This window comes from Muscardinus avellanarius (assembly GCF_963383645.1).
Source record: "Muscardinus avellanarius genome assembly, chromosome: 14".
Classification (NCBI taxonomy): domain Eukaryota; kingdom Metazoa; phylum Chordata; class Mammalia; order Rodentia; family Gliridae; genus Muscardinus; species Muscardinus avellanarius.
In genome coordinates this window covers 9,140,781-9,283,571 of record NC_137800.1, presented here as the reverse complement: position 1 = coordinate 9,283,571, position 142,791 = coordinate 9,140,781, and the positions used below count along the sequence as shown (strand labels likewise).

At 49.9% G+C, this 142,791-nt stretch overlaps 2 protein-coding genes across 3 annotated transcripts; one reads left to right on the top strand and one right to left on the bottom strand.

Annotated features, from left to right (window-relative positions):
- Positions 1-65,038: 65,038 nt before the first annotated feature.
- PTK2B (protein tyrosine kinase 2 beta) lies at positions 65,039-118,566 on the top strand (the record flags this gene model as incomplete). 2 transcript variants are annotated; one of them, XM_080710477.1, is made up of 30 exons in its annotated part: positions 65,039-65,242; positions 87,458-87,636; positions 88,094-88,181; positions 89,266-89,345; positions 93,295-93,357; positions 93,544-93,598; positions 94,023-94,163; positions 94,505-94,579; positions 95,098-95,199; positions 95,822-95,939; positions 96,489-96,528; positions 96,867-96,913; positions 97,676-97,726; positions 98,038-98,135; positions 99,162-99,246; positions 99,399-99,499; positions 99,749-99,864; positions 101,016-101,116; positions 101,290-101,379; positions 101,874-102,078; positions 104,446-104,554; positions 105,689-105,754; positions 107,366-107,491; positions 112,739-112,885; positions 113,012-113,047; positions 113,397-113,421; positions 115,523-115,569; positions 116,208-116,345; positions 116,716-116,796; positions 118,351-118,566. In XM_080710477.1, the coding sequence occupies 30 exons, from the start codon at positions 65,039-65,041 to the stop codon at positions 118,564-118,566; spliced, it is 3,030 nt and encodes a 1,009-aa protein (XP_080566603.1). The 2 variants fall into 2 exon arrangements, with proteins under 2 accessions (XP_080566603.1, XP_080566604.1); XM_080710478.1 differs by lacking the exon at positions 107,366-107,491.
- A 2,819-nt stretch (positions 118,567-121,385) lies between these two features.
- Positions 121,386-129,322, bottom strand: CHRNA2 (cholinergic receptor nicotinic alpha 2 subunit; the record flags this gene model as incomplete). Its single annotated transcript, XM_080710479.1, has 6 exons — positions 121,386-121,511; positions 122,589-123,639; positions 125,394-125,503; positions 127,430-127,474; positions 127,697-127,848; positions 129,250-129,322. The coding sequence occupies 6 exons, from the start codon at positions 129,320-129,322 to the stop codon at positions 121,386-121,388; spliced, it is 1,557 nt and encodes a 518-aa protein (XP_080566605.1).
- Between the last annotated feature and the right edge of the window lie 13,469 nt (positions 129,323-142,791).

The following is a 142,791-nucleotide window of genomic DNA, read 5'->3' as shown; positions in this document are numbered from 1 at the left end:
ACAGGGGAGGCTGGGGCCACGGGAGAAGGCACAGCCAGCCTAGCGGTCAGACTAGAGGGCCAGGACCCAACTTCAGCTCTGGCCTTAGACCTCTGCCCTGCGAGCAGTCCAGGGCTCCCTTCTCTGGCCCTTGGCAGCCCCTGGGGTCACTTGCACCCCACTTCACCTACCCCACTCTACCAGCACATTTCTGAGCTCCGCCCCCCATTTTCTGGACCCAGAGCCCAGACTGGAGGCAAGCTAGGCACTGAAAGGGGACAGAGCCCAACTCGTGTGTGTGTGTGTGTGTGTGTGTGTGTGTGTGTGTGTGTGTGTGTGTTGGGGCTCAGTCACTGCTGGCCACCCTGGAGCTGAGCTGCCTTCCAAGTGCCCCTCAAGGGTTAAGTTCCAGGCTGCCTGTTCCCGCTGTCAGGCTGTGCGTGGGCAAAGCTTTGGGTGGGTGAGCTCAGAGCAGCATATGGGTGCTGTTCAGAGGCCCCCCCAAACCCCGCCACCTGCCCTCGCCCTAATCTCCCCGCAGCCCTGGACTGGGAACAAGATCCAGCTGGGCCCATTTAAGGAGTTTGGCCCTTGGGGTGAGTTGGGAAGAGCCTTAAGCAGACCTGCAGCTAGAGCAGAGCCCAGGGACCCAGGGCGCGCAGCCTGAGGAGGGTGCCGGGCCCTCAGGGCCCACACTGCGTGGGCTCACCTGGAGGCCGCTGTGACCTCAGCCCCTGCCTTTCACAACTGCTGTGGGGGGAGGAGGGAGGCAGCAATGAAATAGTGACTCATAAAAGAAAGGAGGAAGGAAGTTGGTACATTGCGAAGACCCAACTGTGGCCGGACAGTCTGTCCTGGGTCATTCACTCAGCGGCTGCCCACCTGCAGCCAGGTACTGGTGCTAGGTGCAAGGAGATTGAGTCTGCCGTGGTCCCTGCTTTGCCGGGGCAGAGCGGGGAGAAGCCCAGCTGCCAGGGGAACAGACAGGGTGCAAGCTGCCTGGTGTTCTGGGGGAGGCCCAGGAGGGCTTCCTGGCAGAAGTGGCTCTGTGTCAGGACTGAAGGTTCTCTAGGAATTAGCCAGGCAACAAGAGGGAAGCGAAGGTGGCACAGAGCCAGGAGAGTGCAAACACCGGAGGCTGGAGCAGCCAGAGGCTGGAAGCAGCTTGGGGAATCCAGGAAACTGAAAGTAGCTGTCCAGTTAGGGGCCTGCAGAGTGAAGGGCCGGCGGCGCAGTGGCCACTCCCGGGGCCAGGGAGGCTGCTCGTGCTGCCATGGTAACTCTGGTTGGAGTGAGCTTGGGACCTGGAGCTGGGCTGGGACTTCCCAGCATGTCTTCAACTCCAAGCCAGAGGTGCCCCATATAGCAAATAAAAGCACAACACGGGACCTGCTCATGGTGGAATTTCAAATAAGCATATCTGGATATTCGTTTGCAGTATGAGTATGGCCCATGCAAAATTTGGGACATACTCATAGTCAGACACGATTCACTGTTTATCTGACATTCAAACTGAACTAGGTGTTCTGTATCTATCTGGAAGCCCCATTCTAGGAGAAAGTAGAAGATGGGGTTTTGCTGGGAGTCATGGCTGAGAACTGCCTGGTGCCCCGAGGATAGTCCCAGGGCATTATTTATCTTGTAACTGATCTTGCTGGATCCCATCTAGGGGCTTCTTGACTGATTGACTCAGTTATTATTATTATTGTTGTTGTTGTTCTTAACCGATTGACTCAGTTATTATTGTTGTTGTTGTTGTTGTTGATGTTATTGAGAAAAAAATCAGAGCCGGCATGGTGACACACGCTTTTATTTATTTTATTTTATTTTTTGCGGCACACTTTTAATCCCAGTACTTGGGGAGCTGAGATAGGAGGATCACAGGTCAGAGGACAGCCTCAGCAACAAAGTGAGACTCAGCAACCTAGCAAGACTTTGTTTCAAAAACTAAACTAAATAAAATTAAAAGGGCTGGAGGTGTAGCTTGAAAGTAGAATGCCCCAGGTTCAATCAATCCCCAATTTACCCCCCCCAAAAAAAAGGGAAATAAATCAATTCCCGGATCGGCTTATTTATCTACACAGCTGGAGGAAAGCGGAGATGGAACAAATTGGGCTCCAGAGCCCATCAGACTTGGGATTCAAACCCACATAACCGGGTTTGTTTCTTGGAACCCCAGATCCTGTTGGTCCAGGCTATGAGGAGGATCTGTGGTCGCCCATGAGTGCTAGGGAAAGTGTGGTACATATTCATTTTTATAACACCTTTACGGGGGGGGGGTGACCCAAACACCCACAAAGTGCTGGGGGCTCATTTATTTCCATTTGCATTTATGGGGCGCTGTGCTCAGAGGTCTCTGGGGAAATTGTGGTGGGCTTGGTTTCTTCTTCTGTGAGAGAGCAGGAAGCTTTACGTTGTCAAAGCTGTCTTCCCCTTCTGCAGGGCTGGTCTCCAGGGGAGGAGCGATCCAGCTCTCCCTGCCGAGGGGCTCAAAGTCCAATTAACTGAAGGGAAAGGTGAATGGATTAAAGAAGCCACATCAAACACTAGCCTGTTGCCTGATGCTGACAAATATGCCATAAAATTAGGCTTCCTTTTGTGATTTTTGTGATTCGTAGTCTTAATGATGAATTGCCTATTAGGTGGAGCTACAAGAGATGCAGGGGAGGTGCCTTGTGAACCCTGTTTTGACTTTAATAAGAACACATTAGGGGCCTCTGGAAAGGGGGAACTTGGAGGGAGTTAAGAATTTGGTAAGGGCCAGGTGTGGTGGCGTACCCTTGTAATCCCAGCATTCGGGAGGCTGAGACAGGAGGATCGGGGTTCGCGGACAGCCTCAGCTACTTAGTGAGGCCTTTGCAACTCAGTGAGACCCTGTTTCAAAATGAAGAATAAAGCCGGGCGTGGTGGCGCACGCTTGTAATCCCCGCGCTTGGGAGGCTGAGACAGGAGGATCACATGGGTTCGAAGCCAGCCTCAGCTACTTAGTGAGGCTTTCAGCAACTTAGTGATTCCCTGTTTCCAAATAAAATATAAAAAAGGTCTGGGAGTATAGCCCGGAGGTAGAAAGCCTCTGGGTTCCACCCCCAGTACCACAAAAAAAAAAAAAAAAAAAAAAAAGAAGAAGAAGAAGAAGAAGAAGAAGAAGAAAAAATAGGGCAGGGGGTGTAGCTCAGAGGAAGAAGGCCCCTGTGTTCCACCCCCAGTACCACAAAAAAAGAAAAAAGAAAAAGAAAAAAAGAATTTGTTAAGAGAAAGAGGAAGTGGAAAGTGTGTTTCTTTTGTGGGAACGGCTGAGTTATAACGGGCCCCTCTTCCTAGTGGTGAATCTTCCTGTCCTCCTGCCCAGTGACAAGCCTTTTGTCTCTCGTCCTAGTCCAACAATTTCCAGGGCGTGTTCAGAGAGATTCTTTGCCATGACACAGAGGCAGCAGGTGCATGGTCCAGGTTATGATAAGTCCTGCAGGGAAAGAAACCTTGCATCACAGGCTTACCTTAGCATTCACTACCTGTGGCCTTAGAAGCCATCACAGACATAGACTCCCGCCTGTGTCCACTTATCCTGCCCCCTGCCTCAGAGACCTGGGGAAAACCTTTGCATTAGCTCTGCCTGGCAGTGACAAATGTGCCTTAAAACTCCTGGTGCAGGCAGAGCCACTGAGGTAGACCAGGAAGGGATGGAACCTCCCCAGGGCGCGCCTGCGTGGCAGGGCTCTCAGATCCTCGTTTCCCCATGTGGTCCTAAGTCCCCAGGTAAAATCGTCCAGGGGCGAAGGTGGCTGAGCTGCACTGCTGCAAGGGGTGTCTGTGAGCCTGGTATTGAGAGTTCTGGGAAGTTCCAGGCAAAGAAGGAAGAGCAGAGGCCCTGTTCACAGTCTTCCAGGATTCACACGTTTTCATCCCAAGCATTGGTCAGGAGGCCGGGCTGGGGATCAGTGTACCTGGACTCCAGCTGACCCCCAAGGGGCTGTCTGTGTGAGCTGGGCAGGTCTTTAGCCCTGTTTCCTCCTCTGTAAGATGATACCCGATCTTTGCTGAGAACAGGGAGCAGGAACACACACAGAAATACTGTTTCCATTAACAGCCGCCAAAGCTTGGGTAGGGATCAGACAGGAAGGGCACTAGCCTTGGCCCTACGAGGCTGGGACAGGCCGCCAGCTCCACGGGGTCACCCTGTAGTTCAGGGCCATGAGGAGTCTGGGGATGGAAGAAGCAGGCCTTTGGGGGAATATCATGGTGTACCAGCGAGTATAGGCTATTATTTCAGTATAGTAATACCCCAGGATTCATTCACTAACCTCCATGGCACATGAAACATTCAGTCCGAAGCCAAGCACACTGTGAGCGCCCAGTGAGTGTTACTGCTCCTATATTTGACTCATAGCTTTATCTGGGCTTGTAGGAAGTGATTTATTATTATTAATTGTTATTATTATTAAGGCTATAGGCCACCTTCTCAAAGTTTCTCAGCTTTCCCGGAAGCTGTCTCATAGGCATCAGGCATATACCAGTACTTACTTCTTCCTGCCCACCCCACTCCCAATCCTCTGTGGTTTGGGAATGGCCAGACCCAGTGAACTCTTTAGCCATCACAGACTCTATCTACAGATGCCCACCAGGCACTGGGGCCGAATCACCCCTTAAAGTGCTCAGAGAGCTGAGACGCAGGAGATGGTGACTGTGCTTCCTGGGCCTCCGCGTGCTCTGTGCAGGAGCTGTGCGAGGGAGTGCGGTGGGGGAGGGGACAGCTTTTTGAGTCACTCTCCTGTTTCCCAAGGTGTAATTATTACTCACGATGACAGTTTGATTAGGTGAGCAGACTCCAGGCTAGAGATTCTGATGCACGCTTTACGTACATGCAATGGGCCGATTGAGACAGCTACAGAGTTGGTTTTTTAGGAGACCCTCCAAGTAGGCTCCGGGAGGGGTGCTGCTCCAGGGTGCGGGGTCTTCCCTTTCCCAGGGCTAAGGGCACGGGGGCTTTTATAAGACAGCTAGTCAGTGTGATTAGAAATACCCGGAGAAGAAGGGGCCTTCCTTCTGAACATCTTGGTTATGGTTCACTAATATCCCCCCGCTCCTGTTCTCTCTTCTCTGCTAAACTACTCCTTTCCCCTGAATCTGGCAGGAACACTCCTAAAAGACAGGGAAGGGAGCTCAAAGGAACCCACCTGGTCCTGTGGATTAGACCTTGAAGAAGGGTTGATTGCATTTCACAGACTAGTCTTCCCTAGTGCTGAGTGCAGGCCCCTGCTCAGCCCTTTCTCTTGCTGAGGGCTCCCGTCCCTCTCTGAGATGTCTCCAAGTCGTGGCAGTCCCTCTGGTGCCCACAGGGCTCAGAAGGCTCCTTCTGATCCTGCTGGGAATTCTGCCCTGAGTTCAGAGCTTGCTTTGCCTGGGGTTTCTTTCCCAACTGGGAGAGGAAGGTCCCAGCTGTGGTCCTGGCCACTCGTAACAGCACAGCTTGTCCTGGTTTCTAAGCGAGTGTGCCCCACTTCCCACTTCCTCTACACCCCAAAGCTTCTCTTTGTTTCCCAGGAGCAGGTGGCACTAGAACCACGCTACCCCCCTCCGGCCTTCCTTCTCAGCTCAAGTTCACCGCCTCCACTCGCACCTCAAAGGCTACAAGGCTGCCACCTCTCCTGTCCCTGAGCAGGCGCTCTGGGGTGCATCCGCTGTGGCACGGATGCCTGGCACTGACATACAGAGCTCTCCACTGAGGCAGCATCGGGGGCTCACTGCAGGCCCCAGAGTCCTGGCTCCATACAGGGCAGCCCAGCAGTGCTTCGGCTGGGTTAGAGGAAAGAGGGTCCTGCTGGGGCCCTGGGCCCTGGATTCCCCCATCTGCCCACTGTGCAACCTTGCTTAAGTGTATTGCCTCTTCCAGGCCTCCCCTTTTGCATTTGGAAATAAAGAAGATGTCCAACCTGTCTGAGAAAGTCCATGAGAAAAATAGCTTGTGAGAGAATGCCTCATAAAACATTACAGGCGTTTTCCCAGAAAAGATGAAGTTTGGGGCCAGAGAGATGCAGGTCTGAGCCGTGTGGCATTGCCAGGGGACGGAACACCTCTGAGCCCTCGGCCATTTTCTCGTTCCAGACTCGTTCTAGGTATTTGTAGAACGTCTTCCCCCTTCTCCATCACTGATCTCAAGGGTGGAGAAACCAGATTTGAGGGACTGTCTATCTTCAGCAAGTTTACATTCTGGCCGGGGAGTTAATTCATAAAGACGAATAACTCAAGTCCCGTGGGGGTGGCGCACACCTATAATCTCAGTACTGGGTCAGCTGAGACAGGAGGATCACAGGCTCAAGGCCAGCCTCAGTAACTTAGCAGGACTCTCTGTGAGACTCTGTTTCAAAACAGAAAATAAAAAAGGGCTGGGGGTGTAGCTCAGAGGTAGAATTCCCCCAGGGTTCAATTCCAGTTACCCCCACCCCTTCCAAGAAAAGATGAGTAACTCTAAGACAAGGTGGGGCTTTGGGACACCAGGGGAGAGGCCCAGAGAGCCAAGGGCAGAGGCTGCAGAGGTCCCTGGGGCTATGCAGGCTGGGAGGCGGGACAGAGCTCTTTGGAGGAGGTGGCATTTGGGACAGCTCTGGAAGGGCAGGTGGTATTCAGCTGGGGGAGCTTGGCAGGTGACTGTATCAAGCAGAGAGGTGGAAAGGCAGGGTCTGCCTGACCCATCCTGGGCAGGGCCAGGAGTGGCGATCAGCCGTGGACATCAGCAAGACGAGGCCTGGACATGGAGCCCAAGAGTGTGGACATTGTTTGGAAAACCATGGGACTTTATGGGGAAAGCAGAAGGGAGTGCTGGGGGCATGGATGCGGGCGCAGGGGCCACGGTCAGACCTGGAGAATAGGCCGTAGCATGGCTTGGAGAGAGGCAAGTTGGAATTTGCACAGGTAAGAGGCTTGGAAATAGCTCAGACCTTAAGAGTTGGAATAAACTGTGACTGAGGAGGACCTTGGGGTCTGGGCAGTATCTGCACCACAACCGGAGGCTCCTACTTTTCAGAGCTGACATTGGCTCTGTGGCAGATTTGGAAGCTGTAGGGTTTCTGGAAACATCAAATAGTTTGGGTCTTGAAGGTAATTCACTCTTTTCCTCCATCCTTTCTTCCTTCCATGTTTTAGTCTTGTTTTGGTGCTGGGGATCAAGCCCAGCAGCATTCTACCTCTGAGTGACTCCCCGAGCTCTTTTTTTAAAATTTCTTATTTCATTTTTTAAAAATATGTTTATGGGCCAGGTGTGGTGGCGCACGCTTGTGATCCCTGCGCTTGGGAGGCGGAAACAGGAGGATTGCACAGGTTCGAAGCCAGTCTTGCTGGCTTAGGAGACGCTGTTTCCAAAAATACATACATACATATATGTATCTATACATATATGTATGTATGTATGAATGTATGTATGTCTGGGAGTGTAGCCCGCCTGGAGGTAGAAGGGTTTCTAGGAACCCCAGTACCACCAAAAAAAATATATGTTTATGTGTGCATGATAGTCTCACATAATAGTATAGTTCACAATGACCTACATGCACACTTATTTTCTATTTTGAAGAAGGGCCTTGAACCTGAGATCCTCCTATCCCAGCCTCCCAAGTACTGGGGTTACAGGTGTGTGCTACCACACCGGGGTCCTCCATATTTTTTTTTTTTTTTTGCAGTACGGTGGATGAAACCCAGGGGCATTGTACCTCCAAGCTACACCCAAGCCCTATTTTTTAGTCTTTATTTTTTGAAACAGGGGCTCACTGAGTGGCAAAGGGCCTCACTAAGTAGCTGAGGCTGGCCTTGAACCATGATCCTCCGGTCTCAGCCTCCCGGATGCTGGGATTACAAGCGTGCGTCATCACACCTGGCTCCACACTCTTGATTCACATCCAGGAGCCTTCCTCTGGGCCTCCCTTCTGCTCTGTATGTGTTAAATGCCAGCCTACCTAGAGCGTCCTGGGGAGGGCTCTGCCGGGCAGCTGGAGTCAGCAGTATGCCGCTAGGTGTGCAGGGACGCCCTGGACACTGATGACGCCTGTGTCTCCGCCTCCCTCAGCCCTACCTCTCGCTTTAGCCTTCTACTTCCACCAGCCTATAGGACTCTCACTCAACAGGTTTACCTCCGCCAGGTGAGGCAGAGCAGCCAGGTGTCATCCCAGTACTTGGGAAGCTGAGGCAGGAGGATCACAGGTTCAAAACCAACCTCAGCAACTTGGTGAGACTCAGCAACTTAATAAGAGTTTAAATATACACAAATAAAAAGGTCTGGGAGTGTTTCTCAGAGGTAGCATGCCCCTGGATTCAATCCCCAATACAGAGAGAGAGAGAGAGAAAGGGAGAGAGAGAGAGAGAGAGAGAGAGAGAGAGAGACTGACTGACTGACTTTTATCTTCTTAGATGCTGAAGCTTGAAAATTACGCTCCTCTTTCTCTCTCAGACCATCTCCTCCCCCTGGCACTCCCACACCGGCCGCCATGCCTGTGTTTTTCCTCCACGGGGGCTGGACTGGAGACCGTGATCTTCCCTCCCTCCCTCCCTCCACATCTTGGCTCTCCTCTGCCCGTATCTTGCCCATCACTAAATCACAGATTCTTTCTTCGTGTTTCTCATTCCATCTTCCTTTTCATGGCCCCCATTCTAGCCCAGGTCTTATTACCTAAAATTACTAAATAATCTTGAAGGGTCCATTTTCTTTCCATCTCTTGGAAACTCCCTCAGTGCCTCTGCAAAACTAGATTCTTTAAGTTTACAATTCAGCACCTTCCTTAAACTGATGTCCCCATAGTTTCCAAATAAGCCCTTCACCCCGGCCAGCCTACTCCACTCATGGGTACCAGGCAAATCTCTGCCATGTCCTGCAGGGACCGCCAGCCCTGCACTTGTCCAGTCCCCAGTCCTGCACATGTCTCCTTCCAAGACTCAGCTCCCAGCCCACCCCTTGGAAGCCTGAGCCCCCACTGCAGCTTCCAGGCCTCTCCACATCCCTGACCACCCGGAATTTACCACCTCAACCTGCTGCTAAATTTCCCTGGGACAAAAAGATACTTTTCATTTTCTTTTCCCTCCTAACACCCTTAAATTCCAAGGCTAGGAGATTCCATTTCCCTGGGCCAGAGAAATACAATCCCCCCTCCCTCCCTCCAGCACACTCATGCCTGGCTCACCTGAGCCAGACACCAGGCACCGCCACAGCAGGCTCTTCCTCATTCCAGGCCTCACAACAGCCAGTTGCAACACACTGCAGGGACCTCAGCCTCTCCAGCTCTGGCCCCAGGGCCAGAATCCAGGCCCTTTGAAGGCAGAGTCCCTGCAGCCCAGAGCAGAGGCTGGATCCTGACGCCCACCCAGTTCAGGGATCTCTTTCTTAAACCACCCAGTCTCTTCTTTCCAGCACATCCTACTTTTTTTTCTCCTTCTCCCTCCTGTGTTGAGCCCTTCCAGGCCCTGCTGAGTGACAGAGAAAGGCAGAGGTGAAGGGCGACAGGAGAGGGGATTGTAGAGGGCGCGACTCTGCTAGAAAAGGAGAGAGAGATTCACAGGGCCAGATCTGGGGGTTTTAGTAACCTGGACTTTGCCCAAGCGGTATGCGCAGGCAGATCACTTGCTGGGATCACTGGACTCTGAGCTCTGGGCTCCTGCAGTCCCAAGTGTGAGCACTAGCTGCTCTGTCTGCAGAGAGGGGCTCTACATTCTCCCAGCGTGGTCTCTGGCTCCTCCTCTGATTCCACCTGACTATTCCTGCACCTGTGTGTTGAACACCCAGTTCTCAGCCTGTGTCTACACCTGGGGACAACTGAGGAACAGGGTCCTGCCCTGGGGACAGGGAGCACTGGGTCAGTGGTCATGTCTTGACATCCCACCACAGGCCACCTAAGGAAACCTGCCCACCCCTCGGGCTTCTCGTTTGTATGGGTGACAAGGAGGTTGGAACTTTTTAACAGGAGGAAAGCTTTCCTCAAAGTGGATCTTAGGTGAAAGTCCAGTATATAAACTAGGTTGGAGTAGACCCATCTAGGGTTGAAGTGGGGAGTCAAGGTGCCTCCCAGGCCCCCAGCTGCCCTCCGCTCTGCCCCTGGGAGCCTCTCTGGATGCCCTGGGGGCCAGGTCATCTGGAATCCCTTCCAGTCTCTGGCTCAGGAGTTTATAAGTTTACATGCATTGTTCATGCCTCCTAAGAGCTGAAAAATAGACAGGAATGGGAATGGAGACTTCAGGGAAGCAGTCTCTCAAAGTTTCCAGCCCAGCCCAGAGCATGGCAGACCTAGATTTTGGGGTTGTATACATTTTTGGGGTGTATGTATTGTTGGGGTGGGATTATATACATCTTTGAAGGTCTATATGTTGTTGGATGGGGTTGTATACATCACTGGGGGTTGTATACATCATTGGGGGTCTATACATTGTTGGGAGTAGGGTTATCTACATTGCTGGGGGTTGTATACATTGTTGGGGTGGGGTTATCTACATTTCTGGGGATTGCATATGTTGCTGGAGGTATATACCTTGTTAGGGTGGAGTTATATACATCATTGTTGGGTGGGATTGAATACCTCATTGGAGGTCTATACATTGTTGGCATAGAGTTGTATTCATTGTTGAGTGGGGTTGTAGACATTAATGTGGGTTTTATACATGACTGAAGGTCTATACCTTGTTGGGGTAGGGTTGTCTACATGGCTAGAGGTTGTACACATTGTTGGAGTGAGGTTATATACATTGCTGGGAAGTAGTATGATGTATTGTTGAGGGTGTTTGTATTTTTTTTGGGGGGGCTGTGTTCAAAACTGGGGGCATACACATATTGGGAGCTTGTATACACTATCTGGGTAGTGTCAATTGTTGTGGATATACATATGATTGAGGGCTCATATGGCTTATTGAGAAGTTATATACAGGAACTTTCAGAAAAAGATGTAGAATTTTCCCTTCTGAACAAATGCCTGTCTTATAGGAAGGGAGTCGTTAGCTTTCATCAGACTCTCTAAGGAACCTGTGACCCCAGAAGATTAAGAAGGGGTCTTAGGAGGTGTTATCATCAGCCTCACAGCCCTTGTATACTCATGGCCTCGGACCTGAGCTCCCCTTTAACTCAGATGAGGAAGGGGGAAGCCCCATGGGGACAGCACGAATTGTTCTGAGTGTCGCTGTTACAGCCGGAAGCTGAGCCTGCTGCCCAGCGCACCGTTGGCATTGGATATGCACACTGTGTGCCTGGGCATACGGCATCCGGTCCTCCCCACAAGGAGAGTTTTGTTTTTTCAAATGTCTTAGAATAATATTTAGTGTATTATTTTAGTGACACTCTTTAAATCACACACTATATAAAATAATACACTATCTTAAAATTCCCACTCTTCGCCAACTCTCCCTGTTATGAAGGATTTTAGCAGCTCACCCCTCTGAGGCTGACACCTGTCTCATTGCCAGGACTCTTCCTGCACCAGATCGCTGTGTTCCAACGTCAGCCCCATAGTTTAGGGACAGTTGGCTCCTTCTTACTGATCCAGAAACATTTTTTTTAAATTCAGTGAATTGTAATTTTACATCAAATTAGGGTATAGAGTGTCAGACAGATGCATGTGCGTGGTTCTTGGTCCCTCCCCGCTGGTTCCCTGCCCCTCCTACCCCCGCCCCAGGCATATCCATGATATCAGAACTGGTCATTTTGTATACGCTCATTTCTTCTATCACTCTTTTTTTTTTTTTTTTTTTGGTGGTACTGGGGTTCCTGGAAGCCCTTCTACCTCCGGGCTACACTCCCAGACCTCTTTTTACATTTTATATTTGGAAACAGGGTCTCCTAAGCCAGCGCAGGCGGCTGGCTTCGAACCTGCGTGATCCTCCTGTCTCTGCCTCCCAAGCGCGGGGATTACAAGCATGCGCCACCACGCCCGGCTCTTCTATTACTCTTGATGGCTTCATCTCCCATCCCCGATCCCCTCAGTCATTCCTCTGGAGTCTCTGCTCATCTATCTGATGTGGTCCTTGTTTGAGATCTGAATATCTCTCTACCTTCCACATATAAGAGAAACACATCTACTTGGTTTTTGAGACTGGTTGTACTCGCTTCATATGATATTTTCAAATTCTATCCGTTTTCCCGCAAAGGGTGCTGTGGAAATCAGTGTGGAGGTTTCTCAGGGCGCTGGGAGTGGAACAACCATATGACCCAGAGATAGCGCTCCAGGACATCTTCCCAAAGGAAATGAACTCAGAATATTACAATACTTGCATATCCATATTTATAGCAGCGTAATTTACAATAGCCAAATTATGGAACCAGCCCAGGTACCCATCAACATACAAATCACAAAACTTTGGCACATACATAAAATGAAATTTTACTCTCGGCCATATAGAACTTTTTATTTTTAATAACAGCCATTCAAAGGTATAATTTTAATACCATAAATTTCATAGTGTTGTGCAACCATCATCACCACTACTAATCAGAGAACATTTTCATCGCTCCAGAAAGAAACCACACAGTGTTATCAGTGAGCCCCTATTGTCTACTCTTTTTAGCCCCTGGTAGTACTAATCTATTTTTATTTTCATGGATACCTTTTCTGGACATTCTATAGAAATGAAATCATACAATGTTATGGCATTTTGTGAATGGCATAATAGCATAATGATTTGAAGGTCCATGCATATTGTAGTATCTATCCGAATTTAATCCCTTTTTATTGATGAATAATATTCCATTGCATGGGTATGCCACCTTTTATTTATCTGTTCATTGGTTGTTTCTTCCTTTTAACCTTTTTACATAATGCTCCTATGAACATTCATGTACAGATTTGAGTATGGACATATGTTTTCCTTTTTTTTTTTTTTTTTTGCGGTACTGGGGATTAAGCCCAGGGACATTCTATCTCTGAGCTACACCCCAGCCCTATTTTTTATTCTTTATTTGGAAACAGGTTCTCACTAAGCTGCAGAGGGCCTCACTAAGTAGCACAGACTGGCCACGAACCTGTGATCCTCCCCTCTCAGCCTCCCAAATACTGGGATTATAAGCACGTGCCATCATGCCTGGCTATAGGTTTTCATTTCTCTTAGTTATATACGTAAGAGTAGAATCGCTGGATCATGTAACTCTGCTTAACACTTTGAATAATTTCCAACCTGTTTCCCAGTTTTTGCGTTGTCTCACATTCCCCTTAGCAGTGCCCACTGGCTCCAATTTCTCCACGTTCTTGCCAATACTTGCTGTTGTCAGTCATTTTGATTCTGGCCATCTTAGCAGGGAGGAAGTAGCATCTTATTGTGGTTTTCACTTGCATTTCCCTGGTCACTAATGGCATCGAGCATCTTTTCATGGATGTTGCTTGTATGTCTTTTTTTTTTTTTGTGGTGGTGGTACTGGGGTTCCTGGAAGCCCTTCTACCTCCGGGCTACACTCCCAGACCTATTTTATATTTTTGAAACAGGGTCTCTTACGCCAGTGGGTCTGGCTTCGAACCTGCGCGATCCTCCTGTCTCCGCCTCCCAAGTGCGGGGATTACAAGCGTGCGCCACCACGCCGGCTGCTTGTATATCTTTTTTTGGAGAAATGTCTACTCTAATTATTCGGAAGGTATTTTTTAGTGTTCATAAGTAACCACTTAGTCTATTTCCTTAAAAATGGCCTTCTAAAGGTTTATTTACAACATCCAACACTTGATTTTGTGAGACTATACCTTTAATAAAAGTTACTGGATACCGCCTCTGATTAAAAAAAAAAAGTTCTATCAGGTAACATTTGTAAGCATCCCAAACTAGCAAAACCACAAAGTGGTTTCAAAGTAATATTTTTCCCAGTCAAGTTTTGTTTAAAATAAGGTAGTTGAGGAAGCAATCTGTATCATGAAAGATCTATAAGAGATTGACTATAAAATTCCTCTGTTTTTATAGATAATTAGAGAAGGAAAGACTATCATTTTATATTTAAGCATATGTGATATTTTAAATAAATGGATGGATGGATGGATGGATTGATGGATGGGGGATGGTTGGATGGATGGATGAATGGTTGGATGGATGAATGGATGGATGGTTGGATGTAGTAATGGACTAATGAATGAATGAACAAGAGAAGGAATACAAGCCAGTAAACTAATCAACCACGCAGCCACACCAGTCTTTCCTTCTTTAGACTTGATTTTTCTAATTCCCATTCTGACAACTAATGTTTAATATTTCACAGAACTATATATGAAATGGTTTAAAAAAGCAGGTTTGTGGTTACAGGTTAGAAACAAGAAACTATTGTCTTGTATATCTTTACCATATTCCTCTAAACTGGGAGATGCTGAAGCTGCCGACTTTCTAGATGATGTTGTAGATCAAGTGCTATGACTCCAGGTTCCATGTTGCTGGCACTGGACAACCCCGGGGTCTCTTGGGTTCTGCCCTGCTCCAGAACAATCCACAGCCACCCTTCCCATCCACATGGGGATTTCTTGGTCACTGCTGCTCCTCAGCTTCTTTTCCTTCTCCTGTTGCTGGGTGGGACAATCTGGTCATCTGGTCATCTCAGTGACCATACCCACCATGATTCACCACCAGCGTCCACAGAGAGAGACTCTCCCCGCTGTGCTTCCCCTTTGGCTCTCCCCCAAGAAAACCTGCGTGAGCCAGCAAGTGGGACTGGAGTTTGGGGTGAGAGTGGGCAAAGGAAAGAGGAAGACCGTCAGCCCAGAAGAAAGGAAGCTGTGGCTAGACACATGAAGAAGTGGCAGACGAGGCCAAGGCTCGAGAGATGACTTTAAAGGCTCAGACCCTAGAGAAGGAGGAAGTGATGGGCAGTATTGCTCTTTGGAAAATCCTTCATGGCAGTGACTTGAAGGGTGGGTTTTCATGAAATCCACTCTGGAGGGTGTGTAGTAGGGTTGGGAGTTGGAGGCAACTGGAAGAGGCAATGTGGGGGGTGTGGGATGCCTTCCTTTTCTGAGAGTGGCCAGGGGGTGTTGAGTTAGGGGTTCAGGTCTGCATGTATCAGAGAGACATCGTCTTTTCCAGAGAATTTGGTCCACTTCTAGACAGGATCCTAGTGTGCTCCAGTAACAGTCAGGACTGGGTCTCAGCCTGTCCCCCCACTCCCCAGCTGTGTTTACCTTGGTTTTTGATGTCTGCAAGGAAAATGCAGCGATTCTTCCTGAAGTCATGCTTCCTTTTCTGAAAGCGTGGAGTTGGTGGCTTGGACACAGTGAACCAGAAGCCAGCTCTGCATTTTTGCCAGCCTGTTTCTGCAATTCTGCCTCCACCTGTCCAACCAACAGTAGATGTACCTGGCCTCTGAGGGCTGCATCTATACTGCCATGTTCAGGCTTTGTTTATTCCTTAAACAACACTACCTACGGGATGCTTACATTGTATTAGGTATTATAACAGAGGGTTGGAAGGATGCAGAATAATGTGTATACATGCACAAATAGGGAAAAACTGTGCCGTCTCATACAAGGGACTTGCCTATCTGTAGATTTGTTATCCATGTGCATAGGGGTCTTAGAGCCAGTGCCTTGTGAGTACCAAGCAACAACTGTATTCACTCTGGCCAGGAGCTGTGCTAAGCACCGGGGATTCAGAGGTGAACAGGAAACTACTCTCAAGATGAAAAAGCCGTGCATGTGGTACGTGGGAACCGGATATACCAAGTGGTGCAAACGCCACGGAGGCAATAGCATCCCCAAGGGGAGGCTAAAAGGCTTCTCAGATGATGGGTAGAAGTGAACCAGGCGGAAACAGGGCGGTGAGGTGCTTTCTACCACCCAAAAGCGCTGGAGACAGTGGCCCATTGAGGAGGCTGTGAACAGCTTGAGGAGGCTGGATCTAGCCCTGGGGATAATACAGGCAGGATGCAGAGAGGCTTTCTATCCTCCGGCAGCATGGGATGGAGAGGACCAGGTTATATAGCTGTAGGAGTTTTTAAGCGGGGGAGAGAGTCAGATTTTTGTTTTGGAGAGGAGGACTCTGGCCCCAAGCCAAAGAAGCTCTTGTGCCAAGCACAGAGAAGCTGGGGTTGGGGGCGGGGTTTGCAGCCAGGCAAAGGGTGGCGTGCAGGGCTGTGCCAGTGTGTAGCGGGGAGAGGTGCAAGTCCTCCAAGGACACAGTCCCCGGTGGCACAGAGGCCCAGGCTGCCAGCTACCTGAGAGGCAGTGGTGATGGCAGGCCTGAGAGCCTGCTTCTTGCTTTCTTACCCTGGTTTGTGTGCAGCAGGGAGTGGGGAAAGAGCAGAGGCTTGGCCAGGTGAGCAAGAACCAACGTGCCCCCAGCAGGAGGGGCAGAGGGCGGGAAGGTGCTCACTCTACAGGAACAGGAGGCCACGAAGCGGACACTACCTGGGAAGCCAGGGCTGGCCAGGCGTGGGCTTTTGCCCAGTGGCCTGAGTGGGCTGTTGTACAGGAATGCTGGGCATATGCGATGTCCAGAAAACTGGGGAAGGCAGCGGGCCGGGCCAGGACAGGCTCCCCATCCCCCAGGCCCCGCCTCCCGGAGCGCTTGGCTCTTCCGCCCAGTGATGCCTGGCACATGTTTTCTTGAGATAAAATTATTTTTCACAAGTACACGCCTTGCTAAATGGAGCAGTGGGAGGCAGGGGCCTCGTTCCGTGCCCTCTGTCTTCCAATCCTGATCTGGCAAATGTCAGGATGCGCGGCTCGTACCCAGGAGACATTTCATCCAGATCTGGGGAGGTTTGAGGGAGAATGTCTGAGGGAAGCGTAGATTTCGAGAAGATCTCCAGTACCCACAGGAACAAGGAGCGCCAGAGCCACTCAGAGGAAAGCCAGATGCCCCAAACCTCACTGCTGCTGAAGGAGCTGGGTGCAGGGAGGACTCCCTGGCCTGGGATGTGACCACTCAGGAGGACATCCCCAGGGGAAGCATTGTGAAAACCCAGGGAAGCAGGCAGCCCCGACGGCCACTGGCTGAGCATAAGTGCCCAAGCCCCTCCAGTGGACCAAGGGTGGGGCTGTTCAGTGCTTCCGAATGGCCTGCCTTCAGAGTTCCTATCACAGGCCATCTCGGGAGGGGACCACACCACCAACACATTTGCAAATGGCCCAAGGACCACACTTGAGAACCACCCGAGTAGAGGGCCCCCGCAGGTCGGCCTCTCAAGCACCCTTCCAAATCTGTCCCTCAGGGGTGTGCATTTGTGCCCCCTGGCCCCAAGGAGCTTTTTAAATGTTCTGGTGCCTACCTGCAGTAGGACCCAAAAAGCCTTCTTTCCCTCTCAGTGGGTTTTCTCAGCTTTGTTCTTAGTTCTTCAAAAATGGTCCCGATGCTCACCCTGGTTGAAAGAACCACGGTGTCTCTGTGGGCTCTGCCACCAAGCCTCGCCTTCTGTTGACCCACAGTGCCCTTTCTTCTTGGACCACGTCTCCTGGGCCTGCTGAATCCCCCTTGATCCCAAGTGGGCTCATCTCCCGACTCTTTGGGGACCTTCCTTCAGCCTTGCTAATTCTTGATTATAGGCACAACTTTCCCAAGTAACAAGGAATCCTGGGGATGGAGTCTGGGGGCCCTGTACCCCCACTGTGCATCACAGGGACACCATGTTCTGCCAGCATCTCCCAGACCACGCTAAAAGCAAATCCAAACAGAACACCACCTGCTTGTGTCGGGCCTCGCTCCTGCTGGCCCCGGTTCCAGAGCTGTATCTACAGAGGCCAAGGAGATGGGGATGAGGGGCCGCTGCAGAGCCCCACAAGCTGATGTGGCTCAGAGCCAGAGTCAGTGGGCTCCTCGGCCTTGAAAATAATGTGATTACTAATCTCTTCACTCAGGGAACTACCGCCCCCAGAGCTGTGTTAGGAATGTTTCCTCAGGCCAAAAAATAAAAAATAAATACTGCCTTTGGTTGGCCAAATCTAAGTCAGCCTCAGCAATTTCATTATTTTTCATTTTTAATCATTGAGCTTTCTTTATAACTTTTGATTTTTCTCATTCCTGTTCTTCTTCCAGATCTTTCCCTTCTTTGTCTCTCCATCAACACACAGCCACGCCTTCCCTTGACTCACAGAACTTCCTCCCCCACCCCTCCTAGTCTTCAGGTCCAGCCTCTTCCTCATTCCTCTCTGAGAAGCCACTGGCGCCCCCTCCCCACCTCAGGTTCCATCCTGGATCTGAGTTTGGTTTCCTTGCTAAGGCTTATGTGTCCATAGCAAGGTCCAGGTGCAGCAAGGTTCAGAGGGGGGGCTTTTAGGAAGAGACTGGATTCTTAGCACTCTGGCCTCATGGTGGGTGGATTAACCCATGCAACCCTCCCTCCTTCCTGGATGCCAAGATCTAGGCAGCCTCCCCCGCCTTGCCCTTCTGGTGAGCTAGCCCACCATGGACTGAGACCTCTGACACCCAAACAAATCTTTCCTCCTCTTAGTTGTTCTTGACAGGTATTTTGGTCGTGGCAATGAAAAGCTAACTGGCACATTCACTTTTATGGTGTTACCTGGTGTGCAGACCCCACGTGAACCCCAGGAGCCCTAGAGGGTTCCAGAAGCTCTAGAAGGTTCCAGATACATCTCTGGGAACTGGATGTGCCTTGGAGGCACATCCACATAGACACTTTGGGTTCATACCTTCAACTTTTACTTAATTCATTAACCATTACCATTGTCCTCTGAATTCTGACCATTCTCCTTGAAAAAAAAAAAAACCCTCTGAGCATCATGACAAAAGGAAAATGCTCTTGGGTTGAGCAAAGGATCCTAGCCTCAGTTCCCAATTCGTTTCCTCTTTCAGAAAAGTGCCGAGCATGTCCCACCCCCTCATTTGTGTGCCTTTCCCAGCACAAAGCTGGAGCTGATATTTTTGCTCTTTTAAATATGGAGTGATGCCAGGCATGGTGGTACACTCCCTTAATCCCAGTACTTTGGGTGCTGAGACAGGGGGATCATAGGCTTGGGGTCAGCCTTAGCAACTTATTAAGGTCCTAGCAACTTAGTGAGACCCTATTCCAAACTAAAAAATAAAGCAAGGCTAGGGGTGTGGCTCAGAAGTAGAATGCCCCTGGGTTCAATCCCCAGTGACACAAAAATTAAAAGTAAATAAATTTGGAGCAATGTCTCACAGGGGAAGGAATATTGGTTTGCACAGAAGCAGTCCATCACGGCCCATCAGAGAGGTAGGTCATAAGGGTTAGGACCAACTTGGGCTCAAGGTATGGCCTCTCTCCCTTCCGAACCCTGAGATCCTAATCATCTCAACCCCCTTCTGCTGAGCCTTCCTACTTGCCAAATGCTGATAGTAATAGTGTTTTCACTACTGGGAAGTTATATGAAGATTACAAGGAGATAGGATGTCTATGTATAGGCGGCAGTCTGCAGGGGTGCGGTGCACTTAAGCATTGAATCCATTATCTGTTCTGTGTATCCGTGAGAACATTACTAGAAGATGCAAGTGTGGGTCAGTGCCAGGCCAGCGGGGCCGCACGCCTTGTCTATCTGATGCCGCTTGGTGCAAACCGCAGTTGCACAGCCCCAGGGCCTCACCGCCATCGCTGCCCGCTCTGGACTCACTTCCTGTGCGTCTGGTCCCCCGTCCCTTGCGTCCCCCGACACTTGCAGCACAGCACTCAGTCCTTCCACCAAGGACCTCAGGAAGTTGCAGACCGGACAGCGCTGATGACGCTCTGGGCTGCACTGGAGGAAAGGAGAGGTGGGAGAGGGTCAGGTTCGAGGATGGAGCATTTTCCACTTCTCTGGTTCCTTCTTTTTCTCTTCCTGCCTTTGCCCTCCTTTTACAGAGCAATGCACAAATTATACCCTGCCCAGGCGCCTTGAGCCTCATCTTCAAACCACAATGAATTCAAGGGGAAATTGCTATATGATTGAGTCTCTTTCTAGGACTCCTCTTTCCATCTCCTCTTTACTTTTTACATGTGTTTCAACAAAGATGCCACACCCCGAGGCAGAGACGCCCACGTTGACACCTGGGGAACTCGAAAGGTGAAGGTGGGGAGCTACTGTCCTCAGGATGGAGGGTTCAGTGGCCTGGGAACCCGTTCTGTTGGAACTGACACCCTGTTCCCCCGCAAAGGCAAAGTGAGCCAGGGGCGGGGTGCCGATGGCTTTTGCTGTTGGTGAGGGGAAGCGGTTGCTGTCCCCAGACATGCCCGTGGGACTGTCATAGGAGAAGGCTTGATGTCTCAACTCGGGACTGTATAGAGAAGTAGGCAGGGTGTTCGGCTTTCATGGTGGAAAAGAATTTCATCACAAGTCAGTCAGAGACAAAGACAGAGGCTCGTTAGGAATGGAAGAAATGCATGTCCAAGAGAGAATGAGGGTCACATCCAGAGCGAGAGAGGCCCCTTTGGGAGTGCAGGGCTCTTCCTTTATAGGGGACTTTCAGGAGGGGTGAGCAGATGAAGAGCAGGTGAGGGGTGAGCTCGAGTCCTCTGTTTATGGAGCGCAGGGCAGGGATGATGGTCCTGGTCTTAGAATCTGCAGGCTGACTTTATCCAGTTGACAGATGGCATTTGGATATATTAAGTGCCGTTGACCTTTTAGCTATCTCTTTTTTACTTTCTTAGTACTTGGGATTAAACCCAGGGGCATTCTATCTCCAAGTGATACCCCCAGACCTTTTTATTTTATATTTTGAAACAGGGTCTTGCTAAGTTGCTGAGGGCCTAAGTAGCTGAGGCTTGTGTCAAACCTGCAATCCTCCTGTCTCAGCTTCCCAAGTATTGGGATTGTAGGTGTATACCACCGCACCCAGCTAACAACATCTTTTTCTGGACATCTCTTATTATTCTTAAATACATTCTATAGGTTAACAAAATATATGCACCAATTAATTTGATTACAGTGCTCTATAATTTGCTGGACCTTTTAGGAATTTAGGGCCTAGAAGAAAACAGACATTCAGGGTGAACGCGGAAGCCATCTCTGCCTTTCTTCCCTGTTCGTCTCCCTTCTACTTATTTCTTTTATTTCTCTGAAACCTACATCAGGACTGGGCCACTAACTTGGGTAGAATCACTACATTGACCTTCTGGTCAAATGAGGGTCTGGCTGAGAAGTAGACAGATTCTATTGCATACAGGTGGTTCCAGGCCCGGTGGTTTCATTCGTTCAAGGCGAGCCAAGGAAAACCTTACATATTTGTTTCAGATACAACAGCTGCTGTGGTGGAGCCAGGAGTCCGTGTGAGGGCCAAAGGTCAGGGCCAGGGACCAGGGAAGCTCACACAGCCAAGTGTAAACTGGGCCTTCGGGGACACTTTGGTCCTTCATTTCTTTCCTTTGCCAGAAAACCTGTTTCTTCCATCCAAACGCTGCTCATTCTTTCTTTCCTCCTTTGCCATTTTCACCCCTTGAAATCCTTTTCAGATTCCCATTACATCACCTCATGTCCTTTCTAGCCCTCCTCTTGCCAGCATCAGTATGAGTGGCCCATTCTGACTCGAATCAGCCACGCTGCCCTGACCAACGGTGAGCACCCTCCTTCCTATCTGAGAATGAGCCCAGACAGCCTTGCCTGGTCCTAAGTCCATTCTCAGCCCATCTAATGACTGAGGTAGTATCTGGAATGCAGTAAATTCTCCACATATCTTTTGAAACCCCATTCAGCACGTAAATAAGGGCAGTTTCCTGCAATTGCAATGTCAAGGAGAACCTGAATCAGCTACGAATCTGGGCCCCGAAGCCCATGGTGTCTGTTGGAGAAAGTGTGTCCCTTGCAGCTCCAGTTTTCCATTGGCAGATGGGAAGAGCTCAAGCAACAGGCCACGTGGGTCCTCGTCTTTAGTCTATTCCCATAGAATTCTTTGCTTTCTTCTCCCTGCTGCCGTGGGAGGAAGTAACACAGGTTCTCATACATCACAGAGAAATGGAGCATCCCAAAGGAGCAGAGATGTCGCCATTGAACAGTTTGAGGAAAGTGGACGGAACTGTTCAAGGTCATCGAGTGCTAACTCCTTCCCATGGGTGTTTGTTTTTCCCTGAACACCACCTGTTAGAAATGCCCTACCCCAACAATACATTCCATTGTAGGATAATTCTTACTTCTAGAAGCTTCTTTGTCTCACTTAGCTGAAGCCTCACATGCCCTGGTGCTGGATCTTCCCTCTCCAACAGCCCAAGACAACGACTGCTTCTCTATACAGTCCTCAAAGGGTGGAGGCCTTCCTACACTCTCTGCTTAGCTGAAGAGCGGCTTCTCTTCTTCCTTGCACGCGGTGGTTTCCAGACGCCCTTCCTCGCTGGCTCTCCAATTCTGGATAAATGGTCTTGTCACTATCTAGAGAAGTCATGAGCGGCAGTTGACTTGCAGCATTCCAGAAGACGAGGGACCTCTCAGCTGAGGGGTCACAGCCTCCTTGTCACTGTCTTTCTCTTCTCCAAATGAGCTTTATGATTGGCTCTGCTTTCTATGTTTTTCTTCTACTTAAGTTTAATAGGTCACATGTGTCTATAAATCCCTTCATGTTTGAATTCCTCTGCCTGACTTTGGACCCCATGTTCCCTTCTGCAGCTTGCCCATGGCCAGGTCTCCTGGCCTTGATCCTTATCAACCCTTAGCTAGTCAGCTGCATCACCAAATCCCTCAGCCTGGGTGCCTTTAGCAGCAGACCTCTATTGTCTTTTAGTTTGGGAGGCTGACAGTTCAAGATCAAGGTGTGGACAGGGCTGGTTGCTTGTAAGGTCTTTCTCCTTGGCTTGGAGATGCTGGTTTCTCCCCAAGTCTTCACATGGTCTCCCTCCGGGTGTGTCTGTATCTTCATCTCCTCTTCCTATAAAGACACAACTCATACTGGACCTCGTGTTATCCTCTGTAAAGGCTCCATCTCCAATGCAGTCGTGTGCTGAAGTCCTGGGAGTTGAAAGTGTGAATTTTGCGGGACACAATTTGACCCATAGTCTCCTACTGTACTTTCATCTCATGATGCTGACTTTACCCCGTCTTCTCAGAGCACACCTTCATTTCCATCTCCTGCGCTTTGGTCCCTGTTCCCCCTGAACTGCCTCCCCTACCTCTTTGAAGGATGCTCTTCCAAGAAGCTCCAGTGCGAAGTGGGTGTCCGGTCTGTTTTCATACCCACAGAGATGGAGAACCCCCTTTTTCCTGACACATCCCACTCTGCTTGCCTTGAGAGCATCCCAGCTTAGCAAAAGTATTTAGTTTCACTAACTGAAGGCACTTTTCCTTCCAATTCTGATAAAAGATCTGTAGATAAAATGAGAACTGAGCAGCATATGGAAAAAAGTGGAAATATGCCAGAAGTTGAAAACCAGTAAAACTAGATGCCTGACACCTGTCTTTGGGAAGATACTGCTCTTGGGGACGGTTTTCTGCAGAGCCTGGCCCTTCACCTGTCATGAATACTCAAATGCTTCTCCATTTGACCCTGATCTTCCAGAAGTACCGTGATCTCTACCGCGTTCCCTCTGCAAGACAGAACCCTTCTAAACACTTGCTGAGGCCTCTCTGTCAAAGCAAAATCAAGCGTACTTTTCTTACCACTGCACTTTCCAACTCTTCCTCGGCTTGCACACATTCCAGTATGTACACCTCCTAGAACCTCAGGCTTGCACATCATCTCCAGGCCGTCGCCTAGTAACCATACGCTTAGCAACCAGGAAGGGAAGTGCGATCGCACCTCCCAGCATTGTACACGGAGCCCTGCAGACAATACAAACAGTTCCCTGGTTTCTCTCTGCAGCTACAGGAAGGTAACTGTCAGAGGTGGCCAGCATTATGCTCCAGAGATAGTGCTCATCATCCGGGGGCCCAAATTGCTTGCTGTTTGGCTTTTATTTGGCATTGGGTAACGTCTCTGTGGGGGCGGCCGGGTAGGTGGTTCTTGAAGGGCCGGATCTCTCTGCTCGCACTTGTTCCCAGGATGCCTGTGATGCAGGCAGGGCAGCTTGCAGAATCCTATCTGCTCCCACGCACCCCGGCCCTGCACCGAGCCTTCAGCCCCCAGCACCCGCCAGCCTCCTTGTTCCCCACTCTCTCTCCCATTTGGAGGGGTCCTGCTGTGCCCTGCTTCTGCCTGGCAGCTCTTGTTTACCCTGTGTCCAGGGTTCCTGCCTTTTGAATGCTTCTCTGTGCTACTCGACAATCCCAACTCCCAGCTCAGGCTTGTCCTTCCCTTGACCTTGTCCCTCCATTTATGTGCATCCTAGCTTCACCCTGTGGGCCGGACACCATACCACACGGGCTGAGGCCCATCTCCTGCTTACTCTTGGTATCCTGAACAGAAACTGGAACATTGTGACTTCACTGGGGATTCCTGGGTATCTTATGGTGTGCAATAGTAATAATGATAATGATAATGATAATAATAATAATAATAATAATAATGAGGAGGAGGAGGAGGAGGAGGAGGAGGTGGAGGAGAAGAAGACTACGATGACGACGACGACGACGACAGAGAGCTGGCAGTGGTGGCACATGCCTGTAATCTCAGTACTTGGGAGGTGGAGACAGGAGGATTGGTTCAAGACCAGCTTCAGCAACTTAGAGTGACTTTCAGCAACTTAGCAAGACCCTGGGCTCAATCTCCAGTAACACACACACACACACACACACACACACACACACACACACACCCAAAGTCTGAGGATGTATGTTCCAATCCTACATCTTTTTTTTTACAAAAAAAATTTCGTGTTTCCTATGTGATTTAGGTAAAGTTTATTTAACCTGAGTCTTGGTCTAAGGGTATTGGAATATTTGCCTCACAGGGTTCCTATGACAATTATATGAATTAACAAATAGAGAGAGCTCAGCAAAACGCATGGCATACAGTTGGTGGACTTCTAAAATATTCCCTTCCCCTCCTTCCATCTCGCTCAGGCTGAAGCCATTTTCCCAGTTGGGTCCTCAGAAGACCATGAGGAGCAGCGGTCACAGGCTGAGCTCGTGTCCCACCCTGTAGCGACTCAGATCTTGGACCCTGCACCCAACAGCCCTGAGGTGCTTCTCGTTTGCCTGTGAATTGGAGCTATGGGCAGCCAGTGTGTTGAATGCACAGAAGGGCTTGCAAGGCTCAGAGGAGGCAGTATGCACCATACCCTTTACAAACTTCAGGAGAACGTTTTTGGATAAACCTGAGTTTTTTTGCACCTGTAAAATGGGGGAAAGATTCCAAAGTGTTTGTGTCTTCAAGTTGTCATGAATTGCAAGATGACAGTCACTGGCCCTCCAAAGGTCTCCATGGGTGAACCAGAGCCTTCTTCATCAACAGCACTTGTCTGGTTGCTACCAGACTAGATTGTAGCAATGCTCCTACTTTCTGTCCTCGGGGTACCATGACCAAGGTGGCCCCAGTCAAAACCTCAGCCCAGGAACATTCTAGAGGCTTTTCTCATTCTGGCTTGGGAATGTGTATTGTTCTTTTCTTTCAGTAAGGAAAACAAATGAGTCAGAACATGCCCAAGGCGTGATAAGCAGTACCAGGGATGTAATTGCTGGGGTGGGTGTTTGGAGTTCATGGCATAGATTCCTCCGTGGTGGGTAAGCATTCCATAAGTGTCTTGCTTAAAAGTCGAATCTGCAAGTGGAGGGTCCCCCAAGCAAGGGGTATTAAAGTGGGTAGCGTTAATTGTAAGTCAAATGAAAGTGTGAGAAACAAAGAGAATTTGGATATTCTCGAATCCTGAATGTTAGGAGTCTTTCCAAAGATGAACAAACAATCCATAGATGTTTGCATTTTCTTCTGGGAGACTTCCAGGCAACTGGGAGGGTCTTCTTCCAGCAGAAGATCCCAGTAGGTAAGATGAGAGAGGCAAGATGCCCTCAAAGTTCTGGATATGCCTGAGAGTCCCATTTTGAAGCCCTTGGAGAGAGGGGTGTAGCTTTACCCAGGGACTTTACCATCCGTCAGCCCCATGACTTGGGGAAGGGTGATCGGCAGAGCATCCTGCATCCCGTTGGACATCCAGGGTCCCTGCTTCACAGTGAAGCCACAAAAGGATGGATATAATGTGACAGTCAATTGTTAACCGCCTTATAACTTTCAGAAGACAAAGATATTTGGTGAGGAGCAGTGGAGAGACAGATTTGATCTATATTCTGCCTGGGCAGAGAGAAGAGTAAATCATAAAATCAAAGAATGTCAAGCTGTGAAGAGACCCAGGAAATCACCCAATCCATCCCTTTATTAAGTGTGGGTGAGAAAATATTCCCCAAGATGTCAGCCGTGGGTGATCTGAGATTGAAGAAGTGTTTCTTTTACTTTGCAAATAAAAGTACCTACACGAGACAACAGCAAAGAGACTGGCCTGGGGTTCTGCTATAGCATGGAAGCAGCACCTGTCTAGAGCCCAAATCACCCCCTTACCTGCCCCAGCAGGGATCCATCCCGAGGATGGACCCGGGTTTGTGAAAAGATCATTCACAATAACAACGTAATTGTGCTGCCAACTAGTCTTTGCCATGTAAAACCTTGAATTATCAACACTTGGTAATTTTCACCATAATTTCAGGACCATTATCTCTCAAATAGAACATAAACCTATTCTCTGGGGGAAATGTTAAACATAAGGATGATGAGAGTAGTTAGCCAATCTCTCCAAACACGCCTGGTTCCACAGGGTTAAAACCACCTGCTGGAGGGTAACGTGAAAGCGGAACGTGTGTTTGATTTTCATAAGCCAACTCCACGTAGCCCAGCCACTGGAGGCAGAGAACCCGCGCTAATGGGGTGGTGAGAGCAGTGTGAATGCCGTCCCCCGCACAGGCTCCTGTCTAGGGCTTTTGTTCCCAGGGTCTCTTCAATAAACATGACTCATTCTGCTGTGCGGGCTGCACTTCCTCTGGGCAACGAGCTGACAGCCTGGCCCTGCAGTGCCCATCCTGGGTGACTCAGGAGGCAGAGAAGCCTCCCGGCCCCAGCTGACGGAGCTTCCTTCTGCCCCTGGAGCATGGCCGTCCTCGGCTCTTCCAGCGCTCATGATGCTCCCTGATAGTAAGAGTGGTGCCTCCCACCTCCCCGGTCTCATTTTGTGAGGATCTTGGTAAGCTGCCAAATATGTTTTTCACCCACCCCATCAGCTATAGGATTTGCAGTCTCTGGCATATTCATGATGCGTGGAAGGCCAAGTACAGGTCAAGACGTATTCCTAGGGAAAGCAAAAACAAATGCAGGAAAAGCCTCCCAGCCTTCTCTCCTCTCCTAAGTGCCTGTTGGAGCAAGAGTGCGATGTGCTTCAAGTTTCGGGGGTGGGGGACAGAGGTCATGGGGGCCGGTCCACACTTGTGAACCTGCTTTTGCCATAAGAATCAGGTAGAATGGGTGCTTTAATATGTTTGAGGCACCTTATTCTAAATGCAAGGGAGTGGTCTCTTTAACAATACCAATAACATTTTTGTACAACAAGGATGATAAAAAGCTATGAATAATAAAAATATGGGCTCTCTTTCCCCTAAGCCCACTGATGCTGTAGTCACCTCAAGGACTTAGGAAATGGGAGAGCTTCATGTTCACAAGCCTGCCTGCTGGTCTAGACCCAGGATTAAAGAGGATTCAATTCAAAAAATATTTATTTAGCAAAATCAACACTTCTGCTAAGTAAATGCAAAAATATTTACGTAGCAACCGCTCTGAAGGAGACCCAGAGAGTCCGTAGTACAGATTTCTTTTAGGAGCTGTGCATTGGTAGGGCTGTTAGTGTTGGGGGCTATGCTTTTCTGTTGTTTGTGGTATTGGGGACTGATCCCAGGGGTCGTCTTCCTCTGAGTTACACCCCTAACCCAATTTTATATTTTGAAACAGGGTCTTATTAGGTTGCTGGGGGCCTAAGTTGCTGAGGCTGGTCTTGAACCTGCAACCCTCCTGTCTCAGCCTCCCAAGCACTGGGATTGCAGGTGTGAGTCACCACATCAGGCTGGCGGCTGTGTTTTATTACATACAACAAAGTTGGCAGGACAGCTGTGGGGCCACCATTTTAATCCCTGAGTCACCCATTGAGAGCTGTATGCCCTGTCCAAGAAAACACTGCTATTGCTCGGCAGTCTGCCATACACTCTTTTCCCTCCCCTTTCTTCTCAGGAGATAGAAAGGGCCCAGCTCGGCCTAACTGTACCCTCACATGTTGACCTGTGTGTGTGAGTACACAGAGCCCTTGATTCATGGGTTCATGTGTGTTCTCTTTCACACACACGCACACACACACGCACACCCCTATACTTTGGTCACCAGGACATGTCCCTCTATCCACAGAGTAATGGCAGACCCAGACCAAAGGATGCAACTTGGTATTGTTGTTCTAAGGAGATTCTGCTTAAGATTCTAGAAAAGAAGTAAAAAGCCTGAGAGTGCCAACTCACTAAATCTTGTCAGTCCCTTTGACCTAGCTATGGGTGGCTTTGGAAGAGCAAGGGAACTTTGGCCCAAAACAGAAAAGGGCCTGCTGTGGAAGACGCGAGGAAAGGAAGTCACCCCACGTTTGTTACCACAGCACTCCTTCAGATACAGATGACAGAGACCCAACAGAGGGGATGTGCTGGCTCACGTATGCAAATAAGGGGAGCCAGGAAGCAAGCAGCTGATCTCAGAACTGTAACCAGGGACTCAAACATGGCCGAGCCCTGGAATCTGCCCCTCTGCCTGTCTCTGTCTTGGTTTCTGTGGCTTTATTCTGTCAGAACGGTGTCCCCCACATAGAAGGAACTTGACTTCTGTGTTCGAGCTCTCGGACAACAGCGCCTGTCATTCACATAGAGAAAGCTTCTTTCTTGAAGCTAATGTCTAATAAATGTCGGAGGAGAACTCTGGTGGATTTGGCAATCATGTGTCCATTTTTAGACCAATCCCCACAGTCCGGAGAAAGAAGTACAGGGCCAGAAGGGAGAAGTACTGTATTGCTTCAGCTTGACGAATGTGTCCCTTCCCACGTCCAGGCCAGGAGAAGGAGGTAGAAGAGACGCCATGATGGGCAGCCTCCATTCGAAGTAGCAGCTGGACACAAGAGGAGGAATAGTTCCCACCAAGAAAGCGAGTGAAGTACTTTGGGAAGGAGACATTGTGGGCAAGTGAAACAGTTGAGGTCCTCTGAGATAAATCTGTGAGTATCCAGGGGTTGTGTAGCAGTGTATGATTTAGTGCCATTGGGAGGACTGTTAAACTTGGAACATGGAGAAAAATGATATTGTAAGTGCTTGGAAGTTGACCGAGGGATGCTATTGCTGAGAACTGAATACAACTTTGTAGAAAGGTCAGGTGGCAAGGTCATGAGGTGTACATTGATACCTCTGCCATACGCTGCCATCTTGCCAATGGTTGGACATCACCTCTTGGAAGGAGATGACTGAGCTGGCCTTCCGGGTCACGTTGACCTGCTTGTAGGATGTCACAGACTAATTCACGTTTACGTTGAGCCTGGTGTCAGTATTAGTGAGGATCTTCTCCCAGAATCATCCTGATTTTCAGGATGGCATTTTTATAATATGGCTTGTGTCTGACTCTGAAAAGCCACCTTGCCCTTCCTTATGTGACATTCTTAGACTCTGTGGCTATTTTCGACTCTTTCTCTTGACTTTCCAGACTATACTTGCCTTTTGTTCAAAAGGAGTCTTCTTGTTTTGATATGCTGGCAGGTGTTTAATAAAGGCCTCTGAAGATGTCCAGGTCCTATCCCAGATTTTCTGAATATGTTATCTTATGTGGCAAAGGAGACTTTGCAGATGAGATGGAGGATCTGGAGGCAGGGAGATCACCCTCAGTTGTTTTTCAGTTGGGCCTAATGTTGTCATAAGATTCCTTATAATAGGGTCAGAGTAGGAGAAGGCACAGCGGTGGCCAGAGCAGGGGGAAGGGGAGAGCCTCCCCCCCCCCCCCCCCCGCCTGTGAAGAGGGGAGGGGTGACCACAGGCAAAGGCCTGCAGGCAGTCTCTAGAAGTTGGAGAAAGAGGAAGAGCGCCCTCCCTTAAAGCCACCAGGGAGAATTCCACCCTGCCTGTACCTTACTTTTAGAACTTCTGGCCTCAAAAACCGTAAGGAAATTTGCATTGTTTTAAGCCACCAAATCCATAGCAATCAGTTACAGCGAGAGTAGAAAACGAATTCATCTGCCTTCCCAGAAAGCAACCTGGCAATCTGTGTTGAGAAATATGAAGTTTATGCCTTCTGACAGTCATTGTACTTGTACATTATGGGGTCTATTACCTTATTATCTATAATAGCAGAACCTTGGAGACTCCTGGGAGCCCCGCGGACCTTCTGTGACTATTGCAGACTCGACGGGGTTCAAGGGAGAGGACGCGGCTCACTGCCGAGGGCTGCAGTTGGCTGTGACCTGGGTGGGGAGGGGCAGCCTGGGTAGAAATTGACTGTGATGACAGCTCAGTCGTCCACCTGCCACTCCAACAAATGTTCACTGACCATGCTGAGAAGTGGGCCGGAACTGGGGTGCAGAGCAAAGGACACGATGGGGTTATGGGGAGCTACCTGAGTCTGGTCTGGCCACAGAGGTGGTTATCAACATAGACTTCTCAGAGCAGGTGATGTTCTGGTTCAGACTTGAAGGACCAGTAGGAATGAACCCCAGCCAAGAAATCAGCTCTGAGTACAGCTCTATCAATGTTCTGCACACAGGTATTAGCAATCTAGAGAGCTAGATCTAGATGCTCCCCAGGACTGTGAAAGGCTCTGCACCCTGAAGCAAGATTAGCTTTTAATAAAGAGCCACAGTCAATAGTATTGTTTTTTAAATGGAAACAACCCAAATGTTCTTCAGTGGAGGATGGTACATCCACACAGTGAAATACTACTTAGCAATAAACAGGATTGAACCATCAATACGGTCAGCAACCTAAATGGATCTCAGGGGTATAATGTGGAGGGAAAGTCAACCTCAAAATACAGCTTGCGATAGGATTTCACTTATTAGTCCATTCTTAAAAGAAAGCCGATAGCCACGTGTGATAGTGCCTGCCTGTCATCCTAGTACTTGGAAGCTGAGACAGTAGGGTCGTAGGTTCAAGGCCAGCTTCAGCAACTTAGTGAGACCCTGTTTCAAAATAAAAAATAAAAAAGGCTGGGTGTATAGCCTGGAAATAGAATGCCCCTGGGTTCAATCCCAAGTAACAGCAACAACAAAACAAAACAAAACAAACAACAAAAAAGATACCGCAGAGATGATGAACAGATGAATAGTTGCAGAGACGAGGGTCTGAGTGTGACTATCAAGGGTCACCATTCAAGGGAGCCATTTTACGGGGATGAGGAAGCTTCGTATCCTGATTGTAGTGTTACATGAGGATCTGCGTGAGGCAGAACTGCACAGGACTGCAGGCGCACTCACCCACACACGCATGCACACAAATGCCTCTGTATAAAACATGGTGACGGAGTAAGGTGTGTAGCCTGGTCATCGTAGTGGACCAATGGTAGTTTCCTGGTTCTGATGTCATATTACCAGATGTCACCATGAGGGAAGATGGATCACAAGGGCCTAAGGCCCTCTGGGCTACTTGTGCAACTTCCTGCATGTCTATAATTATTTCAAAAGAAGAAGAAAAAAAATAGCTACAGGCAAAAATTTCTGACACTTCTGTCCCCAGTAATTTTCTCACCACCTGAATAGTTCCAAGGCTGTCTGAGTTGGCGCTTTAGTTCTGCATGGTCCTCCCATCCCCTCCAGACATCTCTCACGCCGCTGGGATATGGAGGTGATACTAGCAACAAGCCTTAGAGGGGAGCAGACGGCTCATCTCCTCCCGGATCCTCAGTGCACTGGGCCACCTCCTGCCACCTTCTCCCGCGCCAACATCCACCAGCACTTCCCAGGCACAGCCTGAGCGGCTGGCCGTGTTTGAGGGATGCTGTTGGTGCTCTCCCAAGTGTTGCGAGCCTGGCTCTCTTTGTCCTTTGCCAACTCTGGTTGAGGGAAGAGACAAGGCCAGTAAGCAGGCTGGAGAGAGGAGAAGCTTCCTTTTGGAGGCAAGATTTGGGTAAAGGGATAGATGGCTATGATTAAGCAGGAGAACAGAGTGGGAGCTCTGACGTGAAGAAAACGCATAGGCTTAGAGATTGATTTAAATTAATCCATCCGTTAGGTATTTACCCACTGCCTCATCTGCACCAGGCATAGGTGTAGATATTGGCACTCTGCACAAACAAGCCACCCGAGCTGCTGCACAGAGCTCTTTGAGAAGGGCCTTTGGCCCATGAGTGAGGGAGCAGCTCTCAACCTAATGCTCTGAACAGTCTCGACTCTTCATCATAGGTTGAGAGCTGCTCCCTCACTCATGGGCCAAAGGCCCTTCTCAAAGAGCTCTGTGCAGCAGCTCGGGTGGCTTGTTTGCATAGAGTGCCAGCTTACCCTTCTGCCACATGAGCTCAAGTAAGAGACCCACATTGACTTGCAGGCCCTTGCCTTTGACCTTCCGAGTCTCCAGAATGGTGAAAGAATAAACCTCTGTTCTTTATAAACTATCCAGTCTCAGAGTATTCTGTGATAGCAGCCCAAAATAGGCTGGGCTAGCTTCTCGTATATTAAACATATGTCTACTATATTGTTTTACATTTTGTCCTTGCCGTGTTCTGCATTTGCCTTTCTTGCCTTTCTTTTCTCCTCTTGTACCCTGTTGGTTTCAAAACTGTGTAGCATTTCTATTATCTTAATGGTTTTTAAAATCGTTAACAGGTACTTGAACTGAGAGTCCAGTAATCATTAGTGTCGTTTTCCTCCTCAGAATGGAAGGACTTCGTGATACTTTTGTTCAGATCTTCTAAGCTATCGTCAACTAGTATTGTGGTGTGATCCTTTTCTCGACATTCTCCTTCCTCAATTCAGCCATTACATTATTAGGATTACTTTCTTGGACTCTGTGTGTGTGTGTGTGTGTGTGTGTGTGTGTGTGTGTGTGTGTGTGTGTGTTGCTAAAGGTGAAATCCAGGGCTTCACACATGCAGGGCAAGTATTCTCTCTCTGGGCTGCTTCTCCAGGCTTATACTTCTTAGAGTCCTGAATCACTCTGCTCAGTCCAGTTCTGGATTTCCTAGTCTATAATCTGGATGAGCTGCCCCTTCCTCGAGACCGCCACAGGCGCCTATGGATGGTGACAGGGAGCAGGGGAACTCTGCATGCGATTCTGATCCTGGAAATGCCCGACAGGGGTTTGCTTCTTCCTCTGCCTGAATCATTTGTCACCATTTCTGGATTTGCTATTTTAATTACTTGGATTAGAATTCCCGCTGCACATAAGTAGAATGACACAGGCTTTGGCTTTTGATTTTTGTCTTTCTTTCTTTTTTTAACTGGACCCTGGCCAGAGGTTAAGCCTCCTACCGTTCGAGGAGCTGGTTTGATCGGTGTTTCTAGCGCCCGGCTCTGAGTTAGGACAGCTATTTATTCTCTGCGTCCTGTCCCTGCCTCCCAAGGATCTGAAGTCTGACGACAGGGCTCTGCATGTACACGAGGCTGATTCTCTGATGGCCTCTCACCTCCTCAGCTTTAGCACCCTCTGCTCCTGTGGATGTTGAGTCCCTTCTATTTCCGGTACCTGGGAATTTCCTCTGCCCTGCTTGGGTGTGGTTAAGACACCTGGGGCTGCAGTTTACCCAGCACTTTATGCACTTGGAGGGGAGGGGCCTAGTCTGCATTAGGTCTATGTATCAGAGCCCGGCCTGCGCCGGTGGAATCTCACTTTTATTTATGTAGCAGATGTCACCGAGTCAACTACCTCCTGGGGCAACAGTGATGTGGAAAGAACTAGTCCTCCCCTCCCAGAACCTCGTATCCAGAGGGCACAGACTTGAATCAAACAGACTGAGAAATAAATAGGAATGGGCGGCTCTGCCCATGCATCCACTACAGTGGCTGCTCTCAGAAAGGCAGGGAGAGGTCAGAGGGGCCTCAGGACAGCCTGCGGAGGGTGCAGGTATCTGGAGGGCTTGCCCCGGGCTCTCCCTCCTCCCATTCCCTCCTCCTCAGGTGACCCGTGAACTAACTTACTCCCTGACCAGGAAGCAGCAATCCAGGGTAATCAGACCCTAAAGGAGTTAGTAAAGAACAGGATTTTTCTGACATGATTCCCCAAATTCTATGTACAACCTATGACGTGTTTACACTGTGATGAAGAAGAGGGAGGGGGAGGGGAATGAGAGGGGAGGAGAGGGGAGGGAGAGGGGAAGAATACAAAGACTTCTGCAGGGAACCTGGCACTCGGTATATTTAGACAAGTTGGATGGGGTGCAGAGAAGTGTATTTCTCTTGCCCCTCTGGGTCTATGTTTGGGGATTTCATTCCCCAGATGACAGCCAGGAAGAAGGACCGTCAGTTACTCTCTAAATAAAACTTGGTCTTTCAAATTGTCAGGGGGGTGCCTGAAGGAAGGGTGGTAGGATTTGGCTTTTGAGAGGCAAGAGAGCCCTGGACTGGGAGAGGCGGACCGGCTGTCCCAGTGACCTGGGGAGCACCACTGGTGGGGGCTCAGGGTCACCAGGCACCTCCTCTGTAAAATCGGGAAGTTGTGTCACGGAGCTGGAAGGACCCTTCTGATTCTTGTATCAAGACATCTCCCTAGGAGTGCTGGGAGCCGCTGAGCCCAGCTGCCCTGCGTCTCCAGTGCAGGTCACTCCTGGGCCTCTGCACCTGGATGGATGGGGCTGGAGCCCGAAGGGCCCTGCCCGCTCCCCCTGCCCTTGTAACCATGAGGTAACCATGAGGACCCAGCCAGCCCTGCCCGCTGTGTAGAGAAAATGCAGCCTGCACCTTAGGAAGGGACGCTCGGGACACATTGACCGTGCGCTAACCTGGCTGGGTCTGCGTGTGGGAAGGGCAGCCGGGGTCTCATTTGGAACTTTGCTGGATACAAATGGCTGACCGATCCCTGGCAGGCCTGTCCTGACCCGGGCCTGGTCCTGAGCCCATTTTGCTGACCCAGTTTGTCACCTGGAGTGAAGCCAGAAGCCAGGAGCCTACTCCTCTCCCCTCCTCTCGGAATCTCTCCCCTCCCACTTCCGGGAGGTGACTCATAGGTGAGTCCCTATCAGCCTGGCAGGTGTGCGTCATTTCCTGAGCAGGGAGCCCCAGACAGCAGTGTCTTCCCCCTGCTGACTCCCTTACCCTGCCTGAAAAGGGTTGGAGGGTTACGTTCCCTGGGACCTGTGTCAAGCTGGCCCCTATACTCAGGATCTGCCTGCCTCTCTTTCCCAGACACCTCAGAGCCCTCGGCAACCAAACCCCGCAACCTCCAGCACCTTCCTCTACCAGCAGTGGTTCCCTGGGGCCCTTGGCCTTACCTGAGGCCCCGTGCAGCCAGCCACCTGCCCCTCAGTGGAGGACAAGCACGACTCGGTGCTCCAAGTCCACTGCTGTCCACCTCTGGAAAGAACTTAGCAGACCAGGATGAGAACTCCATGTGTGCGCCGAGAGCCATCCCCTGTGAGATCTAGAACCATTGGGTGGAGGATTGTTCAGTAAGTGCTGCGGTGTTGAAGCTTGGGGACAGCATCCCAATTCTCTGTGACACAGGACACCTGAGATATCCACAGGGGCAGAGCATCACACTGGCTCTCCAGGAAGGTCTTCCTGCCAGAGCTTCACTCAGAGTAGAGAGTGGGAGGACACTCAGTGCATCCCGTGGGCCAAAGGCTCTGAGGACGGCAGGGCCCAGCATAAGGGCCCGTGTTCTATCAAGCCGTGCCACTTCTGTGGTATGGAGCCCAGCTCCAAGGAATCCCTTTGAGCCAGATGGAAAGGCTTTGGGAAGTGCTGAGGAAGGCAAATGGCCCGGTTTGAAAGAATCAAGGCTGTTTAGACTGAGAAAACTCAGAAGAGCATATGAGCTGCTTTCTAATAGCAACAGAAGGTGGTAGTGAGAGGTGTGTGTCCCTGGCCCAGACCCGGGAAGTCACAGGACAGCGCACCTGCACTCTCCAAGCAAGGCATTCTAATCATCTGAGCTGGCCGCCATGTCACAGGCTGCAGAACTGTCCGTGTAGTCAGTCTCCTGCTACTGAAAGAATTCAAGCAGATGGTGGCCAAGGGGGAAAGCCTGCGCCGCGCGACCCTGGACAGCTCTCCCCACTCCGGGCCTCCATCACTGTGATTGGGGTCTAGCCTGCCCTCCTTCCAACCCCACCAAGCGTCTGTAACCGGTCCCCGTCAGACCCGCGTCTGGGGTCTGCTGTGTGAAATGTCTGCCCAGTGCTGAGCCTGAGCCGATGCGGTGACTCAGAGTCTCTGGGACATGTGTATGTGGATTCCTGCTGGTCGTTTTCCCACCCCCACTGCTGCGGGTCACGATTACTCTCCCTTGAGCTGCAGAGGAGGAAGTGAAGAAACAGCCTGGACACTGCAGGGATAAGATTAGTGTCTGGTTGCTTGCACACACCACGCATGTCCACACTGAGCAACCAAGCGCTTGCCCACAGCACGCATGCACATGCTGAGCAGCCATTGGCTGAGCCTCCTCTAACCCAAAACGTATGTGCAAGCTGAACAACCATTGGCTGAGCCTCCTCCAACCCAACGTGCATGCACATGCTGAGCAGCCATTGGCTGAGCCTCCTCCAATCCAACGAGCATGTGCATGCTGAGCAGCCATTGGCTAAGCTTCTTCCAACCCATCATGCAGCCCAAAGAGTCCAGGGCCTGGCCAAGCCCACACATCCCACATGCATGCAGGGGTGTGTCCCAATCGGCTTCACACTCCTCTGTATATTCCATGTCCTGTGTTAAAGACAACTAATGTGGGGGGTGTCCCATGGTATTCCCTGTTTACAGGAAATCCATAGCCCCAAAGAGTGAACAGAACATGTTCGCTACAAGCAAGATGCAAAGGCAGTGGGAGCTCATTCTCCTGGAGGCGTGAAGAAAGCTGCAGGCAGGGCAGAGGTGGCACTTTAGGTGGGCTTGAAAAAAGGATTCTTGCCAGGCAGAGATTTGGAGCCTGGGGTGGGAGATACCACATCCAGTGCTGGAGGGACCAAGCAGAATTTCACCGTGAATTCTCAGGCGTGTGAAGCAAGCATTATTATTTCCTCATTTTCCCCACCCTCCCACGGGTGGCCCCTGTTCCAGACAGAACTTGCCAGCCCAGTCTCTCACTGCCTTGATGATGATCAGCCTCCCTTTGGCTGACTGGTTATCGACTGTGGACTCAGCTTTGGGAGCCTCTCCATCATCTTTCCCTTAGCCCTGTCCACATGCTGGGGAGACTATTCTTGCCCAAATCAATGCAATGGCTGTCAGATTGCTGCCCCTGTGGTCTTTTTCTTCAAACCCATCCCACGCCTCACTGTGGGTAAGAGTTGCCTTTCTAAACCTTGGCACTTTTATTTATGTATTTGTTTTTTGGTGGTACTGGGGTTTCTGGAAACCCTTCCACCTCCGGGCTATACTCCCAGACCTATTTTATACTTTTTAAAATTTGGAAACAGGGTCTCTTAAGCCAGCGCAGCTGGCTTTGAACCTGCACGATCCTCCTGTCTCTGCCTCCCAAGCGTGGGGATCACAAGCGTGCGCCACCACGCCCGGCATAACCTTGGCACTTCTGACCAGGTCCTTAGCAAGCCCCAGACTTCCCTGCCATTTTGGCCCAGCTCGCTGTCAGTTTCACTAGTGGCCTTCCCACACATCTGCTTTTCTTCCTAAACTCATCCAGCCTTGAAGGCCGGGCTCTGACACTGCCCTTCTGCTCGTGGGGCTCCTCCTGGGGCATTTCGCTCATGCTTAGCACCCCGGGCCACGTGGCACTGTTTGGTGAAATTTATCATTTGGTAGGTAGTTGAGAATAATTGTTAAACTGTTATCACCATCCCTGCAGAACAGAGAAGGGAAGACAAGAGAGTCCTGACACCTGCCTTAGCCTTGGTATCTTTGCTATGGGGTAAGAGATGGTTCAGCAGGAACCAGGGACCTTTGTAAGGCCTGTTGCTTTTTTCTACAATATAAAGAAGCCCCGTATGTTTCCCGGAGAGGTGGTGTGATGTACTGGTTAAGGACATAAGATCCAGATTTGTCATTCCCTAGCCTTGTGACATTGAGAGAATTACTTTACTCTCCCCAGGCCTCAGTTTCCCCCTGTTTAACAGCAGAGAATGATTACGCAATTACATCAACCTCTTTGTTTTGAGGATTAAATGCATTGATATTGGTCATTGGCACCTTAAAATTACGCAATGAATGCTTACCACCTTAAGGTTACTATTACTAACAGCCCACACCCCCTCCTAGATGGAAAACGATATACATCTGAAAGCGAGGAAGGCCTGAGATGGCTCTGGCGATAGGGAGTTCGGGTAGTAGTTGTATTTCCACCATACAGCCGACCCTCAGAGCATCCTGATGTGAGACAAGGTGCCGGTATGAGGAATGTGACCCTACTGGCCTTGAGCAGGGATTCCAGACACCACACACATCCTGGCATGTTCCTGCAGTGTTTCCACTGACACAGAGACATGAGCCTGGCAAGCAGCCGAGGCACATTGGCCTCGTGTGTACTCTCCTCTGCCACATCGGTCCAATCAACCCCTTTGTCAGCTAGGACAATGACAGGCCTGACACGCCACTTCCTGTAACGGACAGGAAGTCTGAAACCCCAAGAGGCGGATCATGGCTCTCAGTTCTCACAGTGACTCCATCCCATGCTCTGACCATGAGTTCAGCTTCCTCCAGGACAGGCCCCTCAGGAACCCACCCTCCCTCCTCCCCCCTCCTCAGTCTCCCAGGGGGAGGCTGCCTCCTTCTGTAGGACCAGAGCTCTGGACAGTTCCCAGCTACTTAGGTTTTATGCTAATCTAGTTCATCTACTATACAAACAGCACAGTTTCCCCAGCAACATGCAATTTGAGACTTGGGTGCTCACCTGGGTAGGCTAGCCCTTGCAGAGTTAAGTCCAGGATGCCTTTCCGCCGGTCACATCCTGGTCTGCCCCACATTCTACAGGGTCCGAGGCCTTGATCAGAGCAGGCATCTGGGTGTGGGAAGGACTCTGGCACCCCCCCAACCCAGTAACCTCTCACACTTGGGCAGGTATTATTCCCTGAGCAGGCCGGGCTCTTGGGCAGCTCAGGCTTTGCAGTACAGGAACTTCTTGTGGCTGAGCCTGTGTCCCCTGAGAAGGCAGGAAGTCTCATGTGAGGCTCCAGAGCACACAGCCTAGAGGCTGGAGGGCCCAAGTAGCTCATGGGGTGTCTGTTTGTGCTGTTGTCATCCTGTGGCAAGAAAGGGTGCTGGTGGCTGGACGGGGATGGGCCATGGACCCAGAGAGAGTGGAGCTGTGAGAACAGGAGGGGAGGGAGGCTGCTCTCCAGCTTGCCTGGCATTTGCATGCTCTGCCTGTGGAGGTAAAAGGTGCCCAGAAAAGAGTTCCTAACCTTCTAGAAAGGTCTGGACCTCTTCCACGTGGGAAGGCTCTCTGGATTTATAAAATGAATAAATAAAGACAAAGAAACGTCCAAAGAGCACAGCAACCATTATGATGTATTCTAAATGTTTACTTTTAAGCTGGGTGTGGTGGCATATGCTTGTCATCCCAGTACTTGGGAGGCTGAGACAGGAGGATTGCAGCTTCCTGGCCAGCCTCAACTACTTAGTGAGGCCCTTCACAACTTAGTGAGAATCCTGTTTCAACATAAAGAATAAAAAATAGGGCTGGGGATGTGACTCAGAGGCAGAATGCCCCTGGGTTCAATCTCCAGTAACACACATACACACACACACACACACACAATGCAAATTAATACATTGTTTCTTGTGGTCTCCCTAAATCAATTCCATGCAAGTACAGTAGGTTTCTGGGGAGTCGAGGGTCTTTTTCTTTGTCTCCTTGCTAGGAACCAGGAGATAAGGCAGGTCCCATGGAATAGGTGCTATGGAGCCAGGCTCGCCCTGGGTATGGAGTCAGACTTTCTGTGGGCCCAAGCCTGTGCTGCCCTTGTGACCACACACCAGGCAGCCTAGGACCAGCCTTCCCTCTGCTGTGCCGTGAGTGGATGACAGTTGGGTACTTATCAGAGCTGGTGCCCATGTGGCGTGAGGGAGGAGAACAGATGTGTCCCCAAACACACTGCTCTCTCTGCTTCCCTTCCCCTGACAAGGGCTGCCTCCTTGACCATGCTTCAGCCAAGCTCCCTCCTCTTCCTCTTCCTCCTCCTCTTCTTCTTCCTCCTCCTCTTCTTCCTCTTCCTTCTCTTCTTGGTACTAGGCATTCTATCTCCAAGTTATATCCACAACATATTTTATTTCTTATTTGGAAGCAGGGTCTTGCAAAGGTGCTGAGAGCACTCCTAAATTGCTGAGGCTGCCTTTGAACTCACAACCCCCCTTTCTCAACCTCCCAGGTGCTAGGATTATGGGGGTGCCCCATCACACCCAGCTGCAAGCCCCCTTTTTTTGCGGTACTAGGGATGGAACCCAGGGGCATTGCACCTCTGAGCTATCCTCTCAGTCCAATTTTTTAGTCTTTTTTTTTTTTTAATGTTTTGAAACAGGGTCTCACTGAATTGTGAAGGGCCTCGCTAAGTAGCTGAGGCTGTCCGCAAACCACAATCCTCCATTCTCCACCTCCCAAATACTGGGATTCCAAGCATGCACCACCATGCCCGGCTCCAAGCCCTTTTTTGACCAGGCCTCATCTTGGTCTGCTTAGCCCAGTCCACCCCTGCCACCATCACTACCTAACCAAGCTTCTTGTAGAAACTGTCCGTCCTCATTCCCTCTCCCTGCCTCTGGCTGTAAGTCCCCGCTGCCCCCACCCCGTAGTTGGTATTGAGTCCAATCTGTCCCCCCTCTTGCAGGCATCTTGGCCCCTTTGTGATCATCTTGAACAAAGTCTTGCCTGCTAAGCTCCCTCTGGTGTGGCTGTGCCTGCACACAACACACAGACGCTTCACTCGGCTGCTTAACAAACACTCTGCTTCTACTGGGTTGTCTCTTTATCCCACCCGCTCTCAGAAAAGCTGCTTGGAAAGGACGTTGAGGTCTAAAAAGAAGAAAGCCGCCTGTCCCAAGTGTCAGGGGAACACTAGCCAGGCTCTCTGGGGCTTGGGAGTGACTGCATGGCTACTCTTCCTCTCTGGAGCACAGGGAGGATCCAGGCCTTCCTTGGGCTGGAGGGAGGAAGAGGAGCAGGCGGGAATGGACACTCCCTCAGGAGTGTCTCCCTTCTCCCGGCCCTTCCGTGCTCCCGTGCTTACAAAGGGCTGTTCCCGGCTGCCTGCAGAAGCATTCTCTGTCATTAGAGGCGTTTCTCAGCATATCTATTTTGGAGCTGCAGCTGGTTGCTTCTCAGAATAAACAGAGCTGTGATCTGGGGAGAAAAGAAGAAAGGAGTCGCATCTCCTCTTTGTGTTTTCTCTCGTCCCAGTGTTTTTCAGCCTCCATTTTCTCTGCTTAAAGGCCTTGGCCTCACCCCTTCCTCCACACCCGGCCCCATCCCTCTTCTACCAACTCATGAGCACAGGGGCCTTCGCAGGCATGTAGGAGCCCGGCTGTGTTCAGGCCCCCTGCTGGCATTGGGACCTCCAGGCATCGGGCCACCTGCAAAGGCTCAGTCAGGTGACACAGGAGTTCACATACAGGTCGAGTATCTCGTATCTGAAATCTTGGGACCAGGAGCATTTCGGATTTGAGAATATTTGCATGCATGTAATGAGCTGTCTTGAGGACGGGGCCCAAGCCAGCACAGGAAATTTACTTACATTTCATGTGCGCCCTATCTAGGAACATCCTACCTTCAAGTTATGTCCTCCCATAGTGGGTTTCCTATCTTGGTTATTTTCTTACTTTTATAAACAGAACCATGGTTAGACTTTCAAATCAATCTTTAGAAAGCTGGACATGGTGGAGCACGCTTGTAATCCCCGCACTTGGGAGGCGGAGACAGGAGGATCGCACAGGTTTGAAGCCAGCCATGCTGGTTTAAGAGACCCTGTTTCAAAAAAAAAAAAAAAAAAAGTATAAAATTGGTCTGGAAGTGTAGCCCGGTAGAATGGCTTCCAGGAACCCCAGTACCACCAAAATAATAATAATAATAATAATAATAATAATAATAATAATAATAATAGTAAATCATCTTTAGAAACCTCAGTAGACAGCCCGGCGAGAGAGCTGGCAATTTCTGTTTTTAACTTTGAAAGAGAGTCTTGGCTAAGTTGCTGAGGCCGGCCTCAAACCTATGATCCCCCAGTCTCAGCCTCCTAAGTGCTTGGATTACAGGCATGCACCACTACACCCAGCTCAGAAAGTAATTTGATGTGGCATTCTTTAGAGCACCTGCATTTTGACTGTGACCTGTCACATGGGGTCAGATGTAGAAAATTCCACTTAGGGCGTCATGTCAGTTCTCAATAAATTTTGGACTTGAGATTTTAGATTTGGGTGTTAGGATTGCTCAACCTGTATTAAGGATTTATAAGAAAGAAGGTTAAAAAATTTTAAAAAAAAGCTAGCCCTGCCTCTTCCAGCTTCAGTGAGACAAGCGAAGTCCCCTCAGTGTGTTTGCGGATTGAAATGGCTCCCATGAGGGCCCGGGGCCATGGGGGATGCTTTCCTAATACCTGGGGGTGAAGGGTTTTGCTCATTAAGGAGCAAGCAGACTTGTGTGCGGCCACATTTGAAGCCAAATTATTAGTCATCCCTCTTGCACCGTCTGTGACAAGCGGATCTGACGGACATCAGGACCACGTGGGCAGCTGGCCTCTGCTCTGGCCTATCCGGAGCCCTTCGGTTTCTGCCTTTGTTCCTTTCCCTCCCTGCGCTTGTGTTTTTCCTTGGGTGAGGTAGGGCCTAGCCCTGCTCCTCTCCAGCCCCTTCTCTGCCAGCCTGCCTTGTGGCTTGACCCCTGGGGGGCTCAAGAGCGACGCAGAATGCAAAGGAGGTGGTCGTCTTGGAAAGTGGACACATTACCCCAAAACCTTCTTCCCTCCCAGGGCCAGGAGTGGCCGGCCTGGTCTCCCTCTGCGGTGTAGCCCGAGCACCAGGCCCGCTGGACTCCTGTGCTTGCTAAAAGCAACTCTGAGAAACAGGTACACCCTGAGCGTGCTATGGCGGGTCTCCAGACTTGGTTTTGTCTTACTTTTATAAACAAAACCATGGTTAGACTCCCAAATTAGTCTTTAGAAAACTCAGCAGACAGCCCGGTGAGAGATCTGGCAGCGCAGAGGTGGGCCAGGGCTTGCTGAGCTGTGAAGGGGCTGCACCCTGGACATTTGCGCTGGTGAGAGCTGCCGGTGTGAACGTCCAGATAGATGGTGTAGACAGGCCCGGCTCTTCCGTGTACACGGGGAGGGGACGTAGGGTCAAGAATGTGGGCTTTGAATGCAGTTCAACTTGGGAGTGTGTCTTGGTTCCATCATTCCTTAGCCCTGTGACCTTGGACTAGTTATTTAATGTCTCTGAGATGCCATCTTTAATATGGTGATGTTAATAGCACCTAATTGATTAATTAGGGATTGAATGTAAGTGCCATTCTATCTCTGAGATACATCCTCAGCCCTATTTCATTTTATTTTATTTTACTTTTTTTTTTTTTTTTTTTTGCAGTACTGGGGATGGAACCCAGGGGCATTGTAACTCCAAGCTACACCCCCAGCCCTATTTTTCAGTCTTTTTATTTTTTGAAACAGGGTCTCAGCGAGTTGCGAAGGGCCTCGCTAAGTAGCGGATCCTCAGGTCTCCACCTCCCAAATGCTGGGATTACAAGTGTGCGCTACCATGCCTGGCCTATTTTTTTTTCTTTAATTTTGAAACAGGGTCTCACTAATTTTCTGAGGACCTCACTGTGTTGCTGAGGCTCACCTTGAACCTGCAGTCCTCCTATCTCAGCCTCCCAAGTACTGGGGTTATGGGAAGATTCTGCCACGCCCAGCTAACAGTTTCTGTTTCTAAAACCCTTCATTCCTTATCTGAACATGTTGCACACTGAGCACTTCTGTGCCGTGCACTGGTCCAGGAGCAGGTCTACAGCCTGGGAAGTAGTGGGCCCTGTCCTAAGGATGCCCGTGTGTTCAGCCAGGGTAGGCTGGTATATGGATTCCATAAAAAAGCATAATGCATTGCTTAACACCACAACTGACACCCAAAAAGTGCTTGGTAAATGGTAGTTGTTATTGTTGCTATATTCAATTCCAGAAACATGGTATAAATGAACCAGAGAATCAGAAAAGGTGTTTTCATGTGATAGAATATTCAGCTTCTTCCTAAAAGCTATAGCTGGTTAAGGGGAGTATATTTTTGGTTAAGGGGAGTATATTTTTGGTTAAGGAGAGTATATTTTTGGTTAAGGGCAGTATATTAATCAGGGCTCCCCAGAGAAACAGAACCAATCGAATTTTTTTTATAAAAATAATTATTATAAGGAATTTATTTCTATGATGCTGGAGTCCAGTAAATCTCAAAATTGCAATCAGCAAGCGAGAGACCCAGGAGAGTTGGGGATGGAACCACACTGGAGGGTACTCTGCTTGACTCAGTTTACCACCAAATGCTAACATCACCCCCAAAGACCCTCAGAGATTCCCCCCAGAATAATGTTTGACCAAATACCTGGGCAACCCAGTCAAGTTGACATAAAAATAAACCACCACAGGGATCACTGGTCAGAGATGTGGCTGAGAAAGCCGTTGGAGGGGACCTGAAGACCCCTGGGCTGTGTTGGGTCTCTCCCCATCCTGAAGGGAAGGGTGATCCTGTCTAACACCGGGACGGAGGGCACAAATAACCGGTCCAAGGGCTTGATCCGAAGCAAAGATATGTCTTTGTTTAGTTTACACTGCATTTTGTAAGTTTTGTGCCATCATTTCAAAATTAGAGCATTCACACTAAAAACCTGAATTTCCAGTTTCTCATGAAAAACCAGGAGCAGCCACATGAGGTCAGATGTCCATCCTCCCTGCCTCAGGAGAAAGACACGCTGGCCTGAGTGTCAGGCCAAGATCACGTTGACTTGCCCCCAGGCCCCCGCAAGCTTCCTTGGCCAGCTGCCCCCTTGAGTGCATGGACCTTCCCCTAGCGCCTTCCTGGGAAGGGGCCTTGGATGATGGGGGAAGCTGTCCCCTTCAACTGTGGAGTAGCTGAATGGCCGGGGATATTAGCCTTGGACAAGTGGCTAGGAGAGGGTCGGGGGCTGCCCTGCTTATGGTGCTCTGTAAGTTCAAGCTTGGAAAGTCGGAGAGCTGACATGCAAACTCTCGTGGTCATCTGGAGATCGATCAGGTGCCTTTCCAGGGCAGGGAGTCCTTTCTCCACCTTCAGGCTTGAAGTGGGAGAGATGGGCCTTGGGATGGAATCTTCTAGAGCCACAGAACAGTGGAAATCATGCTGCCCTACTTCTGAACACAGCGCGGGAACTAGGAAAAGTTAGGTGGGAAAAGGAAAAGCTCCAGGGAAAATTTTTAAGAGGATTGCAGATTCGAGGCCAACTTCAGAAACTTAGTGAAGCTCTGTTTCAACATTAAAATAATAGGACTGGAGATGTATTCAGAAGTAGAAAGCTTCTGGGTTCAATTCCAAGTCACACACACACACACACACACACACACACACACACGCAAAAATAAAATAAAGCACCCAAAGAGATGTTATGTTGAGGGGGACTGAGCCAATTCCAGGTGCCTGTCCAGGAACCACTATCTGTGAGAGGTGAGTTTGTGCTGGAGAGCTCCTAGGAGATGGCAGGCTGGTACAGGAGGCAGGTGAGCCCCAGCTGTCGGGATGGTTCTACTGTGAGCTTGCAGGCTGCGGGATCAGGACTCCAACCCCTTATCATGTGTACATAGGCCATGAAATTTTTGCACAGCACCTGTGAGGTAGGCAGCAAAGCATTTGGAATCCCACAGCGGATTGCAGATAAGCCCAGAGGCTTAGACTGTGGCAGGCCTGGAGTGAAGGCACCTGGGACTTGTTCTAAGTGTGTGCAGTGAGACCTGCAGGTACAGAGATGACTGTCATCAAGGGTGAAGTCTGTACTTGCAGATCCTAGAAACAGGAGTCACCGCGGGCCAGGTGGGCCCACACAGGGAAGCCCCTGGGCGGGTCAGGAGGCTGAGGGAGCCTTTCTTGCGGCTTCATGGAAAGGGACAGGTGAGGCAGGGTGATCAGGTTGAGGATCGGCTGGTGTGAATATTCTCAGCAGACTCTGGGGCTGGGGGCTGTCCCTAGCTGTCTTGTATCTGGCCCTGGAGTGCTTAGGGCTGATGGATAGTGGCCTAGAGTACCAGAAGCCCCGGAGGTGATTGGGAATATAGGCTCTGGATTGGTTTACATGTGAAAGGCATTCTATCAGGAACTGACTAACTCCAGAAAGAATATTCCCTCCAAGGTCAGCAAGGCCCCAGATGTCAAACATCAAATAGAGAAACTAGAAACATGGTTATTACAAGACCCGCCCCCTGTGCTCCCAGGGCTGAGGTCAGTTTCCCCTGGGCAGCAGGAGGGAAGGGCTGGACCAGGGGTTATCTGTGTTTCCTTACAGCCCTCGGGTACTATAAATGGAGCCAGAAGTAACTCAGAGTCCAGCTTTACCCCTTCTTTGAAGAGAGAGGACCAGAGTCAAAGAGTTGACCTGCCTTGATTGAAGTCACAGAGCAGGGCCTGGCTCAGAGCCTCCTACCCCTCCATGAGGTTGGAAGGGCTGGGGGAGCAGGTGTGGGATCCCCAGCTCAGGGGTCCATGAGCACTAGGATGACCTGGGCTCGGAAGTGCCTCCGCCCACAGCGTCGGTGGCTCCCTGGGACCCTGGGAAGGTGATGGCAACATCAGTAGTGCAGACCCTGGCAGGCCAGCCAGGCTCTCCTGATTCCCAGCCTAGCCTGAGCACTGAGGGGACTCTCAGAACCCAAGGCCTCAGAGCCGGGATGTAGCCGAGATGGGGAGACCTTAGTCCAGTCAGTCCAGTCCCAGCCGAGCCCTGAACCAAGTGCTGGGAAGCTGATTTTCCCTCTCCGGCATCAGCCTACCAGCTGTCACTCCATCATTCCTGCCACACTGCTCCACCACGTGTGGGTAGATAAAGACCCCTTCCCCACCCACGCCTTCTGGCCAGCAGACCTAGGGTAGTCATATGTGTTGCTAATGATTTTCCCCAAGAATCACCCAAATGCTAGACACCACCAGACTGGACGATCTCCAAGACCCTTTCAGATGCTAAATCCTACAACATTTTCCTCTCTGCAGGGCTTGTCTGCATGGGTTGACTTTTTATTAACTACTGTACCCCAGAGATGGGGCTGGGCAGGTGAAACGATGTCTGAAGGTCACCAGCTATTCAGTGGTGATGGGCTGAGAGCCAGAACCAGCCTGCTGCCTCCTGGGGGGCTGCGTGTTTCTCTCTGCCCGGCAGACATCACCCAGTGCCTCCTCCTTTCTCCCCCAGTGATGCCCCGTTGAACCCCACTATGTGGAAGAAATGGGTGATTTCTGCTCACATCTGGTTTAGTATTCTACCCATACGACCCGCCTGTTCCTAGGAGGGCTGTGGTTGTGGCAGTGAACGGGGCAGCCTGTGTTCCGTGGATTCGTCTTTCCCCTCACCTGACACTTAGATTAGACACTTGACAAATGATGGCGATGTTGACAGCCGAGAGTAGAACCCAAGAATGGGAGTTTAGTCTGCTCAGTCAGTGCTGTGGGGACCAAGGGGGCTGTGGTTGTCGCCTCCGTGGAAGGACGAGCAGGGACCAGAGTTCAGAGTGGACTGAGCATCAGGTAGTAGCCACATGAGTCTCTCGCCAAAACATGGAGAAGGTACAGGGGTGAGTGACCGTCAGAGATCCGAAATCCCGAGAACCAAAGACCTAGACTGGAGAGCAGAGAAATGCAGGCCAGGTTCCGGCTGGGCACATCTGGGCAGGACAGGGGGCTTGGCCCTTCTTACTCCTCCTCAGATCAGAGTGACCTTTCGAAGCCTTCACTGCTGGTGTCTGCAGATTCATCCAAACTGATTCCTACTGGCATCTAGAGTTTGGGACTAAAATATATACTAGCAGCAGACACCCTGTTATGGAAGGACCTATGAATCCCCCAGAGCCTCATGTTTCTCTATAGTTCTGTGTTTAGAACCAGAGAATGGCTGTGCAAAGCCAGGCTAGGGAGGGTGAGGCTCATACCTGGCTGCTCCAGAAGAGGAGCTGGCACCTGTGGTAGGAAGTATAGACAGTTCCTTTAACACACCATAGCCAAGACCTACCTCTTGGGCTGAACATGGCCCCTAAGTGGACCATGGGTTGCTTTCAACAAGGCGGATCCCTATCACCCCAGTATTTGTGCAGACACTTCAAAGAACCCAAGAAAGAGAATCTGCGACCATGACCTAATGTGACACTGGACACCTGTAATTTATAAAAAAAAAAGTGGCTCGCATACATTGTTTTTGCTAATCTTTACAACAGTTGTAGGAAAGATAATATTAACCTGGCCAACTTGAGTGGGCAAGTGTGCTGAGGTTCGGGGAGGTAACAGGCTGTGTCCCGGGTGATCTGGCCGAAACAGACCTCCAGGATGTGCTTGTTCCATGCCCTGACGGTAGGAACGTTCCTCTCCGGGAATCCCACCTCTGGATGAGCTTGCGAGGCCTCTTCTAGCCTCAAGCTGGTTTCTGCCTTCCAGAGTATAGGCCTTAAACCTTTGTGAGCCAGTGCCTCCTCCCTGTAAAGGGGCCAACACCAACCTCTAGAGGGAGGAGGGGGAAGAATGAACGAGTGCTTTTTTGAGCCACTGTGCGCACTGTATGAGAGGGGAGGATATTTGTACTGAAGGCTGTCATTACAGAATAGACTTGGTGCCCAGGCAGGTGAGCATATTGGCTCAGGGCTGGAAGAAGCCTTTTCCAAGAGGGCCGTCGATTTAAAGAGGGCTTTACTGGGCAAAGCCAGTAAAGATAGGAGAGCTATGGAGAGCTGGTAAAGAAGGGTCTAGAAACCTCTTCTGTTAACTTTGTACCTGGGGTCATCTGCAAAGTCAGCCCCGCCTGGGGCTCATCTGGACTCCACAGCCAGCAAGGGACTTGTTGGGAGAGTGGGGCTCCTGGCAGGTTCCCAGATCCTTTGCCCTGTGGTTATAGCAGAGGGCCCCTGCTCTGTTCCCTGAGAGCCAGGCTTTGTGTCTTTGAAAGTCATTTAGCATCTCTGGCTTCAGCTCCTCACCTGTAAAACAAAGGAAGTAAAAACAAGTCAGCTGGAATTCCAGGAAGCTCTGGGCCCCACCATCAACGAGTCCCGGATATTATCTCTCCCTTTATCCGCATGCCGGTATCTCGTTCCTTTTCTTTCCTAACTACTCCTTCACATTCTTCTCAGCCCTCTCAGTTCTCCCTCCACAACCAAGGGCTTCCTATGGCCAATGACGTTAGCCCCCAGAGTTTTACATCCTGGAGGATACTGTGGGGAGCACCCCAGGGTAGCTTTCCCCGTCTAGCGTGTGTGTGGGAGGAGGGGGCTGTGGGTCTGGAATCACTGAAGCATTTTAGACAAGAATAAATTGCCTCAGAAACCTGCCTGTCTCTTCAGGCAGTTTGAATATTCAAGCTCTAGGTTTGGGTGCATAATTGTTACCCTTATCCAGCCTATTTATTTATTTATTTATTTATTTATTTATTTGTGGTACTGGGGATGGAACCCTTCTACGTCCGGGCTACACTCCCAGACCTATTTTATATTTTTATTTGGAAACAGGGTCTCTTAAGCCAGCGCGGCTGGTTTCGAACCTGCGCGATCCTCCTGTCTCCGCCTCCCAAGGGCGGGGATTACAAGCGTGCGCCACCACGCCCGGCCATCCCCTTGATTTTTTTATATTTTTATTTTTTGTGGTACTAGGGATTGAACCCAAAGGCATTCTTCCTCTGAGCTATACCCCAGCCCTTTTTCATTTTGTATTTTGAAACAAGGTCTCACTAAGCTACTGAGTAATTCCCTTGATTTTTAGATGAAAACATCTGAGGTCCAGACAGATGTGCAGTGTGGAGTCCTGCCCGCCCATGTTATGGGTGGATCTTTTGGGGATATCAGTTGGATGTGATTCCAAAGAAAGCAAAATCTTACTGCTTTTGTGATGGTGTGTGTGTGTGTGTGTGTGTGTGTGTGTAGGTAACCAGAAAATTTCTTACTCCTTGGGGGGGTCCTGAACACTGGATGTAGATGTAACCCCACTGGCTTCTGCTCACTCCCTGTCCTGGTCTGCCCAGGAGGCACCCCACACACAGTCCCCTGAGTCTGCTCTGTTCTCTCTCTCTGGCCTCAAGGCTGCGGTGAGCTATGCAGTGGGCTTCTGTTCTTTTTTCTGACTTCCTGTGTTCTTCAGAAACCTCAGTGACGGCGCTGAGTGAAGACAGAAACCGTTAAGCCAAACATAGACTTTCATGATCTTTAAAGCTACAACCTGGGGTTCTGACTTGCCTACGTGTAGAAGGTGAGCCCTTGGGGGCTAGAAGGAGGGTGTAGGACCCTCACTATTTTCAGGCTAGAGTCAAATGTTATTGAAGGAGGTAGCCAAAGTGATCCTTGAGAAGTGTTTATCATTGAAACCAAGCCGAGGTTAAAAGAGAAAACTTAATTTCCTGTCTATTATGACTGTTGTAATTTCTCTGCTTCCCCTTAGAATACAGTTCATTAATAACTATGAGTGTTTGTCAGATTTTCTTTCATTTGCTGTGACAAATACCCTAGAAAATCAGCTTAAAGGAGGGAAGGTTTATTTTGGCTTGTGGTTTCAGAGGCTTGTCCATGGTGGACTGGCTCCATGGCTCTGCACCTGAGGTTGTGGAAGGGAGCTGCTCAGCTCCCGGTAGCAAGAAACAGAAAGAGAGAGAGAGAGACAGGAAGGGACCAGGGATGCGATATAGTCCCCAAGGACACATTCCCAAGAACATACTCCCTCAACCAGGTTCCACCTCCCACAGCTTCCACCACAATGGATTCATCCACGATAAGGTCAGAGCCCTCATGGTCCAGTCTCTCCCCAAGAGCCCCACCTGAATACTGCTGCACTGGAGACCAAGTCCTCAACACTTGAGTCTTTGGGGGAACATTCCAGATGTAAACCATAGCATCACAGAAGCACATTTGTATACAATAGTGGCTATGCATGTAATCCAGGTGTTCTTATATTCATCTGAATGTGAGTTACTTTAATTGAACAGTCTGCTTACTCATTACTTTCTAAGATAGATAAGAATTCATTTGTAAATGAGATCTCCTCCGTGTGTTGGGTGAGATGGTACTATGGCAAAACAGGATGATTTAAAAAAATTTTTTTGAGGGCGCATTGCTAAGCTATCTGTTTGCAGACTCTCATTCTTGGGGCCGTGTTATTCAAATTCAAATCGTGGTCCACAGGCAACTCTGAAGGTCAAGTTTTTTCCCTACTCAGCCCCCTGTCGAGCTCTGAGTCTGTATCCCTGGCTCTGGGTCCAGGCAACCAACCCTTTTCTTCCACAGCTAAAGCCCCAAGAGTCATCTTGCTGTTTATGTTCAGAAGATTTACAGCGGGGTTTGCCCTGTGTCTTTAATTTTACTTTCTAGCCAGGCGAGAGAACTCCTGCTGCAGTTTGAGCAGTGGTCAGGAATTTGCTGGAGAAGGGCTGCATGCTGGGGGTTGGAGGGTTCTTGGCTCTGCACCCGGTTCTCTACCTTAAACTCTTACGGTTGGAGTTTTAAAAGACCAGAGTTCCCCCAAATCTTCTGAGATGTGAATAACTGAAACACCTGTTTCTTTTCTTTCTGCCCATTTCCCAATAAAGGGTTTGGGTAACAAGAAGACACTAAAATAGAAACTACCACTGTGCTCTAAAATAAGAGACAGACAGGAAGGGCCTGTATTGAAGAGCTGTGACTCACTAGCATGTGCGGCGACACGGCACACTGGTCGAACATCACCCTGACTGTGGGAGGCCAGCCACCTGGGAAATGGGGCACCTGGGTCCCCCAAGAGGCTGTGCCAATAAGCCCTCCAACTCCATTCTCACCAGGGAGACCAGGGCCAGACCTGCCGCCCCTCGCTGGTGGAATCAGCCCTAGACAATGGGGAGCTGGCAGTCACAGGAGCCAAGGTTCAGTGATGAAGAATACGCCCTAAGGACCTAGTATACTGGGATTACCCAGATCGTGTGATGTGCTTAGAATTTGCTGAGACTGGATCTTACTTGTTCTTACCACACACACACACACACACACACACACACACACACTGTGTACAGGGATAAACATATAAACATATAAACATATAAACATATAAACATATAAACATATAAACATATAAACATGCTGTGTTGTAGGAACCAACTCGCTGTGTCTCTCTAGCTATTACATATGTAATATGTATGAAGGATGTACAATTTCAGGTTTTAAAAAGTGTTTTAAATTAAGACTGAGCATCATTGGCTGTGGCGGCACACACCTCTGATCCCAGGGCTTGGAGGCTGAGATAGGATGATCACAGATCTGAGGCCAGCCTCAGCAACTTTATGAGACCTTTGACAAATTAGCAAGACCCTGTTTCAAAATAAAACATAAAAATCTAGAGTATAGCTAAGAGACAGAATAACCATGGTTTTAGTCCTCAGCCAAATAAAAAATAAGAGACTGAACGAATGAATGAGTGAATGAATGCCAGGCATGATGGCATGCACCTCTATCTCAGCTACATGGGAAACTGAGGCGGGAGCATCACTTGAGCCCAGGAGTCTGAGGCCAGCCTGTTTTGTTTTGTTTTGTTTTGAAGATCACCTGGGGTATTAATGAAGACACAGATGCTGGGCCCCATCCCTAGAGGTCTCGGTTCTGGTTTATGGAGCTCAGACTCGGGCCACCTGTACTTGACCCCCTGCAATGCCGCTGTGCACGTGGGCAGGGTGAGGAACCATGGGCCAGGCACTACTTGAGGTCATGTTTCTGGTCTCATCAGAACCTTTCTGACCACTAGAGTCCAGAGCCCCAGAGGACCCTGCCCTGGGTGTGTCTATGGGCTGAGGCCTCCTTCATGGGCAGATCCGAACTCTGGATGACGGCCAGCTTCTCTATTACTGCAGAGTGTAGGGAGAAAGGGCCCATCCTGGCCCATTTGAATCACCTTTCTATTCTTTCTTGGCTGTACAACCTTTGGGGGACCCCCTGCTTGGTCTCAGTCACCCCATGCACGAGATGGGGCATAACAATGCTTACCTTTGTTAACTGGCTCATTGCGAAAGCTAAGTACCCGGCCTGGGGTTTGGGAGGCACTCTGTGTTACCTACTGTTGTTTTACAGAAATGAACTCTTAGACATCCTGTAGGGGTGGACAAAGGGCTCAGGGTGTCGGGCTGGAGAGGGAACCAAGTTCACAGCGTGGCAAAGAACCGGGAGGCTCCTGGAGGACTGTCGAGAGTCAAGGAAGACGCCTGTGGTGCTGGGTTTCTTGCCAGATTTCACTGAGGTGCCTTCCTGCTTTAGCTCTCCCCATCTCAATTCTGGACAGGAGCCAGATGTTTAAAGTGTAGGGCCATATGTGTTCTCTAGTCGCTAGTTGAGCTCTGTGGTAAGGAGAGTGGCTGCTCTGGGCTGCATGGGGAAGACAGGAAATCAGACTGTAAAAAAAGGGGGGGGCTACAGGCAGATGCCCAGGAAAGAGGGCCAGCCTCATCCTCGTGGGACAGACTGTATGTATTTTAAATATATATAACCACTATAACAGTAAGAGAACTTAAGGTCTTTTAACTGCATGTAATTCTAAATGTAAGAGAATTTTTATGTAGCTATAATCGGTATGTAAATTCCGCTCTCTGTCACTTTATATCTTTATATAAATCTTTCCGTGTACTACAACTCCTCCTGTTTTCCTCGTGGCTCATCATTATCAACGTTGCTTAGATTCCCCTCTGAGCATTTTGCTCTGGTACCTAGTAGATCTGTGAACATCTTTGTGCAAATGACCCCCTTGCCCTAGGATGGGGGATATGTTCCCCAAAGTTGGGGGACCAGATTAGTGATCTCACATGGGGCGATGTTGCTCTTCGGGAAGCCAGTTCTGGATTAATCGGCCGTCATACCCGTTTCACTGCCATCCCATATACCTAAAATGTCATTCTTTTTTATTTAGGTCTCTTGGCTTGTTTGATGAGTTTGTGGTGGTTCCTAAGAGTTGTTGTCATTAGCATTTTTGCTATTTTTAATTTTTCCACACAGGTGGCATCTTGTTTGCTCAACAAGGCACCTCACTTGTTGTTATATCCAGTTCAGATGAGCGTGGAGGCCAGTGGCTGCAGGGTACAGATGGGAGGACATAGACATGTTTTTTGGCTGTGATATCTGTTTATATAAAGAGAATTTTTGGTTTATATTGCATTTGCAAAGAAGAGCAGATTGGAGGCTCGCAGGTGGAGAAGCTCGTTCAAGGGGATGTTTGTGTTGCTTCTAAGGGGGTGACAGATGAGCAGGACACCTGTGCTGTTAGACCTGTGTTCGTATTTAGTTTTCTCTTCTTTATTATTTATTCATTTAGTGGTACTAGGGATGGAATCCAGGCGCATTCTACCTCTGAGCTATACCCCCAGCCCTACTTTTTATTCTTTATTTTGAAACAGGGTCTCACTAAATTGCAGAAGGCCTCAGTAAGTAGCTGAGGCTGGCTTTGAACCTACAATTCTTCTGTCTCAGCCTCCCAAGTCCTGGGATTACAAGCGTATACCACTGTGCCCGGCTTATTTTTTTCATTTTGAAACAGGGTCTCACTAAGTTGCTGAGGGCCTGGATAAGTTGCTGAGGCTGTCCTCAAACCAATGGTCCTCCTGACTCAGCCTCACGCATCCTGGGATTAGAGGTGTGCACCACCACACCCAGCTTAGATTTTTTATCACTATTTTTTATTGTTTTCTAAATGTATTAGATGAAATATGAGTAAAATTCTTTGTATCCATCATTTTTACACACATTAATAGTGTTGAAAGCCCACATTCTTTTCAGGGCCATATGCCTAGAAACTAATGAATTTACAGGAGGAGTTTTTGTTCAGTCAGAGCTCTGGGGCTGTGTAAAAAAGCAGGGCTTGCCAGGCATGGTGGTGCACACTTGTAACCCCAGCATTTGGGAGGCTGAGACTGGAGGAACACGGTTTGCAGACAGCTGCAGACGGCCCCAGCTACTTAGGCCCTCTGCAACTTAATGAGACCCTGTTTCAAAATTAAAAGAATAAAAAATTGGGCAGGGGATGTAGCTCATCCCCCCTCCATCCCCAGACCTGCAAAAAATGCAAAAAAATAAAATAAAATAAAATAAAAATAAATTAAAAAATAGAAAAGCAGAGCCCACCTGAGCTGTCCTTTGGAGCTCAAGGATGACTTGGCTCATGTATAGGCTGTGTTCATTGGGTTAGGATGGAAAATCTGAGTTCTGGCCTAGCCTCTGACAGTTAGGAATGGACACCCTAGAGTCGGGCCAGGCGGTCCACACCTGTAATCCCAGTACTTGTGTGGGAGGCTGAGACAGGAGGCTTGAAGATTTGAGTCTAGCACATGGTCATTTAGCAAAATCCTCTTACAAAATAAAACAATAAAAAGGGCTAGGGGTGTGGCTCAGCAGCAGAGCATCCGTGGTGATGATTGAACATCCCCACTAACACACACACACGCGCACACACACACACACACACACACACACACACACAACTGAAAAGTCATCAGGAGAAGTGGCATGTGCCTGTAATCTCAGCTACTCGAGCAAGCCAAGCACCACGGTGCACACCTGGGATCCCCATGCTTGGGAGGTTAGAATGCAATAACTTCACAAGACCCTGTTTCAAAATTAAAAAATAAAAAGGGCTGGGGTGTAGCTCAGAGGTAGAATGCCTCTAGATTCCATTCCCAGTACCACACTCTCACACACACACACACACACACACACACACACACACACACACACAGGAGACCCAAGGCTAGTTGGCTCGGTCACTTTTCCTCATCCTCAAACTGACTCCAGAGATTCTGCAAAGCTGAGAAGGTGCAAACGCCATAAACACTGTGCGCGATCCGGGGGCTCTCCGTATCCCAGACCTCCATCTGCAGACTCAACCAAGGCAAAATTGAAAATATGTGGAAAAAAACACATCTATATTGAACATGTACAGACCCTGCCATTGTCCCCAAATGATACTGTTAAACTGTTTACATAACATTAGATTATATTAGGCTTAAGTCCTCTAGACACCATTTGAAGCATACGGGAGGATGTGCTCAGGTTAGATGCAAGTCCTAGGCCGTTTTACACAAGGAACTTGAGTGTGCTTGGACTTGGGTATCTGCTGGGGCTTGGAGTCAATTCCTGCAGATATCAAGGGATGACTGTGTGTAAATATAAAGATCCTCTTCCCTCCTTTCTTCTGCTCACTCTCTTTCTCTCTTACTCTCTTACTCTCTTTCTCTCCCTTTCTTTCTTCCTTTCTTTCTTTCTTTCTTTCTTTCTTTCTTTCTTTCTTTCTTTCTTTCTCTTATTGGTACTTGGGATTAGACCCAGGGGCATTCTACCTCTGAAGCTACGTCCTCAGTCCAATTTTATTTTTATTTGGAAACGGGGTCTCGCTAGGTTGATGAGACTCTCACTACTTGCTGAGGCTGTCCTCGAACCTGTGATCCTCCTCTCTCTCAGCCCCCAAGTGTATACAACCTCCCAAGTGCTGGGATGACAAGTGTATACTGCCCAGATCTCTGTTGCATTAAAGAAAAAAAAATATTTGGATGAAGGAATCAGATCCATATTTTTATTGTTTTACATAGCAACCCTACAACCACTTGGAATCCACAGTCCATCTGTCTCCCCAAGACTCACCTCCCGCTTTGGTCTCAGGGACCTTCATCCTGTGTAAGGATCCCCAGGATCCCAGGTTCTAATTTCTTCTCCCTAGAACACAGACTCTCAAGCCTCAGGGCCCTTAGTAGGCAGTGCTGCGCTGTGGCCGAGCCTGTGCAAATCCCCAGGGGAACTACTGTCCTTCTTTCAGGGGTTTTTTAGAAACCCCAGCACTGCATGAACGTTTTTTGGCAGCCACAGCAGTGACTAAGTGAGTTTGCAGTTAGCTTTAACCCTGTTTTTTTCATCTATACTGCTGCTAAACCACATCTTCCTCATCCTGACTGGGGAAAATATTTTCGTTGTCGTTAAGCTACAAGAACAATATTACATGTATTCCATTCTCGAGCTGTATTTTGTTAAGCTTGGCATGTCTTAGAAATCCTCTTGAGAGGATTTCAGGGATCCTTTTTGATCTGTGGTTCAAGTCATGATCTCCCCTAATCCCAGGCTCAACTCGGTGTTTCCCCTTTGATAACCACAAACTCCTGAAAACCAAATTACAAGGTATGAACTGGTCCCTCCAGAATAATATGGGTATTCGATCAGCAGCCTTTGGAAGAAACCTTCTGATCTGTTACGAAGCCTCCTGCTTACCTTCTGGCCTCCCTATTGACCTCTTAAGAAAATGGGAAAGAGCTCAAAGATCCAACCAAAGCACTGATTCATCCTGGGGCCAAGTTTCCCAGCTCAACAACCAACTCTCTCCCACTCAGAGAGGGAAGTGAGATCTGCTGGGGCTGGAGGTTGGGAGAGAAGGCCAAAGCTGAGAGCATGATTCGAGGTGAAACTGGAGGTGAGTTTAGTTTGGGTTAAAGACAGCTGAGAGTGGATTTGAAAGTTACAACCTTCAGGAGATTGGAGAGCAACTGGATCTTGGAGGAAGGGGCACGTCTCAAGATTGCATGCTTGTTCTTTGCTGTCTTGTAGTGCTGGGTGACACCACTGCAGGAACCAGGTGAACAACATGGGTCAGGTGCACTGGAGGCCAGTGACGCTGCAATCTGCCCCCCTCAATGGGCTCCCACTGTCCAGGGAGTGGAAGCAACTGTCACAAGCCCCTGGCGCCCATTTCTCTCCAACCCCACTTTTACTGAGGTCAGGCCAATAGTTTTAAATCGATAGTGATAGAAGTATTTACACCAGAGAAATCGGCACAAGCTACAGATGGAGTCCTGTGTCCCCAGGACCACCAATAGGGGTCCCACCAGCTCCTAGCTCCTGCCCGAGCTTCGTCCTGTTGTTAGAGTTGCATTTTTTAAATGGCAACCTGCTCTCCTACAGCTTCAAGCTCAGCTTCCTTAGCATGTTGCCACCCTCTGGTCTTACTTACAGAGACCACTCACTCACTCTCCTCCCCAGCCCGACATCACGTCACTGGACTTCCTAACCTGGCTGGGTCACATCTTCCTGAGGTCTCAAAGCCCTGCTGGCCAGTCCTGTTTTATGGTTCCCTGGAACCGGGATCTAATAGAGCCCTTTTTTGGGTATGTGTGCGTTAGCTTCTTTTTTGCTCTCTCTTCTGTAGTACCAGTCTCTGTTAATCAGAGACACTGTTCCCTCTTCGTTTGTCTTCACATCTCTAAGATCTGAGACACAGGAAGGCAGAGAGAGGAAGAGAGAAAGACAGAGAAAGGAGAAAAGGGAAGAAAGCAGAAAAACAGGCCAGCCAAAAGTCACCCATAGACCAGCAAACAAGGAGCAAAGGGGTTGGGAAATTTTGAAGGGTCAGAAAAGCAATGGGACCCAGAGATTGAACAGGAGGACAAAAGAATCTGGCTGGCTTCTTTTCTCGAGAGAGCAGGAACAGGGACCCAAGACCTTGAGCCAATGAGGAAAGCAGAGGGTCCCTTAACAAGGAAGGGCCGGTCACACGTCCCTGCCCTGCCTCCCGCCTGTCCTCCTGAGAGCCAGCCCCGAGTCAGCTGGCCTCTGGTGGGCAGCTGCTGGCAGCAGAGGGACTCCTGGTGGGTAATGAGTGAGGGGGTGGGGAGCTGAAAATGTGGTAGAGTCTCAACAAATGCTTTTTTGAATTATACTGAATTATAGCTGGCAGTAATCACAACCTTTCTGGTTCCTTCTTTGGCAAGGTAATAGGGAAGGATGCTTGGCCCCATGGAAACTGAGGTCTGAAAGGGCCAGGGAGGGGGTACCGCATGGAGTCAGCAGGGCACAGCCTCTCCCAGAAATGCAGGAACGGCTCCCCAGACTGCAAGGAGACCGCAGAGCCACTGCACTTAGTTAGGGGGCTGTGCCCAGTGGGCCTTGGCAATAGGAAAGCCTGCGTTCCCCATTGTGTTGATGTGGAAAGGGCGAGGGAAAGTGACTCAAATGCAGTGGAAGGAAAGTGGGGCTCTCGTGACACCTGACTTCTGCTGGGCCCGAGGGGCTGGCGCTCCGAGCGGCTCCTGTGAGCTTCCTTCCACGGGACATGCTTCTGTGTGTTCTCAAGCCAGACCAGTGACCTGCATGTGAACAGGGCAGGATGAGAGGTGATCTTCCTCGGGGGCAGGTGGACAGGGAAGGTGGGCCTTGGCATATAGGCCGCCCTCGGGCTCTGGAGCCCCCTGGTCTTCCAATTATGAGGCCAGGGTGTTCTTTTATTTTTTTATTTTTTATTTATTTTTTGGTGGTACTGGGGTTCCTGGAAGCCCTTCTACCTCCAGGCTACACTCCCAGACCTATTTTTACATTTTTTTAAAATTTGGAAACAAATTTTAAAAAATTTGTTTTTTTTAAGAAAAAAAAAACGTGGCTGGCTTCGAACCTGTGCAATCCTCCTGTCTCTGCCTCCCAGGCGCAGGGATTACAAGTGTGTGCAACCACGCCCGGCCAGGGTGGTTTTTGTTTTGTTTTGTTTTGTTTTTTGGTGGTACTGGGGTTCCTAGAAACCCTTCTACTTCCAGGCTACACTCCCAGACCTATTTTATACTTTTTTATTTGGAAACAGGGTCTCTTAAGCCAGCACGGCTGGCTTCGAACCTACACGATCCTCCTGTCTCTGCCTCCCAAGGGTGGGGATTACAAGCGTGCACCACCACACCCGGCCAGGGTGTTCTTTTAAGAGAGGATATGGTAGTGAGGCCCTTTGCAACTCAGTGAGACCCAGTTTCAAAATAAAGAATAAAAAATAGCGCTGGGGGTGTAGCTCCGAAGTAGAATGCCCCTGGGTTCCATCCGTAGTACTGGGGAGAAAAAAAAGAAAAAAGGAAAAAGAGGACCTTGGTATTAGTTTTCAGGTCTTTCTTCTGCTAATTCACAGGCATTCAACAAATGCATGTGCCAGGGGGTTTGCAGAAATAATTGGTAATTCTCCAGAAAAAAAAAAAAAATCCCCAGGTAGGTAAGATTCACCTCATGTTCTGTAAAAGGAAACTGAGATGAGAGGTCATCTTGTCCACATCGCACAGCTGCTAGGTGGCAGAGACTTCAGGCCCATAATCACCAAAAACAGTTGTTGTCTTTTCATAAATAAATAAGTGCTGGAAGCCCAAGGAAAGGTAGAAAGTATAGTGATAGAACAAGAGACCACCCTTCACACTGAGCTTTATGATGAATTCTCCACTTTGTCCCTATTTTTTCCCCCATTTTGCACTGGGCGCGTGAAAGCGTCATCAAAGCCACCATCCACCTACCAGCCGCTGCTGGGAATCTGTGTCTCTGGGCATCAGGACCAGTCAATGGCAGAGCTACGCCATTAACCCCTGAGCACGGTGGCAGGACCCGACCCCAGCCACCAGAATTTGGAAATCAGCCCTGATAGGAAGGGCAGCTGGCAGGGGGAGGGCTCACACAACTGAGTTTAAAACCAGTGTTCTCGTGGCTGCGACGCTGCAACACCGGGACTTTACTCACCAAGGACTTTGGAGTTAGGCAATATGGTGGCCCAGAGTCTCTGCCGCTTCCCGGGTGAGTGACTGGGAGGAGGTGTCCTCTCTTGGCCTCTGCGTCATCCCTTGGAGCATAAGGCTAATATTACCTACCTGTGGAATTTTTCTGGAAAATCAGAGATTATTGATGTAAACTCCCTGGCTTGTGGTATATGGTATATATTCAGTAAGACTTAACATTACAATTATCTTTTCCTGTGATGTTTATTGCCATGACCTTAACATCTTCCCCAGGCCAGGAACATAGCACTAGGTACCATGACAGCCTTTGGCATCTGGAATCCAGCTTCATTTCCCTTCCTTCAGGTAGGTAAATGTCCTGCCATTCAGGAAGAGCATCATTTATTTTCTTCCTGAGGATTCTTAGGAACTCAGAGGTTGAACAGCCTCCTTGAGTACCCTTGGCAGGTTTGGGCCAAGAAGTCCTATTAGCCAATCAAAACGTTTCCTGTTTTAATCTGGGCCCATTTCCTCGTGTTTGTTATTCTTTGATGGTGACTTGGCAGATCTGGGGGCTGGGAGGCAAGCTCGAGCCCAGCGTGGCTCTGGGCCAGGGTTTTTGCTGATGCCACATCAGATAGACACTTCTGACACGACTGTGGGTCTGGAGCAGACCAGGAGGCAGGGAGAGCCATTCCCAGGCCTGGGAGAGCCAGGGAAAAGGCAGAAAGAAAGGGGTGAGGCTTTGGGCTCATAATTGAGGGTCGAAGGATTCTGTGATCATTAAAAAGCCAGAGACAGACCATTGATGGAGAAATTCAAGTAATAAGGCAAAATTTGGAGGGACGGGAAAGTCCTCTTGTCAGGAAAAAGAGTCTCTTAAAAGATTGTTCTCATCTCTTCCCTACTTAGCATTCAACCATGTGTGTTGGTAGCTTGAAATCAACCACAGTGAGAAAATTTACACCATAGAAATTGGCAAATGCTGAAAATCAGAATCTCCCCACCCTCAGAGAGCTACTAGCAGGAGGAACAAAATACAGGTGTATAGGTAGACACTCAAAATTTTGGAAAATAATAGCAAATAGTAACTGTGATGAAACAGACTTCCCTGAAGATGCTGCCTGGGAGGTGGTTTCCAGAGTTAAAGATACACCCCATCCGCTTCGGTGTAGATGCCCTGGAACCATGTGGTATAGACTGCAGATATGGATACCAGGCGCTTCTCTCCAGCTCTGCCACCATGCCCCACCAGCATGACAGCACCCCGTTGTGCGTTCAGGTTTCCTGATGCCTAAGGAGGGCAGGCTGTTCACACTCGAGTTGCTCAGGCCCTAGGGTTTCTGTCTGGGTTAGCTCCAGCTGGTATACAATGTGCCATCAACTGAGTAGCTTATAAACAATACACACTTGTTTCTCGCCGTTCTGGAGGCTGGAAGTCCAAGATCAGTGTGCCGGCATGGTCAAGTTCTGGGGCGGGGAACCCTCTTCCTGGTTGCAGACTTCTCACTGTCTCTCATCTGCAGAAAGAGGGTGACAGTGCTCCCTTGGGTCCCTTATAAAAGGATGTTAACTTTTCAGGATGTAATCTCACGTAAGTATCTACCTCCCAGCACCATCACCTTGGTGGTGAGGAGGGCAGAACATGAATGTTAGGGGCACATTCAGTCTGTTGCAGGTAGACCTAGTCCTTAGGGACAGGCCCATAGGTTTCTCGACCTCCTTCCTCCTTTACACATCTGTCTCGTAAGTCTCCCTCCTTTAGGCCCTGCCTGCAAATGAGTTCCTACAGATATAGGACTCGAGCCAATGGCCCAGTTCTGAAGCTGGGACCAGCTGTGCTCTGGTCCTTCCCTAGCTGTATGCAGTTGCCTGCTTGTGTCCTTGATTTGAGTGTGTGTCTTTAGGGACAAGGTATCTCCTTCATCTTCCTACGCTCTGGAGGCATCTCCGCTGGCCCCTCTGGAATCCCCTTGGGCCTTTCTATTTCAGTATTCTTCCTCAGCTCCCTCCCAGCTGCCAATGCTGCATCTTTGTGCCTCAGGGCTTTCTCAGTCCTCCCGTGTGCAGAGCTGTCTGGGGACGCTGGGAGCAATGATGGTATGAGGCTGAATCTAAACACCCCAGATCCCTCAGGCTCTGGATGTGATGTTCTCTGCCCAGGCTCCCAAAGTTCCCAGCAGAATTAAACCATCTCCCTTAATGGACAGCTCTTTTCTGGCCATCTTCCCTGCCCTGCCTCATGTATCTCCCTCTCCTACTGCATTTCCCGGGATTACCTCTCAAACAGCTTGTCCGAGATTCCTTATTGTAGGTCAAGGGGAACTGAGATGCATCTCCTCTACGTAGCAGAGCATTGACACACAGGGAAGGTTTGGTAGATGTTTGTTAAAAATGGTGTGGATACTTAAGACTGCCAGGATGGATGGGTAGATAAGATGTATGTGTAGGTCTATAGATATGATATGGTAGGTATAAACAGGTGTAGGTATATACATATGGATCTACTTCTAACATATATATGTATACACACATATATGTATACATATAAAACGTGTATATATTATATGTATGTATATATATTTATTATATGTATGTGTATGTATATAACCTTTGCAAACTCTGGTGCTTCTCCTATCAGCCTACACCCTACACTTCCCCTCATCTTTTGCATCTTCATGATACACACATACTTTCTAAAAAAATATAACTCCTTAAAACCTACCTAAGCCGGGCGTGGTGGTGCACACTTGTAATCCCTGCGCTTGGGAGGCTGAGACAGGAGGATCGCACGGGTTCGAAGTGAGGCTTTCAGCAACTTAGTGAGACCCTGTTTCCAAATAAAATATTTTTTAAAACCTGCCTAAATCTTTCTTTTCTAATGCCCAGAATATAAGAATAAAATAAATATAGGCTGTGATTTCATTTTCAAAACATTTCACTTCATATTTGTAAATTTTTTTTCTGGTATTGGGGATGGAACCCAGGAGCATTCTACCTCTGAGCTATACCCCCAGCCCTATTATTTATTCTTTATTTTGAAACAGGGTCTCACTGAGTTGCAAAGGACCCCACTAAAAGAGTAGCTGAGGCTGTCCTCAAACCACGATCCTCCTGTCTCAACCTTCCAAATGCTGGGATTACAAGTGTGAGCCACCACACCCAGCTCACATTTGTATTTTAATATTGCTAACTATAATTTTTGTCCCCAACTCCTGATCTGGGAATTTCCCTCTACTATCAATCACAGAATCTTGTGAGCAGGGGGATCTTTTTGCTTTAAGGGTGGGTTTCAGGATGAGCACTGAGTTCATCTTAGAACAGTGGTTCCCCAGCCCCAGCTGAATGTTAGGAAAGTCCTGGGAAATTTACAGTGTGCCAGTGTCCAGGCCTCACAGCAGACCCACTCAGTGGTGGCTCTGGAGTTAGTGTTTCTTAAAGCCTCCCTGCTGACTACAGTGTGGAGCCTCAGATGACACAACCAGTCCACAGCTGGCACTCCATTGCTTCTGCGGACACTCTCTACTTTAGACCTGCTGGAGGTAAAAATCTCAAGGGTCCTTTTGTATCCAGAGGCCAGGACCAGTGTTGCTGAGACTTGGGGTGAAGTACAAACTCAGGACTCATGTGATTTGTTTGCTTTTTTATTTTGGCCATGTTGCTGAGAATCTCATTAAATTACTGAGGCTAGTCTCAGATTTGCAATCTTCCTGTTTCAGCCTCCCAAGTCCTGGAGTTACAGGTGTGTGCCACCACACTCAGTTGACTCTTATATTTATGTCAACTGGGCTGGCTCTTGGGGCAACCCAGCCTCCTCCCACCTGGCAGAATGCCCTTCCACACTGGCTGATGGTGGAATTGAATTATCCCACCTGTAATGAAGGAAGCTGTACTTGATGAGTTCCTGCAGAAGCAGGCCTCCCATCCTGACAGCTCTAGCTGGCAGCTGGGGCCATTGACCCACAGCCTGGCCCACCCCTAGGTCCTTTCTTGCTATGTCCGTTCCAGTTCCCTCGGGGCCACCCATTATCCAATTCCCTTGTCCTTCGGGGCCACCCATTATCCAATTCCATCGCTTCCCCCTTGTCCCTGTTTCTCTCCTGCTATTTCCTCCCTTCTCACTCCTTGCTTTTTCTGCTCACTGTGCCTTGGAACCATGCTGTGGCTGCCTCCTCTCACAGCTGTATTTGCTAACGTGTGGACCCCTTGCCTGGGAGCCAGCGTGGGGGGAGAAATAGGAGGGAGAGGAGGCTTCCAGAAGAGAAAGACTGCCTGCTCGGGAGCTCCGAGTCCAGATTTTGTACCTGGATGTCTGTGCAACCTGCTTCTTCAGACTGCCACTTTCCCAAGCAAGAAAGCTGGATGCGTTTAAGGGAACTTTTCAGGAACCGGAGAATGTGCGGGTTGCAACAGTCTGGGAGCTTGGCGGGTGCCATCTCTTGGAGATAGGACAGCTGGCCCTGTAGGGACTCATTTCAGAACTGTCCCTCTGCTGTCTCTGCAGGACTGCGATGTGCTGCTCCTAGCTGCTGTCTGAGAGAATGTCCGGGGTGTCTGAGCCCCTGAGCCGAGTAAAGGTGGGCACGTTACGCCGGCCCGAAGGCACCCCGGAGCCCATGGTGGTGGTACCGGTGGACGTGGAAAAGGAAGACGTGCGTATCCTCAAGGTCTGCTTTTATAGCAACAGCTTCAACCCTGGGAAGAACTTCAAGCTGGTCAAATGCACTGTTCAGACCGAGATCCAGGTAAGAGTCAAGTTCTCTCTCGCTCTTTCTCTTTCCCTTCCCCCCTCCCTCCTTCTTCTTCCTGATGTGCTCTCCTGTACCAAGCTGGATGAAGGGCAAGTTGGCATCGGATGCTCTCAGCTTGCATCGCCAGCCTCCTCTCCAGGTGAGCACTGTCCTCTTCTCCGGCAGCCTGGGAGACAGATGAGAGAACTCCTGCTCAATTGTTTGATGTGTGATCCAATTCATTTCAACTCCTTATGTATTTATGACATTTGAGGCTCTGCAGGGTCTTAAAGCCCCCACCCACAAAGAGTTTATCACCCGATGGAATCGGAATGAGGTACACATGCAAGAAATCACGTTGCTAAACCGTCTAAGATTGCAGCCGGGCGTGGTGGCACACGCTTGTAATCCCCACACTTGGGAGGCAGAGACAGGAGGACCGCACAGGTTCGAAGCCAGCCGTGCTGGCTTAAGAGACCCTGTTTCCAAAAATAAAAAAGTATAAAATAGGTCTGGGAGTGTAGCCCGGAGGTAGAAGGGCTTCCAGGAACCCCAGTACCAACAAAATAATAAATAAATAAATAAACCCGCTAAGATTGTGCTGGAAGCTGGCGAGGGCATTTAGAGGATGCTAAAGGACTAGAAATGTCTTTGGCCAGGTAGATGATTGCCCATACCCCAGCTGGCTCATTCCCAGTTAGGGTCATGAACTCAATCTAAATCTGTCTTACAGGTGCCCATCTTCATCAAGGGATCCAAACACCCAAAAGTCAGTTTACCTTAACTAAATCTATATGAAGTTATCAGCAAAAGCAGAGTTCTCATATACTAGCTCATTTTAATCACTTAAATTTATTGAACAATTACTACATGGAAACTATATGGGTCCATCTCTCTGCATAGTCCATCTCATTAGATCCCCCAACAACCCCATGAGATGGATACCATGAAGATACACATTTCCTCTGTCCAGAACATTCCCTCCCATAATAGACAGGAAAGTGAAGTTGGTTCTCAGAAGGTTGCTTGGAGTATTTGTAATTTGAACGAGGAAGCAAGGGACTTTGGGGGGAATGCCCCAGGTCGGAGGTACCTGGGTGAGTTATTCTTCAAGTCATCACCAAATATTCTTGTGTCCTAGAGGGCAGTGTCCCTCAACGCCAGGAGTAGCTTCTTTGGTCAAGCTATGGCCGCTTGTTCAGGTCACCGTGCTGTCTTGGGCGTCGCAGTACACTCCACTTCCACACACCAGAGCAGAGTATAATTACTTAGCTCACTGTCTTGGCCAGTTACCACAGTCAGTTCTGGTTTGGTTGACTCCTTCTGTTCTCTGGAACTAATCTGATTAGGACTTGCTTGCTCATCTTATGGTTTTCCAATTCAGGAACGTAAATGTGCCGAGAATAAATCACGGCTACCCTCCTTCAAGAGGGTGCCCATATTTCCTTAACTACCACTTCTTGAGTCTTCCTTTGGGTGTATCATTTTTGTGTGTAGCTAGCTGATGCCATCTTCTAGGAGGCTCGTTCGTTTAGTTTTCAGACGTTAACCTGATCTCCATATTCAGGGGCACCTCAATGCCCTCTTAGGTGGAGAAAGCAGAGAACATCTGGTTGGTTCAGAGCAAGATCTGCTGTATGGCATTAGTAGTGAGAACGTCCTTAAAGGACTGCTGGGATTTAAAGTTGCAACACTCGGGAGAGAAAGGGCTTTCCAAGAGAAGGAACAGCGCAGACAGAGGCTGGGGGGCTGATTAACAGTGGGTGATCTGATTTGTCAAGCATTGGATATGTTTAGAAAAGTATCTAAAGCTGAGATTAAAAAAGAAAGAAAGAAAGAAAGTTGGCAGCAGATAATGAAGGGCCTAGAATACCAGGACGAGAAATTAAGAGTTGGGTGGGTACTAGGGCATGACACATATTTAAGCAAGGGAGAGTTTTTCTTGAAGTTCTGTGATGGCCTGGTGGATGTTTAAGGAGAGAAAGTACTGAAAAGGCCATGAGACCCAAGCTTAAGCAGAACGGCCACCAGTACTTGAGGCATGAGCTGGAGTGGTTCCAAGGCAGAGGTGGAGAACAAAGAAAACACAAAAAGTGGCTGCCTTCTAGACATCTGTATCCAAGCTTTCTGACTTTCCCTGCTTCCAATGTTTCCTGAACATAAAGCGTCACCTTCTAATGTCAGCTGTTTGTTGCAAACGGCAGTGGCTTTGAAGTCACCTAGATTCCAGCCAAATGTTCTTGTTGTGTCCTTGTTTATTGCATGGCCTTGGGCCTAAATGCTAAGTGTTCTGAGTTTCGTCTTCTCACTTGAGGACCGTGGCCACCTCTAGCCTTGTTGTAGGGCTGGAGATGATAGATGAGAAGGACCTAACACATAGCAGGTTCACAAGGAATTTAAAGCTATTAGTTGCATGGATATTAATTAGGTCATTACCCTGCTCAGGAATGGCCAAGGGTTGCTTATTATTCAGAGAATAGAGTTCAGATTGTCTTTTGGTGTTTATCCACTCATGTATCTTATTTCCAAAGTGTGTTTTAAATGACACAATAGCCAGACGTGGTGGCGCACGCTTGTAATCCCCGCGCTTGGGAGGCAGAGACAGGAGGATCGCGCAGATTCGAAGCCAGCCATGCACGCTGGCTTAGGAGACCCTGTTTCCAAATAAAAATGAAAAATAGGTCTGGAAGTGTAGCCCAGAGGTAGAAGGGCTTCCAGGAACCCCAGTACCACCAAAAAATAATAAAAATAAAATAAAATAAAATGACACAGTGTTGTTCAAGATGCAAAGTGCATTCTGGAAAGGGGATTTTATGTGCAAAGAAATTTGGGAAATGGTTGGGTAAATCATTCTGAGCAGATTATTTTACAGTAAGACTTCTCAGAACCTCTCACAAGCTGATATGGCTGGTGAATCACTAAGCCAAACCCATGGAGGTAATATCCTCTTATGAAAGCTATTTCTTAACTTCGCAAAATAAATGCTTCTATTAAAAGTTGGGCCACTAATCCTCTGGAAAATAATTTAGGGAACTTCTCCCCCTAAACTCTGACAGTAGAGAAGAAAGGAGCGGGGAGAGGAACTCTGGTAAGTGGAAGCCAGGTTAAGGAGTGATGGCTGTCGTGCAGGAGGGGAATGAGGACCTGGACCAAGGGAGTGTCATTGGGAGCAGAGAGGTCGAAAGATTTGCATGCCTATAAGGAGGTGAGGTTGGCAGAATTGGGTGACTAACTAGATGTAAGGAGGGAGAGAAAGGAAGAAGACAGGATGACTCAAGCTTTTGTTTGTGAAACTGAATGGATGCCGGCACCATTCACAGAACCAACAAAGAAAGGAAGGCTTCTGAAATAAAAGCTTTCCACCTGTTGTGTTTGAAGTGATTTTTTGAAGCTCTTCCATGGAGGAATGTGGGCCAGGATCTCAGGAAAGGAAAAGGACCGAGAAATGAGGATTTGGGCATCATCATGCAGTGGATAGATGAGAGAACACAGGATCAGGGACGGAGGGTAAATAAGTAAAGCAAGAGAAAGCGATCTACTTATGAAACCTGGGAAACTTCCTAAGGAGTGTTGGGGAAATATCTACCAGCAAATGAAGGTGGAGGGGTAGGGTGGAACTCAAGGAAAGGTGAAGTGAACCAAGAGAATAGAGTCGAGGGGCCAAAAGCGGAGGCTTTTTAAGGAAAGAGGGATTAGCAGGGGCAGATGTTCAGAGAGGTCAAGGGAGGAAATAGGGTCACTATTTTCAGCAATAGGTACATTGGGTGACTTTTTTGCTGGGCAATTTCACTGAAGAGCTGGGGGCAGGAACCATTGTGTGCCAGATTGGAAAGTAAAGACAGCACATGAATAAACATTCAGAGAAGTATTGACCATAAAGTGAAGAAAAGAAGACAAGAGAAACAATATTAACATCAGAGACAATATTATATGTGAGGGTCCTAAAGTTGAAATGCACAGGGAAGGTTTGGGTCTAAGAGCTCCCCAAGTTTGACCATTTAAACCATGGTAATAATTTTAAGCTTTGCGCCCTCTCTTAGAAGCCACCGATAAAATGTAAGCATATGAGTAATGTGAGACTGTGTTTTTTAAAAGTTTCTTTGGGTTACATGGTGGAAAATAGTGTTGAGGGAGCCAAGGAAGGATGTGGGGTGATGTTAGGTGGCTATTGCAACACCAGACAAGAGATGATAATAGCTCAGATTAATCCCCACACTTGGGAGGCTGAGACAGGAGGATCGCACAGGTTCAAAGCCAGCCTCAGTACTGAGTGAGGCTCTCAGCAACTCAGTGAGACCCTGTTTCCAAATAAATTATAAAATAGGCCTGGGAGTGTAGCTCGGAGGTAGAAACGCCCCTGGGTTCCACCCCCAGTACCACCAAAAAAAAAAAAAAAAAAAAAAAGATTGTAGCCATGGAGAGGGTGATGGTGTTGATGGTAGTAGTGGAAGTAATGATGGTGAATGTGGCAGACTGGCTCAATCAGGAATAATAAATCCAGCACTGAGTCCACTCGAGACCGAGTTTCTCAGAAAGGTGGGCAAAGGCTTTGGTTGCAGTTCTGCAGCCACTTATCTGCAGCGATTTTTTCCCTTTTTATGAAATAAACTCCTTTAAATTCCTGTTCACAGCGCTAAAAGTGGAGATTCCTCTCCGAGAAAAAAATCTGAATTGACACGGACAAATGCCTCTTGTGAAATTGATACTTTATTACAAGAACCCAGAAAATTTATATCCTTCACCAGTGAGATTAATAGTAAAAAAAAAAAAAAAGAAGAAGAAGAAGAAGTGTAATCACCACAAAACAATAGTGAAGGACATGTAAACAAAGTAAAAAGACACTAGTCCAGCATTCAAGATTAGCTCTAGATCTTGTGACCAACTCCAGCCCCCTGTCCTTGAGTCCCCTGCCCTTGCAGACAGGCAGCTCCAAAGGGAAAATTCCAGAAGGCACAGACACACCCAGGGCTTGGAGAATATGGCCTCTCATGGAATCTCCTTTAACTCTTTTCAGAACTTTCCGTTCCTAGGGCTTAGTCCATATGACTGGCATGGGGGGTATGGCGATCCAAGGGGCTGCAATGGAGGTCTCCCAGGTTTCGTCTGCATTGCCATCTAAAGTCTGAAAGCTTAAACAAGCTCACAACACAGTTTAGCAGATAAACACCAAAATGTAACATGAAGTTTTTAGATTTAGCTGTCAGATGTATTTCTCTAGCTGCTGAGCACTTTTCCTCAAATGACAGGCTTATTAGAAGCCTATTCCTCTTTTACTAATCCATTTTCCTATCACAACCCTCTGCAACTTCCTTTTCTTTTCTGATTACCCTGATTCTTTCCCATTTGGGACAATCTTAGGATAAGCTCTTCTTCATACAAAATGCTTTCTTATTCTCACCATATTTCCTTTCTTTCACACTTACACATTTATTATATCTGTCCTTTGTTCTGACATATTCATTTCTTAGCCACATGGCACCTCCCTATTTCGGGCAGTGCTCATACTGGGTGTAAAGGTCAAGAATCTTCCTAGCCTTCAGCTCTATTGTATCGAGCAGTATTGGCTATTCATTAACTAGGCTGCTTTGATGTCACACACAAAGTTTATCTTCTCTGTATCTAGGCCGGATCACAAGGAGAGGGGGTAAACAGAGGCACTGGTTGCCTCCCTTGCAAGTTTTTAGGACTAATGGCTTCAGCTGACTCTTAAGGCTTTTACTATAGGTTAATGATTAGAATGAAGGTCAGAGATAGAGAGGAATTCTGCATTTGTAATTGCTGTAGCTGGAATGCTACCACAGCATCTGAATTCTGACTAGATTTTATTGCCATTTGAGCAAAGCTGAGGGCGTTTAGAGGCTTAGACAAATTACTAGAAAATTTATTTTCCACAGACTCAGTTTCTCCCACAGTCCTGATCTTACATCACCGGAGCAATTCGTGTGGAAAGTTAAAAGAATCATTACCAAAAGAATAATAGTTATGAAAGAATATATAAGAGTGGGGGAGTACTTTGGCCAGAAACAACACTTCCCCTTGGGGCTCTGCTTTCTTTAAGCTTAGCCAAATTTTTGCACATGAATCTTTCACGCATGCAAATGCCGAGGAAAAGGAATTAGAGGCAGCAGGTGGAGGTGAAGACAGTGGTTATAATGATGGTGATGATGGTAGTGGTGGTGGTGACAATGATAGCAGTGGAGATGGCAATGGTGGTGGTAATGATGTTGATGGTGGTAATGGTCTTGACAATGGTGGTGGTGTGGTGGTAGTGGTGGTTGTGGTGGTAATAACAATGATGGTGGCAATGATGACAATGGCAATTATGATGGAGGTATTTATCGCAGTGGTGGTAATGGTAGCAGTGATGATGATGGTGGTGGTGATGACATAGGTGGCAATGATGATGGTGTTGGTGATAATCGTAGTGATGATGGCAATGTGGTGACAGTAATTATGATCTTGGTGATGATGGTAATCATGATGTTGGTGTGGTGATGGGAATTATAAGTGGTGGTACTAGTGGTGTGGGTAGCAATGGTAGTGACAATGGTGTTAGCTGACAATGGCATTGATGATATTGGTAGTAGTGGTGCTGATGATGGCAACAGTGGTGACGCTGATGATAATGGTAATGATGTTGTAGGTGGCAGTGACGATGGTGTCAGTAGTAATGGTAGGGAAAATCATGGTGACAATGACAGCAGTATTAGTGGTGATATGATAATGATGATGGTGGTGGTAATGATGTTGTAGATGGTGGTGACAATGGCATTGGTGGTGGTGGTGGTGGTGGTGGTGGTAATGATTGTAGGTGGCGGTGGCGATGATGTTGATGGTAGGGGTCATGACAGTGGTGCGATGGCTGTGGTAGTGACGGTGGTGATGGCAGCTAGGCCTCTTGAAAGCACTTCATATACATGACTCTTTTCTCACTGATTTTCCAGAAGACATCTACAAAGTAGACTATTAGTATCTCTACTTTACATATAAGGAAAATAAGTACAGAGTGAAACAAATTACTAGTACATAGTGGATTTTATTTTCAAATTCAGACAACCCATCTCCGGAGCCTGCACTCTTAACCATGGGGGCTCATGGGCCACCCTTAACCAACGGGCCACCCTTAACCCATGTGGCCGTGGAGAGAAGCAGTGGTAAGCCAGACAATTTGGGAAATGGAAGTGAAAGGCTTCGGTGATGGTCAAGAAATGCGGGAATGAGGAAGAATACGGTGTGGGGAATGGCAGCCCTGTTGAGATGGACGGACCCCATCCCCTAAGATGAAGAACCCTGGAGAAGAAACATGTCTTGGAGTGAGGAGTCCAGAGGTTGAGCTTCGGACCTTTGTGTGCAATTAAGATACTTTACTGTGAACTGCTGGATCCTGGAGGAGAGGACCTCAGTAGGAGCCATCATTTGGGTGTGCTCAGCCTCTAGAGGATGGTTGGAGCCATGTGGATCATGACATCATTGAGAAGAGTCCTGAATAATTCCATCCTCGATAAATATTGGTAGGGTGCCCTGTTCCTGGCCTGGGGGTATAAGCCAGCATACCCCAAAACACAGGTGCACCCCACCTTTTGCAGGACTTCCCAACCAGGGGAAGTCAGACATCAACTCAAATCAGTGAATGAACTTTTACAAACTAATGTAAGAGCTCTGACGGGAAGAGCAAATAACACAGATGGGCTTGGTCCAAAGAGCACTTCCAGCCTGGCTATTCAGAGCCTATTTGAGGATGGAGCCCCGGAATGTCCAGTGGAGGCGTCCAGTCCCAGCACGCTGCCCTGAGCCTGTCCTGGGGTGGCCCTCCGTCCTCTACTTTCTGACCTTGCCTCTCTTCCCCCAGCTTGGTTTTGATTTAAACCAATTTTTCCGCTTCCGGATCCGTCTCTCCTTTCACCATCCTCCCAGTACTCAAAATGCTGCCAGCACTCTCAGATCTGCCAAGCACATTTGTCCTTCCATAAGAACACTCCCAAAATGCCAACACCCCCACTTAGCTGTGTCTAGAAGCCATGGAGACACGCCCCGGCACAGCCCGTGGGGTAGCATGTTTCCAAAACACTCATTCTACACACACTTGCAGATTTCACATTTTTATCTTTCTTCTCAACGTCTTCCCAAGCAGATATAATGGCCTCCTGAGGTATCCTCCATTAAGAGCTCTGGAAAGTCAGGCGTGGCGGCACACGCTTGTAATCCCAGCATTTGGGATGCTGAGACAGGAGGATCATGGCTCTTGGACAGCCTCAGCTACTTAGTGAGGCCCTTTGCAACTCAGTGAGACCCTGTTTCAAAATAAAGAATAAAAATAGAGCTGGGGCTGTAGCTCAAGAGTAGAATACCCCTGGGTTCCATCCCCAGTACCCCCCTCAAAAAAAAAACTCCAAAAATAATCACTGGCCTTGGTGGCTAGGACCTAATAGAAATTGGACAGGTATTGAAGAGACCCAAGCTATTATGCTGATTTTTTTTAAATATACTTTGCTTATCTCAATTTTCCACTTCTCTTTTGTTTGATATTCATAGGAAAGTGTTTATTTGGGAGTTCTTAATCTCTGAAGCAAGTGGAGGTTTATATCATTATATTTTCCTCCAACATGCTAATTTGCTTGTCTGGGAAAAGAGGCTAAGACAACACTTTGAAAACAACGACAGAGCATCACCCAGACGTACCCACACAGGGCGTCTCCTTCATGATCCTTCTCTCTCCTCTTTCTCTCGCTCTCTCTTCTCTCCTCCTCCTCCTCCTCCTCCTCCTCCTCCTCCTCCTCCTCCTCCTCCTCCTCCTCTCATTTTCCTTTGGGTAGGGTGACCACATGTCCTGGTTTATCTCAGTCCCAGTTTCCACACATTTGGGAGAAGTACCCTGCCAACCCCAAAGTATCACAAATTGGAGGATAAAGTGTATGGTCACCTACTTCTAAGAGCGGCGCTCTGTCTCCTCTGCCTGGTACTGACTCTCCTGCCTGAGTTTCCTCCCTCTGGCTGATGTGGTTGACCTACTCCCCGCAGGAGCTCATCTCTGTCTGTCATCAGACGGTCAATTTCTCCCACAGGAGGGCATTAAGCAAAAAGTGGGCATTTGTTTGTGATGTGGCATGGCTCAGAGTCGCTGGCAGGGCCTCAACACCCTAAACCCTCTCCCTCAGACAGCACCTACCATGCTGAAAAGCCACATCAGGCCTCGTTCTTGTTTTATCCTGACACATGCTAGTACTTAGAGTTCATGTTTGCATCCTCAGGATGGACAGAAACTGAAGCCATCCAGTGTCCACCCCATCCCGTCCAGATGCATCCCTCCCACCCACAGCACTGTCTCCAGATTGCAGGGCTGGCCTCTGGGTGTGGCTTGCCTTGTGCATGGTGAAGGCAGAGTCCAGTCCCCAAATGCAGCCTGCTCCATACATCCGTAGACTCACTGCTCTCTGTTATAAAGTTATTGGTCACATAGGACCTCCCAATCTTCTCTGAGAGGCGGGACTCAGATGCTCTGTGTCCCTGCCCCCATTCATTCACCCTGGTTAGCTCTGAGCTTAAACCTCTACCTTCACCACACACAGGGTGTTGTGGACTGAATGTTTATGTGCCCTCCAATTCATATGTTGAAGCGCTAACCCCTGACGGGAAGGCATTTGGAGATGGAAACTTTGAGAGGTACTGTGGCACAAATGTTGGTGAACCCCAACATATTGATGTTGGACCTGAGGTTCAGTGTGGTGGTATTGAAAGGTAGGGCCCTGGAGGAAATGCCTGAGGGCTCCAGCCTCATGAATGATATCAGTGCCCTTAAGAAGAGAAGCACCCTGCCCCTTCCCCTTCTGCCACGAGAGGAGGCACCATCTTGGAGCCCTCAGCACACAATGAATCTGCTAGAGGCTTGATCTTGGACTTCTAGATCTGGAAGCTATACATTTCTGATGTTCTTTACTTGCCCATCTTAAGGTATTTTGCTGTAGCAGCAAGTACAGACTGGGACAGGAAATAATTAAGTTGAGGTGAGGCCATGAGAAGGAGGCCCCGATTCAGGGATAAGTACCCTTAGAAGAAGATAAAAAGAGGTCAGCACTCTTGCTCTCAGCCATGCAAAGACACAGCAATAAGAGCAGCTGTCTGTGATCCAGGAAGTGGACCAGAAGCTCCCCTCTTGAGCTCAGGCAGCCCAGGCTCCAGAGCTATGAGAAATCAATGTTGGGTAGGCCTCCCCATCAGCGGTAACTTGTCATAACAACCCAAACTCAGGACACAGGGCCAGCAGCTTCCTATGGGTGGAGGAGCCACCTCTGACCCCTAGGCCCTTGATCCAGGTTCTTTGTTTCCAGAACAGTTCCTGCTACCCTCCTTCAGATGCTGCTCAGGCAAAGCCTCAAGTTTGAGGTGCAAGGGTGGGGTGCAAGAGGAAGGGAGGGGAGGACTTCCATTCCTGGGAGATTGGCACCCCTAAGAGAAAGCTTGCCCTAATAAGGATTGATGGGGTCCCACGAGGCTGGCCTCCCCAGCATGAGAAGGTCACAGAAGCACAAGAGGAGAGGGTTCAGCTGGGAAACCACAAACCAGGACCACAGAGACAGCGGATGACAGCGACAGAGGTTCAGTCACAAGGATCTCCTCCTGCCCGCATCCCGCCCCATTTCCTGCGCGTGCCCCCAGCCACCCGCCCACACAGACACCTACAGGGCGAGCGCACAGAGTTCCAGGCCTCTGTTGATCTGTGCGCTTAGATACATGCCATCCACAGATTAGCAGTCAGGGTCTGTGTCGTTGCTGCTATTTTTAATCGGGTGGTTGTGCTGCTGAATGTCCTTGTTAGAGCCTTTTATCACCTCAAATCAAATGCTTTTAGCATGATAAGTTATGATGCCGTTCATTACTTTGTCCTTTGATCACGTGTGTGTGTGTGTGTGTGTGTGTGTGTGTGTGTGTTACTAGGGATGGAACCCAGGGACATTCTACCTCTGAGATACATCCCTGGTCCTATTTTTTTGTCCTTTTTACTTTTGGAAACAGGGTCTCACTGAGTTGCGAAGGGCCTCGCTAAGTAGCTGAGGCTGGCCGCCAACTGCGATCCTCTGGTCTCCGCCTCCCTAGGTGAAATTATCCCTAGGTGTCTTGAGGGCTTAGAACACAGATAGCCCTTGGATTGATTTCCCATGGCTGCCATAGCAAGTGACTACATACCAGGTCCCTTAAATACATAGAAATCGCCGGGCGTGGTGGCCCACGCTTGTAATTCCAGCATTTGGGAGGCTGAGACAGGAGGATCTGGATTTGCAGACAGCCACAGCTACTTAGTGAAGCCCTTTGCAACTCAGTGAGACCCTGTCTCAAAAATATAGAATAAAAATAGGGCTGGGGATATAATTCGGAGGTAGAATACCCCTGGGTTCTATCCCCAGTAGCACACACACACACACACACACACACACACACACACACACACACACAACCAGAAATCATTCCTTCACAGTTCTGAAGGCCAGAAGTTTCCAACTAGGGCCTCAGTCTCTCTGAAGGCTCTAGGACAGATCCTTCCTGCCTCTGCCAGCTTCCAGTGGCTCCAAGTGTTCCTTGGCTTGTGGCAGCATCACCCCAGCCCCTGCCCCTGCCTTCACAAGACCTTCTTTTTCGTCCATGTGATATGAAGACAGTTGTCATTGGGGTTAGAAGTCATCCAGATAGTCCCAAATGACCTCACCTTCTGTTGAGATTCTGGGGTTTTTGGGGTTTTTTTTTTGTTGTTGTTGTTGTTAAGTTTATTTGTTTTGTGGTGCCAGGGATGGAACCCAGGGGCATTCGACCTCCAAGCTACACCACCAGCCCTATTTTTATTCTTTACTTTGAAATAGGGTCTCAATGAATTGCAAAGGGCCTCACAAGTAGCTAAGGCTGGCTGCAAACCACGATCCTCCTGTCTCAGCATCACAAATGCCGGGATTGCAAGCATGTGCCAACACACCTGGCTAAGTTCTATTGTTTTTTAAAAGAAGAGGATTTAATCTTCAAGAACAAGGACAGTGAACTTAATCAAGCCCAGAAAGCAATTTGCAGACCAGTGCCTCAGTGGATTGCTGGGAGGCAGAACTGGGATAGCGGGCTATATGGAAGAAGTATGCTAATGAGAACTCTCATGAAACATGCTTGAGTGGGGAGAATGCAAGCTTGGGCAGAGGAAGAAGTCGGGCTGTGACGCATCCACAACAGAGGCTGCAGCCCACAGCACATGGAGCCCTGGTGCTGGGCCAGCCCAATATAGCTGTCCCAAATCGAGATGAGAGGACAAACCTTCTTCCCCTTCTACAGACCAGACCAATCACTGGATATGAGCCACCCCCTCTAAGGAGTGTGGCCCTGGGCAAGGGCCACTCTCTGGAAGAGGACAATCCTGGGAGAGGATGATGGGGCCTCTGCAATTGTGTTGTTTAGAAAAACCCAGCCAGTAACATCAAATATGTTTAATATGGTCAAAAGAAAAAAAAGGATCACATGTTTATTAAAAATAGATGAGCCTGAGAAAAAAGTGAGACCACGGAGATTACCAAAGAAGCTCTTCAACGGGATGAGTACTGATGGAAGGAAAAGAGGGAAAGTGGATTGAGTTAATTGCTTGGATGGCTTTTTTCTTTTAGGAAGTAACAACTGTTGCTTAGTGGCTGCAGAAAGGCATCCTTTGGTGATTTGATTCTTGTGGAAACATTGTAGAGTGGACACAAATTAAGACAGCTACAACATCACTAGATAATCTAATCTTATGGGACCACCATCCTGTATGTGGTTCACTGTTAACCAAAACTATCCTGATGTGATGCATGATTTTAAATTATGCCAGGCATGGGGATAAGCTATCCAGTCCCATTCTTTTTTTTTATCACCTATGAGAGGAAAAGCCAGAGATCAGGGAGAGAGGCAAGGACATTTGGGGGTCTTCACTCTGTTTGATAAAGCAAGTAAGTCAGTGTTAGCCAAGCAAAAAGAAAAGCCCGAGAAATGCCAATTTTGCAAGAAAGGACCAGCAGGCTCTCGGCTCCAGGTGTGAGCAAATGGGCAGGCGGAGTGCCTGCAAGGCCTCATGGGGCTTGGCAGAGGCAAGGTCTTCCTGTAGCCAGAATGGATGCCGGGCTTATCTAAATAGCAACTGATAACATTAAGCCTTTTCTTTTTTTAATCATGTTACATATGGCAATTGAGTGAGTAGGTAAGCATCTTGTACTGTCATTTTTAAGGAGTGATTTATTAATAGAGAAAGAAATATTGACTCATTAGTGACAATTGATGAGCTGTGGGTAGAGAGTGAGGTTGCTGCTCCCACCATTTGCATGAGAAGCTGTGGGAAGGCCAGGGAAGAGGCAGCAAGAGCAAGGCAGGCTGGCCTGATACGGACACCAACCTCCCAACGCGCCTTCTCCTACTCCACCCCGGGATCCCTGATATTCAGGTGCTTTCTCCCTCCCACTTAAAAACTGTAAGACCCTCCATACACTGGCACCTCTAACCATGCTCTGCACAATGTGAATGTTTTAGATACTTACTGGAGAACTGAATGAAGAGCCATTCTGCGGCTTGATCGAATGACCATAGCAAACTACCAGGAGGAGGCTATGGGTCAGGGAGCTTGTCATCCTGTTAGAAATATGTGTCACCCCCTGGTGTGTATAACTCCAGAGTCAGAACTCTTTTCCATGGTACTTGTGGTCATTTGATTCTTACTTGTGGTCATTTGTTTATCCCCAATTATTTCTGAAGGATCAGTCCGCTTTGGAATGCAGTTCTAACACCATGCAACTAGGAAGTTAACAGATGTCACAGGTTGTTTGGCAGACCCAAGTGGCATGTTCCAGGGTTCCCAGCCCTTCCACACCACACTTCTAACCAATTGGACATGAATTTGGAGGCTCCAACTATCTCCTTGGGTTCTATAATTTTCTAGGACAATTCACAGATCTCAGGAAAGTGATTTTCTTATGATTTCAGTTTTATCATAAAGGATACAAATTAGAACCAGCCAAATGGAGAAATGCATAGCACAGCATCTAAGAAGGTCCCAAATATGAAGCTTTCAAATTCTCAGGATGCATCACCAACTAACAAGCTCCCTTGGCCTTCAGTGTGCAGAGTTTTATTAGAGTTTATTATGTAGGCATGCTTGAATCTTGACAGAATAATTGGATTTAATCTCCAGTTCCCCTCCCTCAAGGTCAAGCTGACTGTCATGTGGCCCAAACTCCAATCCTCTAATCTCTTGGTTGCCTTCCCAGCCTGAAAATCTGAGACATGGTTGGCCAGTCCCTTTCCTGCAACTATGTAGGGACCCACCAGGTATCAGCTCATTATCGTAGATTTAAATGTGATCCAGGTATGCACCAGGAAACACATAGGCAATCCTGTAACTTGTGGAATCCCGAAGGGTTAGAAGCTTTCTCCCCAGAACCAAGGACAAAGGCCAGCAAAATTCCTTTTGTTATAACCTCGGTAACTGGCATTGGTGATATTAGTGGCTCTCTTGGAGCATCTGGTCTACCCCTCAGTAAAGAGTGTACCTTGATAAGAATCTACCCAGCACCGGGGCAGAAACCCAGAGAGGGTTTCAGGCTTAGAAACCTCCCAAGTTCTTCTTTCCTCAGAGCTGGAATCTGTCTTCTTATGATCATTTGTGAGGAGTCGTATGAATTTCCACTCCAAAGACCCCACCATCTCTACAACAGACTCACTTGCTTTCTAGAAGGAAACCTGGAGTTTTTCTGGGTTTGTTTTGGTTTTTTTGGTGTTTTTTGTTTGTTTGTTTAGTTTTGGGGTTTTGCATATAATAGGCCCTGGGGAGTTTCACCAACTGCAGAACAGAGACTGAGTAGGAGAGAATTTGCAAGGCCCTGTCTGGCCTGACCCAGGTCTTATTGGCCCATTTGATGTGATATCTTTCCTCCATGTGGCTGGCCATCCCCCCATCAGAGTCTCTTTTCTCTTCTTATTTCAAAGTTAGTTCAGACTTATTAAAATCATGGGAGAAAAAAGCAATGCAGTGAATTCTCTGTGTCACCTGGATTCCACAACTGTTCAGCTTTATAATTTGCCATATTTATAAGCTCTTTCTTTTCCTAAACATATACACATGCATGCCAATTATCATTTTTTTCTTCACAGTAGGACAAGTCGTAGCAATGCTGCCCATCCTCCAAATGCTTGTGTTTATTTTCCCCAAACAAGAAACTCTCCTGCTGACCTTGACAGAGACGAGCTAAATCAGGAAGTCAGTGTTACCCTGATGCTTCTGTCCAGACCAGAGACTCCATCCAAGTCTCACTGACTATTCCAGCAATGCCTATTTGCCTCATCCAATCCAGGAGCACACAATGCATTTAGTGGTCATAGCTCTCTAGTCTCCTGCAATTTGTATCAGTTCCTCAATCCTTCATTCTATGGGTCTCCGAGGAGACCCCTCACTCTGGGTCCCATGACTGGACTTGGGTTACAAAACCTTGGCAGGAACATCCTGGAAATGTTGTTGTGTACATCTTGGTGCATGCAGGCACAGGAGGCACGAAGGTTACCTGCCCCACCCCTAGGTGGTACTAACCTTGATGATGGGGCCACTCATGTCTGCCTTGTTTTCTTTTGTGTTTGATTATTGTCTGAGGAGCCATGCACCGAGGACATGTCATACCAGGCACATTGTCTCATCATCCATTGATGAATCCTGCCCGAGTCAATCAACACTGAGCTTGTTGCCAAGTGGTGATGTCTATTTCTATCTTGTTCTCTACATTTATTAGTTGGCATTATGCTGAAAGGAAGAACATTCCCTTCCCTCCTGTTTATTTATCTGTTTGAGATTCTATTTTTTCAAAAGGATATAATCATTCCTATCATTATATATTAATCTAACTTACCTCAGATTTGGCCAATGTTGACCCCTTCTAGATGGTTCTGTATCATTGTTATATACCCCAACATCCTCTAAACATTTTCCTTTTTTTTCTAGCACGGAATGATGTTTCAGGCTTGTCTTGTACTCCCACCCACCCCAGTGGATCCTTTCAGAGAGGAAGGATTTCCAGAAACTAAGACTAAACTTGGTGCTTGGTTTGCAAATCATTGTGGGACAGCATAACTTCTAGGCCCTTTAGTAAACAAAATTCAAACTCTCTCTCACCTGTCTCTCTCTTCCCCTCCCTCCTTCCTTCCCTCCCTCCCTCTCTCTGTCTCCATGAGTCATACCAGTATTTCTAATTCCAATCTCTTATGCATGGTCCTCTCTAGCCTTCCCCCCTCCATAGTTTGAATACTTACTCCAACAGTAAATGTTTCTCATTATCCTTAATGTATGTCTTTGCTCAGCCACCCTCCCCATGTGTAACCAAGTTCCTCATCATTCTAGCAGTCTCTGCTTCAGACCCTGCTCCTGCTCCTCAACCTTACTACTTTGACCTTCTATTATGCCCCGACCTTCAAGAAAAAGGTAGAATAAACCAAATTGTGTTTTCCCAATAGTTTGCAAAAGCACCAGACTCTGCAAGAGATTATTGTGATAAAAAAAATAACTCTGTTTTTTGAATAATTACCTTGAGCCAAATTATATTCTAAGGAGTTTTAACTCATTTAATCCTGACAAAATAACAGTACAAGTAAATACTGTTATTTTCTCCATGTTCTAGATAGGGAAAAAAGAATTGAATCCAGAGAACATCAACATGTTGTCAAGACCATCTACAGCGGTGGTGGTGAATGGGCATCAGTATACTTTGGCAGCAGGGCTTGTATTCCTGCCTGGATACTGCTCTGCTGCCTTCTGGCTGGCAGGGATTTGAAAGGAGCTCTCTGCTTCCCGGCCCTCTCCCATTTGTAGAGAACACAGATTTGTTCATAAAATAGCACAGACTTCAAACACAGTGGACTATCTTGGCTGGATTAATCTTCCTGCAAGCAACAATGATAAAATCTGGAGAAAAGTTAGAAGCAAATGCTCAGGCTCTGAGGATGCCCACAGTGAGCAGAGATGAGGGAGACATCTGCTCTTGAGAGATGGATTGTGATGGAGGAGCTTTGCAAGTGTTTGGCTTTTCTTCTGAATTTATTTTCCAATGTGGGAGGGACAGGGAAAGCTTTACTAGCAGTCTTAGCAGCTTGAGGGGCGTTGAGGTTAAAATCTGGGACTGGAAAGGCAGCAATAAGGTTAGAGGTAAGTCACAGGGTGGATCCCAAAATAGAAGATGATGATGGTGATGATCATGACCATGACGATGATGATGGCTATGATGGTGATAATGATGGCGATGATGACGAGGAGGATGGTGATAATGATGATGACGATAGTGGTGGTGATGATGATGGAGATGGTGATGATGGTGATGATGATGATGATGGTGGTGGTGGTGGTGATAATGATGATGATGATTATGGTGATGAGGATGGAGATGGTGATGATGATGATGATGATGGTGGTGGTGATAATGATGATGATGATGATGATTGTGGTGATGATGATGGTGGTGGTGATGATGATGGAGATGGTGATGATGATGGTGATGATGATGATGGTGGTGGTGATAATGATGATGATGATGATGATTGTGGTGATGATGATGGTAGTGGTGATGATGATGATGAAGATGATGGTGGTGGTAGTAGTGATGGTGGTGATGATGATTGTTCTCATTGTAGAACTGGGGATAGAACCCAGCGGCATTCTACCTCTGAGCTACAGACCCGACCCTATTTTTTTAATTCTTTATTTGGAAACAGAGTCTCACTAAGCTGTAGAGGGCCTCACTAAGTAGCTGAGGCTGGCCACGAACCTGTGATCTTCCTGTCTCAGCCTCCCAAGTACTAGAATTATGGGTGTATACCACCACGCCCAGCTTTATTTTTAAAATCTCTAATTTACAAAAGCATCAAAATGCACAAATAACTTTGGACTAAAGTTATACACCATGAAAATTGTAAAATATTAAGGAAAACTAAAGCACATCTAAATACACAGAGATATATGGCATGTTCATGGATTATAAGACTCATTGCTGTTAAAATGTCAATTCTCCCCCACTGAGATTTAACAAAATCTCAATAATAATTCTGCAGATTTTTAAAATAGAAAATGAAAATCTGATTCTAAAATTATTATAAGCTAGGTGTGGTGGCACATACTTACAATCTCAGTACTTGCGAAGCTGAGACAGGAGGATCATGGGTTTGCAGCCAGCCTCAGCAACTTGTAAGCCCTTCCACAACTTAGTGAGACCTTGTCTCAAAATAAAGAATAAAATAGGGCTAGGAGATAGCTCTGAGGTAGAATTCCCCTGTTTTCAATCCTCAGTAATACAAAAAATGAATAAAATAAAATTATTATGGTTGTAAAAAGATCTAAATACTCTTGAGAATATTAGATATATAATAATAAATAGCCCAATATTCTTGGGAGAAAATGGCAGAAAATTTACCCTATTTTTAAATTATTATCATATACTTTATTTTTTATTTGGCACATTGTAATTATAATCAATCTATGCCCCAAACTTTACCCTATTTGACTTCAAGATCTCCTCCAAGGCTACGGTACTATAGACAGTATTGTATTGGTATAATATAGAAATCAACAGAACACAAGTGAGGATTCAGAAAGAAAATGAAAGTCAATAATCAATGCTGAACAACCATAGATCTACATGAAGAGAAAGAGAATGAGAGAGAGAATTTTACCCTACCTCACACCATATTTAAGCTTTCATTCAAGATGAATTACAGACGTAAAAGTGAAAGTTAAAACTATGAAACTTATAAAAGAAGATATAAAGTGTCCTCTTGACGTGAGGGCAGGCAAAGATTTCTTATGGTGCAGAAACACTAGCCTTAAAAGATTTTTAACCAATTAAGCACACTCAAGTGGCCTTGGAATCCTAGTACTTGTGAGGCCAAGACAGGAGGATCATAGGTTCTAGGCCAGCCTCAGCTACTTTGTGAGGCCATCTGCAACTGAGACCCTGTTTCTAAATAAAGAATTAAAAATAGGGCTGGGGTATAGCTTGGAGGTAGAATGTGCCTGGGTTTAATTCCCAGTATCACCAAAAAAAGGGAAGATACTAATATGGAAATGAATAATAAGCATATTATGGACCTGGAGAAGATACTCATAAAACATATCGTAAAATGTACTTTTATCCAGAACATATGCCGATCTCCTAAAAACAACAGAAAAATAGGCAAAAGATGTGAACAAATATTTCACAAAAGAAGGTGTATTGAGGATGGAAGGAAGCTCTTCAGCTGATGCAGTGAACAAAGACAACATGATCAAGGCCGATCTCAATACATGTACAAAGGAGGGGAGGGAGGGGGTGGGACAGGGAGAGCTCACCAAGTGCTGTGTGCGTGTATCGCCTCACCACTCTGAACTGCATTATGATGTGTGATTACAAGGCACCAATAAATATGTTTTAAAAAGACTGACAACGCCAAGATGTGGTATAACAGAAGTCTCATGTCATCATGGAAACAGAAGCATTGAATAATCTTGGTGGTTTCTTATAGAGTAAAACATACCTTTAACCTAATAACCCTACACCCCTCAGAATTTATTCAAAGGAAATAACAACATACATACACACAAGTACTCGTAAGTTGATTTTCAAAGTAATTTAATTCACCACAGTAAAAAAAAAAAAAATTAGGAATAGCCCGTGTTCCCAGAAGTAGAGGGCTGAATACATATATCATGGCTTATTTTTAAAGTAGAATATCACCCATCAATAAAAAGAAACAAAGGACTGATATATACAACGATGTGGGTGAATCTCAGACATTATGCTGAGTGGGGAAAAAAAAGCTAGACACAAAAATATGCCATATATTAAATGACTTCATTTATATGAAATCCTGGAACAGGGGAGAGGGTGTTGCCTGCCAGGAGGGATGGGAGTGGGCCTGGAGATTTGGCTGTGAAAGGATAGCAGGGAACTTTCTGAGTTCTGGAAAGCTATGTTGCTTAATTGGTGTGTGGGTTATACGGGTATATTCATGTGTCAAAATCACACCGTTAAAATTTGTGCACTTTAATGTATATAAATTTTACCTTAAGAGAAGAACTGTAAAATAAAAATTACTAGGTGAGTCATGGTTGGAGTAGGTGGTACAGATAGAAGCAGGCATGGCGGCCATTGCTGGAGCCAGGCTGAGCGCACAGAGGGGAGTTATTATACTCATCGGGTTGCTTTGTAGATATTTGAGATTTTCAATAATAAATAGCACAGGGGACCTAGCCCTGAGGAAATTAGACCCTAGCCCAGCGGGTTTCGATTGGAGAAAGGGAAAACTCTAAACACCAGAGGTTGGGGACTCCAAGTGGGGCTCAGAAGGGAAAGAGAGGTTCTGGGTGATATGTCAGGAAACTAAGTGGACAGGGCAGTGCAGGAGACCAGGGGTGGGGAAGTGGTGGAGGTCGTGACAAATCTATCTACTTCACAACCTTGAACTTAGACTCTTACCCATGTCCCTCTCCCTGGGCGCCACAGATCACAGCCCATCCCAAGCCTCAGTTCTGAATCCCACATTGATATGTTGGAGCTGTCGACACGCGCGTTCCGTGACTCGGTGCCCCTGGCCTATCTCACGAAGTAGTGGTAAACCCCTCTGACGAGCGCTTTCTTTTCTAACATGAAAGGGATTTTTCAGTCTGAGGGTCTCCTGGCTTCACAATGCCAAGGGGTCGGAGCGGGCTGGCAGGAGGCAGCCGGACCCAGACCCAGGGCACTCCAGAAGAGGAATAGCTGGGAATTCTTTCAAACCAGTACTGTTTACATAGTGGTTTAATGTTTTCCTAATGGAGTTAAGAGAAATGGATTTTCTTCTAAGAAAAAAAATGGTGTAGCTCCTTCTTTGTGTTCCTTTTAAGGAATTAATTGCATTACGTTTACTAAATTAGACAACGTCTTGGGTGGCATGCTTAAAAAATATAAAATCTCAATAATGAAATGCTCCTCTTTGTGGTCAGACAGCAGCCTTCTCTGTATCATTTAGTCTCTGGGGTGCTGTAGGCTTGGTGGTGAGCACACTGCAAAGACATCTGGCAGGGCTAGGTTAGTGTCTGCGAGTTTTAAAATTTGCAACCAAGAGAGCTCGCTGCTCTGTCTGCTCAACTCGCCCATTATTATGTGGAACCACATGAGAAACCCGAGTTAAAACAGCACCAGTATAAACCAGGCATGATAGTGCACATCTGTGACCCCAGTACTTGGGCGGCTGAGACAGGAGGATCACAGGTTTGAGGAACGTGTCAGCAACAGAGGAGTGACACTCTCGGCAACTAAGCAAGACCCTGCTTCAAGAAATCGGGCTGGGGGTATATCTCAGAGGTAAAATGTCTCTGGGTCCAATCCCCAATGTCACACACACACACACACACACACACACCCCAGTGTGATTTCAGAACCAGTCAAGATCTACGGATGGATGTCCAGGCAATTGCCCAAGTGGCTCTCCTGTCAATCGAGATCTGGCTCTGGGCCAGGAAGCCGGGTCATCAGTCTGTGAGCAGGTGGCCCATTTAACCTCTAGGTGACAGGCAAGCATGGACAAGAGGCCACTCCCTGCCAGCTGTTTCCAGTGACCATGCTTCTTGTGTGGGGACTCTCCACTTCCTCCCTTGGTAGGAGTCTTGTCCTTCTGTCTTGCCCAACTCCACCACCCCAGGGATCAGCACAACATCCTCGGAGTCCAGGGGCGCAGGGTGCAAAATCCCAGCTTAATCCCACGAGCCACGTGGCCCGGATCAGTTCCTCTTCACCACGTGGGGATGGTAGCTCCTGCTGGCTTCCCTCTTATTGTACAGATTCACGTATGCAGAGTATCTAGCCGCGCCTGGCCCAGTACTCAGTACTGCTGGCCGAACCAAAAACCATTCAGAAGGCGCCTTTGCGTGGCAGGTGCTCAGTGAGGATTAATTGGTTTGATGAGACCAAAACCGAAACTCTGTGCTGTCTGCTTCCGAGTTTTCTCAGTCCTTCTTCTCTCTCCTCTCCGGTCCTCTATATTTGTCTCATGTCGACAAATTGTTCATTCATCACATGGAGCGCTCTGTGCGCCAGGTCTTGCAGTAAATGCTGGGGAACCAGAAGCAAATAAAACCCTACAACAGAATCCCACCCCAGAGACTCGGGCCTGGGGGCTGGGGTGTTCATGAGGGTTGCAGGACAATATAGAGAGACTCTGGGCACCCCCTGAGCCACACCCCTCTCTTCTCTGTAGGAGATCATCACCTCCATTTTGCTGAGTGGGCGGATCGGCCCCAACATCCAGCTGGCCGAGTGCTACGGGCTGAGGCTGAAGCACATGAAGTCAGATGAGATCCACTGGCTGCACCCCCGTATGACTGTGGGGGAGGTGCAGGACAAGTATGAGTGTCTCCACGTGGAAGCCGAGTGGAGGTACGAATGGGGGAGATGAGTGTGGGGCAGGAGGTCCTCCCTAGAGCACTCTCCAACCTCAGAATCTTCTAGAAAATCTAGGACTTAGCCTAGGGTTAGTCTGCAGAGTCTAATGCATGCAGTTTCGTGGCCTAAAAATAGACTTAGAGTAACTCTCTATCCCAGGGCAGAAATTCAGGCATATCTCTACCTGGGATGCTCTTGGTACTATGGTGAAGAAAAGTGGAGGATGGGGAGGACGGAGAGGCAAACACGAGGGAGAAAAGATGGAGAATGACAGCTATCTCTGGCCACCTCTCTGTCACAGTCCTTCACCCAACCACAAAGGAAGACATGAGTTTTGCAGGGGTGACCCAGAGTCCCATGCCAGCCCTTGCAGGGGTCTGGAGCTGCTCCCACTGCCTCACTGAGATCCCAGCTTCCCTGAGTCACCCAGAGCCTGACTGTCCTTTCACAGGTATGACCTTCAGATCCGCTACTTACCAGAAGACTTCATGGAGAGCCTGAAAGAGGACAGGACCACGCTGCTTTATTTCTACCAACAGGTAAAATGCACCCCCATCATACCTTAAATGCCAAGTAGTATCTATCCATCCTTTCCCAGAGAGAGAGAAAGGCAAAGCCCAGGTTTGGGAGGGTCCTATCTAGGAAGCTTATCTTGAAGCCATTCCTTGGGCCATGGCCAGCTGTTCTAACTTTGCTGAATTGCAGGCTCCCCTGCCCCAATGCTCCCAGCTCCTCTCGGGTTCCCATGGCAGCCCAGGAGACCTGGCCAAGGAAGCAGGGACCGTCAGTTATCACACAAGCCCTGTGGCCTTGCACATCTGGTTTTCAGCCCAGCTCCACCATGTACCAACCCAGTATTCCCAGGGACCTTCCTTCACCTGCAAGAAGCTGCTGCTGCTTCTATAAGATGGGGATAATAATAATATCTACTTTATTGGGTTGTTGTGGAGACCAAGTGATAACATTGGCAGTATGCTGGCAAATTGGCTGCAGGGAGAAAAATATCTTTGATTCGTAGCACTTGCCAATTGCCCTGGTGTAAATTCTCACACCAAGGCCTAGTTCAAGTTTCCAAAGGATATTTACCAGCTCACAAAACCTCTGAGAGTGTGATGGCTGGATTTTTTGAGCTGTTCCAAGCATCCCTGACATTCTGCTGGATGACATGAGTGCCCAGCACAGCTCCTGCACAGGAGCACCCAATGTGAACCGCCACCATTGTTTTCTGTGTGGTTTAGCTCCCTCCTGTGTCTCCCCCCTGGTTTGCTAGGAGGGTGACATCCATTCCTACTTATCAGCATTTGGATAATTTATCAGCTTTGGATAAATGACCCCTTCCTAAATCTCAAAGTCCTTCTCTCCAAAATGGGGGTAAGGTAGAGGAATCTGGAGCAGGAAATAATATCTGCGAACACTTCCCCAAACCCCTCGGCTTTGACCTGTGGGGACACACAGCACTTCCTGGGGTTCAGGATGCAGAGGCCGAACTGAGCACTGGCCTCTTTTTTGCATCCCATCCCTGCTCAGCGCTTGCCTGGATGGAGTGAGTGTGGGACCCGGTTAGGGGTATAAGTAAGCTTCCCTCTGCCCGGGGAGTCTGACCCTTGGTCTTTCTCCCGCCAGCTCCGAAATGACTACATGCAACGCTACGCCAGCAAGGTGAGCGAGGGCATGGCCCTGCAGCTGGGCTGCCTGGAGCTCAGGTAGGTGGCACCAAGGCCATAACTGGGACAGCGCCATGCGGGCCCCCAGGCTGGCCTGGACTTTCTCTGTGTCCCGAGTAGAAGCAGGTGCAGGCATGTGAGAGCCGGGAAGGACAGGAGAGGAGGCCGAGAGCCTGGGATCTGTGTGCTCTCAGTCTGGTCCATGGGACGAATGGGAGAGGAGGACCAGCTCGCTCTGCCTCTCGCCCTGACCTTGCCCCTGGGCTTCCCACTTCTCCCCGTCTCTGTCTCTGTCCCTCTGAGGTCATCTAAGTGACCAGTAAATGCTGGATCTTGGGGCTGTGAATGTGGGGCTCTTCTTCCTGCACTGCCCACCGCTGCCTCCCCAGCTCTGGGAAACACTCATTAGAGATTAGCACATCACTCAGAGAGGTCCTCAAACTCACAGTGTTGGGGATGTGACAGATGTATACATGATAAAGCATAATACGAGACAGGGTGAATATCTGCCAGACAGTCATCTGTGCAGGAGCCATTCGTTCTGCCTATAAACATCAGGAAGGGGAGACTTGAGCTGCTCCTGGAAGAAAGAAATGAATTTCAACGGACAGACGGCACATGGGGACGGGGTTGAGGGTGCAGGCCAAGCCCAGGGATCAGTAGAAGGAAAAACGCAGACCAGAAAATGGCCGCAGGGACTGGAAAAGCTAAGATGGGGCCGGCGGCGGGAGGCACCACTCTGATAACGGCGTTGTAGTGGTGTCATAGGACAGCAGACGTCGCCGGCCCTTGTCTACCTCCCAGGACCTCTAGAGCCCTCTAACACCTGCATTGCACCTTAGACTTCACCTCTGAAATTGGGCAGTTATTAAAAAGTATAGATGCATCTTTTTGTTTTCAAATCTGATAGTTAGGGCTGAAGTAAGTCACCGGTCAGTCATCATTTAGTAAAATAGCCGCACAGAGGAGACCATTAGCATCCGGCGTCACGCTTGTGCACGCTCGGGTCACCCTCATTGGCTGAAGCACCAGGCACCGTGCTCACAGGCTGGAGGACCGGGGTGGCCACCCACGTGGCTCTGCAAGGTGGTCTGGTCTAGTGATGTCAGCTTCTAATCAACTCAGGCAGCTCTCAAACCCACACTTGCTTTCCGAACGAGCCCGAGGAACGGAGTCGATGGATGTTCCTATTCTTACCCACTGACCACTGAGGCTCAGGGATGTGCTGTCAGGGAGAGGACACGGACGGCACCTACTCTAAACCTAATAGGAGATTTTCGGGCCTGGTCATTTTTAAGTGAAGAGGGTAGAATAAAAAGCTCCGCATGAGGATGGACTATTTTACAGTCAAGTTACGACTGCTTCTCACTGCGTGTTGGATAGATTTCTGAAAAAATTAGACCATAAGGAGCATCTTCTAGGGCTATGATTCTTACCTGAAAACCATGGGCCAAGGTTCCTATTAATATCACAGATTGCATAACTTGCCTACAGACACATGCTGTCACCAGAAAAAATATAATGTATTCTTTCCTGACTTAAAAAGGAAGTATGATATATGCAGGGGACAGGAGATTAGCGACACGGATTCTCAGCGGATTCGATTCCCATCCAGGGGAATTGGGCACAGTGACGAGAAGCACAGGGTCAGGAGCTGGGCTGCCCGGATCTGCGCCCGGGTCTTGCATTTACTTTCTTACCCTGGACAAGTCACTTAATCTCCCAGCACCTCCATTTCTTCATGTGTGAAACAGGAATAATAATAATAGTAGAAACCTGGCCAGGTTGTTATGAGGAATAAGTAATTTGTTATGTTTCAAGTACTTAAGACCACCAGGTATAATGGGGATAAAAGTATTCTATGATTATTTATTTGGCTCATATTTTTCTCTTTACCCTTATTTTATTTATTTATTCTTTTTTTTTTTTTGCAGTATTGGGGATGGAACCCAGGGGGCATTGTACCTCCAAGATACACCCCCAGCCCTATTTTTAGTCTTTCTTTATTTTTGAATCAGGCTCTCACTGAGTTGGGAAGGGCCTCACTAAGTAGCTGAGGCTGTCCACAAACCATAATCTTCCCGTCTCAGCCTCCCGAATGCTGGGATTACAAGCGTGTGCCACCATGCCCAGCTGTTTATTTATTCTTGTTTTTAATTTTTTTGTGTGTGTGGGTCTGGGGGTGGAACCCAGAGGCATTTGACCTCCAAGCTACACCTCTCGCCCAACTTTTTATTCTTTATTTTGAAGCAGGGTCTCGCTGAGTTGCGGAGGGCCTCACCAAGTAGCTGAGGCTGTCTGCGAACCGCGATCCTCCGGTCTCAGCCTCCCAAATGCTGGGATTACAAGCGTGCACCACCACGCCCGGCTTATTTATTCTTAATAAATTTGTTGTTTAGAGCAAAACTGAGCGGTTGGCACAGAGATTTCACATGCACCTCCTGCCACCATATGCATAGCTTCCCCATCACCGACACACCCCACGAGTGGTGCTTTTCCCCTGACTGGTGAGCCTGTGTAGATGCAACACTTTCACCCAAACTTCACAGTTTACAGTAAGGTTCACTCTGGGTGTGTACTTTTTGTGGGTTTGGACAAATGAGGTGTCCACCATTATAATATCATATAAAGTCATTTTCTACCCTAAAATGCTCCATTCCCCACCTGTTTGTCCTCTCCCCAGGTCCTGGCAACTGCCGTTCTTTTTATTGTCACCAAAGTTTTGCTTTTTCCAGAATGTCATATAGTTGAAATGACACCTAATCGCCTGTCATTGCTTTACCAAGGGTGCTTTACAAATGCCAGTGTATCATTTTGTCTAAATATGAAATGAAAATGTGAAACTTATGACATATGCTAGAAATTAATTTGAGGAATCTAATAGTTTGTCTTCCTAGACCTGAGACAACTAACAATGTTGCCCAGCTCCATGAAAGTCCTAGAGTGTTCTGATCTAAAAGAACACAAAAGCATGTATAATCCAAGCTTCGTTAAGTACCAACTGATAAGTAAAGATTAAAGAACACTTACCTCGCTTTGCTTCAAAAGGCTCATGGTCAATTTATAAATACTGATAATAAGTTCGTGTGTGTATTGCTGCTTAGAAAGAAGACACGGCCAAGTGGACTTTGCATAGATGTGCTCTGTTCTCTGCTGTCCTCATCCAGCTTATCCATCCCAGGACCTGCACCTGCCTACAGACAGGCTAGGGTTAGGAGAGGCAGCCAGACAGTAGAGGGCTCCCGTAGCAGAGAGACTGGGGTGAGATAACTGGGTGCTCTTGGCCGCAGCTGAGCTGGGTTTCAGCACTGGAGACTGAGAGGCTCACTCCCTGGGAGGAGCCAGAGTCTCTGATAGGTGATGGTGACAGGTCCTCCAGCACCTCCCAATGACATTTGGTTGCTCCAAAGCTTAGAAACACACAGACAGGCACACTGGAGTGATGGGCATCTCTGTCAACAGAACCACATCATAGGGTGTGGGTACCTAGGAGCTTGCCTGAAAGCACAATTCAGTAAAGGCAGTTTTTCAAGGGCCTGAACATGGTCTGCGTAGATGGTCTAATCTTCTAATGGTCTAATTCAGTGTTTTCATTGGGGAGCATTTTGCAGCCCCCTCCCCAGCCTGAGACAGTTGGCAATGTCTGAAGCATTTTGAGTTGTCACGTCTGGTGGTGGTAGGGGGTACTGGGTTACTTGTTTCTAGAGGCTGCAAGTAGAACCGCCATCCTCCTCTTCAGCCTGCCAACTTCTCAGTCCATAAGCTGGCTCTCCCAGAGCACAAGGCTGGTGTCTTTTCTGGGAACAAAATTTGTGGGATTTTCTTTTTTCCTTTTTCTGTGTTCTCTAAGTGTTCAGGTTTATGCCTCTTCCACGTTTCCCCCAGTGACCCCCACATCTGGCAAGGGGAGGGTCTTCTAGGCCAACACATGAGCACTTAGTGTCATGTCCGATGGCCTCAATCTCCAGCCAATGTCCTCTCTCTGCAGGCGGTTCTTCAAGGACATGCCCCACAACGCACTGGACAAGAAGTCCAACTTTGAGCTCCTAGAGTAAGTCCCGGGACCGGCCTCCTGTCCACCTTCTTCTCGTCTTGTCCCCTCCTCCACCCGTTCCCAGACCAGAGCTGGCAGGCCCCATCTTCCTGTGCCAAGCCCTCTCACTTTCTCCTGATTGGCCAGAAGTCCTGGCATGGTGGGGAGAAGATTCAAATGCTGCCTCTGTTTCCCTTCTTGCAGAAAAGAAGTGGGGCTAGACCTGTTTTTCCCAAAGCAGATGCAGGAGAACTTGAAGGTGAGAAAACTAGACAGGCCCGGGCAGCCTCTCATTATGAAGGTCCCTGGGACTAGAGTTGAAAGGATTGGGCTGGGGATCCTCAGAGAATCCAGGACATCCATGCTGCCTTGAGCCACCTGGACAGGGGGCAGCCAAGTGTACCCAATGGGCCTCTTCCGAGGCTGGGCATCAGGATGCGATGTGGCTGATTGCTTTTGCATCTTGAGCACTGGGAGGCCAGCCTTCCTGCCTCCCCCAAAGGTTAGTGGTGTGGCTCCCTGGAGACGGTGGAGTGGATTTTAGGGAGCAGTCACAGATGCACACGTGGGAGGGACCTGGGAGGGCACTGTCCAGCAGTGGGCAGCCTTCGATGAGACCCAACAGAAAGAACCCAAGCTTGGAGTGGCGGGGCCTGGCTCAGCACTGCCCAACTTTTCCCCAGCCCAAGCAGTTCCGGAAGATGATCCAGCAGACCTTCCAGCAATACGCCTCTCTCCGGGAGGAGGAGTGTGTCATGAAGTTCTTCAACACCCTCGCAGGCTTTGCCAGCATCGACCAGGAGACCTATCGCTGTGAACTCATTGTAATGACCCAAATTCCAGGTCTCCTGGGATAGGAGACCAGAGAGTCAACTGGGGGTGGGGAGGGGCCCTGCTCAGTGTGGGTGAGCGGGCAGCGGGCCCTCGCTCACCTGCCCGCGTCGGGCTCGTATTTGTCCACATGCAAAGCCGAGAGCTCACTGTGGGCCTCCAGCCCTGGGAGGTGGACAGGTGGGCAGGTTGTCAGGAGCTGTATGGTCGGGGGTCACATGGAAGGAGCCAGAGGGCGCCAGAGTCCCATCTAGCCTGGAGAGCTTTACCTAGGATGTCCAAGGATGCAGAAGGCAGAGCAGAGGCAACAGTCCCCTCTCCCCTTTCATTCCAGCAAGGATGGAACATCACCGTGGACCTGGTCATTGGCCCTAAAGGCATCCGCCAGCTGACAAGCCAAGACGCAAAGGTAGACAGGGCCCGAGGGCAGGTCCTGGCCGGCTGGCTCAGAGGTCTTCCTCTTTTTCCGCCAATCAGTTCTTTTCCCCGTTGCTGAGAGCAGAGACCATATAAGACGATGTGCTTGGGGTGCTTTCTGCAGAGAGTGTTTGGGGATGGCACCACTTAGCCTCTAACTTTCCTGTGGCTACCCTCTGCACAGAGGCGAGCAGAGGGGGAAAGAAGGATGCTGTGGGCCTTCTCCTGGCTCAGAGAGAAGAGCTGCTTTTTAATGGCAAGAGGAGGCAGTGCCTTCCCTGGGGTCCTGGGACCTGGGTCCATAGAGCCAACCTTGGCATATGACCTTGGCAAGTCTTGGAACCCATTTTTCTCTGCTGCAATGTGAGGGGCTTGGACTAGATGATCCTTCCAGGCTTACACAATTCATCCCCCAGAGACACTCCCAAATGCATGTACACCCCCAGCCTGCCTCGTCTGCATGGCCTGATCCCAAGTGATGGGTTTAAGGACCCCCTTCCTCTTCCACAGCCCACATGCCTGGCGGAGTTCAAGCAGATCCAGTCTATCAGGTGTCTCCCAATGGAGGACGGCCAGGCCGTGCTGCAGCTAGGCATCGAAGGCGCCCCCCAGGTGAGCACCTCTGGGCACCTGGAAGCTCTGCAGGGTAGCATCGCGGGTTAAGACTCAGGCCAGGCTGGCCAGTGCAGGTGGGGACCAGAGATTTGTTCCCTGGTTAAGAAAATGTCAGTGCTCAAATAAAGGACTCAGAAAATGATCCGCTATCAGGACATATTTTTATCTTACTATCAGAAAAGAAGTGAGGAACATTATAGGGCAGATCAAGGTGACCAGGTATAACAGAGTCAGGTGTAACAAGTCAAGGCTCAGGAACAAGAAGATTTTCTGGTGGAAGAATCAGAGCTCTCCAACTGCAGGGCAGTTGCCTCTCCTCTCCCTGCCCCACTCCCGCCTGCCCTCGCTCCACTTCTGCCTTTACATAATAATCACCTACAAGGTACAGGGCATTGTATTCTCTTCAAGAAGCAGAGTAAGAGACCTGGAACTGGCCTCCCCAGAGCGCAGGGTGTTGGTGGGAGGGATGGACAAGCGCGCCCCCTGGTGGCGGCAAGGAATGTGAGCAGAGAGGAGGAGAGGCTGGGCCTGGGGATCCTGCAGCCTCTTCCCCAGCCCTATGGGGCACAGTGGAGCCAAGGCCCCAGGACTCACCGTTGGCTGGTTGTCTCCTCTGCAGTCCTTGTCCATCAAAACTTCATCCCTGGCAGAGGCAGAGAATATGGCTGACCTCATAGACGGTTACTGCCGGCTGCAAGGAGAGCATAAAGGCTCTCTCATCGTTCATCCCAAGAAAGGTGGGTTTCCCCTTAAAAGCAGAATAGCCCAGGGGTGGGTGGTAGCACCGCTGAGCCAAGCCCGCAGGGCAGAGAGGGTACCCATAGCCGCCAGCCCCCAAGCCAATGCGGTGTCCTCCAGAGTGTGGGGAGATGCTCGGGCAGCCCGCGGTGCTTGCCATGGGCCCCATCCTGCATCACCAGCGACAGGCCCTGGTCCTGGCCAGCCATCTCTGACCCCTCTGGTCAGGGCGGTGTGAGGCGGGGCTTCCAGAGAAGCTGTATTTGTAGCCCCAGGGAGACGACAGCCATTTATGAACCGTGGCTGGTCCCTCTTATGCATGTTGCTCTGTTTGGGGGCTGGGGTCAGGAAGCGGGGTCCAGGCCAGACCACACAATGTCAGCAGCAGGAAGCATATGCAAAGCATTCCAGCTCTGGCCCAAGGCCCACGTAGCTTAGCACAGGCAGAACAATGAGGAGGGGCCTCCTGTAGGAACAGCAACGGCCCGCTGTCCACCCAGGACCCCGCGTCCCCAGCTCCAGTCTTTCTTCCCCCCCCCTCTCTCCAGATGGCGAGAAGCGGAACAGCCTGCCCCAGATCCCCACACTGTGAGTACATCGGGAGGCAGGGGAAGGCCCTTAGCTCAGCCCGCATGCGAGAGAGGGAAGAACACGCAGGAGCCCTCACCTCCCACACCAGATCCCAGATTCTCATGAGGACGCAGTGCATTTATAGGAATACTCCCTGTGCCTCCCTGGTGTTACTCAGAGGGCTGCTGTCCTCTCCCCACCACATTCTAGGCCCTGCCGTGCTCCCTGCTCGGCTGGTTGGCAGCCAGATGGGCTACCACTGTGAATGGGCGCTGGGTGGAGTGGACGAGGCTGCCCAGGGGGATGTGTTGTCAGGCTCAGAGCTTATCCACCTCCTGTCCTTTTACCTCCCACAGAAACCTGGAGGCCAGGCGGTCCCACCTCTCGGAGAGCTGCAGCATAGGTGAGCCCGCCCGCGGTGCCCTGCCCGCGCCCACCTCCCTCCTGCGTGGGCTCCTGACAGTGCCCAGTGGTCCCCCATGTTATAGAAGGACCTCCTCGGTCACTTCTCAAGGACGCCTTTTAAAGGATCATCAGTCGAAATAGCAAATGAGTGTCAAGTAGTTATCACAAGGCATTGTGTTGATCTAAGCTCCGTGGCTCCAAACAAAGGCCTATCGACCCCATGGCTTTCACACAGGCATTAATTCTCACGGGCCCGGAAGCTGGCAAGTCCAAGATCTAGGTAGCAGCAGGTTCTGACCGGAGTCGGCGCTCCTTTCTCAGATGGCCGTCTTTTCATCCTGAGCTCTCAGGGCGAAGTGAGCGCGAGGCTTCTCTCCTTCTTGTTAAAAGGATACTAATCCCATAGTAGGGGCTCTCCCCTCATGACCTCATGTAACCCTCCTCACCTCCAACCCACATCCTGAAACCATCACATTGTGAGTTAGGGCTTCCACATAGGAATCTGGGAAACGCGAACGTCCAGTTCACAGAGATTGGTAACAAGTATTATTTGAAAGAAGCTGAAGCAACTTGTTCTAAATAACACAACTGGAACTAGCAAGCGGGGACTCACGCCAAGGCACCTTAGGCTCAGTGGCCACGTGAAAGCCCAGGATCTCCCAGCTTTACCTCCCCCCAATGCCCATGGTTGCGCAGACCTCCAGGTGGGAGCCACACCGATTCCCCAGTGGCCTGATGCGGCTTCTTCCTGCCATTCTAGAATCAGACATCTACGCAGAGATCCCTGATGAGACCCTGCGAAGGCCGGGAGGTAGGTCTCAACCCCACTGCGGTGACCACAGTCAGGGCCCTGGAGAGTGACATGGTAAAGACCCAAGGGACAGCACGGGGAACCGTCTCCGTCGTCCTCCCCACAGGTGCTCAGACAGGAGCAGAGCTGGGGCTCAGGACTTGAGAGCTGAGACTGTGTGCCGATTGACTGTCCCCTCTCACGGGTCTGATGCAGTGGAAGTCTCTAGACCCCTGGGTCGTGGCTGAGGCATTGTTGGGGGACCTGGGGATGCCTGTGAAGACACCCAGTGGTCTCTGTGCTCAGGGACTCTGTTTTCTGCACCCGTGCAGGTCCACAGTACGGCGTCGCCCGCGAAGATGTGGTTCTCAATCGTATTCTTGGCGAAGGATTCTTTGGAGAGGTCTACGAGGGGGTCTACACGAATCATGTGAGTCCCAGACTTTCTGACACTCTTCGTCTGCCTGTCTGCAGAGTGAGATAGGACCTTGCACTTGAGCCACTTGGAGGCGGCTGCTGTGGTGCGGCAGATCCTCGTTCACGCAGCTGGGGAGTATTTATGAAATAGGGAGAGCATAATGGGGATGAGGGACAGGGAATGAAATAGAGGCAGGATCTGCGAAAGGGTCTCAAGGCCTGGTAGGAGGGGCCAGGGGGCAGGTGGGAGAAGATGCCGTGCTGAGAGGAGGAGGAGTGGGACCCGAGCAAGCACGAGAGAGGGTCCAGGCCAGTGACAAGCTCGGCCTTTGTGGTCACGCTTCTACAAGGCCTGGGGAAAGGCAGACCCCATGGGAACAGCAGCATGGTTGAAACCTCATCAATAAAGAGACAGCACAAGGCCCGGACGCGCCACCAATGAAGACCGCGAGTCACCTGCCAACCTTGGGCAGACCACATGGCCCCTGGCCTCAGCACCCTGGTCTAGGCAGCTGAGCTTGAGCCATTCGACCTGTGAGGGCCTCTCCAGTTCAAACATAGTCTGATCAGTAAGAAAGGGAAAAGCTGGGCGTGGTGGCACACACTTGTAATCCCAGAATTCGGGAGGCTAAGACAGGAGGATTGTAGTTGGCGGACAGCCTCAGCTCCTTAGTGAGGCCCTTTGTAACTCAGTGAGACCCTGTTTCAAAATAAAGAATAAAAAATACAGGGCTAGGGGTGTAGCTCAGGGGTAGAATGCCCATGGATTCCATCCCTAGTACCGGAGAAGAAGAAGAAGGAGGAGGAGGAGGGGGGGGGGGAGGAGGAGGAGGAGGAGGAGGAGGAGGAGGAGGAGGAGGAGGAAGGATAAGAGGAAAGAAAAGGGCTGAGAGAAGGAGGCGGTAATGTGCAGAAGCTAGGCCACTTCTCTTCCCAGGCAGGTGGTAAAGTCCTTGTGCAGCAGGCTGAGGTCAGGGAATAGACATTCATTTGAGCACTAGGCTGGACCTAGGTTCCTCCAAACACATTCCTTTTGCAGAAAGGGGAGAAAATCAATGTGGCAGTCAAGACCTGCAAGAAAGACTGCACGCTAGACAACAAGGAGAAATTTATGAGCGAGGCAGGTAGGTGCCTTTTGGGGAGACCCCACAGCCCCCCAAAAGGGAGGGGCGGGCCTGAAAGGGGAGGTGTAAGCAGCGCCCATCCCTGTTGGGTCCCCGGATCGCAATACTCCTGTGTGACCTTTGTACTGCCCACATCTCTCTTCCTCCCTCAGTGATCATGAAGAATCTTGACCACCCGCACATCGTGAAGCTGGTTGGCATCATTGAAGAAGAGCCCACCTGGATCATCATGGAATTGTATCCGTATGGGGAGGTGAGCTGGAGGTGGTGGGCCGGAACCCTCTGGGAACCCCTAGACCAAAGTTGAGCAGGGCATGGAGGGCCGGTTGGAGCCAGGGACCCTGCTCCCAACTTCCTTCCTTCTGTAGCCAGCAGAGGCAGAGAACCTGTTGGTAGAGGAAATTGCTGAAACATCTTGGCATCTTTGGGTCTGCCACCAGGAAGGCCCCCTGGTTCATGCTGGGGCCCAATGAGGGGTCCTGATGGCCTCTTCCTCCTGCAGCTAGGCCACTACCTGGAGCGAAACAAGACCTCCCTGAAGGTGCCCACCCTCGTCCTGTACGCGCTACAGATATGCAAAGCCATGGCCTACCTGGAGAGTATCAACTGCGTGCACAGGTGGGCGCAGCAGGGCCTGCTCGGAGGAGGCTGTGGTAGCGGGGCTGGGGCGTCACAGAGCTGCCCTGGGGTCCCAATCACTGAGCGTGCCCGGCCACAGCCTCTGCAAAGCATTTTCTCACCTGAAAAGTTAAACCAGCCCTGTGGGCCCCGCAGGAATATTACTGAGACTAACCCTGAAGCCTGGGCTATCTGTAGCTCAGTACCTTCTGCCCCGCCCTGGGGAGCGTTAGCAAATAGCTTCCCGCCTTGCTCAGAATCCCACTTCTTCTAGCCCACCACTAGGAAGCGCATGGCACAGGAAGAAGGGACCCACTGGGCTAGAGGGGCACCTGGAGGTTCCTGGCCAGACACCAACTGGGTTCCCCAGGGCCCCTGGGCTGCCAGCCTATGCCTGACTGCGCAAAGTTGCATAGAAATAGTCACTCATCCAACAGGTATCAGTGCCAGCGGGCTCCTGGGCTCTAGGGCAAAGTTGTGACCACAAGAGACAAAAGCTCCTTTTCCCTGAAAGTTCACATTCTAGCATGAGAATCCACTGCAAGATGCCGTCACTGGCTGAGATGGCGAGAGGATAGATTTGTTTCCTTTGTTTGTCCGTTCAGTTGAAGTTACATGCTTTTAAGTCATTCATTTATTTATTATGAATTATTTATTTATTTATTATCATTTATTATATTCATTTATTTATTTACTGGTATTGGGATTGAGCCCAGTGGCATTCTATTCCCGAGATACATCCCCAGCACGTTTTATTTTTATTTGGAAACAGGGTCTTACTAAATTGCTGAGGCTGGCCTTGAGCCTGCATTCCTCCTGTCTCAGCCTCCCAAGTGCTAAGATCACAGGCATGTATGTGCCTAGCTTGTAAAGCCATCTTTTCAATAATAGAAACAGACGTTAGAAGCAGCGCTGCCTGTGAGAGGCGGGCAGGCACACCTACCTGGCTGAGTGGGAGCGATGGTACCCCATCACAGACAACCTGAGCCGGCAACTATGTCCATCCAGGAGTCCGGAGCTCGGCTCTGCAGACAGGCGCCTGGGGCAGCCCGCTCTTCCTGCAGTAGCCGGCTGGGAATGTCCCCTCAGCTCTCACCCGTACCAGGGTCCTGAGGCAGAACCTCACCCTGGTCTTCTCATCCTTCGTCCAGGGACATTGCCGTCCGGAACATCTTGGTGGCCTCCCCTGAGTGTGTGAAGCTGGGGGACTTTGGCCTTTCCCGGTATATTGAGGATGAGGAGTATTACAAAGGTGAGGGGGCTTTCTGACCCCTGGAGGGGGGGTCACTGAAACCAAATTCCCAGAAAAAAAAATTACTCAGGCAGCCTGGGGCCGAGGGTCTTTGGCGAGTGGGCTGTATTTCTGGATAACTCCAGATCTTTCTTCCCCCAAATAACCCCCGTCAACCTCTTTGTGCACCCAAGCCTCAGTGACTCGCCTTCCCATCAAATGGATGTCTCCCGAATCCATCAACTTCCGCCGCTTCACCACGGCCAGCGACGTCTGGATGTTCGGTGTGTGGGGGAGGGGAGGCATGGACAGAGCTCATCCCTGTGCTCAAGCTGAAGGGGGGCAGGGAGAGGGGTCCTTCCCAGACCCTCAGTGGCACTGAGAAGCCATAGAAGTGGGGGGTCAGTGGTGGAGTGGGAGTGGCAGGGCCGAGATCTAGCCTGGACAGACCGGGTTCCTCTTCCTGGGAAAGTCGCTTGTGACCAGTATGAACTCCACCAACCAGCCCCAGGGACTGGAGTAGGATGCCCTGAAGGGGATCCTCAAAGTCGAAACTCAGAGGTTTCTTCTGAGAAGGAGGCTCAGGGTGCGGAGACCAGCCTGCGGGGTGCGGAGGGCAGGCCCCGGTTCATGTACTGAGGATGTTGGTCATCGACCCCTTGGAGGGCCACCGTGGGGAGCTGGGGTAACGCAGGCAGGCCTCCTGGCTGGGACAGAGCGCTAAGGGCCACAGCTGTCCCGGAGAGGGCACCAGGCCTGAGCGCCCCCTCTCCCCCAGCCGTGTGCATGTGGGAGATCCTGAGCTTCGGAAAGCAGCCTTTCTTCTGGTTGGAGAACAAGGACGTCATCGCGGTGCTGGAGAAAGGGGATCGGCTGCCCAAGCCTGACCTGTGTCCCCCTGTCCTGTACACCCTCATGACCCGCTGCTGGGACTATGACCCCAGTGACCGGCCCCGCTTCACGGAGCTCGTGTGCAGCCTCAGGTGAGCACAGGGTGGGGGTCAGTGGGCAGAGGGCCCCCTTGGTCACTGAGAGGTTCCGTCCAGTCGGATGTGGTCAGGGGCACCACACCTGTGCTTCAGGTGTACTCGTACGCAGCTGCTAGATGGAAGAGTTCAGGTTCAAAGTCGGTGAGAGCGTGCACCCCACACCTCCCTTCTGACCAGCACTGAGCCCCATGTGCACACCGAATGAGCCGATTCTTGTAGCAGAAGCAGGTTAAGGTGCTTGGCACAGAGGCACTCGGCAGATCTGCCAGAGGACAGAGGCTGAGACCAAGTTCACGGCCAGATATGAGCTCAGGGACGAGGTGGGCCTAGAGAAGGCCCGTCCGGCTGGGAGTCTCAATACTAAGCACAGTACCTTGCTCCCGGTTAGAATCAAAAGACGGGAGCGGACTCTCACGGGAGCACCCTTGTGCTTGGTGGAGTTTGGCATAGAACGTTTCTTGGCTCTCTACCTGGCTCTCCCAGGTAGCAAGGAAGGGAGTACTTTTTGGCTTTTATCAAGACTGTAATCTGGGCTCTCCTGTCCCCTCTGGTTGGGGGATAAGGATCCAGAGCCATCGTTCCTCAGTTACTAAAAGATCACTGGTGAAGGGTGGGGTTTATTTTAGAGGTTCAGGCTTCCCCGGTTTCCTTAGTGATTTGCCTGCCATCAGCTCTCCCAAGCTTGGTCGGACTTCTCTGGGCCCTCTTTAGGGTTGCGGCGTCAGTAAGCATTTGTGGTAAAGGACCAGATCGTGAGGGTCTTGGGCTTCACGGTCCACAGACATCTCTGTCGAATCTGCTCAGCTCTGCAGTGACTACTTGAAAGCAGCCGTAGACAAGAAGAAACGGAGACCCTTTCATGGGTGGATGTCGAAACTTGGATTTCACACAATTTCCATGCATCATGATATATGTTTTGAATTCTTTTTCAGTCATTAAAAGATAGGATTGCCAGTCTTAACTTGAAGCCATATGAAAATTGGTGGGAGGCCAGATTTGGCTGGCTGCCAGAGCTGGCTGACCGCTGCTTTAGGGAACCCTTTGCTTAATTAACCTTAAACACCGCGACTTAAATGTAGTAGTCAATATGCTGCCAATTTTTTTTTTTTTGGAGGACAAGAAAAGAGCCCCTAGAAAGTGCTTGTGGGAGACTCCTAGAGAGGGAGGCTGGAGATGCCCAGTGAGGAGCAGCAGATGACCTTGTACTTGTTTGTGGGGCAGCGTCCCCAACACAGTGTAACCCTCTGACTTAAAAGGCCTGTCTGTCCCTTCGTTGGCACTTCTGATTAAATACACAAATCTGCCTGTTCCTTGAAAAGGAGGTTGAGAAGCCAGGGAATTCCAGGAGAAAAGTATTTGCAGGCTGAAACTTGAGAGGGCAAATGCTCTAGCCTGGCTCTTATTCCATCAAGGAACCTGAGAACCACAGGGACTGTGAAGGGTGCCTGCCTCTGGGTGGAGAGCTGCCCCCATTAGAGGCACCGGGCCAGACCCCCACCCTGGTGAGATAGGAATGGGTGTTTCTGATGTGACCCAAAGAATTGCAGAAACCCAGAAGGTCCCAGGATGCCTCCCTCTGGCCACAGCTGACAGCCCCTCCTTTGGTGTTAAGAAAGGATCCCATTCCATCTGTGTTTCCCACCGGGTAGAGGAAGGGATGGCCGCCTTCATGTCAGAATATAAGCATTCTTCCATGCAATGATAATCTTAGAATCCTTTGACTGACAAAATATAGTAAGCAGTGGACACGGTATCCACACTGTGTTCAGAAACAAAGAGCCACGTAGTATAAACCCAATAGTACATGGCATTTGGCATCCATTTGAACATGTGGATTCGTGGACCCCTGTAATGATTCTAGAGGCCTCCAGGGTCTGTGAACCACAGGTTGAGAAGCATTGAATTGGGTTAGAAAGGCGAGAGAGAGCGGGTCCACAGCCCCCATGAGCACACACTTGAAGTGTGATGGTGGTCTTTAACAAGCTGTGGCACCGAGGCTGGGTCATAAAATTGACCAGACATTGGAAGACTGTGCAGGGGATGTTACCAGTAGGAAGCGGAAGACCTGAGGAGGTGGGGCCGCCATGACCTCCTCCTGCTGGGTGGGCTGGATCGGCTTCTCCAAGGACTTCTTCCCACCTGGATCCTCTCTCATAATTCTTTCAACCTTGGTGTGGGGGAACCCTTGAGATTCACACCCCAGCCTGTCTTAGAGGGATCTCCCCAGGCCACTCTGCAGGGGAGATGGAATCTAGGGTCCTCGGCCGGGTCTCTCCTGGCCTCAGTGCAGTCCAGCGAGGAGCCCCACGGAGCCTCTCACTTTGGCCCTGTTTCTCTGTCTTCACCCTGGCTCCTTGGCAGTGATATCTATCAGATGGAGAAGGACATTGCCATAGAACAGGAGAGGAATGCTCGCTACCGACCCCCCAAAATCTTGGAGCCTGCTGTGTTCCAGGAACCTCCACCCAAGGTAAGCCAAGCCCTGGCTTTGTTGATCCCAGCCATCATTGCATAACCAGGTCCCCGTGTGACCCGCTGTCCTCTCAGAGCATAGGCAGGATGTGCCCCTACAGTCCTCTCGGCCCTGCAACCCAGCCGTCCATTGGGTCATCTCAGTGCCCTGGCAGATGGAACCTGAGACAGCGGATGCCTCATGGAGAAGCTGGGTCAAGAATCATCCCTCAGGAGTTTCCCTTGGGAGTCTGGGTTCTTCACTCTAGGAGCTCTCCAGGGCTAAAGTAGATCTCCCTGGGGATACATGGATGGAGTTCCTTGGGCCCTAAGGCCCAGTCTGTGTCTATGGGCCCCTCAGCCATGAGGTACCTGGGTTTCCAGAGCCTGTATTAGTTAGCTAGAGCTGCTGTAACAAAACCCTACAGACTAAGTGGCTTCAGCAACAGACACCTTTCATAGTTCTGGAAGCCAGATCCAGGCGCTGGAAAATTTGGTATCTGATGAGGGCCCCTTCCTGGCTTAAAGATGGCTACTCTCTTGCTGTGTCCCCACCTGGTGGAGAGAGAGACCTCTGGTCACTCATCCTCTTTTTATAAGGAAGAGGACCCCACCCTCATGACCATGTCTAACCCTAACCACCTTCCAAAGGCTTCACCTCCAGCACTACCACATTATAAAGGACTCCAACATATGAACTGGGGCGGGGCAGGAAGCACGAACACTGAGGCCATAACTAAGCTCCATTTTGCCCAACACCTTTTCTCTTTGTCCCTCCGGCCTGGCGTGTCCTTCCCGTTCCCTCGGGCCCAGCTCAGTGTCCACCTGCCTGAAGCTTCCCTGAGAACCTGAGCCCTCAGTGACCTCCTGGCTCTGGTAATGGCTGCCGACTGCTGACTGGACAGGTGCTCCCACAAGCAGGGAGGCAGCACCCACACCGATCACAGCCCAGGAGGGCCACGGCTGGCCTCCGTGCCTCCCCATCCCTCTGTATGCAGTCAGTGCTGATCAGTGGAGGCACACTGATTTGAATGACTTTATCCCTCTTCTGCTTCACTGCAAACAAGCCTGGGCTGCTTCCTACCTGGCGTTCCCCTTGGTGGGTTAGTTTTGGTCGAGTGAACACACTTACAGCTCTGGATTCTCTCTCCAGCCCAGCCGGCCCAAGTACAGACCCCCTCCACAAACCAACCTGCTGGCACCCAAGCTGCAGTTCCAAGTAAGTGCAGAACCAAGGGGCCGGGAAAGGTTCGTTCTCTCTCATCAAGGTGTTTCCTGAAGTTCTAGTCCTGTGCCTTGGAGGAGCACTGCTGCCCGCTTAGCCGATGGAGACGGCCTGGGTTGGCTCTTCTTTGGCACCCAGGACAGAATTTAGACTCAAATCCAAAGAACAGAATTTCGATTCTCCACTAAGAAAGTCGCCTGTGGCTCGGTCCAGCTGTCTGCAGGGTCTGCTGCTTCGTGTGCCTGCCTGCAGCTGCCTCCCTTGTCCAGGGCTTCCCTGGCCTCCTACTCTGAGCAGAGTTTTCTGAGGAGAAACCTCAGAGAGTTGGGACAGACAATATCCTCAGAGAATTGAGTCGCTCCCTGGGGCTCCCTGCAGAGGCCCTGGACAGGACCTGGATGGCCAGTAGAGAGAGCGGGATTCCACGTGAGCCTCTGAACCTCCATCACCAGTGACCGTGGTTCTCCCCAAGGATGTAGGTCCTTGACACAGAACGCCCCTGACCTGGGTCCCTCTGCTTAGGAGGCAGAACACCCTACTTTCTTTCCTTCTCTTCCATTCCCCAGTTCAGAGCAGCTGCTCAAAAGTAAAGCATCTCAACCAAACGCAGCCATGCAGCCCCTTGTTGCTACTTACAGAAAGGCGGTGGCCCACGGTCGTAGATTTCTCCTCAAGGAAATGCCCCCAAGGAAAATTAATCCCACCCAAGAAGAAAGTGGCAAATCTTCTCCATGTGCAAAATATGCCAGAAGGTGAAGCAAGGTCCTGAGAGAAGACACACACACACACACACACACACACACACGCACACACACACACACACACACGCACGCACGCACGCACAAACGGACACACACACACACACACACACACACACACATACGCATGCAAATACACATATACATACAGAGTCAGCCCTCCATATCCCTGGGTTCTGTATCTGGATTCAACCTACCAGGAAACAAAAATATACCAGAAAACAACAACAACAACAAAATACTTGTTTATATTGGACATTTGCCGAATTTTTTTCTTGTTCCCCCTAAAGAATGCAGTATAACAGCTATTCACATAGCTTTTACATTATACGAGATCTAATAAGCAATCTAGAGATGATTTAAAGTACACTGGTTATTTAAATACTATACCATTTTACATAAGCGACTTGTGCATCAACAAAGTTTGGTGTCTACAGAGGGTCCTGGAAGTAATTCCCCTTGGATCCAGAGGGACAACTCTATGCATGTGTATATTTATTTATTTATATGTGACCATAACCCTCTTCCTGTGAACATAACCCTCTTCCAAAAGGTCCTGAGGTCCTGAGTCCTGGTCTCAGGAGGCCAGCAACCTGTTTAGACCCCATATGTGCAGAACGCCAATGCACAGGAATGTTGGGGAAGTGAGAGGCCCCGCGAGCCCGCCACATCTCTCAGCAGGGCCAAGGACATGCCTCGCCATGTCCTTTCTTTCCTAGCCCCAAGAGAACAGCCCTGGGACCCCGTGGGTGCCATGGTTCCTTTCCTCATGCTCCTGTTTGTAGCAGCTAATTGTCTGCCCCTTGCCTTGTCTCTACGCCTTGTGCTTCTTTGCTTCTCTGAATAGGTCCCCGAGGGTCTGTGTGCGAGCTCCCCTACGCTCACCAGCCCTATGGAGTATCCGTCTCCTGTTAACTCGCTGCACACCCCGCCTCTCCACCGGCACAATGTCTTCAAGCGCCACAGCATGAGGGTAAGAGGGCTCTCTGTATGCTGAGTCCCAGCGGGGACTGAGGAGCCCCTGGAGGGCGGTGGCCTGGGATGCTGGGGATCCCACATCCTCAGCCTCCATCACAAACACATGCCAGTCAGCCCCCAAGGGGCTCTGCGACTCCCTTCCATTTGCAAACACATCAGAGTGTGCGGCCAAGCTAGACTTTGCTCACGATGACACCACCTGGACTGGACCTGCCCTTGTTCACACAAGCGCTGTGATAAAGGCTGTAAAAATCTCTCATTTCCCGAGCCCCAGGGGCAGGGTGGTCCACAGCACTGTGGAGGCTCACGGGCAGCCAAGCCTGGTGATGCAGGAGAAAAAAAGAGCCCAGCTGTCCCGCCCCACTCTGCCTTCTGCCTGGTGGCTCCTGTTGCTGATGTCTCTTTAGTCAAAAACTTCCTAATGGCTTCTTCTCTTGCTGCTTTTGTAAAAGGTGCCACTGAATGGGAAGGAGCTCAGGGGATAGGGTGGAGACAGGCTCCTGGGCTGGTGAGAGCAGGGCTAAGCCGCCTCCCCATCAATCTCGGTCATCAACAACTGGCAAGACCCTGAGTGTTTCATGGACTAGCTGCCGATCACCAGGTCTTATGTGGGAACACACCTTTGCTATGAGCAGATGGGCCTTTGCCACCAGCCGGCCCCTTTGGGGCACATGACCCGCTGTGATCAGTCACCACAGAAGGGAAGCTTGATAGATTTTACTAACTTGACTTCGCAAACAGGCTGAACCCCTAGTTCTTTCAGCTCTAGCGCTGTATTCACGCATGATATTTCGGGCCGAGGATTTGGGGAGATATACATATTTATCATAATAGATTTGGAAAATGTAGGCAAGCATGTTGGTATGCTTCTGTGCTGTTACTCTTAATTTAGGAAAATGTTGAAACGCGCATGATCGCATCGAATTTGTGGCAGCAAGATCTGCTGTCCAATAGATTACACCCTAACCTACCTCATTTTCCTCTCTTACACCAGTTTAACCAATTTCTATCTTTGCATGTGCCAAACAATAATAAAACTACAGTTTTAAGTATGCACCATAATTTAAGCAGCATTGGGCTCCTCCACCCTCCTGCCCTGGACTCTTTATTCATAATTAATTAGGTTTTAGTGAGCTTTGCTGCAAAGAGTGTTCTTTTAGAAAGAAGCTGTTTTGTACATCGAGGGGCTGTGTTGCCTTTGTCTAGGCCCTGCTTCGTTGTGAAGACTTTGTTCAGTTACATAAAGACAGACTGTGCAGTGGGGGGAAAAGGAATACCTCTGTGCCAGAGGTTTACAAATAACTGACAAAAGAAAAATCTTCCCAGGAGAACATAATGAGCACTTCTTTAAACAAACAAAAACAGATCAAAAATACAAATTTTATCTTATGATACAGATCAGAAATATTGAGAGAACGTCTCTTCCTGGTGGAATGTTGCAAAGGGATAATAGACTCCCTGCAATGCATTTGAAAGCGTTTAAGAAACATTCATAGATGGCAGCAACAATGCTCCTCCTGACTGGCTCATCTGGGCATCTGTGGGATGCCACCAAATCAGGAGGACAGCAACCTCCCTTTTAAATCTCACAATTCAATGATAAAGTTCAGTAGACTGGTATGCAGGGAGATGCTCTGGTGCTGTCCTTGGTGCTGAAGAGGGAAAGGCAGTGGTTGCCTTCAAGGAGTTTACTCACGGCCAGGGCCAAAGGAACAGGTGACCTGCACTGTCACCTGTAACCCAAGCCAGGAAGATGTGAAGGCCACAGAGTGGGAATCCAGGAAGGAAAGAAACTCCTGCCAACTGCTGCTTCTCAGCCGGTCCCTGAAGGGAAATGTGGACAGGGAGAAACTGGAAGGTAGGGATGGAAGAGTCAGAGGCATGGACAGGAGCCAGGGTTGAGTGATGAAATAGCATGGGGCATGTGGGAGGGCTCGTTGGCTCAAACAAGGACGGGGTGTGTGCAGAGGTGGAAATGGGCTGGCTGCGGGAGGGCTTGTAACCAGAACACGGAAGGCATAACAGCTCATGAGCACTATTTTAAAACACAGGACCCTGCTCCTTCCAAAAAGCCTAGGTGTCCATGCTGTGAGAAGAACACCTGAAATGCATTTCAGTCAAACCAGCCTAAAGAGATTTAAGGTTTTAAAAGTTCTCATTTCCTCTTTTATTTTCATTACAAAACTGGAAGACACCAGAATAAGTCTTCCAATATGTGTTTCAAAAATATTTCGTAAGGTTAGGCCTGGAGCACACAAGTGATGGGAATCTTTCCTTAGCATTTATGAACTATGTGGTATTTTCTGGACTCGATGACTCATCCCACCTGTATATTTAGTCTTTCTCAGCATGCGCATTTTTCTTACATCTAGAAATTCCCAACAGTGTATTTAGAACTTTGGACACTTAGTTCCTGCTTGTCACCCTTTGTAAATTGCCTGGGGCAGCCATACCATTGTGTTTTCAAGAATTTTAGCCAGGGATATTCATAGCCTTAAAATGCCCTCATTTTGGAGTATCTGTGTCTTAGTCCATTTTGGGTTTTTTTTTTTTTTTTTGCTGCTGTCACAAAATACCTGAGGCTGGGAACTTCATAGAGAAAAAAAGGTTGGTTTAGTCCATAGTTTAGAAGGTCCAAGAGCAGCTCTGCGGAAGCCTTCTGTCTACATCACCATATGGTACGTGGCATACATCATAGTGGGAGCAACCCCATCTCTTGGGAGTTAAGCTACTGCTGCCAGACCTGGCCCAGCTTCTGAGATAACATTCATCCTTTCCCAGAATTGGAGCCCCTGCACCTAGCAAGTCTCAAGTGTCCTGTCATAGCAGCACATAAGAAGCAAAACACTTCATTTCCACCCAAGTGGCCAGTTTACATACAAGCCACTTAAATAAATACTACAAAATTATCTCTCTGTATTTTTAGCAAGCTCCAATCCCTGCCAAGGCTCTTGAGTTTCTGCACTAAACCCTATAAAGCGAACTGGACTATTATACTGCAGTTAAAAAAATAGTTGTGTTGGGTCCCTTTGTAAAGGGTCCAGCAGCTCCACACAGCCACGCTGGGGACCACCTCTATCCAGCAGTGAGCCTCCTAGCAACCAGTCTCTCTGAAATAAATCTTATCTTCATCATTTTCATGATTACAAAATACTCTTATATTCGAGAATTTGTTTTCTTTTAAAAATGTGCAGCTCAGTGGTTCTCAACCGAGGTGTTTTGCCTCTATGAGGACACAGGGCAGTGTCCGGAGACATTTACATTACAGGTGGGAAGTGCTGCCGGGATCTAGTGGGTGGAGGCTGGGGTTGCTGTTCGATACCCTACAATATACAGGAAATCTCCCTGAGACAAAGAGTCGCCAGCCCCCACACTCTGTCCTAACTCCTGTTTATTCAACCCCTCGAAAGCAGGACATCATTTTTGTATATGTGTGTGACACTGAGGATTGAATCCAGGATCACTCTACCTTTCAGCTACACCCCCAGCCCTATTCTGTTTTTTTTATTATTATTATTATTATTTTGTGGTACTGGGGGTTGAACCCAGAGGTATTCTGCCTTCAAGTTACACCCCCACCCCAGTTTTATTTTTTATTTGACAACAGAGTCTTGCTAGGTTGATAAGCGTCTCACTACTTGCTAAGGGTGTCCTCGAACCTGCGATCCTCCTGTCTCAGCCTCCCAAGTACTAGCATTCCCACCTAGCCCCATGCCTGCCACATAGTAGTTGCTTAATAAACAGTTATTGGATAGATCAGTGAACAAAGGATGCTTCCGCAAGAAAACTAACTTGTGGGGGAAAGCATTGTGAGAAATCAAGACTGATAATTGAAACTAAGTGGGTGCTAAGGAAAACATCCCAACACAACTATTTTTTCTAACTGCAGTATAATAGTCCAGTTCGCTTTATAGGGTTTAGTGCAGAAACTCAAGAGCCTTGGCAGGGATTGGAGCTTGCTAAAAATACAGAGAGATAATTTTGTAGTATTTATTTAAGTGGCTTGTATGTAAACTGGCCACTTGGGTGGAAATGAAGTGTTTTGCTTCTTATGTGCTGCTACGACAGGACACTTGAGACCGGGTAATGTATATGGAACAGAAATGCGTTTCCTACAGTTGTGGACACTGGGAAGCCCAAGACCAAGGGCCACATGAAGCAGGGGTCTTCTGTGTTCTAACATGGAGGAGAGGGAGCATGGGAAAGTGAGGGAAGTGGGGGGGATGGCTCCTGCTTTTATCAGGACCCCCTCCTATGATGAGTCCCACCTTTTAGCCTTGCAGCACTAGGGATTAAATTCCCAATGCATGAATGTTGGAGACCGCATTCAAACCATAACAGGGATTGAGGCACCTGTTGGCTTTCACGTCATAGAAGGATCCTGTCTCTGTCTGGCAAAGGCCGGCCCTGGGCTTTATGCAACTAAGAGGATGCCAACAGCTCTTCTTCCATCGGTCCCAGAAGCCAAGGTGATCACGTGCAGCAGGAAAAGTAGCGAAATAGTTTGGAGGGCATGGGCAGATCAGTATGCAGATGAGCCCTGGGAAGATTTAGGAAAATCTCAACACCTTCTGTTTAGCAGCTAAAATGAGGAAGAGGCTCTAAGCCCCACAGGTGAGTGAGAACAAGGTTTAGATTAGTACAGCTGGAGAGAGGAAGCACCCTCTTCTCTCTCTAGAGCTCTGCTTTCTTACTGTGTTCTTCATCTTATCTCCTGCATGGCTTCTGGCCTTTGGTGAAATACCCCAAGCTGTTACCTTAACAGGGTGCGGTTTAATGCAAAGCCCGGTCCACGAGTGCATGCTCCTACTCCTTCCTCGGGCTCTGCTCAGCCAAGGCAGTCAAGTGGGACTGCACACTGGAGCTAGACGCCGCACCGCTGCCCCCGGGAAGCTTAAAGGCTTGCCACCATGGTGGCACCAGAGGGCGGGTTGCATTTCTAAACCTCCTAAAGCCACCATCACAAATGCCAACAGAGACGATAATATCAGGGCAGTCGCTTGAAAATAAGATGTCATCAACAGACCGTGCCGGAGTGAACACAGTGTGCTTGAGTGTGTTCTGGGGTCTGGCAGCCCGTTGCACCCCAGGCATGAGGCTGACATCTGAAAATAACTCTGCAGAGATGGCTGCAAGTTTAAGAACAAACTTACAAGCAGAAGAGTGACTGGCGAGGCGCAGCTGGTCCGTGTCTGAGGACGGCGCTCACGGCGTCTCCTCTTTCTCTCCGCCGTCCTCTCAGGAGGAGGACTTCATCCGACCCAGCAGCCGCGAAGAGGCCCAGCAGCTGTGGGAGACTGAGAAGATCAGGATGCAGCAGATGCTGGAGAAACAGCAGAGGCAGATGGTAGAGGACGACCGGTGGCTGAGGCAGGAGGAGAAGTCCCTGGTGAGCCGGGGCATCTCCTGTGCGCGGCCCTCTGCACCCCTTCCCCTGCCTGCTAACTGATGCTCCCTGTGCGTGCTCGGGGCTTCCGGTTCCAGAACCCCTAAGTCTTTTTCTCCTCCTCTTCAGGACCCCATGGTTTACATGAATGATAAGTCCCCCTTGGTAAGTCCCCCGGAAAGACCTCTTTTAGAGCCAAGGCTTCATCCACCCCGGGACCCCCATGCCAGCCCCGTCTCTTGCTCAGCCGCTGCCCATCTTGAGAGCGTGACTGTTCCCTTTACACTCATCCCACACAACCCTTTCCCCAGGGCTCCTGCGGTCTACACCCATGATGCTGCCTAACCCCCCCCCCCCCCGCAGGAAAGTCTCTTTGGGACAGGAGCTCCCAGAACCCACCCTACCTCCTCCTGCCCCGTGGCTATAATCTCTAAACACACTCAGAGCCAGGGTGGGGTGGGAATGCACAGTCCTCAGGGCCTCGGGAATGACTGTTGTGTGTCCTTCCTTGCAGACCCCAGAGAAGGAGGCTGGCTACAGTGAGTATCTGTGACCTTCCTTGGGGCCATTTCCACCTGAGTCTGTGTGGCACCCTGTCCTTGTTCAGTGCCCTGCAGAAAGTCTAAAGCGCACCTGTAATTTTTTTTTTTTTTTTTTTTGAGGTACTAGGGATGGAACCCAGGGGCATTCTACCTCCAAGCTACACCTCCAGGCCGATTTTTTTTATTCTTTTTTTTTTTTTTTTTTTTTTTGGTGGTGGTGGTACTGGGGTTTCTGGAAGCCCTTCTACCTCTGGGCTACACTCACAGACATAATATAGTTATATATATATATATATATATATATATATATATATATATATATATATTTTTTTTTTTTTTTTTTTTTTTTTTTAATTTGGAAACAGGGTCTCTTAAGCCAGCGGGTCTGGCTTCGAACCGGCACGATCCTCCTGTCTCTGCCTCCCAAGTGCGGGGATTACAAGCGTGTGCCACCACGCCCGGCTTTATGCTTTATTTTGAAACAGGGTCTCACTGAGTTGCGAAGGGCCTAAGTAGCTGAGGCTGTCCGCTAACCGCGATCCTCCGGTCTTAGCCTCCCGAATGTTGGGATTACAAGTGTGCACCACCACTCCCGGCTGCACAATCACAATTTTAAGAACCATCAGTCTCATTTAAATTTTGTGCGTGCAGACATGGCCGGCTTCATGGTGGAGAGCTGCCCTCAGCTCGGCCCGGCCCCATGGCTCCCCTTGCATCTCTCAGTCCCCCATGCCCTCAGCCATCTCTGTTCATCTCCTCCCGTCTGCATTTATTTGGAGAAGTGGGTGGCTCTCCCCTCCGGACTTCCCACTCACCCCGGTGTGGCTCCCAGGGGAGGGAGGTTAGATAGCGCCACCCACCTCTCTCAGTCTTACTCATCTTCTCAAGGCCAAGGCATGAAAGAGATAAAGTCCAAGAAAACTCACCAGAAGCCCCTGCTGAAAACAGAGCTGGGCAGTGAAGCTAATGATAGTAACAAGAGCCCAGTGACAGTGGTCACGAGAACTTAGCACAGGCCCTGGGCTCCATCCCCAGTGCCACAAAAAAAAAAAAAAAAATAGATGCCATGAGACCCAGACGTGGTGGTGCACGCTTGTAATCCCAGCATTCGGGAGGCTAAGACCGGAGGATCGCGGTTAGCGGACAGCCTCAGCCTACTTAGCAAGGCTTTTTGCAACTCAGCGAGACCCTGTTTGAAAATTAAAAAGACTAGGCCAGGGGTGGTGGCGCACGCACGCTTGTCATCCGCATTTGTGATGCTGAGACAGGAGGATTGTGATTTGCATTCAGCCTCAGCTACTTAGTGAGACCCTTTGAAACTCAGTGAGACCCTGTTTCAAAATAAAGATTAAAAACAAAATCAGGCTGGGAGCATAGCTCGGGGGTAGAATGCCCCGGAGTTCCATCCCCAGTACCGCAAAAAAAAAAAGGAGTTGTTTACTCCCATGTTACAAAGGATGAAACCAAGTAGCGTGTCCAGCATCACACAGCTACTGATTAGCACAGCTCAGATTCGAGCCCAGGCAGTCTGGCTCCAAGGTCCCTCCTGGGTTAACCCTCTTTTTCTACAGATAGAAAATTAAGACGCAGGGAGTGTAAAGGAGGCTCTCTGGGCGGCAGGGCTTTGGTGATGGAAGCGGGAGTAGGTGAAGCAGGTGTTCTGACTTCCACCCCTGCTCCAAAGGGCCTGTGTGCATCGTTGTTCATCAAAGTAAATAGTTTGGTTCTGCTAGTATTTCATTTTTTGAGCCCCAAGCACACAAAGCAAACCATCAGAGAGTCCTCGTGAAGCTACCCAGGACCTCTCCGCACCCAGGGCAGGAGAGTCCGGCTCCTTTCTCCTAGGTGGAGTGGGCACCCGGGCTGGATTCCATGCAATTGCTCCTTGTCTGCTGAGCTTTGGTTTCATTCTCCCTACATACTGGACCACTGCAAGCCCAGGGAAAACAGGATGCTATTCTCTCTGCCATCTTCCTGGAGTTGGGGTTTATGATCCTGGGATCTCCTGGTAGTGGAGGATATGGGCTTGATCACCAGCAGGGAGGGACGGAGGGGCAGGGCGCGAGACCTCTCTCATCCACTGTCCTTGCTGTTGCAGCTGAGTTCACGGGGCCCCCGCAGAAGCCACCTCGGCTAGGAGCACAGGTGTGTGTCGGCTCCGCCAAAGCTGGCGATGAACTCGAGTGGGGGTTCCATAGACTGAAGACCATGGGCTTGAAAAGCTTCAGAGGCCCTCAGAGACAGCCCAGTCCAGTGGCCTCATTGTAGAGATGAGGCCCGAGAGGAGAGACACCTTACCTAAGACCACACAGCTAATTCACGAAATGCAGCTTCCTGTCTCCTAAGCCCTGCTCCCTGACCCGGGGAAAAGCTTCCTGGTACAGGAGGTGTGGGTCCCTTCTCTCTTGAGCCCCCCACTTTGGCTCAGCTACCTCCATCCCCCTTCCAGTAGCCGGGGTAGACACTGCCATTCTCTAATCTGTGACAGAGTTTCTCAGTGTTGGCTGCCACTTGAAGAGCTTTGAAACAGTCTGGGCATTGGGCCAGGCCAAGGCTCAGCTGGTCTGCTGCAAGGCCACCAGCAGAATTGTATTAGGGGCCCCTGGACGCAGGGCTACTGCCATAGGAGCAGAAGGGAGGGCACACCCCTGGACAGGGCACTGTCATGCCACAGGAGAGGCATTTCCAGGTGGGTTGGCACTGATAGTGCCTGCCCAGGAAGGAATGGTCACAATGATGAGTCCCTGGCTCCCCCAAACCCCACCATCTGCTTCCCCCCTCAGCCCATCCAGCCCACGGCCAACCTGGACCGGACCGATGACCTGGTGTACCTCAACGTCATGGAGCTGGTGCGGGCGGTGCTGGAGCTCAAGAACGAGCTCGGCCAGCTGCCCCCCGAGGGCTACGTGGTGGTGGTGAAGGTTAGGACCGGGGCAGGATCGGGGCGGGAGGAGGGTCACTGGCCTGAGGGACTTGATCTCTGGAAGCCTCTGTGGGCACAAAGCACCCCAAGAGCACCGGTTCCCCAAAAGCAAGAGGTCAGCCCGGCGTGGTGGCGCACGCTTGTGATCCCAGTATTTGGGAGGCTGAGACAGGAGGATCACAGTTCGCGGACAGCCTCAGCTACTTAGTAAGGCCCTCTGCAACTCAGACCCTGTTTCAAAATAAAGAATAAAAAATAGGGTTCGGGGTGTAGCTCGGAGATAGAATGCCCTGGGTTCTATCCCCAGTACCACAAAAAAAAAAAAAAAAGAGCAAGAGGTCACAGCTCCGCCGCCCTTCCTCCTACAGAATGTGGGGCTGACGCTGCGGAAGCTCGTCGGGAGCGTGGACGACCTCCTGCCCGCCTTGCCTCCATCTTCCAGGACAGAGGTGCGTGTCCCCATCCCAGGGCCCAGGAGACACCATGTCTATCACTTCTCCCTTGACCTCTCCGGTCCCTATGTGGATTTCCCATCTGAGACTCACCAGGGCCACCTGGGCAGCCTCAGCCCGCCTGCCCGGGCCCGAGCAGGTGGCTTGGAGCAGCGCGCCCAAGCCGCTCCCACCAGGGCTGAGGCTCCGGTGAATTTCCTAGCCCAGATCTTGGCTAGTTGCTGGGAATTCTTACGGAATGCCAGAGAGGATCCGTTTTCCCTTCCCCCTCCTATGATCCTTCTTCTAGCCACCCTTTATACTAAAGTCAAGATGAGCATGTCACTGAAATAGAAACTACCAGCCGGGTGTGGTGGTGCACGCTTATCATCCCAGTACTTGGGAGGCTGAGACAGGATGATCATGGTTTCGCAGCCAGCCTCAGCTACTTAGTGAGGCCCTCCGCAACTTAGTGAGATCCTGTTTCAGAATAAAGTATAAAAACTAGGGCTGGGGGTATAGCTTGGAGGTAGAATGCCCCTGGGTTTAAGTCCCAGTGCTGCCAAAATAAAATAAAATAGAAATAGAAATTACCATTGAAGTCCCAATGGGTCTCCGTGTACCACTAACATGGTGCCTATAGCCGGAAGAGTGATGGCCTGCAAAGGTGTTCACATTCCAGCCCCAGGACCTGTGCATATGTTATCTTACATGGCAGAAGGGACTTGGCCGATGTGATAAAGGGTCTGGAGATGAGAAGACTATGCTGGGTTATCTGAATGGGCCCCATGTGATCTCAAAGGTCCTTGTAAAGGGAGACAGGTGCTGGCATGCACCCGTATCCCAGGACCTGGGAGGCTGAGACAGGAAGATGGCAGGTTTGAGACCAGCCTCAGCAACGTAGGAGATGCTCGGCAACTTAGTGAGAACCTGTTTCAAAATGAAAAATAAAATGGGGGTGGAGGTCCGGCTCAGAGGGAGAATGCCTCTGGATTCAATCCCCAGTACAAAAAAATAAAAAAATAAAAATAAAAAAACATCCAGGGAGGGAAAAGGTCAGAGACGGGGATGTGAGTACAGAAGCTGAGGTCAGGGTGATTCAGCGACAGCGGCCGCGGGCAGGCTCGGCCCTCAATGCTGCAGAGAGCAGGTCAGGTTACCCCTGGAGCCCTCGGGAGGAACAGGCTCTGCTGACCTTGACGTTCACCCCCATGGACCCATTCAGACCTCTGATGTCCAGAACAAAGAGAGTAAACCTGCAATTCTGCATTGTTCCAAACTGGTATGTCTGCAGTCACTTGTTACCTTAGCATGAGAAGCTGGTCAGTTGTCTGTCTGGAAGCCAATGGTAACTGCTCTCCACCCCTGACCATTCACCTGGATGGTGGCTAGTGTGAGGGCTGGTGTGTCCGGCCGGCACGTGCTTGGCTGGGGCTGGGGGTGCCGGCTCCAGCCTACAAGGAGGGTTGGCTCCTGCCGGGCCTGGGTCCAGTTTTCCCCCAGGGAACTTCTGCCTGCCTGGGTCAGCACCCTCCCCCAGCCTCCACTCTCTCCCATGCGCTCTTCTGACAGATCGAGGGGACCCAGAAACTTCTCAACAAGGACCTGGCAGAACTCATCAACAAGATGCGGCTGGCCCAGCAGAACGCGGTGACCTCCCTGAGCGAGGAGTGCAAGAGGCAGATGCTCATGGCCTCCCACACCCTGGCCGTGGACGCCAAGAACCTGCTGGACGCCGTGGACCAGGCCAAGGTTCTGGCCAACCTGGCGCACCCGCCCGCAGAGTGACCAAGGGTGGCCACCGCCTGCATCTTCCACCCCGCCTGTCGTGTGCCTCCCTGCCTTGGTCACGTGGTCTCCCCGGAGGCCGAGGGGAGCCCCTCCCTCACCACTCTGCACGACCCCCTCCCCACGCTACCCCAGACCGCGCTACTCAGGCTGCGGCTGATGAAGGGGACACTGGGTATGGACATGGGGTGGGCTGATGCGCCCAGAGGGGGCCCTGCCATGGCCGGCCACTCCCCCACCCCAGCCTGGGTGCCCCGTTCACGCTGGGGTCACGGTGGTGCCCTGGGCAGCTGAGGTGGCTTTGTGCATGGACATGGTGGACTGTTTGAGAGCCGAGCTATCTCTTCTCCTTCCTCTTCAGCCCTTGGGGGTCCCCTGATGCACAAAGGGAAGGGCTCTGTCTGGGGGGACAGGCATCGTGAAGATGAGGGATGGCCTGGCTGTTTTTGTACAGTGTATATTGGAATTTATTTAATGTGAGTTTGGTCTGGACTGGCCGCCATGGGCCCCTGGAGGGGGGATCTGGGACATAGTCCAGGACAAGCTAACTGGAGATGTGGACGCTGTGTTTTCATTGAACCACACATCGGGAAAAGCAGAAACAGAGGCCACCGCAGGCTTGGGACCGCCATCTGCTCTCTTCCTGACCCGTTCTCTTCCTTTTCTTACTCCTCCTCTCTCCCCTCCCCCAGTCCTCATCTGCACCCGTCCTTTCTCACGTGTTTGTGTTTGACATTCTTTTACCTTCTTTCTATTTGATTTGTGGTTGAATTAAAATCGTACCATTTGCTTTGGGGTTGGTTTGTGTTGTTTGAGCTGCTCTTTGTGGCAGGTCCCTGACCTTGAACCCCAGCCCTGAAGAGATGGACGGTGTTTTCGCTGGGTGCAGATCCAGGGCCGGCTGACGCTGGGCCTGGGCCAAGGCCAACGTGTAGGGGCAATCGGGCATGGGGGCAGGAACGTCGTAACCCCATGTGGGCAATAGGGCACCTGGCCCAAGGGCAGCTGTCCAGGAAGGACCCGAGGCCCTGGCCTCCATGTGACACACCCCTTCCGGCCACCCCTGGACTCTGGAGGGGCCCTGGTGACATCGCTGACACTGAGGTGTGGCTGGCAAGGAGCCAGGCGGGCCACAGAGAATGAACAGCAGGCTCGGCTTGGCTTAATCACTCTGTTTAATCACTCGCATGCAAGATGAATGGGAGACCTGGATAGGGCAGCCACCAGCCCCATATCTGCCCCAGATCACGTCTGGGAGTGTATACCCAACCAGAGAGTCCAGAAGGGGGCCAGGGGTTGCGTTCACAGGAGGAACAGGGATCTCAGGCCAGAAATGGCCACTGGGAAGGGGTCTCAGCTAGAACTCAGGGCCAGGGTGACAGTAGGTAGGTTTCCCCCAAGTGTGTCTGGAAGAGGTGTGTGGAAGTCCAGGAGAGGACCAGGAGACTGAAGGAAACCGGAACTTGCCCTACTTCATGCTCTGTGATGTCTGGAAGGCCCAGTGTACCCCTCTGTTAACGACTGAGGCCTTGCCCTCGGGGCTGGATAGAGCAGAGAAGAGGCCCCCATCCTCAGGGCTCCCCGTGCAGCTGAGACCCTGGAACATTCCATGCCATGGTGCACAGGCACCTCAGAGGAGAGGTTCTGGGAAGAACAGTAGGGAAGATGGGAAGGGAATTTGCTGAGGCTTTGGCACCACAGAGGCAATCTTGGGACCCAAAGCCGTCCAGCTTGCCCTCACTGGAGCAAATGTCTCAAGTGAGGCTCTACTCACCTGGTACTTTGCTAGGTGCTACAACAGGGAAGAAAATAAAAGTAGAGGCCTGCCCTTCAAGAGATCAGGACTGAAGGCAGTTGAAGCCTAAAACTTTACCTAGCAGACCACCAGGGACCAGGGCCCAATGGAGGGGCTGCCGGATAACCACCAGGCCGAGCAGGGTCAGTAGGACTCGGGGTGGCCTCCTGGGTGCCTACTGAACATTCAGGTTCAGATAGTGCCTGTGGGCAGTGGCTCTCAGCTCTGCCTACTGGACCAGGCCTCCCTACAGCAAGGGAGAGAGCCTGGGCCTGAGGGGAAGCTGGGGGTGGAGGCTAAAGGTGCTTCTAAGAGGACGGAATGGCTAGGCTACCTGCACCCAACCATCTGTTCTTCCTCTGTTCAGAGAATCCACCCTGCACCTGTCCCCAGCTGTCCCCAACTCCCTCACACCTCCTTCTGGAAAGCCCTGATTCACTGGCTGTCACCACACAGCTCTAAGACCTGCTGAACATCTCTCTCCACTGCTTTAAAAACACCAACCTGCCTTTCAGCCATGCCCACCCTGATTCACCTGTCCCCCCACCCTGAAGACCTCGGGCTCATTCCTGAATCCAACTGTTGCTCATAGCGCCCTCCCCTCCTTTGAGGCTGAGTTCTGTTTCTCTCTGTCCTAGTGCTACCCCTCAGTCCCCCTGTGTGGCCTTCTGCCACTTCAAGTCTCCCTGGCTTCTCCAGGAGAATCTTATTCTGGGGCCACATGGCTGCTACCATGTCACGACCTTCTGCAAAGGGCCTGCAAATTCCTTCACCTATTCTGACTCCTCAACATCCAAAACAAGGCTTTTTGTCCTCGGAATGTGGTTCAGTAAGGTCAAGGTCATGGTCAAGGTAAACTGGAATGTGGTTCAGTAAGGTCAAGGTCATGGTCAAGGTACACTGTTCCACAGGGCCACCACGGGCAGTGGGCATTGACCCCTGGGGGACCTCCAGAGGCAGCTGCAGTGAAGATGCCCAGAAGTGGGCTGTCAGGGCTACCTGGAGCCAACACGGGGACATCGAGTCAGATCATCCCAGCCAGGAACGGGGGAAGAAAGAGCCCAACAGTGCCCAGGAAGCAGACGATGATAAAGAGCCACAGGAATATCCTGTCGATGACCATGGCGACGTACTTCCAGTCTTCCTTCACCTGCAGGTAGAAATGCGCTCACAGTGACAGGGGCCAGGCCTGGGGAAGTGTCCCTCCGTGAGCAGCCCCCGTAGGGATGACCACAGGGCAGCAGCGAGTGCTCCACTAAGACCCCGGGAAGCTCAGGTCAGCTCAGGCAAGAGGTGAGGGCAGGGGAGAGCAGGGCTAGCTCAAGGTCATAGCGCCCTCCCCTCTGAGAATCTCATCCTATCCGCTCTGCACAGCCCAGAACATTGCGTGCTCTCTCTTAATAAGGGAGCTGGAGCACATGAAGAGGCACTGGAACCACCCCGGAGCACAGGCTGCAGTGATTTAAATGTAGTATTCAACGAAGTGCTCAGGACTTTGCCTTCCTTCCCCGCACTGCCTCCCTCCGCCCTCCCCCCAACCCCCCACACACAGGAGACTCAGAGGAGAAAGGAGGTGGGGCAGATGTGCCTGGGGAGAGGGGTGCAGGGCTTTGTGGCACTAGGACTCCTACCCCAGGCCAGGGGCACTGGATTCCTAGCTGCTCCCCAAATCGATGATGAATGGTCTTATCTGCTAAGGATGCCACCCAGCCACCATCTCTGCCTTCTTTCCTTCCATAGGTAGATAAGGCGGATTCTGATGCCGAACAGGGTATGACAGGTGCTGCAGAGGGAAGCCCTCCCCTGCATACAACCCAGAATCTGCAGAGTTTGTGGGTGAATAGTCAAGTTCATAAAATGCACAGAGCCCATAAGAGACAGCTAAGCAGAGAGGAAGAAGCCACCTCGCTTGGGCTCCCCTGGTGCACCCTGTGTACCCTGCCCACCCCTCACCTATAGTGGTGGTGAGAGGGCTGGCATGGGCTCCCAGCCAAGCTCCTCCCTCTCTCCTCTCTCTCCCATTTAGGTGAAACGGGGCTGTTCTTGACCCCGTGGCATTCTGCCACCTGCCAATAATTGTCCCAAGAGCTGCCAGCTAGACACTCTCACAAGTGATTCCAGACCCCTCTGGGCTGTGACAGAGGGACACTGGTCCTCAGAGGAGGGAACTGGGTTGGCCTAAACCAGCACCCTGCTGAGCTGGCAGAGCCACCCAGCCTCAACATACCGAAGAGTCCGCATCCTCGGCCCGCAGGTGGTCAGCAATATAGTGCACACCTTTCAGCGCTTTCTGTATGCGAGGTGAAAGCAATATCTCCCGGGACAGAGCCTCAGCCCTGGGCCCTGAGGCTCCACGATGCAGGCTGGCATGGCTGCAGAGGACACCCATGGATGGGGCTGGATGACCTGCACATGCCCATGCATCCTCCTCCTCTTCCTCCTCCTCCTCCTCCTCTTCGTCTTCCTCCTCCTCCTCCTCCTCCTCCTCCCTATCCTCTGCATCCACACTGGTCTCTAACCAGTGATAAGACGGGCGGAGCTTCAGTTCCGGGGAGCCACGGGGCTCGGAGGGTGGCAGTGGACGATTCATCAGCAGCCACCGGGGCGCGCAGCCCAGCAGGGCAACCCGCACCCAGTGGGGCATGCTGTGGGTGCTGGGCGAGCGGTGGTGCACGTTGAGCACGAAGACCGTGATGACGATGGACAGGGTGACAAAGATCATGGTGAAGAGCAGGTACTCGCCGATGAGCGGGATGACCAGCGAGGTGGACGGGATGATCTCGGTGATGAGCAGCAGGAAGACGGTGAGCGAGAGCAGCACGGAGATGCACAGCGTGATCTTCTCGCCGCAGTCGGAGGGCAGGTAGAACACCAGCACGGTGAGGCAGGAGATGAGCAGGCAGGGGATGATGAGGTTGATGGTGTAGAAGAGCGGCAGCCGCCGGATGACGAAGGCGTAGGTGACGTCGGGGTAGATCTCGGCGCAGCAGTCGTACTTCTTGCTGTTGTAGGTACCCGTGGCGTTGATGATGGCCCACTCGCCGCTCTCCCAGTAGTCCTTCAGGTCCACCATCGGCTCCATCTGCTCCAGGTCGATCTTGGCCTTGTCGTAGGTCCAGGACCCGAATTTCATGGTGCAGTTCTGCTGGTCGAAGGGGAAGAAGGTGACGTCGATGCTGCAAGAGCTCTTGTAGATGGCCGGGGGCACCCAGTGCACGGCGCCCGTGGAGAAGAGGTGGGCCTTGGTCATGTGGGTCACCGTGAACTCCCCGTCTGCACTGGGGAGAGGAGAGGAGCTGGAGGGCGGTGTGTGCCCACCTGCCCAGCGGGGCTGCTGCAGGGAGCCATCTGCAGGCAACCCCCATTACGAAGTCAGTTAGAGATCTTTACACATTGCACGTATATGTACATCTTTCCCGGCAGATGGACAGACCTGTGCTGTCTTTTCAGATAACACTGGTTTAATTGCAAAAGCAGGGATTTATTTATTTATTTATTGGTACTAGGGATGGAACCCAGGGGCATTCTGCCTCCGAGCTACACCCCTAGCCCGATTTTTTATTCTTTATTTGGAAACAGGGTCTCACTAAGTTGCGGAGTGCTTCACTAAGTAGCTGAGGCTGACAGTGAACCTGCGATCCTCCTGCCTCAGCCTCCCAAGTACTGGGATTACAAGAGCACGCCACCATGCCCAGCTAAAAACAGGAGTTTTAAAGAATACTACCTGTTATCACGATCAATCCCAAATCCCAGGGAATACATGGGAGACAGGGACTTTTACCCATAGACTAGTTTCAGGATAGAGTTATAAGCCAGCTAAAAATAGGAACTTTGAAAGCGAGTAATAGACACATAAAACAGAAGTTAAATTTTTACAAGTCATTTCATATATTCACCACTAGATGGCAATATGCTTCCATTTGGGGGAAAGGGGATCAATTTCATTGATTTTCTGCCTCTTGGAATGGAGCAGAGACGTGGAAGAGATCCTTAAATGTGTGCAAGAGTTTGAGCTGGACTTTGTCCGAACTAAATAACTTTTTTGTGATACTGGGGATTGAACCCAGGGGTATTCTATCTCTGAACTACACCCTAGCCCCATTTTTTAATCTTTATTTTGAAACAGGGTCTTACTAAGTTGCAGAGGGCCTCACTAAGTAGCTGAGGCTGGCTACAAACCTGCAATCCTTCTATCTCAGCCTCCCAAATGCTGGAATTACAAGTGTGTGTCACCACGCCCAACTTAACAAAATAATCTCTTGTGATAACCAAGTAACAGTGGCCAATAAAAATATTTTTTTATATTGAAACAGAGTCTCACTACATTGCAGAAGACCTCGATAAGTCGCTGAGGCTGGCCACAAACCTGCGATCCTCCTATCTCAGCTTCCCAAGTACTGGGATTACAAGGGTGTGCCATCACATTTGGCTTTTTTATTTTAATTTTTTTTATTCTCATTGACTTATCAATAAAAAACTGCCTGACAGCGAACACAAATGAAAGTATAGATATTTTTCTATACAAATTATTTTTAATTAGTTCTCTACCCCTTACGCCCACCCCCACTCCCTGCCTTCTAATAGCTATGGTCAGATTATTCCTTTTTGGTCTTGAATACAGGTAAAATCTGAAATAACATGATTAAAGAAAAAAAAAACAAACCTCATATCAAGAGAGTTTTTCCCTCCAAAGGCACCAGCCAAGAATGCTTCTCACCTCTTGACAGTACTGCTATCCTTAGTATCTCAACCCTTACACATTTTTAGAAAGGCCATACCACATGTGTCAAAACATATTCAGAATCAGCAAAATCGTTGTCCCACCACAGTACCGAGAATTGATATACATGTAGGTGCTCAATAAATGTTGGCGCATACAAGAGGGAGAACAAAATGAAAGAAAGGAAGGAATAAAGAGGGTGATTCTCAGCCAGCCCGGTGAGCGGGCAGCAACAGGAGCCAGGGGCGCCCCTCCCCGTGTACTGCGCCCGCCCCTCCCGGGGCTCTCCCAGACCACCCCAGGGCTTCCTACTTGTTGTAGAGGACGATGTCCGGGATCCAGATCATCTCCGAGGGGACTCGGAGGGAGGTGATGTTTCCAAAGTCGGCCGGGTTCCAGCGAAGTTTGTAGTCATTCCACTCCTGCGCAGGGGGGAGGGTTTGCATCGCTAGACTGTGGGGAGGGTCTCGTCACCACTGCGGGAGGGGCCTTGGCTGGTCCAGGCGGAGCTGTGAGGTTCGGGAGCCCCCCAGAGCTCCTCACCCAGCCCCATAGACTAGAAGGGGCTACGGTGTCAAGAAAGGGCTCTGGGCTGGGAATCGGAGCCTCTTGCTCTGCCCCCTGCTAGTAGCCAAAGCTGCAGGGAGGCAGGCCAACAGGGCCCCCCTGGCCTCGCCACACCCCTGGTCCTTGCTCTGCCCTCCCTGGCTGGACCACCCGAGTGGGCCATTCAGCCATCCCCGTGTAGTCCTTCAGTTCCAGCACAGTGCAGTCACAAGGGCTTTCGTACACTCTCCTTCCAGGAAGAGCCTGGAGGGCTCGCCCGGGGATGCGCCGCAGATGGAAACACTTCCCCATTTAGCAGGTGAAGACACTGGGCCAGTGTGGTGGAAAGCATCCTGCCAGAGGCCTGCGGCTGAGGCAGAGAAGTTATTCCTGACCTTCAAACCATGCTCCAGAGCCCTCCCTGCCCAGCATCATGAAGGAGGAGGGGATGCTCCGGGCTCAGCCCTGTCTCCATCAAGGCAGGTCTAAGTCAGTGTTCCTCTCCCTCCCCCCATCAGGTCCTTATTCTCTGTCTGGTTGATCTCTCCAGTTTTCAGTTTCAAGCAACATTTGAGGACACTGCTATGTTGCACTAGATAAATTCCTTCAGGCATGTGGCAGCTCCATTTTGCAGATGAGGATAGCCCCAGGTGGAACTGAGGGCTGGCTCCCACCACAGTGCTCTTTCCTCAGCTTCCCAGCCAGCCTGGCCCAGCTGGCCAGCCACAGGGACGACCGCGGTGACCTACACAGACACTGCGTGAGTGTGCGGCTTTCCAAAGGCCTCCTTGAACATCTGTGAAGGTGAGTGTCATCACCCCCGAACAGCTCTGGGGTGAACAGCATCAGAAAGGTCATCCCAGAGCCCCCAGACCAAGAATGTAGTTTAAAATCGAGTAGCTGGACTGGACTCTCCTCCCATCCAGAGGTGGGACCCAGGCCCTGCCCTGAACTCGACTGGGTTCCTTTGCTGCCCTGACCAATGGGACATGGAACAATGGATGCCCAGGCATTTCAGGCCACAAAGACTAGCAGCTCCCACTTCCTGCCTCTTGGCCCCCATACTCTGAGGTCCTACAGCCACCAGGTGGGAATCTAACTCCCCCACTGGAGAGACCCTTGGGAAAGACCCTGCAAGGGCCCAGGGAAGATAAGGAGCTGAATCAGGCCCCACCTCTCAGAACTTTCCAGAACCTTCCAGATATCTCTGCTGCAGAACAGATCTGAAGCAACTTTAGATCCTCCAGAGCAGACCGAAGATCAGACAAATGCCACCAAGGACCCGCGTAGTCACCATGCAAAGGCAAGAAAGCCACCCCAATGTTCCGCTATGAAACCACAAGAGAGGAAAACCTCGCCACTGTGTTAAGCTGCAAAGGTCTGGGGTCGCTGGTCCAGCAGCAAAAACGAGAACACTCAGTGTTCTCTGCTAGAAAGAGCAGAGGGTTCGGAGTCGGGCGCCCCTGGGTGACCCCTTTACTAGCAAGCTGCACCCTGAGCCTCGCTTTCCTTGACTGTGAAATGGACTGTGGGGTTTGGGAGACAATTCAGCCAGCTGCCCTGCGGCTCACATAACAAGGACTGTGGAATCGGAATTCCACTCGGGGTCAGGGGTCCCTCACCCCGGCGGGTGGTGCAGGCGGCGGTCTCAGGCAGCGGATCAGAGCCTGGCCACAGGAGCTCAACCCGCGGGAGAAGCAGCCAGCAGTCAGGACTTCAGGACACTCTAGGAGGCCGCTGTTTGTGAGCTGGGGCAGGGGCGGGGGCAGGGGTCCAGCCTCCTTCCTGGGGGAGGGTCTCACCTGCTTTAGCCACACGTTCGTGGTCATCATCTGATTCTTCTCATCCTGCCGGGCAGCAGAAAGAAAGGAGAAGGGTGACAAGCCAGCCGGGTAGCAGGGTGGGTGGGAAGACCCTTGGGTGTGTGACACCCAAGCCCCACCACCCCGCCGCCCTGCCTGGCAACCTGTGTCCCTGGCATCAAGAGAAGGGAGGGGCTTGGCAGCCCTGGAGGAATGGGCAAGGGTCCCACGGTGCCCAAGGTGGACAGGGGTGGAGGACCAGCCTACCACATCAATAAGCTGGGCGATGGACAGTCCAAAGCGCACGATCACCACGTCCGAGGTATTGGGCACCGGCCGCGCCCAGCGGTTGTAGCCCTCAAAGAGGCGCTTGAAGAGGCGGTCCTCAGCCTGGGTGTGTGGCCCCCGCTGCGCCAGTGCTGGGGCAGGGAGGGAAGAGGGAGGCAACTGCAGGCCACTGAGGAGGTGGGCCTGTGGCTTCCTCCCACCTCCCATCAAAGCAGAGGCAGCCGTCCTCGCTTGTAATCCCAGTACTTGGGAGGCTGAGACAGGAGGATCGCAGGTTCACGGCCAGCCTCAGCAACTTAGTGAGGCCATCTGTGGCTTAGTGAGACCCTGCTTCCAAATAAAATAATAAAATAGGTCTAGGGGTATATCTCAGAGGTAAAAATGCCGGAGTTCCATCTCTAGTACCATCAAAAAAAGACAAATGGGGTGGGGGGGATGCACACCCAGGTCCTATGGCAAACCCTGCTGAGGATTCAATATGATAGTGTCTATCAGAGCTTAGCACACAGAGGCTCGGAACGTCAATTAGCGCCCACTAAATGTCAGTGTTTCAGTAAGAAAGTGTGAGCGGTCCCCCTTCCCCACAGGGAGGGAGGAGAGACTGAGCCCTACAGAGATCTAGCCACAAAGCCCCAGGAGGTGAGGGAGATGGAGAAGGCAGAGGTCCCTGCGGGAAGGGCGGGCTGCAGGGGCAGGGGCCTCACCCACCACGGGGAGCCTGCCCAGTGAAGGCTCCCATCCCCACCGGCCCACTGTTAATGCCAGCCCAGCGGGAAATCCCCGCAAGGGCAACTCCCTGAGTTTCTCTTAGACCTCCAGCACAGGTCACCTGGTGTTGGCTGGGCAGAGCGCAGCCAAATCGTCTGGTGGGATGGTGCAGCTGATTTCTTTCTTTCTTTCTTTCTTTCTTTCTTTCTTTCTTTCTTTCTTTCTTTCTCTCTCTCTCTCTCGCGCTCTTTCTTTCTCTCTCTCTTTCTTTCTTTCTTTCTTCTCTCTTCTTTCTTTCTTTCTTTCTTTCTTTCTTTCTTTCTATTTTTTTCTAGTGTTCCGCACACAACTTTAGCACTCCAGGGCTCTTGCTGCCCCAGTCAGTGAGAACCACTGCTCCCAAACCCAGAAAGAAAAAAAAAAAAAAGAAAAGAAAAAAAGAAAAAAAAGGAGACGGAGCAGTGCCATCTGGACAGAGATGCAGCAGTGACAACAGTCACCACGTGCGCCCGCCCGCCCTGCCTGCCAAGGCCCGGGCGCTAGGCACCAGCACAAGTCATCCAACCCCACAATAGCGCGGGGGCTACGGAACTATCTGCATCTTAGCAGATGAAGAACGCTGGGGACATTCAAGGTGACCCAGCTGCCCGGGGCTGTGATAGCCCCTCCGGCCTTCCCCGGAGGAGCCAGCGCCACCTGGGCCCTCTCAAGTCGCTGCGGAGGAGGGCAGGGGGCTTTAGAGATGGATGGATCTGAAGGATTGCAAGGAGGCGGCCTGCAGGGCGCTGGTGTTAGAGGAAGTCCTAGACGGGGCGCTCACTCACCTGCTGGGAGCAGAAGGGGCCACCACAGGCCGAGCTTCACCCAGAACGGGAGCTCAGGATGGCAGGGACCCATGCCTGCAGAGACACATCTGGCTTCCCTGGACAGAAGAGGGCAGGCCCAGGCTTGCTGGAGGTTGAGCCTGCTGGGCCTTGGCGAGCTGGCGTGGCAAGCCTGCAGCTGGGTACTTCTCTGCCCTAAGACGAGGCCAGCCTACAGGACAGAGGGGTGCGCGGGCGTCCCCACAGCTCTGGATTCAGTGCCACTAATGGTAACTGTTACGAAGACTTGAAGCACAGCCTTGAAGAAAAAAGATAAGACAACGCTTTATTTATTTATTTATTTATTATCTATTTATTTATTTTGTGGTACTGGGGATGCAACCCAGTGGCCTTCTACCTCCATGCTACACCCCCGGTCCTATTTTTTTTCTTTTTTCTTTTTTTTTTTAAGGTACTGAGGATTGAACCCAGGGGCATTCTACCTCTGAGCTATATCCCAAGCCCTGTTTTTTTTTTTTTAATTCTTTATTTTGAAACAGGTTCTTACTAAGTTGCTAAAGGCCTAAGTAGTTGAGGCTGTCCGCGAACCACGATCCTCCTGTCTCAACCTCCCAAATGCTGGGATTACAAGCATGCACCGCCGCACCTGGCCTAAGAGAATGATTTAAAAACACAAGCCACCCCAAAGATGCGGGGATCAGAATTACCATGCAGAGGGTCAGGAAGCCACTTCTAGAGGTCGTCCTCGGTCTCCCACCCCGATCTCTCAGCACTGAGTGGGGCCATCACGGATGATCCCCTGCCTCTCCCCAGAGCCTCCACATCACTTCATTCTACCCTCCTGGGGGAGAGGAGAAGGAGCCCGGAGACTGCAAATGAGGCTTTGAGTCCTGGGCAGGTCATTCAACCCCACTGGGTTTTTGGTTTATCTGGGAGACAGGGTCTGAACGCCCCTGCCTGCCTTCCTCTGGAGAGGAGGGCGGGTCAGACGGCATTACCCAGGCCCGTGCAAGCTCCCGGTTCTGCAAGGCCGGGCCAGGCTGGGCTGCTCAGAGGCTGCCAGGGCGCCCTGACTCAGCAGAGCCCGTTTGTGCCAACTGGGGAAGAGAGGGTAAGCGGGTGTGTGATGTGAATGCCCAGGCGCTGCAAAATCAGGGCATATGTACTATGATAGGCGGTGTCAGGGTATTGGCAAGGAAAAGCCCACTTTTTTTTTCCCAGAAGGGTTTAATTCAAAGACTCATTAGAAATTGAGGTTTTCATTCATCCCGTTCCTGTGCAAGAATACCCCCTGACCAGCAGCCACCCTGCCCCGGTGCAGCGCTCTGCCTGCCCAAGAATACCCCCTGGCCAGCAGCCACCCTGCCCCGGTGCAGCACTCTGCCCGCCCCTGCCTGGGCTCCCTGCTTCATCCTAGCTCTCAGAAGTGTCTTAGAGGCATGGTTCCCTCCTGGCCCCAAAGGTCCCAACCAGCAGGTGGGAAAAATTGGTAATTCCTAGCAGGTGGTGGCTCTGGAAAGATCGCCCAGAACGGGGCCCCAGGGAGGAGGGACGGGCGCTCTCGCAGTGGGAAGTCATCTCCACAGATGGCCCTGTGCTCACACCTCTGCCTCTGTCCACAGGACAGAAGCTATGTCCCGCTTTTATGGGACAGGAGCTTGTAGCTATGTAAAGTAGCATGTTCCTCCCCCCCAGCCCCGTGAATCAGGCGTGAGCTTTGTGCCCCCACCCCCGGGCCCCAGCCTGGGTCTCAGCAGCTTCTGTGGCCCAGGGAGCAGAAGCAGCTGAGCCTGGGCTCTCTGCACCCACAGGTACAGGGGCCTGCGCCTCGGTACCTCCTGAAAGCAGCCCCAGTGCAGAGGAAACCACAGCGATCACTTATTTCTAGGGAAAGTGATCATTGCCATCTTTTTAAAATCTTTGTTTCCTATGGACTTGTTTTCCCTGGATGCAGAGATGAGAGGCAATTTTTCCTTCCTTTTGATGCTTTTCTACATTTCCCAGATTTTCTACCATAAGCATGCATTAGGGACTTAATATTATATATAAGAGCATATATGTATATGTATATATATACAGTTTTTGCAAAGGCAGAAATACAAATTGAGCCGGGCGTGGTGGCGCACGCTTGTCATCCCCGCGCTTGGGAGGCAGAGACAGGAGGGTCGCGCAGGTTCGAAGCCAGCCTCATCAACTGAGTGAGGCTCTCAGCAACTTAGTGAGACCCTGTTTCCAAATAAAATATAAAATAGGTCTGGGAGCATAGCCCAGAGGTAGAAGGCCTCTGGATTCCAACCCCAGTACCACCAAAAAAAAAAAAAAAAGAAAGAAAGAAAGAAAGAAAAGAAAAAAGAAATACCAACTGAGTGCTGTGTATCTTACCTCCTCTCCCCCAGTCTCACAGGGTGGGGTGGGAGCTCATTCAAAAGTCGTATGTTGGAAGCTTTGTTAGTCACCAGCTCTGAGGCCACCTCAGTGGGGCTTGGAAGGGGCACAAACTGCCCCCAAAGCGGAGATTCCCACGCAGATAAATCTCTAAGGACCTGATGAGACCGATGAGCAGAGGCCCCGACAACGTCCTTATCTCCCCCTTGGTTTTATTTTTGCCTTTTCAACTGTTTTACCCTTCCCTTCCCTGATTCATCTGTGACCACCTTGATGTTTGCCCTGACTCACCCCATGACTGCTTTGCTGTCTCCTGTGATTATAATGTTTTGGTTAAAACTCCCAATAAAAACATGATGCTGGTGGAAGGAAGGTAGGAGAGATGTCTCTCCTCTCTCCAGTCCCCTCTGCTTCCCGCTTTCTCTAATAATAATAATTTTCTCTAAAAGTCATCAGACTCCACTGCCATTCATGTGAGTGACTCTAATCAGTCAGCATCAACACCCTCCGCGACAGTCGTGCAGAATTTAGCCTCCATCTGGACAGAGCGCACGCAATCAAGGTCGGCTGCTTGAAAGAGGAAGCAGCTCACATCCATCAGCAGATGAGTGAAGAAACCGAACCTGGTCCACGTAGACAGTGGAATGCCATTCAACCCGGAAAAGGAAGGAAATGCTGGCACATGCTACGACACGGATGAACCTCGAAAACATTCCAGAGATGAAACATTCAAGAATAAAAACATCCTGGAAATACGCCAGACACAAAGGGACAGATGCTGTACGATTCCATTCACACAGGGCGCCTGCAGTAATCAAATTCACAAAACAGAACACTGGATGGGAGGTGCGAGGTCCTGGGAGGATGAGGGATGAGGAGCTGACGTTTAATATGTAGTGCTGAAGTCTGGGAGACGAGCAGGTTCTGGAGGTGGACGGTGGCACAGTCGCACAGAGACTCGCTGCCCAGCGCCGCACCGCACGGCGGTTAGAGCGGTAAATTATGCCACGCTGATTTGACCGCAGTAGGAAAATCAAAGCCAGCCGTGTTCATTGCAGTCGCTTTGGCGGAGGCACCAGGGCCCCTCGGGCTGCGCCACAGCTGGGGCAGAGGGGCAGCAGAGGCTTCTGGCCAGAATGAGGAGGGGTCTCCAAACGCCAACTGCCTCTCTCCCTGGGCGCAGGCAGGCAGCATCTGGAGTTAGGGGGCTGCAGAGGAGGGGACTCCGGGCCCCCTTGATCCATCTCCTGTCCCCCGGGGATGACTTGCATTTATTAGGCGTTGGCTTCTTAAGGCTTGTTCGCACCTCATTTGGGCTCCCTGTGCCCCAGGAAGGTGTGGGGAGATTCTCTTCATTAGCTCTTATATGTAAATCAAATCTCAGATGCTCAGAGAAGCCCATAGACTTTAGTTTAAAAGTGATAAAGGTAGCTGGGCCTGGTGGTGCAGCCTTGTGATCCCAGTTCTTGGGAGGCTGAGACAGGGGGATGGCAGGTTTCAGGCCAGCCTCGACAACTTAGGGAGGCCCTCCGCAACTAAGTGAGACCCTTTTTCAAAATAAAAGAATAAAATAGGGCAGGAGGTGTAGCTCAGTGTTAGAATGTCCCTGGGTTCAGTCCCCAGCAAAAGATACACACACACACACACACACACACACACAGTCATAAAGCTGGGATTTAAGCTCAGGTCTTCTGAATTATTATTATTATTATTATTATTAATTTGTGGAACTGGGGGTTAAAATCAGGGTATCCTACCTCTGAGTTATTCCCCCAGCCCTCTGTATTTATTTATTTGTTTGTTTGTTTGTTTGTTTGTTTTGTGGTACTGGGGTTCCTAGAAGCCCTTCTACCTCCAGGCTACACTCCCAGATCTATTTTTTTTAATATATATATATATTTTTTTAATTTGGAAACAAGGTCTCTTAAGCCAGCGAGGCTGGCTTCGAACCTGTGCGATCCTCCTCTCTCTGCCTCCCAAGCGCGGGGATTACAAGTGTGCGCCACCACGCCCGGCGTTTTATTTTTTATTTTTAAACATGATCTTGCTAAGTTCTGAAACTCTAGCCTTGAACCTGTGATCGTGCTATCTCAGCCTCCCCAGTACCGGGATTACGAGTGTGCACCCCTGCACCCTGCTTCAGGTTCTAAATGATAAATGTTTACAAAATAAAAGAATAAAATAGGGCAGGAGGTGTAGCTCGGTGGTAGAATGTCCAAGGGTTCAGTCCAGGGACTGAGCCACCCAGGGGCACCCACCAGAGGGGAAGTCACATGAGCAAATCAACCAATCCTGCCATTGCTAAGCCACTATCGGATGGAGCCCGTGGATGGTGATTCCTGAGAGGGGACAGGTGTCCACGGGAAGCCCAGGCTGGCCTGGGTCTGGGCTTCTCCAAGGTTCTTCTATGTGCAGATTATCGGTGTCTCCTTCCAACCAACATCATGGCTGAAAATTCCAAGGTTACAATCTGTTTCACCTTTTACGTACACTACACTAAGTATAAGGGTCCTCCCCCAGGCGTGAGAATGGGAATTGCATCATTGAGAGATGCAGAGAGACATCCTGAAAGAATGTGCAGATGAGATGCAGTCAGCTCTGGAGGATAATAGACTCCTCAAATTCTCATCCTTTATAATTAGCCCACTATGGTAATTTCATTAATTTGTCACTGAAAACCAAAGGGGGGGAAAAACCGTCCCAGGTAGCTGACAGTAATTAGAATAACCTTCCACCTCCAGTTACAAAGGCATTGAAAGAGAAGGAACTCTGGACTCCAGTCCCTGTGTGGCTGGCTTGGCAGTCTGGGGGGCAGAGATGGCAGCCGGGGTGACGTCCCTATTTGTGAGGTCTGGGTAAGCACGGGGTGGGGGGCACAGAGAAGCCCATGCAAACACTGGTGCTTAAGTAAAGTGCTCAGCCTCCAACACCCCACTGCTGATGTCCACCAGCATCCAGGCCCCTCCCCCGCCGTGCACCCAGGGCAGTCCCTCCCCCACCGGGATCCCGGCTCCGCTGAAGTCCAGGTGATCTGAATCCTCCCAGATCCATCTTTCTGTGGCCACTGGCTTCCAACTGCTCCCCCACCGGGCTGCCTTTCCCTCTTTCCACAAGCACCCCCTTTCTCCTGAACAGTTGCCACCGGACCCTCCCTGTCACCCTGAAAACCCCACACCCCACATCAATTCTTCCACCACAACTGCGATGCACCCCCAAAGCAACCCCAGGATTAGAGGAAATGATACTGTTCCTTCTGTCACATCTGCTCGGCTCCATGACTGGGTCCTCACAGGGCTGAACCCCTCAAGGCTGAGACACCACCTGGAATCCCATGCCAGCTGATATGGGCACCCTCCCTGCCAGGCCCAGCCAGGAAGGGCTCGCTGCCTTCCACGTCCGTAAATACCGCCCGTGGCTGCTAACCTTCACGAAAGCATATGGGATATTGACTGAACGAAAGAATGAATGCAGAAACAAGGAACTAGTGGTAATAAAGACGCAGAAGCAGATGCAATACTGTGAAGCCACTGCTCCTGGGACTCAGAAGCATGCTCAGAGTGCCTCGAACAGCCCCAACAGGCGCAAGCAGGGGCTAAATATTTTCCCAGGAGTAGGTGACTCCGGCACTCTGATATGACCCCTCTTGCTACCCACAGCTCCTGGACCCCTCTGAACCTGCAACAACCTCGTCCCCATCTGCACCACACCCCCACCCAGCCTCAGCCCTGGGAGAACCCTGTTTACCTGGAGTCACAGAAGAGGACTGGCCACGTGAGAGACGCAGAAAGCCAGCCTGGCTTGGAGATTCAGGGCAGCTGTCGAAGGGCCCTCAGGATCAGAGCGCAGGGGCAGGCTGGGGCTCAGCCACTGCATCCCATGGTCACACTGATGCAGGAGCTTGAGGGTTGAGGAGACACCCTGTTGGAACCAAGGAGACCTTACTGTGAGGGTCAAATTGGCTTCCTGCGCACACTGGACATGTTCTGCACAGCAGAAGAGGCTTTATGCAGGTGGGATTGAGGGCACTCCCCTTTGCATTTGGGATGCAAAACCCAAGCCAGCCCCAGGACCTCTGGTGTAGCCAGCACAGACTCAGCGCCCTCTCTCTCTCTCTCTCTCTCTCTCTCTCTCTCTCTCTCTCTCTCTCTCTCTCTCTCTCTCTCTCTCCTCCCTCCCTCCCTCCCTCTCTCTCTCTCTCTCTCTCTCTCTCTCACACACACACACACACACACACACACACACACACGCACCCTCTCTGAAAGGAGGAGGAGGAAGAGGTGGAGAGGAGGAGCTTGTGACTGTTCAGTCTGTGTCCAGCGGGGACAGATGCAGCTCTTTTGCTCTGTCCAGGGTCTGTGATGCTCTGCTCGGGCTCTGAAGGACCCTGTGCTCCAGGGTCACCACCTGGGCTCACACAGGGGAGGCCGGCCATGTCTTGGGTCTGTCTGTCTGTCATGGAGCAGTATGATTTTCCGTCTAATGGGTGCAAGGCCAGAGCCACAGCTATCCAGCCTGAGCACCTCTCCTCCCTTCTGCCCTGTAGACCTCCAGGTGCCCCCCCCCCCAGCTAGGCATCTGCAGAACCTGCCAGGCTGGGCCACCTGCCGGTCCCTGCCCCAGGCTCCCTGCAGGTGCTTAGCCTCCTGTTTTCTAAGGGAGGCCATGTCCTCTAGTCCACACCTGGCCTCCTGTTTCTTGTTGTCTAGTGATACTACAGGGGTCCTGGACGTCTGTACCCACCATCTCGATGGTACCTCCACTTATAAAAAGCCCCAAGAATTGGGAGCCTGAGACAGGAGGATCGTGGTTCGTGGACAGCCTCAGCTACTACTTAGTGAGGCCCTTTGCAACTCAGTGAGACCCTGTTTCAAAATAAAGAAGAGAAATTAGGGCTGGGGATGTAGCTTGGAGGTAGAATACCCCTGGGTTCCATCCCCAGTATTGAAAAAAAAAAGCCCCAAGTTTCTCATACCTTTGCCTCCTTCTCCCTAGTTCCTTACTCTCAACACCTAAATAAACAGCTCCCCACCCCAGACGCCCTTGGTATTCTTTCTCTCCATCAAGCCCCTCGTGGTCTGGGCTCCCTGGCTTTATTAAAAGCAAAGGCCCGCCGGGCGTGGTGGCGCACGCTTGTAATCCCAGCGCTTGGGAGGCTGAGATGGGAGAATCACACAGGTTCAAAGCCAGCCTCAGTTACTTGGTGAGGCTCTCAGCAACTTAGTGAGACCCTGTTTCCAAATAAAGTATAAAATAGCTCTGGGAGTATAGCCCGGAGGTAGAAAAGCCCCTGGGTTCCACCCCCAGTACCACCAAAAAAACAAAACAAAAAACCCCCAAAGGCCCTGGACGTGGACCGCCAGGCTCGGGCCCTGGTCCTGCCCCTCGGCAGCTGTGTGAACTTCAGCTGATCTCTAAGGCTGCCCGTGCCTCAGTTTCCTCCTAGGTCAAAAGCAGCTGAGAATAATGGCTCCTACTGCACAGGCATGAGCGAGTGTCTGGAGGAATGGAACTGCACATGGTACAGATGGACATATGTTACATTTATATGATACATGTGTTATGATTGATAGTAACATCTTTGAAAAAAATTAAAAGATATAAAATAAAAAGGATCCTGAAACACTCGCTATTCCCACTATCCAAAATTAACAAATGCCACTACTTCACCATATTTACACACACACACACACACACACACACACACACACACACACACACATTCTTCATCTGGAGACTGGAAGAGGAAGGAAGGAAGGATCACAGATTACCAGTAGGGATTCTTGATTGCAAGCATTAAAAAGCTATTAACTAAGTTAAACAGAGAGAAACTCTGAGGGCAACGGGGAGCACACAGCAGCACTTAGAAATCCAGAGGAGCCGGTACTGCAGCCCCGCTCGGCTCCCTCTGCCTGTACGCAGCCTGCTGCTGCAGAGCTGGACACAGAACCTTGCAATAGCGCTGCTGCCGCCGGCCGTCACCGCTGTCCCTGGAAACTCGCCATCGCCCATCGCGGCGGCTGCTGCCACAATTAATTCTCCTCCAGCCCTGATTCCTTGTGTCACCAGCTCTTTATACAAAGGTCAGGACAGAGACATCTGATTAGTCATATGTCCATGAACTACAGGCAGTGAAATCTTAGGAAACAGGCATCTGGGCCTGTGAGCTTCCTGGTAGAAGAGGCCCCCGTCATCTCCCAGGGAGATCAGCGGACCTTCCCAAGATATTTGAAAGGAGTATAATTTTGGGAAGCCACCCAAAGCTGGTGCTTTGTTTCCTAACATGAGTGAATGCTCAGCCTTCTATAATCACACTTTGAGAAGAAAAATAAATGCTTACATCCAATTGCTTTAAAAGATGCACCTCCAATTTGTTTTAAACAGTATGGTAAGACATGCAGACATGGAAATGATTGCCATCAAGGAAGGAGCAGATGCTCACAGACCCCTAGCAACGTGAGGCATAGATGCCACGCAGCCCACACGGGAAACACCAGGGTGGCTAGGGAAGCGGAAGAGACAAAGGAGAAAGCTTGGCCCAGAGCCCCGACTGCGGCTCTTAATCTTTGCACCCCTGAAAGCTGGATCGCAGGGCAGATACAGGTAACTTTGGCCATTAGTCGAGCCCTGTGAGAAATAGATACCGAACAGATAAACACAGAACCCAAGAAAAAAAAACGGAACCCTAACAAGACACAACCATTCCTCCAACAGATGGAAACGCTCATCCTAATGCTGACAGGACACACCCTGGATCTGTCCAGCTCCGAGACCATCCTCTCTGGAAACGCCCATTCTTGCTCTGGTCCTCACACAGCGCCATCTCAAAATGCTATTTACTATGGAGTAAGTCATAAAGTTCATCAAAAGCATACTGTATATAAAGTAATGGAGTAGGCAGGAATTAACAGAGTAAGGGGGAAATGTGGGTATGCGTAGTCCCCCTGGTAGTTATAGGTCACTAGGTTAGAGTTGGTCTTTATGGCTCTCCTCCCCATCCACGCTCCAGAATAAGCATCCATTCTAGCCATGTTGCAACCCCCTCCATCATGGAAGGGGTTAACGAAGTCCAAGGGGGTTATGTAATCGCTGGCTAGTGGGTAATCGCTCTGGGCAGCACATCGAGGACTCGGGATTCGTCACTGCTGCTGAGAAGGTCAGTTAGGTCGCCGTACTAGCTCATCTCTGATTTCTCCATCTTAGTCTAGCGTTCCTCCTACGACTCATTTTCTCCCTAGCTTCCACATATTAGGGAGATATTAGATTTTTAACTTTTTGTGACTGACTAATCTCACTTAGCATAATGTTCTCCAGTTAGCCTGGAACTTTCTGTATGTGGGAAGAAGCTAGAGATGTTGGGTGGCTGGAAAAAAATGAAAAATAAGAAAAATGATCTAAAGCCACCACAGATATTGCCAGTCTCACTCCTCCCTCCCTCGCCCCAGAGGTAACCTGCCTCTCTTTGATCCTTCCACTCAAATGAAGGCTTCTATTTTTGTCCTCTGTGTTTACCGATGGTGAGTATTTGACACAAAGCAGGGACCTTGTACAGATTTGCTGAATAAATTTAAAAATACCTAGTTAATGCACTAAACGGAAGACAAAGCTTCAGGTAAAACGTGGGTTTAGAAAACCGGGCTAGACAACTCTGAGCTTGAGTCAAACACCTACAGCAGGGGAAGGCAGCACCGACTCCTCTCAGCACCCTTAAGAGTCAAGCAGTCTTAACCCGGGCCTAAATTCATTTATGAATTTTCACTACTAGCCAAGTTTCATGATTACATGTCGTCACCTAAAACACATTTCATAATATTATTACAGTTAGTAGATATGAGAATTAGGATTGACATTTCAGAAAAGTATCCGGTTCCCTAGCCTAGAGGAACAAGCCCTTATCTCTTGGGAAGCAGAATACACAAGGAAGCATGGCTCTAGACAGAGGAGAACACAGAAAAGGGCCATCGAGACCTTTAATCCGTGCAACTTAGGACTGCAACTCACAATGTATTATAAAATATTCCAGAGCTATTTATTAGTTAACTGCTCCTGAATTAGGCTCACGCAATAGCTTCCTAGCTTCCTCTTAACTAAAGAGAATTCTCATTTGAAAGTAGACTTTCATATTTCTTATTGTTTCTTCCCAAAAGGGGGACTTGGGAAGTCCAGTTCTGGAGACATGTTCTTCTTTGCTTTGCACACACATTTGTATTCTCATAAACAATACTCTACTACCAGTCAGGATTCGGACGCAGGGTATTTCAAACAGAAAGAGATGAAAATAATTAATTACTGAGGATTAGGAGCTTACAAAATCTTTGAAAACAACGGAGGCATTAGCTCCAGGCTGCTCACTGAAGAAACACCACCACACTAAACTAGAAACTACAGTCTCTTCTCTGCCCCACCCTGAACTGGCTTAGCGGGGAGCCCAGGATCAGGGGCGACACCAAGCTCCGTGGACTGAGCAACTGAGTCTAGATTCTAAGTGGGAAGAAGCGAAACGTCCTTGGACAACAGGAGACGGAGGAGGGAAGAGAGGAAGAGTCATGGTACATCCGAGATGTCTATTTATAGTAGACTCCAAAAGTTTTTAAAAATAAGAGGCTGAAAATGTCCCCTTCCTCTGTGTTGCAGGAGAGTGTTTCTGTGCCAGTACTGGGACGAGGCATCAAAATGTATTAAGGTGCTGGTATTGGAAAACTGCTTTGATAATTTCCAAAGTATAAAATATAGTCAGAGCCTAGGTGCTGTGCAGGCGCTCAGACAGGGAGGGGGCTGCAGCGCTTACAGTGCAGAGGTCCTCTCTGGCTTTGCCTTTCATTCTAATCATTAACCTATAGTAAAAGCCTTAGAGTCAACTGAAGCCTTTAGCCCTAAAAGTACAATAGAGGCAACCGGAGCCCCTGTTTACCTCCTCTCCTCTGGGTGCCTCTGGATCCGGCTTGGGCACAGGAAAGGTAAACTTTGTGTGCGGCTTCAAGGCACCCTAGTTGATGAGCAACTAATACTGCCCAATACAATAGAGCCGAGGGCCAAGTAAATTCTTGACCCCTGTGCTTAGTAAGTGCACTGTCCGGAGACACAGAGGCACCAGCTGGCTAAGGAATAAGTAACTAGCCCATTGCCTTGGTAATGCTGAGGAGAAAGATACCAATACAAAATCTATTTAAGGATTGGGATCCCCAAAAGGGGCCAGAGTTCCATTTTCGGGGTCCCCAGCATACAGGTCAGCATGCTGCTTTTTCCTTCTCTATTTCCTACTGATCTATTTCCTACTAATTTTGTAATAAAGATTTGTTAAAGCTGCACTGAGCTGCCTGTTAGTTTTAATTTTTCTATTCAACCGACCTTAGTTGAGTAAGAAAAAGAACCCCCACCATTTCAAACGGTAACAGTTTCCCCACAGCCAGATCTCAGAGACCAAGGAAACTCCTGAGGCTGAGAAGCAGCCTGTTGGTCTGGGCAGTTAATTTCGGCTTTCTAGCTCCTGACCCATAGACAGTCTGACCTTTGGCCAGGCCTATGTTATGAAACCAAAAGTGTTTAAATTAAGTTGCATTGCCCCTGTTAGCAGGCTGATGCTCTGTTTACACTGGGAAGGGACTCCACACAGGTGCTAGCTTCTGGTTGTCTAAAGAGAGGCTGACTCCCTTGTCTTACAAGGCATTCTCTTTGCTGGACTGGAGGAGGGAGCAGAAAACTCCTAAACCTAAACTCTCAACTAAGAATGTAACTACAGATAAGCGACGTGCAAGTGTCCAGACACCTGCTTCTAAAAGACACATATGCCAGTCACTTGCTCAGGGATTTCCCTTCCTTCCCCTCCCCATACCCGACTCCCATCACTGTCACTTTTTAACCCCTGCAGGCCCACTTCCCAAACCTATAAAATGGGCCCCCTGTCCCAAACCTATAAAATGGGAGCTCACACCGAGTTCGGGGCTGGGTCTCTCGGGAACTATTGTAACCTCAGCCCACTGGTGTAATATTTAGAAATTCTACAACATACCCAACATTCAAGAGAAGGCACTGAATACAAAGTTGGATGTACAAGTCTAGAAACTCTAGAGCCCCAAAGAAAGTCTGCCTTTGAGATTTAAATTTAAGAGGTTGCACACTATATAGGCCAGGCAGCAATTTGCTTTCTTAAAAAAAAAAAAAAAGTCCTAAAATTTATACCTCTGAGATCACCAGCTTCTTAGAGACTGCTATATTCCTACTTTTACCTCCTTCAAGCCAGGTTCAGCTAGTAGCTGTGAGTGATTTGAAATAGGCCACCCAGTGCCACCCACAGCTTTTTTCTTTTCTTTTTTTCTTTTCTGCAACACCGGGCGTTGTTGATCACTTTCTGCTTCCTGGGTGTGAATCTCAGTAAACACCAGCGCTGTCCCCGACAGGGAAATCCTCAAAGAGGTTATGAAGCAAGGGAAGGAGGCAGCTGCACTCTCATGAAGAACCAACAAACCCCAAGCAGCCCCACTGCCCTTGTTGATCTGATGGATGATTGCTAGACCCAAAGAAAGTTGTACAACTCTTGATGTCTGCCTCTGGCAGTCTTTCACAAGTCCTGTGGCCACAGGTAGGGAACCTTGGGAGAGTTCAGATGACACACTCAAGAGCTCGGTTTCATCATCTGTGGCTTTAGTTTTGCTCTTGGCCAAGGAGGACAGAGCACTAGGCTTGTTTTTGTTCTTTGAATCATACTTTTACTGAGTTTCTTTTAAAGCCGCATGGCTGCATTGCAAATGTAGGACTCCAGCAACCCCCACACAAAGCACAGATTCCCTTCTAACAAAGAAGATGCATGTTTTCAAAAACATGCATGCGCCAGCAGTGTGGAAATCGACAATGAAAAACAACTCGCCCCCTTATAGGCAGCATTACTTCAAGTACAAAGGAGAAATAGACTAAATTGATGTCTTCTGCACCTTGACAGACGGAAGTGTTCTGGGTTGGCACACCATGCCTGGAGCATCACATCTTATCCTAGGAGCCGCTTTGTCTTGGCAGAAAAGAGCTGCAGGCACCAGATGTCAGGATGGTGAGGGGTCCGTAAACATACCTAGTGGGTCTAGAAACAATGTGGTCAAGAGCCACGTATTCACTGGGTATGCTAAATGGACACAAATACTGAAGGAGAAAGCGTCTGGCCACAGTTCG